This window comes from Canis lupus, chromosome 4, assembly GCF_048164855.1.
Source record: "Canis lupus baileyi chromosome 4, mCanLup2.hap1, whole genome shotgun sequence".
Lineage (NCBI taxonomy): Eukaryota > Metazoa > Chordata > Mammalia > Carnivora > Canidae > Canis > Canis lupus.
Window position 1 is genome coordinate 29,777,994 of NC_132841.1, and position 140,950 is coordinate 29,918,943.

General features: G+C 54.1%; 2 protein-coding genes and 2 long non-coding RNA genes across 6 annotated transcripts; 1 reads left to right on the top strand and 3 right to left on the bottom strand.

Moving 5' to 3' along the window:
• Nucleotides 1-2,187: 2,187 nt before the first annotated feature.
• On the bottom strand, nt 2,188-8,650 carry LOC140632093 (uncharacterized). Its single transcript, XR_012029622.1, has 4 exons — nt 8,517-8,650; nt 7,687-7,903; nt 5,649-5,765; nt 2,188-2,457 (listed from the first exon to the last, which is right to left on the bottom strand). It is a non-coding gene; the product is annotated as an uncharacterized lncRNA (long non-coding RNA).
• Nucleotides 8,292-14,864, top strand: PPIF (peptidylprolyl isomerase F). 2 transcript variants are annotated; one of them, XM_072823772.1, is made up of 6 exons: nt 8,292-8,564; nt 9,664-9,694; nt 10,207-10,295; nt 12,001-12,097; nt 12,561-12,636; nt 13,806-14,864. In XM_072823772.1, exons 1-6 carry the CDS (start codon nt 8,376-8,378, stop codon nt 13,939-13,941), a joined length of 618 nt encoding a protein of 205 aa, XP_072679873.1. In that variant the 5' UTR covers nt 8,292-8,375; the 3' UTR covers nt 13,942-14,864. The 2 variants fall into 2 exon arrangements, with proteins under 2 accessions (XP_072679873.1, XP_072679875.1); XM_072823774.1 differs by lacking the exon at nt 8,292-8,564 and adding an exon at nt 9,081-9,094.
• A 4,527-nt stretch (nt 14,865-19,391) lies between these two features.
• Nucleotides 19,392-34,726, bottom strand: LOC140632094 (uncharacterized). Of its 2 annotated transcripts, XR_012029624.1 has the most exons (4): nt 34,556-34,726; nt 34,016-34,124; nt 26,045-26,345; nt 19,392-25,279 (listed from the first exon to the last, which is right to left on the bottom strand). It is a non-coding gene; the product is annotated as an uncharacterized lncRNA (long non-coding RNA). The 2 variants fall into 2 exon arrangements; XR_012029623.1 differs by lacking the exon at nt 34,556-34,726 and having other exon boundaries at nt 34,016-34,154.
• Nucleotides 34,727-37,939: 3,213 nt separating this feature from the next.
• ZCCHC24 (zinc finger CCHC-type containing 24) lies at nt 37,940-95,694 on the bottom strand. Its single transcript, XM_072823775.1, has 4 exons — nt 95,366-95,694; nt 83,608-83,808; nt 46,076-46,240; nt 37,940-39,301 (listed from the first exon to the last, which is right to left on the bottom strand). The coding sequence occupies exons 1-4, from the start codon at nt 95,609-95,611 to the stop codon at nt 39,188-39,190; spliced, it is 726 nt and encodes a 241-aa protein (XP_072679876.1). The 5' UTR covers nt 95,612-95,694; the 3' UTR covers nt 37,940-39,187.
• Between the last annotated feature and the right edge of the window lie 45,256 nt (nt 95,695-140,950).

Genomic DNA, 140,950 nt, shown 5'->3' on the forward strand with positions numbered 1-140,950 from the left:
TGCTTCAGGCCTGGAGAACCCCACGGTGTGGTTGCCCAGGACAGTCCTCATCACCCTGGAGATGGTGCCGTGCCCACCACCCCCTCCCTTTCCTAGTGAACAGCCTTGCTAGAGCTGCTCTACATACCCTTGCTTCCCAGCGCCCCTGGCTTCCCTTCCAGGCCGCGTCTTCTGCTGAATTTGCTGGGCTTGTCCTCGTGCCCCTGAGGCTTACCCGGTGATCCCCTGACACGTCTGCACTAGCCCAGCACCCGGGCCTGTGATACTGAAAGCCTGGGAGTCGATCAATTATCCCAGCCTTGGCTCATCTTTTTTATATAAACTGACACCTCTCCCAGCCTGCCCCGCACCTGCTGACCTTTTGTACTAAAATTCAGCGACAGCAGAGGGTAGAGCAGCCGAGTTCTGGGATCAGGCTAGAGCCAGGCCAAATATAGCTCAGCCACTTATTTAACCCGAGGGAAGGCCCGTGTAACCACGGATAGCTTACATAACCTCTGTCAGCTTTGGGGACCTCATTTATAAAGAGCAGTTAACGCTGGTACCTGTTCTTGAGGGCCTCGGGAGGATTAAGAAGTAATGTAAAGTCCTACCACGCACAGGTTAGTAAGGATGCTGTAAACGAGAGCTGTGCTTATTGTCGTCAAGCACCTAAGACTGTAGCGCTTATTTTAATTGGAGGAAAAGGAAAACACTCCTCGTCCGTGATGGGCAATCTCGATTAGAAGGCAGGCAAAAAAAAAAAAGAAAGAAAGAAAGAAAGAAAGAAAGAAAGAAAGAAAAAGAAGGCAGGCAATGTCGATTCACAGGGGACTCGTTCTAATGGAGTAGCGAGCGGTGTTATTAGTAAGGAGGGATGGAGGATCAAGCCAATGGATTCAAGAAACTTACAGGTCAACAGGAGAAGCAGACCAAATAAGGAAAAGCAGACTGCAGAATGGCAGGCTTTCTGCCTCCTGCAACCACGGGGCAGAGAGCCCAAAGTTCAGACGGGGTCTGGCCAAGCAGCGTTTTAGTCTTGGCAAAGGCTCAAGTCCCACTCCTAGGGAGCCTGGCAGCGGGGCTTCTCCTTAGCATAATGATGCCACTCAGTAGATGGTAAACAAAGGTGGGAGTGAAGCACACCCAAAGGCCAACACCGGCTGTGCCTGAGAACCCATTGGGTCCTGCCCTCTAGCTCCTTTTCCCGTTGACTCTAGGCAGGAGCTATGTGATGAATAAGCTCAGTGCAGGTTGCTCCCTTGTACTAGTGGAAACTATCCCTGCAGGGTTGGAAGGCGATGGTAGTTTCTCTAGGGCAAGGAGGCCTGGCTGGGGCCAGGGACAGTGCAAGCTTTGGAGCCAGCCCGACGTAGGTTCAAATCCAGCTCGGTCATCTGGGATCCGTGTGGCCTGGGGCAAATCACAGGCTCTCCCTTGGCCTTGGAGCTGGCATCCAACACACGGGGACCACAGCCTGTCCTTTGCAAAATTACCACAAGGACTAGATGGGACTGTGGCTCTAGGTCACTAGGCGCAGTGCCAGGCTAACTGGAAAAAAGGCCGCCTAGAGAGAACGACCCCTGGCCTAATCCATCTGAGAGTTGCTGCTTGGAGCCCACCAACTCTTGAAGGAAGACGCACAGCCCAGCAGAACTGGGAAACATTTCAGACTCCACATTGCTGTGGCTTCGGACAAAATCGCTTACCCTCTCTGGGTCCCCATTCCTTCGTTTGTAAGATAAGATAACTTTTACTGTGCAGGGTCCTCCTAAGGACTGGGGCAATGATTGGCAAGTGCTTAATGCAGAGCCCGGCATGGAGTCACATAGTGAGGCATCATCCCTTCCCAGAGGCCACGGAGATGCCCCGGCCCTGCTCAGGCCCACCGTCCTGAGGACTTCCTCCCAGCTCCTCTCTCACAGCCTGAATTATATGCACCCTCAGAGGAATGAGATAAAAATAGCCAGCCCACTGCACGTCTTCACCAAGACAGGGCAGCTCTGTCTCCCGGGGCCAGTTCTTTCCATCTGTGCCCCTGAGGTCTTTGCCAAGAGCAACTGATGACACAAGCCCACTGAGACAGGAGATCAATGAGTGCCTGTGTGTGGAGCAATGGGGTCAGAGCCGGCCTTTCTAGGACCCTGGTTGGAGGTGTATGAATTATCTGTTGCTGCCTAGAAAGCAACCGCAATACTGAGGAGGGGCTTAAAAGAACGAAAATTTATTTTCTCACTTTCTGGGGGGCAGATTCCAGGTGTGGTTTAGTTGCATGCTTCTGGCCCTACATCTCACAATGGGGTTGCAATAGGGCCATTGACTGGAAGGACCGTCACCCCAAGGCTCCACTGGATCTGTTGGATCTGCTTCCAAGCCCCTTCACATGGCTGTTGGCAGGCTGCACAAGATCCACATCCAGATCCCTCACGTAGTTGCTAGCCAGCCTTGGTGGCTCACCACGGGGCCGCCAGAGGCTGCCTGAGTGTCACAGCATGGTAGCCGGGGAAGAGAGAGAGAGAAAGCCCAAGTCAGAAACCACAGACGCTTTGTACCCTAGTCTTGGAAGTGACATATTCTGTTCCCTGGGAGGGAGTCATTAGGTCCAGCTCACATCCAAGGTGATGCCTCCACAGGGGCGGGCATGGGGAAAAAGGTGGAAAGAAGAAAAAAAAATCGTAACATTTTTTTGAGAGTGGAAAGAACCCAAGCCCAGTGAGCCCAGCTCAAATGCTGCCTGTTCTGTGTAGCCCTGGGCTGCCTGCCACCCTGCAACTTAAGAGTCCCAGCCTCTAGAATCTTCCATCCACTGAGCTAACAGACCAGCCCAGCCAGCCTCACGGGCTGTTCCGTGGATCAAAAGATCCAGTGGCTATGGATACACTTAAGGAAGCCCCTAAACACGGAATGCCAGTCTTGGGCAGATGGTAGTAAAAAAACAAAACAAAAACAAAAACAAAAAACAAAAAACAACACTCCTTGGGGCACCTGGGTGGCTCAGTCAGTTAAGCAGCTGACCCTTGATTTCGGTTCAGGTCCTGATCTCAGGGTCCTGGGAGGGAGCCCCGCACCAGGCTCGGCCCTCAGTGCAGAGCCTGCTCCAGATTCTCTTTTCCTCTCCCTCTGTCCCTCTCCCATGAACGCTGGCTCTCCCTCCCTCTCTCTCTAATACATAAATAAATAAAATCTTTTTTTTTTATTTTTTTTTATTTATTTATGATAGTCACAGAGAGAGAAAGAGAGAGAGGCAGAGACACAGGCAGAGGGAGAAGCAGGCTCCATGCACCGGGAGCCCGATGTGGGATTCGATCCCGGGTCTCCAGGATCGCACCCTGGGCCAAAGGCAGGCGCCAAACCGCTGCGCCACCCAGGGATCCCAATAAATAAAATCTTAAAAAAAAAAAAAACCACTCATAAACCGGCCATGGGCACACCTTAGGGCGCATATCCGCAGGGCACAGTATCATTCCCTCAAGATCACCCGTTCCACTCTGGCTGTGAGTCCTCGGCTGGCTGGGCTAGGTGGGGTGCATGCACCCATCCACCAAGGCCCCCGTGTGTCCAAAGCCCTTCACCAAGTCCTGCCCCTTAACACGGACCCTTCTGTGACAGTAGCAGCTGTTTACAGATGAGGACACTGAGGTCCCAAGAAGCCAGAGACGACCTCCCTGAGCTCATCCGTACATGTGCTTTGGTCCGAGGGTTTCCTCCCGGGTCAGGCCGCGCGGACCCCTCTCATAAAGCAGCCCCGCCCCAGCCCCTGCCCAGCACAGCACCTTACTTCAGGCGTGCGCGACATGTACCACCGTCCAAGAGCATCTTCCTTCTCCTTTGCTTTTTTTTTTTTTAAATTGTTGTACCCTCTCTTTTCCCTGTGAAAACATGCGTTTACTTTTCTGTCCAATGACCCCCGTGTCTCTAAGCCCTAGAGGAGTGGCAGGTGCACAGCAGGGTGCAGAGCAAAGCTGTGGAGTGAATGCGTGAAGTGGGGGGCTGGGTTTCCAGCAGACTTCTGCTGTCTCAAAACCCACACTTGGAGGCCCCGGGGCTGGCGGACAGCCGCCCCTTCCCCGGAGCCTGCCTCCGCGAGGCTACCCACCCTCTCCCTTTGGGGGCAGCTTCTCAGGAAGGCCTCCTCAGCCCCCAGGGCCACCCAGCTCACGCGGCCTGCAGATGTATTCAGCAAGTGAGCTCCCACCCTCCTTGCCCCGTAACCCGCAGGGGAGCTGGGGCTGGGTCGGCTCCCAGGGGCCCACAGCACCTACACACGCCACCCCGCGAGCCCGGCTCTGGAAAGGGGAGTCTCCCCAGCCCTTCCTCTTGGGCCTCCCTCTGGTCACTGTCTACCCCCCCACAACCACCAGCACCCTGGCCTGGAGGGAAACCTCCTTGCCCGCCCCCCTCCACTTCCCATCATGCTCTGCCACGGCGTGCTGGGGAACTGAGCGGCCCAGTGGTTCCCGGAAGCCCAGAGAGGCTGCTGGCTTCCAGCTGCTCCCTGGAGGCTGGGAATGCCCGGGGGAGGACCCAGAGTGCAGCCCTCCCCGTGGCCTGCTGGCAGGGTCCGACTCGCTTCCTGAGCTCTCAGCCAAGGCCTCCTCTCCCGGGCTCCCCGTCAGCCCCCATGACTGGTACCATCCTGGACCCCAGGCCCCCCAGTGGAACCAAGAGACATGAAAGCCCAGGCCTCCTTCTACCTACAGCACACTGTGCAGTGACTGATACTGGCAATGATGGCTCATGGAGACCGCCCCCCTTACCCACATCAGGGCCAATTCCCTCCCAGCCCCTCCTGGAAGGGTCTCCAGGGGCACCGTAATTGCATCCCTCACGACAGCCACCATATGCACCCCTGCCACGCACCCTGGCTGCCTGGGAGAGGCCTACTCAGTGGCACCCAAAACAGCCTGTCCCAGACTCCATCCTGTATCCCCAGGGCAAAGCTCAGGCCCGACACGTAACAGGTTCTCTGAAAACATGTCTGCTGAGCGAGGCGAGTCTTGCAGAAAGGGTCCTGGCAATGGTGAAGAGAGGGCTTCGTCCCCAGTCCTGGTACTTCCAGGCTGTGTGACCACGGGCAAGTCCCTGTCCCTCTCTGGGCTTCAGTTCTCTCATCCAGATAGCGGAGATCAGAACTTGCAAATTACTGGCCCAGAGGTACCATCTGCGTTGTGGATATGGTGTTTGTGGCTCGTTCAGTGTTTAATTTTATTTTAAAATTCCCAATGTTTAAAAATTGGGAGATTCCCATAAAACCTGAGGTTTTCAGCTTTTATTGAAAAAGGAGAAGATCTTGGCTCTACTGGGTCCCTAGTCTCACACACACAGTTGGCTGGCCGGGGCAGCAGCGGCCCCTTTACCTGGGGTGTGGACACAGCGCAGTGCCCCCTCACTCCCTAGACCTCGCCCAGTATGCTTCACTTGTGTGTGTCACTGCCCAGCCCCCGCAGGCATCCGAATTTGTCACCCCTGAATGTCAGCATCACCTGTCTGTTCTTTGGCTCTATGACACCTAAAGGAATCCTACGGGATCCCCAGGTGACAAAAACCATTAACACCCTGGATGAGAAGCCACTTCAGCTGAGTGGAGAGAAACTGCTGTTTCTGAGGATGACACAGAGTCTATAAATAGCCTCGGAGCCAGGTGAGTACGGACACCTGCCCAGTCTCACCTGGGCCGGGAGTCCTGGAGGGCGGGGCATGCTTCCGTTCATGGCTCAGCCCAGGGAATGTCCCTCTTCCTGATGCCGCTGAGGACAGTACAGGTAGGGATGACTTCACAGTTCAGCCTGTGGAGAAGGTGGAACTTTTCTCTGGCTTGGGCAGGAAGCAGTGATGACATTTGATTTTCCAAACAGGGTAGGAGTAACACGAGTGAATGAGGCCAGTTCCCAGTCTGGGGTCCTGGGGATGGGGCCACTGCACCATCAGTGGCTCCTCTGGGCTACCCAACAACGTTAGACCTCAGCCCTGCCTCCAGGACCCCCCTGTGATTGCCCCCTACTCACACCCCAGCCTTTCAGCTTATGGTCAATATTGCATCACAGCCCTTCCTTGAAGGTAGCCCAGGCTGGCTCTGGCTCACTCCCCCTCTGGAAGCTCCTCTCCATCTTTGAGTCTCTGCCCCTCAAATGTGGTTGTCTCCAGGCTGATCCCCCAGGCGGAAGCCACCTGCTCTGTCCCTTGAGTTCCACAGTCTTCTCTGGCTAACTCCTCAGCTTCTCTCCTACTGCTTGTCCCTCTTAGTCCCGCCACCCCATTTACCAGCCCCATGATGGCAGCAAGAAGGGTCTAGTCTAAGCAAGGACTCAGACAGAGTCCTCCCCGTTCCAACACTCCAGCCCTGGGCAAGTCACCCTCCCATCTCTTAGGGCTTTCCTTCCCCATCTATGAAATGGAACTGCCTCCCATGCTATGGTGGGAAGCAGACAAAAAAAGGGCTGGGCAGGGGCTCTGAGAATGAAAAGGATTGAGTGAACGATGGCACTCAACCATCCTGGGTTAGGGCTGCTCATGCTTCCCTGGGGTGGGGGATAAGTGGAGGCCCTCCAGGAGCAGGCTTGGAGGACAACGGGGTAGCACTAATCCACCAGCATAGCTACGGACTGTGTGAGCTGAGGACCTGGAATGGACACTGGGGTGAGTCCTCTCTTCGTCTTTCAAATCTATAGTATGTAGTGATACAGTAGGGATCTGGGAGATTGCTGAGGGCCTGGATGGGGCACGGAACAAGCCGGCTTCCCACTCAGGCCTGTCCTACTTTAGGGCACGATAGTCATGAGAAAGGAGGAGCCATTCCCCAGGACCGAGTGAGGCTTCATCCTGGGCTGGAACCTGGGAAGCCTCCTGGCTCCAGGATGCAGCTGGAGCATCACTGAGTGACCAGGGTCCTCTTGGATCAGGATTAGGGAAAGGGACTGTAAACTTCTAGAAAAGGGCCAAGCCAAAACTCTCATGAGCCTAGAACCTCATGAATTTCCTTGGGCCAGTATTTTGCCATCTGACTCCTTCCCAGGAGCTGACTCAGGTCCCAGCTCAAGCCCACCTGACTCCAAGGTCCAGCCTCCACCCTCTTCTTGGGCCCCTTGGACCTCGGAGCCCCGGCAGCTGAGACCCACTGCTATCTGAGCCCTAAAGCTGAAGTAAAGATGGTCTAGACCCTGTCTATTGCTGATGCACAGTACCTAACAGTTGACACACTCCTCTCTCTCTTGTTCATTTTACCCTGGAAACAAGCAGGGTCAGGATTACCATTATATCCTTATTCTCCAGAGGGGAAACTGAGTCTCAGAGAGGTCTGAGAAGACTGGCACAGGCTGGCAGGGGAAGATCCAGGCTGCTCCTGGCCCTGGGCCATGCCTTCCTCAGTATGGGTCCTTGTTTCCCATTTGGAGCGTTCAGGTTTGCCAAGATGCTCTCCTGGGGCCCCTATTATTTACTCACTATGGGCCTCCCACACCTACCAGGTTTCTATGAAGCCCCCCTCAACCTGTGGGATAAATCCTCTTCACCACGGTCCTCAGTTCCCCTTCTCTTCCTGCCTTGCCTTTTCACTTTTCCTTGCATTGCCTATGAACTGGGCCCTGTGCTGTTACCTGCAGGTGCGTTCTTGGGGTGACAGGGGTGGGAGGGAAGCCAGCAGCTGCCAGCTGACCCAGTTGCTGGGGACCAGGCCTGTCTATGGGATTGGGGAAGGGGCATCAGACTCACCCCTGGTGGAGGGCTGGGGCCTGGCCAGAGCCTGCTGGGCACCTGCTGAGTTCCAGCGATGTGGGAAGAGGATGTGGTGTCTAGAGGCATCCGGGGACAGGGCCAGACCAGGACTAGGAGGCCTGTGGTCGCCAGGGGAGGCGTCACTCTAATCCCCCTCATCTCCTCCTCCTTTGTCTCTCACTCACGTCTCTCTTGGTCTCTCTGTCTGCAGGGCCTAAGGGGGGACAGGAGGCCTATACGGAGGGCTCAAATGTAGATTTTTGTTATATTCAAATAAAAACATATGGCTGCTCATATTTTGGAGCTGACCGCGTTTTAGCACAGTTTCCCGCTTTCTTTTTTTTTTTGTTTTAGTGTGTCGGGGCCCTTGCAGAGTGGAACCGGCCCCCTTTTGCCAGGTCGTGCGTGTCCCCGCTGTCCCAGGCCTTGGGGGTTGCCCCAGCCACCGGGCTGCGCTGCCCGCCGGGGCCGCCAGGGGTCGCCCGCGGCCAGGCCCGGGGGGGGCGGGGGCGGGGCCTGGGGCGGGGGCGGGGCCTGGGGCGGGGGCGGGGCCTCGGGGCCGGCCCGGCCCTTAAAGCGGCGGCGCGCGGCGGGGCTGCGTCTGCCTCCCGGTCGCGCGTGTCCGCGGCCGCCGTGCCCTCGGTGCCCTCGGTGCCCTCCGTGCCCTCCGTGCGACCCCGGCCGCGATGCTGGCGCTCCGCCGCGGCCCCCGCCTGCTCGGCCTGCTCCGGGGCCCGCGCGCCGCCCCGCCGCGCCTCCCCGCCGCCCGGGCCTGCAGCGGCGGCGCCCGCGACCCGCCGTCGTCCTCGGGGAACCCGCTCGTGTACCTGGACGTGGGCGCCGACGGCCTGCCCCTCGGCCGCGTGGTGCTGGAGGTGAGCGCCCTGCCTGCCCCGGGCCGCGCCGGCCGCCCCGGCGACCTCGCCCCCGCCCCGCCCCCGCCGCGGGCCTGTGTCCCCGGCCCTGGGCGGCCTCCGAGGGGGGTCGCGGGTCTCGGCACCGCGGGGCGGGGCGGGGCGGGGCGGGCCCGGGGCGCGGACGAGCTCAAGGTCAGGTCGGGCAGGTCGCCGGCGGGGAGAGCCCGGCCTGCAGGCGGGCGGCGGGGCCGGGGGCACGTCCTGACCGCGGGTTGGCCCGGGCCGCACCCCGACCCAGGCTGGGGGCTCGGGGTGCCCCCGCGGGCGGGAGGGCGCTCACGTGGCGGCCCTGGCGGAACCCGGAGCCCGCCCCGCCCCCTCGGTGGGACCCGCCCGCCTGCGGGCACCGGGGAGGGGCGGGGGAGGGGGGAGGAGGGGGGAGGAGGGGGGAGGAGGGGGGAGGGGGAGCGGGCAGGAGCTGGGAGGCCGCCCCGGAGGGCCCCCCTGCCCTTCACCCCAGCCCCCCCCTCCGGCTCCCGACTCACAAGGTAAGACCCAGAGCGGAGGGCGGGAAGCGCAGGTGTGGCCCTCAAGGAGCTCCCTTTTGAACCGAGACGCCCCCGTCGGGCTCAGCGTCCTCTTCTGGAGGATGGAGACGAGACCACCCTCCTTGCTCCCGTCTGTTTGAGCGGTTCCCGCCTGGGTTCTGGAAGCTGGGAGGCGAGAGCCGGGCTTACCCCCCCCACACTCCCCTGCCTCTCTCTAAGCCTGTTTCGCTTCAAGGCCTGGGGGCGCTTGGACTGGCTCCTGGGGGGGCCAGAGCCCCCACCCCCTCCCGGTGTGCTGGGGGCCCAGCTGCAGAGCTGCACCAGTTCCATCCCCTGGGAGCAGGCCCCCTGGGAGCAGGCCGGGGTGGCACTGTCTTCTCTAGCCATAGATAAGGAACCCGCGGCTGCCTCCTCCCAGCCTGGGTGCAGGAAATGACCGGCCAGAGGAAGGCTGGGAGCGCCGCCCATGGAAGGGGCTCTTGGGCCACTGGGGTTGGGTGGTGAGGAGGTTCCTCCGTCACCTGCCTCCAGACTGACCACCTATTCGTGTCCCTGGTCTCTCCCCACAGCTGAAGGCCGATGTCGTCCCAAAGACGGCAGGTAAGACGGGGTTTGGGGCCCTTCTGAGTCTGGTCTGGATGGAAGAGAGGGGCCAGGTGAGGAGGATGACCAGAGGAGTCAGGCACAGAGACCCAGCACCAGATGGGCGTTCCAGAGAACGTGAAGCTCGGCCGCTGGGTACCCGGGCAGCTCTCTGCGCCCCTCTGCCCTGCAGTCCAAAACAGCCTTGCAACTGGTAGAAACACCTGTAAATTTCCATGGGGACATCTTCCTCCCTCCCGGTGCCCGATGGGGCAGGGTGGTGGCTCCGTGGCCCGGGGACTCCATGCCGGGAGCACGTGCTTGGACACCAGGACACTGAGCTTTGAGAACATGACTTGTCCCGGGTCGCCCAGCCAGAGCAGGCCCCGGGGAGCGGGAGTGGGGGTGGGGAGTGGGGGGGGGGGAGCCAGAGCAGGCCCCGGGGAGCGGGAGTGGGAAGGGGTGCTGGCTAGAAGGAGGCGCGCCCCTCAGCCTGGCCCTGCTGACCTGCCTCTTCCTTCAACCCTCAGAGAACTTCAGAGCCCTGTGTACCGGGGAGAAGGGCTTCGGCTACAAAGGTTCTAGCTTCCACAGAGTGATTCCGTCCTTCATGTGCCAGGTACTGCGGCCCTGTCTGCCTCGGTGCCTCCTCTGTGAAGTGGGGGGTGATGATGGCGGGGACGACCTTGTATGGTGGTTGTGAGGCCACCTGGGTGCGAGGAGATGCCGGATGGACGGGGCGGGTGACTGTCTGGGCCTGTCTTCTCGCCCAGAGTCGGTGGAGCTCATGTGGGCGGCCGTAGCTTCCCTGCCCTGGCAGTTGAGCGACAGGATGGCCTGGCTGGCGGGGCTGTGGGGGGCGAGCAGACACGGAGGCCCCGATGTGCATGGGGACGGGTGGGGAGGGGGGGGACGGTCAGGCTTTGGAGGACCACATCCCCCATGTGTCCCACTGAGTGCTTGGCGTGCTTGGAGTGGGAGAGGGGGAGGAGGAGGGAGGGAGAGAGACAGCACTGACAAGAACACACAGGTCTGGACCCGGAACTTCGACACCAGGGCCTCTTTCTCAGTTACTTGAATGTTCTTCAGTCACGTGTGCTGCATGTTTTTAAAAAACACCAGTATCGCTGTGTCGGAAGTTTTGGGATAGAAGTGGACAGCGAGAACTTCCCGGGGGTCAGGACCCCGCTGACAGGGCTTGGTGTCTTGAGGCCAGCAGACTGTAGAGGCAGGGCATGAGTGTCATGACCTCTGTGAGACCCGCCAGCCCAGAATGTTCTCTCCCCCATTCCCTCCACTCAGGCCTAGGGCCGCCCTCATATTGTGAGGGGCGGTGGGCTGGGGCTCGGCCTGGGCCTGCTGATGGGGCGAATGAGGTGAACACAGGGGCGGGAGGGGAGGTTGTGGCAACGTGGACAGGTCTGGCCAAGCCTGTGGCTCTCTGCTGCCCCCAGCTCTGCCCAAGGGGCTGTCCTGAGCCAGGTTAGGGTCTTCCTCTGAATAGCAGCAGGCGGGCCAGGGCGCTTCCCAGGCTGGCAGGCTCCCTGGGGCATGAACTGGTCCCAGGAGGCCCAGGGCAGGGTTTTGAATCAGGCGCACCTGGGGACAGCCTGCTGGCATTTAGGTCTGGCTGGTCAGGTCACTCCTGTCACCCGAGGAGCACAGCTCAGGAACACAGCCATGAGGCCTTGGCCAGGGGCTGGGGCTGGGGCGCCTCTGGCCACAGCTTCCTGTGAAGCCTCAGGCTGGAGTGAGGAAGGATCCCAGGCCTGGGCAGGTGGGGGGGTAGAGTGGGGGCAGATGGATACGCCATCCTGGGTCTGCAAGGTATAGGGAGGCCACCTGGCTGGTGAGGAAGGAGATGCCGGGCAGGCAGTGGGGCTCAGCCTAGGGAACTGGCTCTCTGGCAGCTGCCGCTCCCCCCCACAGAGCAGCCTTGGGAACAGGGACCCCTGGCCACCTCCCTGTCTCCCCTCCAAGAGTTGCAGGTAGAAAATTCTAGGTCACTACCTATGAATCTTCTCAGAATGGCCATTAGATCCTTTAAGAATCATTTAAAAACTTGCCTGGATAAAAAAAAAGTGAATCGTTTGGAAGGTAGGGAAGTTATTCATGGCCAAAAATATTTAAGCTTTTATTTTTTCTTACTTTCTTTGTTTTTTAATTAGTCCGTACATCCCTGGATGTTTTTTGACCCCCTGGCGTGCAGGGCTGCCGGCTGGGTGGGCCCTGGGTGGGTTGGGGGGCTCCCTCCCAGCGCCGGGGCAGCACCCCCGCGGCCAGCTCAGGGTGGCAGCTGCTCAGGAGGTGCTCTGTGCTCGCAGGCGGGCGACTTCACCAACCACAATGGCACCGGGGGAAAGTCCATCTATGGAAGCCGCTTTCCTGATGAGAACTTCACGCTGAAGCACGTGGGGCCAGGTGAGCGAGCCTGCGGTTCCCCGGTCCGGACGCCCTGAGCTCTGGGCCGGCGTTTGCAGCCTGATGACTGATTTCCCAGAACCTGGTGATGCCCCTTCCCTCCTTCTACCCTCCTGGTCGGGGTGTTGGTTCTCCTGGAGCTTTTTCATGCCAAAATAGAAATAAGCCTTCCTTGGAGAAACTGCTAGAGAACGCCTTTGGGCAAAAGCCAGTGTCGGGTCTCATTTAAGACCCAAGGTGCAGTTCGCAGAAACGTGGAGGTCGGGGTGCACAAGTCCCTCCCGTTCCAGCCTCCACTGTGGATCACGGGACGGGCCCTGGGGAGCTGTCGAGCGCTGGGCCCTGCTTGTCCTCGCCAGGCTCCAGGACCTCAGACCCAGCCGTCCCTGCCGTGGCGTGAATGACTTCCCAGGCGGGAGGCGCCTCCTGGCGCAGCGTGGCTCACTCCTGCTTGTTTTTGCAGGTGTCCTGTCCATGGCAAATGCAGGCCCCAACACCAACGGCTCCCAGTTCTTCATCTGCACCGTGAAGACGGACTGGTGAGTCCCCACGCCTGACTCCAGGCCCTCTGGGAAGGAGGAGGATGCAGCTGGAAGAGGGTTGATGTGCTTCCGGGGGAAGGTGGTGTGAGACCGGACCGTGCTCTGGGACAGAGGCTCTCACCCGGGCTATGTGTCCGTCCGTATGGGAGAAAGACGAAGTGCATAAAAGGAATGAGGGAGGATTCGGGTCGTTCTTAGAACCGTGTCTTTGTTAGGTCTCTGCTGCTGCGTGTGCACATGCACACACCATGGGCTTTTACCAAATACATCTGGGACAGGCTGCAGAGCTTCTCAGGCCTCAGGGTGGCCTGTGGTGAAAGCCTGTTTGCTTGCTTTAACATGTTGTTCTGGCCTTGAGCTTGGAGCACACCTCTGGCCCACACGCCTGTGGATTTTAGGGATGTCTTCCCTGGCACATTTCCTGTTACCTCGTAAGTTCGTCTGTCCAAAGTCCCCTGTGTCCTAACCCTGAGGCACATGGGGTTGAGGGGACAATAGTTGACCAAGAGATAAGACTTATTAAAGTCCATTTCCTAGGACTCCAGGGAGACCTGAGTGGCAGATGGATACTAGCTGTCGCTGACCCCAAGCCAAGAGGGACACGGGTGTCAGGGCAGGTCGTTGCTGGCTCTGGGCTCCTTCTGTGGAACCCCTGATAGATCCTGCGGTTCTGCCCTTGGCTGGATCCAGAGTTGGCCTTGCTGGCACCAGACTAGACTGCTTTTGGGTTCTTGGAACTCTCTCAGATTGGGACTTGTGATCTTGGCTCTCACCTTGCCACGCGTGACCACGAAGATGGTTCCATTTACACGCACCTCTTATTTCTTGAGAGTAGCTTGATACCCTGTGATCTCCGTGGGCAGAACAAGAATAATTCACTTTTCATAGATGAGGTTACCAGGATCCAGGTTAAGCGGCCCAGGGCAAGGTCACACGGCATGTGAGACAGAATGTGCCCTGGAAGGGAGGGATCCCCTGGTGCGTTTTTGGGGAGTTCAGCGAAGCTTGATGCCGGAGCTTTGGGGGTGGGTCCAGATTTTCAGTGTGAGTCCCTGTCAGAGTTGCTAAATAGTTAGCTAAATTGATGAATAGTTCCATGACTGAGGGACCATGATGACGTTGGCGGACACTGCACTACTCTTATTCGTACTTGACTCCCCTCACAGGTTGGATGGCAAGCATGTTGTGTTTGGCCACGTCAAAGAGGGCATGGACGTAGTGAAGAAAATAGAATCTTTCGGTTCCCGGAGTGGGAAGACGTCCAAGAAGATCATTATCACAGACTGTGGCCAACTGAGCTAACCTGCCCCGGCCAGGGCGCTAGGGTGGTTGCAGCTGCACTGGTGTTGACTCACCTGGACGGCCGCCTTGGGCCCCAGCAAAGGTGCCCCGTCAAGTCGCCTGTGCTCGTTCTACCATCAGTGTGTCTTTGAGGAAGGCCTCTCTAGGATGTCACATCTCCACAGGGCCCAGCACACTGCCTCCCATGTCCACCCTTCCTCACACCCCATTTCAAGACCCTGGTCGTGAACACGATGTCACCGTTCCTCATCAGGCCTTCTCCGTGACCCCCCAGCCCAAGTTCACCTGTGCCTCTCATCAGGCCTTCTCTGTGACCCCCCAGCCCAAGTACACCTGTGCCTTGGATGTGGAAGCAGCGATGGCTTAGCTTCAGGGACAGGTTCCTGCCTTTTCCTCGGCCGGGGCCAGGAAAGCCAGCCGCTGTAAACAGGCCATTATAGCTGTTCAGTGGTACCTTCGAATCAGAATAATTTAATGCACGAGGTTGCCCCGAGATGAAGCTGTGACATTAACTACCCTGTGCCGTCATATGACCTCAGTTGGCGGCAGAAGCCATGGGAACCCAGAGCTTGGCCTTCAGAACATTATCGGGGCTTTTGTGAAGGGTCCTTGGCCCTGGCATTTTCTCCCGGCCTCTGTGAATCCCACTGGTTTGCTGCTGTGGTTTTTGAGGAGAGTCTGGGGGGAGGGAGGAGAGAAGCAGACAAACCTGGGAATAAACCCACTGCAAGCTGTGCCTAGTTGGTGAAGTGGTGAAAAATGGAAATGGCCCGCACATGCTGGGGGCTCTGGAGGAAAGTAATTGTGTATTTTCGGAAGGGCTTTGATTTATCTGTGTTTAATGTACTGATTATGTATATAATTCACTTTTGGGACATTTGTGTTCACTTGAAATGTGAAAATAAATCCTATTTTCTATAGAAGACTGTGTGGTGTCTGGTGGTCTTAGGAAGCAGTGTTTATAACTCCAGGATTTGGAGCCAACTTTTATTTATTTATTTTTAAGATTTTATTTATTTATTCGTGAGAGACACAGAGAAAGAGAGAGAGGGACACAGGCAGAGGGAGAAGCAGGTTCCCTGCAGGGAACCTGACGTGGGACTCGATCCCAAGTCTCCAGGATCACGCTCTGGGCTGAAGGCGGCGCTAAACCGCTGAGCCACCCGGGCTGCCCTGGAGCCAACTTTTACTGGCGTTACCACACATGGGTCCGGGGCTCTGCTGAGGGTTTTTACCCGGATGATCTCACGTAATCAGTCCAACCAAGGATGTACTGTTGTCATCCTCATAGACGAGATGGGCCCAGACAAAGGATCTTAGCACCCACAGCCTGTCAGTGAGCACTGGCTCCCCACCCCATCCCCCGAATCACAGCTCCCTGTCCTAGTGACCCCGAGTCTGTTTTGGGGGCTGGCTCACAGAGTGGGGAGAGGCAGATGCGATCCATGTAAAGGGCACAGTGTGCGGCCTGGCTCGTCTTTTTAATATACACTCCGGAGTCCTAGGGCTGATGAGATCTCCCATGTGTCAGAGTCTTAGACAAGCATCTGTGGTCATCTCCAGTTAGGTGTGGACTTGACTCTCCTAGATTTGCCACTCACATTGGGGATTCTAGATGATTCTGAGTCAACAGGGAAGGCAGATTGGAGTGGGAGAGCGGGATTCAGAACTGAAATGGCCAGAGATGGCACAGTTTGAATAATAGAATAATCACATTCTTTTTTTTTTTTTAATAATCACATTCTATTCACAATACGAATGGAATTATTTCACCTTGGGATTCCCAGAGTCTAATGGTGTGTGCTGCCTGTCATTCTGAGGTCACAGTGGCCACAGTTGGGTCATTTGGAGGCTTTCTATGATGTCAGTCTCCAGAGTTTAGCTGCATGGGCAGGGAGCTCAGCTAGCTTAACAGTTTTCTTAAGAAAGTCTTAAGAGATTATGCCTGGGTGCCTCAGCGGTTGAGTGTCTGCGCTTGGCCCAGGGCGTGATCCTGGAGTCCTGGGATCGAATCCCACATCAGGCTCCCTATAGGGAGCCTGCTTTTCCCTCTGCCTGTGTCTCTGCCTCTCTCTCTCTCTGTCTCTCATGAATAAATAAATAAAATCTTAAAAATTCTTAAGAGCCGTAGGGGTTCTCAGAACAAGGGGGAGACAAGGAACATGGGCCCCCAACCCCTATCTTCAATCAGATACCCTCTTTTTTCTTGTTGGGGCTCTATAAGGGGTCTCATGTGAAGAATGGGATCTTGAGCCCAACGGTAATCATGATAATGGTGATAATAATTGGTGATTACTTATCCAGTCCAGTGTTTTACAGATGGGTGAACTAAGGCCCCGAGTGGGGTCACGATGCCCCAGGTGACCCTGTGAGTTAGTTGGCAGAGCAGAGGCTAGAACTTGGATGCACCGATCCAGAGGGCTCCTGGTCAGGGGTCTCTCCCAGTGCACGGGCCCCTTGGTCCTCAGACCCCCACATCCAGAGCTCTTGTGATTGCTGAGGTCAAAGCCACAACTGCGTCTCTAGAGCTTTCTCCTGACCTCTGAGGACTCTCGGGAAGCAGCGGTGCTGTTAACAAGTGTGAGGGGCAGTCCCTTGAGTTGGGACCTGCTGGTCCGTGGTGATTTCTGGCAAGTCTCAGGGTCTCAGCGCCTGGGGGGCTTGCATTGACTTCACAGAGCCATTCTCTTTCTGTGAGAGGGGGTGAGTGTGTGTGTGTGTGTGTGTGTGTGTGTGTGCGCGCCTCCATCCAGAGGAGTGTGGTGGGAGGCAGGAGACAGGAATGCAAGAATTGTCTAAAAACAGGGTTTCCTGAAGATGAGGCCACTCGCTCCACTGGCCAGCTCCCTTCTAAGCACCCAGCTCAAGGGCCTGGGCCTGATCTTACTGGATAAAGCGGGAGCCTGAGATGCAGATAAGAGGGTGACTTGCTGGCACGTGGCACCTGGTGCCTGAATGAAGGCGTGAGTCATCCACGTGCTCTCAGATGTAGTCATGTGACACATGGAAGCACAATGTGTTTAAATGTCTGGAATATCATTTTCCTGAGACAACACATGATAAACTTTTCAAAATGACTTCACCGAGTATGACATGCATATAACAAAAGTCATGCATTTTAAGTGTACCCCTCGGTCACTTCTGATAAATTCACACACCAAGTGAAGTTATACAATATTCCCATCTCTCCAGAAAGCCACCCCCATGTGCCTTCCCAGGCCACCACCACTGCATCCTGTCACTGTAGATGACTCTTGCCTGTTCTAGGACTTGGTATATGTGGAGTCATGCAAGATTTGCTTGCTGTGCCTGACTCCTTTCATGGAGCATGTGTGAGAACAGAGGAGAATTTAACCCCCTTCTGGGCTCTAGCAGGTTGCTCCATGAAAAGGAATGTCTGTAAATGTTTCCCAGGTCCGATGAGGCCGGAAGCAATGCTTCTAGGAATCCTGGGGTGCCGGCAAAGCATGCAGAGTCCTGGGCCATACCTGAGACCTATTGGATATAAAACTCTGTGGGGAGGATCTAGGAATCTGAATTTTAAAATAGTAATTCTGAAGGTTGAGAATTTGAGCATAGGCCTGCAGGAGCGAGGGGGCAAGACTCAAAAGGAAACCACTAGACCACTAGCGTCATTGGTTACTTCTGGAACGCTTTTTGGTGGAAGCTCTGGGAATCTGGAGCAAGCCCTCTACCTATAAAGAGCTCTTGGATGGTGACGGGGAGCGGCCAGTTCAGTCCAAGCTTTGTGGGCTGTTGCTCTTGCACAGCGCTGGCGAACGTGGCTTCCCAATGCCTCAGCTTGGTGGGGAGGTGCCTTTGAGGGGAGGACCTCTGGGTGGTGGCCTCAGCTTTTCCTTCATCATCAGGAGAAGGTCTGGCTTGAGTGGGTCCAGACTGGATAGCATTTCTCAGTGAGGGGTTTCTGGGAGCCAGAAGTCAGCGGGTGTCCAGGGCCACGGGAACAGAGTGGGTGGAGAGAGTCCTGGTGCTACTGAGCCTCCCAGAGCAGTCTCAGCCTTAAGAGGCTTTCCAGAATTGTGGTGGTACAATTATTATTATTTTTATTTTTAAAGATTTTATTTATTTATTCATGAGAGACACACACAGAGAGAGAGAGGCAGAGACAGAGGCAGAGGGAGAAGCAGGCTCCATGCAGGGAGCCCGACATGGGACTCAATCCAGGGTCTCCAGAATCACGCCCTGGGCTGAAGGTGGCACTAAACTGCTGAGCCACCCAGGCTGCTCTATTATTATTTTTATTAACGTTATGGTGGTTAATTTTATATGTCAACTTGACTGGGCCATGGGGTGCCCACACATTTGGTCAAGCATTATACTGGGTGTGCCTGTGAGGATGTTTCTGGAGGAGATTAACATTTCCAGTTGGTAGCCTGATTAAAGCAGATTGCCGTCCTAGGTGTGGATGGGCCTCATTCAACTGAGGATAGAACTAAAGGTTGAGTAAGAGGAACTCCTCCTGCCTAACTGTGCTGGAACATTAACCTTCTGCCTCCCAACTGAAACATCTGCTCTTCAGGCACCTGGCGTGATGCATCTGTCTTGGGATCAGGTCATGATCCTAGGGCCCTGGGATTGAGCCCCGCATCGAGCTCCCAGCTTGGCAGTGAGTTTGCTTCTCCAGCTTCCTGTCCTGTGAGCTTTCTCAATTTCTCTCAAATAAATGAATAAATAAATAAATAAAATCAAAAAGAAAGAAAGAAAGAAAGAAAGAAAGAAAGAAAGAAAGAAAGAAAGAAAGAAAGAAAGAAAGAAAGAAAAGAGAGGGAGGGAGGGAGGGAGGAAGGAAGAAAGAAAGAAGAAAGAAAGAAAGAAAAATGGAGTTTTTCTTTTCCTGGTTTTCAGCCTTTGGACCTGGCGTGGAACTACACCAACATCTCTCCTGGGTCCCCAGCTTGCCAACTGCAGACCTTGGAACTCCTCGGCCCCCATAATTGGGTGAGCCAATTCCTTTTTTTTTTTTTTTTTGTCGAGCCAATTCCTTATAATAAATCTTGTTCTATATTTATATAGATAAACACACACACTATTGGTTCACTTTCTTCAAAGAGTCCTGGCTCATCTTTTCCTTTTTGCTTATAAAACCAACATACACTGGTAAAAATTCAAATGCTACATATACATATATATAATATAGAGAATTTAAATGACCCATAACTCTATTATGTTAATAGTATGGGTTTCTGCATTTGCTTAGGATATAGAACGCTGCAAAAAAACAAACAAACAAACAAACAAACAAACAAACAAAAACGTTCCCACCCCAACAATAATAATAAGGTGGATAAAATATAAAGTCATGCCTTTTCTCGAGTTCATCAGAAAGGCAACTAGGTAATCTGAGTTCCAAGGAGAGAGGACAGCCAAACCACCTGGCATGTAGCAGAGGCCTGCAGAAAGATGCGGCCTCAAAACAAGCGAGTACGATGAAATCCAGTAAAATTTTATTGAATTGTTCAGGCGAAGAAGGGACTAATTTGTCTGGAATGCCGAGGGCCCGTCCACACAAAGCAAGTTCACATTTGCTTGCAGGATCTTGTCCCCAGGCCTCCACTGGCTGCTCAGGAGAGAGGCCTGAGCCGGGCCTTGCTGCCGAGGGCTGGCAGGAAGTGCTCTTCAGCTCCTGGCATGCAGCCTTGCTCACTTCCTCGGATTCTCTCCTATGAAGCAAAATTCTCACTCCACTAGGGAAAGGACCATACCCCCTTCATCCCCAGGAAGAAGTAAAATCTCACCCTGCCCCAGGGAAAAGCTAGAGGAAAACATCCTCTAACGCCGTGGGAGGGGCAAGAAACCATCCAGGGCCCAAGAACCCATTCCAATACCAACTGGAAATCAACCACTACTGGGGAGGAATGAATGCACACTCAAGACATGCCTAAGACTGAAGCCAGGCTGGGATAACATGCGCCCACCCCAAGCACAATTGGCCGCTGCTACAGCAATCAGCACCAGTGGGGCTCTGCGGGTAAGACCTGCAACGACAAAACCCAGACCCAGCTCAGCTCCTGACTATCAGCTAATTCCCTGCAATAGACCCGAAACAAAGAGCAGCACGTCCATCGCCCAGAGTGCACCCTACACTGCTGTCTCTTCTCTGATACAAATAATGTTCAGCATTCAAGGAGAAAACGCTGTTAACAAATAAAGCCGTCAACTGAATCAGACTTGGATATAACCCTCCCAGATGGGACTTTAAAAGAACTGTGATTAATATGTCGAAGCATCTAGGAGGAAAGATGGACACCATGCATGAACAGATGGGGACTAATTTTAGCAGAGAGAAACTGTAAGAAAGAGTCTAGCAGAGAAACTACAAGGAAAAAAAAAAATATATATATATATACCCCAAAACGACATCAGGAATGGAGAAGTCCTTGGACGAGCTCAAAAGTAAAAGCAGCACAGTGGAGGAATATATCTGATTTGCTGAAGGATTATAGGTGTGGCACCAATGTACAATCAAGAAAAGGAAGAACAGATAAATTAGACCTCGTTTTAATTAAAGTTAAAAATGTTTGTGCTGCGGAGGGATGGCACCAGGAGAGTGAAAAACAGCCCACCCAATGGGAGAGACTAATTGTTGATGCTACGATATAAAATAGTCCAACTGCTTTGGAAACAGTCTGGCACTTCCTCAGGCGACTACACACACAGCTCCCATGTGACCCAGCAATTCCACTCCGCGGCGGACACCGGAGAGAAATGAATGTCAGCACAACGACTGCTGTGCAAATGCTTATAGGACCGTTATCGATAACAGTCGAAAGGGGGAAACAACCCAAATGTTCATCAATGAGCAAATGGATCGAAAGTGGTATATCCACACAGTGGAATATGATTTGGTTCTAAAAAGGAATGAGGCATGCTCCAACCTGGGTGAAGCTTGAAAATATTATCCTGAGTGAGAGAAGCCAGTCACAGGAGACCACAAACTATATGATTTCATTCATATGAAATATTCAGAACAGGAAAATCTATAGAGACAGACAGTGGATTAGTGATTGCCTAGGCTGACGGGGTAGGTGGCGGTGGGGGCGTGGTAAGTGGGTGACAGGTAAAGTATATGAGGTTTCTTAATGGGATGATGAAAATCTAAAACGGACTGTTCTGGTGATTGCATGTATTTGTGCACATACTAAAAAACATCGAGTTGTGCACTTTAAATGGACGATTTGTATGACATGTGAACCACAGTTCAGTAAACACGCTTAAAAATATACATTGGCAAAGTCTCATAATTCTTTGGGTGTATGATCTGTTTTCTCTGGAGTCCTCTCGTTCCTCTGGAAAATGCTGAGATTTGACCTAGTTATGGGAGCGGTGGTGGTGGGTCTTGGGCATTGCCTTTGAAAGCATCTGCCCCAGATGAAGCGCTCACAGTGTGTGCAAGCAAAGAGGCGGTTCCCCTCTGACACAGAAGGGCGAGCTACTTCCACTGGCAAGGGGGGGATGGAATGGCGTGAGGGTTCAAGTTGTTAGTTTTATTTGGATACAACCAGATGTCCCCACTACCAATTTCAGGATCCCATTCTTTCTCTCTCTTTTTTTTTTTTTTAAAGGGATTGAGATCCCCCTTTTTTTTTTTTTAATTTTTATTTATTTATGATAGGCACACAGTGAGAGAGAGAGAGGCCGAGACACAGGCAGAGGGAGAAGCAGGCTCCATGTACCAGGAGCCCGAAGTGGGACTCGATCCCCGGTCTCCAGGATCGTGCCCTGGGCCAAAGGCAGGCACCAAACCGCTGCGCCACCCAGGGATCCCCATTCTTTCTCTTTTACGTGAAAGACTTAGTGAGACTATGAATTTAAACGAATTTAAACTACGAATTGAAATTTAATTCAGCAACCTACACAATTGAATTTTTGTTTGATTTTAAGTTATCAGTCTAGTGTACGTAAGAAATGAGAGAATCTTTTTAGAGTCGTCATGGAAGCTTTCCGGTTCTTGACCAGAACTTAAAGTGAGAATTTGTCATTTTCATTTGGTAAACAGTCAAGCATGCTCAAAGTAATTCATCCCATGTCACACTTATGGTCATCATTACTGCTGTAATAGTCAAGTGGGGCATGCCAAGACATGCTTCTCTTGTCACTTAACCACAGGAGATAATGTGATTAATTGTGATGTCACTACATTCCATGCATTACCAGCATGCCATTTCCCACTGGCAGGTAGTTCAGTGATGCCTTCAAGCCCAAGGACACAGCCAAACAAATTTCTAAATCCCACCTTTGTGGGTTATCTCCTACGACCACTGGCCAGTGTCAATTCTATATAGGTCAGGGGCCAAGCAGAGGACAGAAACGACACAGTAATTCTAACAGGGAAAGTTGAATATAAAATGTATAGATCAATGGATCAGAATAGAGTCCAGAAATAAACCTGTGCTTTTATGATCAATTAATCTATGACACAGGAGGCAAGAATATACAACGGAGAAAAGACAGTCTCTTTAATAAATTGTGTTGGGAATACTGAACAGCTACATGCCAAAGAATGAACTGGACCGCTTTCTTATACCATACACAAAAATAAACTCAAAACAGATTAAAGACCTAAATGTGAGACCTGAAACCATAAAACTCCTAGAAGAATATGTAGGTGGTAATTTGACATCAGCTATAGAAACATTTTTCTAGATATTCTTCCTGAGGTAAGGGAAACAAAAGCAAAATTAAACTATTGGGACTACACCAAAATAAAATACTTTTGCGCATCAAAAGAAACCATCAACAAAGCAAAAGGCAACCTACTGAACGGGAGAAGATATTTGCAAATAATGTATCCAATAAAGGATTAGTATCCAAAATATTAAAATAACTCATACAACTCAAACCAAAAAAACATAATCTGATTAAAAATGGGCAAGGGATCTAAATAGACATTTTTTCAAAGAAGACATACAGATAGACAACAACAGACACATGAAAAATGCTCAACATCACTAATCATCAGAGAAATGCAAATGAAAACTACAATGAGATACCACGTCACACCTGTCAGAATGGCTAAAATCAAAAACACAAGAATCAAGTGTTGGTGAGGATGTGGAGAAAGGGGAACCCTCTTGCACAGTCGATGGGAATCCAAACTGGTATAGCCCCCGTGGAAGGCAGTATGGAGGTTCCAAAAAAAATTAAAAATAGAATTATCATATGATGCAGTAATTCCACTAGTGGTTATTGATTCAAAGAAAATGAAAACTAACTCTATTTTTAAAAAAGATATATACACCCCTGTGTTTATGCAGCATTATTTACAAATAGCCAAGACATGGAGGCAGCCCGAGTATCCATTGCTAGATGAATGAATAAAGATGTGGTGTGTGTATATACATATATATGTCTGATGGAACACTACTCGGCCATAAAAAGCAATGAAATTTTGCCATTTGTAACCACATGGATGGACCTAGAGGGTATCATGCTAAGTGAACTGAGTCAAAGAAAGACAAATACCATACATTTCATTCCTATGTGGAATTTAAGAGACAAACAAAAAAACCCAGACTCTTAAGTACAGAGAACAAATGTGATTCCTGAAAGGGAGGTGGATGGGGGTTGGGTGGCACAGATCAAGGGGATTAAAGGTACACTTATTGTGATGAGTACTGAGGAATGTATAGAATTGCTGGATCACTATATTGTACCCCTGAACCTGTTTCTCTACTAAGGGAGAAAGAGAACTCTGAAGAATAAAGTGTCTCTCCAGTGCCCTCTACCGATAAAGGTTAATATAATCCCAGATGGCAAAGGAGAACCATTGCAGTATCACCAACAAGGCAAGGGAAAATTCTGAGCTAAGAGACAAGGATCATATGTGGTGCATTGAGCTTTGCTTTCTTATCCAGTCTGACAATCCCTGCCATTCAATGAAAAGGTTAAACCACTTATATTTAATACGACTATCAATATCATTAGATTTAAATGGACCATCGTGCTATTTATTTTCTCTTTGTCCTATCTGCTTTTTGTCCCCTTCTTCATCTGTTTTGAGCTTTTTTTCTCCCAAATGATCCCATTTCATATCCATTATTGACTTAGTATACTTAATTCTCATCTTATATTTTTAGTGGTTTCTCTAGGGTTTATGATAGTTTAATTTACCACAGATTACCTGCACATGGGTTGTACCACTTTACATGGAGTATAAGAATTGCTGGATCAAAAAAAAAAAAAAAGAATTGCTGGATCATATAGTCACTTCGTTTACTGTTTTGAGGAACTGGCAAACTGTTTTTCAAAGTGGCTACAAAATTTTGCATTTTCACCAGCGGCGTATGAGGGTTTCAGTTTCTACACAGCCTCACCACACTTCCTATTACCTCTCTTTTCAATTCTCACCATCCCAGTCAGTGTAAACATCTCATTTCAGCTTTGACTCGACTAATGATGTTGAGCATCTTCTCATGCGTTTATTGGCCGTTTGTATGTCTTCTTTGAAGAAATGTCTACTCAGATCCTCTGTTTTAAAATTGTGTTATTTGTCTTTTTATTGTTGAGTTGTAAGAGCTCTTTATATATTCTAAACACTGGTCCCTTATCAGATATGTGATCTGCAGAGATACTTTTGCTGAGTTAAAATTCTAGGTTGGCCATTTCTCCCTTAAGTAATATAAAGATGCTGCTCCCCCACCTTCTGGCTTGGATGGTTTTTATTTTCCCTTATGAGAAGTGTGCTATCATTTTAATCTTTGTTCTTCTCTATGTAATGTATCCTTTTCCCTCTATCTTAAGATTTTTCTACCTGATTTTAAGCATTTGAATTATGATGTGGTATATGGTTTTTTTGATATATTTCTTGTGTTGGGTTTATTGACCTTCTTGGGTTTACAGATTTCACAAATTTTGAAAATTTCTCATTATTTCTTTGAATATATTTCTCTTCTTCCTCTCCTTTATGGATACCTAATTTGTACATATACCCAATAGCAGTTGCCCACATCTCAATGATGCCCTCTTCTTTTTTTTTTCTTTTCAGTCTTTTTATAGTGGTGCATTTTATTTTGGATAGTTTCTACAACTATGTCATCAGGTTCATTAATCTTTCTTTCTTTCTTTTTTCAGACCACCACCACGATTTTATTCTTAAATAAATGCTCAGTCTAAGGCCAGGCTAGGTGGACAGGTAGACAAAAAGCAAAGGAAATGCAGGTTTTATGAATCCTTTCTTCTTTTCATTTGCTGTTAATCTCCAGTGTATTTTTCATGTCAGAAAAGGTTTTTTTTTTTTTTTTTTGTCACTAGACGTTTGAGGTATTAAAAAAATGTTTCCATGGTCCTTTTTAACATCTTCATGCTTTCTTCTACCTTCCTGAAAATACAGAATTCGGTTACAATAACTGCTTTAATATCTACTCATCCCATTACCTGTGTGATTTCTGTGTCTGTTTTTACTTATTTCTGCCTCTTTATATGCCTGACTTTTAATGGATGCCAGACATGTTACCTTATTAAAATGTATTGGAAGTTGTCATATTCCTGTAAATATCCTTAAGCTTTGTTGTGGAATACAAATAAATTATGTGGAGATAGTTTTACCCCTTCAAGGCTTGCTTTTGAGCTTTGTTAAAGAAACCATCACATCCTTTAGTGAAGGACTAATTTGGTCCCACTTCTGAGGTCAGATCCTTCTCAGCATTCTGCTCTGCTTGTTATAAGGTTTCCCAATCTGGCTGGTGGGGACTCACGCTATTTCTGCCCCCTGTGAGCTTTGGGGGTTTAGTTCCCCCTGCTCCTTCTGCAGGAAGTGGGGGAGGGGGTGGGGGTCCTTTGGTCAGCTTTGGGTAACCTCACATCTGTTCCGGTCTGTCCTTAGTGACTTAGTTGAGGGGGGCCCTCCGCACAGGTCTGGAGCCCTCTCTCTGGGAACTCCCTCCTCTCCATGTGCGTTTCCATTCTCAGTGCAGCTGTCTTCTTTCTAGGGTTCTGATCTGAAAATTCCCCCTAGCCTCTGCCCCTCCAAGTTTTCCAGTCTGTCTCCTCAAGTAAGGGAGCTCGTGGGGCTGCATGGCTTCCCGGCCCTGCCCAGCAGCCTGGAGACTATCCAGGCAGTACACTCTGCAACCACAGGCCTTACCTCATTGGCTTGCGTTTCCTTTTCTCAGGAACCTCTGTGCTCCCATTGTCCGACAGCTGGACACCACTGGGTCACATATTTTATCTGTTGATTTTGTTGTTTAGTAGGGGAGGGTGATTCCAGTCTCTCTGACTCCAGAAGGTGAAATCTTCTGGGGTATTGTTTGAGCTGTTTCCAAGGAGAATACATTCACTTCTTACTTGGGTGATAATACGACGAGTCAGCTCTAGGTGGGGAAGCAGCTGTGGATGCCCACATGCCCCTCCAAGAGAAAGCAGCCAGCCCAGCTGCCCTCAGCAACCTGCAGGAAAGGAGCGTGGGTCAGATCTCAGTCTCCCTCAGGCAGCCTCACCCAATACGGGGCAGCAGGTAGCATCACAGCCTGTCCTTCTCCACAACTGTCCAAGTTGCCACTGGCCCCAAAATCGTATGGATGATCCCAAGACAGCTCAGAGGAATTGTCAGAGAGAAGGATTCTAGACGGAGCCTGATGCCCTACAGTGTAGGTGGGGAAACGGGGCTGGAAGGGCACAGCAATAGCAGTGACAGTGGCCTAAGACCTGTCAGGTCAGACTCTGGCTCTCCTGACCCCAGATCTTCCTACTGCAGAAAAAAGAAAGGTGATTAAGAAAAAAAGATTGATTGCATTCATGATAAAAAAAAAAACAAACCCTCAACAAAGTAGATTTAGAGGGAACATACCTCAACGTCATTAAGGTCATATATGAAAAACTCACAACTAATATCGTTCTCAATGGGGAAATACAGAGCTTTTCCTCCATGGTCAGAAACTAGATGAGGACGTCTACTCTCACTCCTTTTATTCAACACAGTACTGGAAGTCCTAGCCTCAGCATTCAGATGACAGAAATGAAAGGCACCCAAATCAACAAGGAAAAAGTAAAACTCACTATTTGCAGATAACATGATACTATATAAATGTGAAAGACTCCACCAAAAAACTGCTAGAACTGATAAATGAATTCAATAAAGTCACAGGATGCAAAATTGACATACGGAAATCTGTTCCATTTCTCTACACCAATAATGAAGCAGCAGAAAGAGAAAGCAAGGAAATCAATCCCACTTATATTTGCGCCAAAAGGGCAGCCCCGGTGGCACAGCGGTTTAGCGCCGCCTGCAGTCCAGGGCATGATCCTGGAGACCCTGGATGGAGTCCCACATCAGGCTCTCTGTATGATGCCTGCTTCTCCTCTGCCTGTGTCTCTGCCTCTCTCTCTCTCTCTCTCTCTCTGTCTCTATGAATAAATAAATAAAATCTTTAAAAAATAAAAATTAAAAAATTAAAAAAATATATTTGCACCAAAAATAATAAGATACTTAGGAACAAACCTAACCAAAGAGGTGAAAGCCCTGTACTCTGAAAAGTATAAAACACTGACAAAAGAAATTGAGAATGACACAAAGGAATGGAAAGACATTCCATGCTCATGGCCTGGAAGAACAAATGTTAAAGTGTCTATACTACCCAAACAACCCCTATCAAAATACCTATAGCATTTTCCACAGAACTATAACAATTCTAAAATTTGTATGGAACCACAAAAAGACCCCAAAGTCCAGGGCAACCTTGAAAAAAAGCTAAGGGCATCACAATTCTGGACTTCAAGATATATTATAAAGCTGTAGTAACCAAAACGGAATGTACTGGCACCAAAATGGACACATAGACCAATGGAACAGAATAGAAAACCCAGAAACGAACCTACAACTATATGCTCAATTAATCTTCAACAAAGCAGGAAAGGCTATCCAATTGGAAAAAGAGCCTTTTCAACAAATGGTGTTGGGAAAACTGAACCACTTTCTTGCACCATACACAGAAATAAACTGGAGATGGATTAAAGACTCAAATGTGAGAGCTGAAACCATAAAAATCCTAGAAGAGAGCACAGGCAGTAACTTCTTTGACATCAGCTGTAGTGAATTCTTTCTAGATATGTCTCCTGAGGCAAGGGAAACAAAAGCAAAAATAAACTCTCGGGACCACATCAAATCATAAAGCTTCTGCACAGTGAAGGAAACAATCAAGAAAACCAAAACCTACAAGATAGGAGAAGATATTTGCAAATGACATATCTGATAAAGAGTTAGTATGCAAAATATACAAAGAACTTATTAAACTCAACACCCCAAATGGAATAATCCAGTTAAAAAATGGGCATAAGACACGAAAAGACATTTTTCCAAAGAAGACATATGTGTCGCCAACAAACACATGATAAGATGCTCAACATCACTCATCGGTCATCATCAGGGAAATGCAAATCAGAACTACGATGAGATTTCACCTCACACCTGTCAGGATGGCTAGAATCAACAACACAAGACACAACAGGTGTTGGTGAGGATGTGGAGAAAGGGCAACCCTCTTGCACTGTTGGGGGGATGGTAAACTGGTGCAGCCACTCTGCAAAATAGCGAGGTTTCTCAAAAAGTTAAAAATAGAACCACTCTATGGCCCAGAAATTGCACTACTAGATATTTACCCAAAAAATACAAAAATATGAATTCAAAGAGATACCTGCACCCTGATGGTTATAGCAGCATTATCTACAGTAGCCAAACTATGGAAACAGTCCAAGTGTCCAACAATTGATGAATGGATAAATAAGATATGGTACATTATATATATATATGAATATTAATCATAAAAAGGAACAAGATTTTGCAATTTGCAAGGACATGGATGGAGCTAGAGACTATTATGCTGAGCAAAATGTTAGAGAAAAGACAAATACCATATGATTTCACTCATATGTGGAATTTAAGAAAACAAATGAACAAAGTGGAAAAAAAAAAGGAGGAATCAAGAAACAGACTCCTAACTATAGCAAACAAACTGATGGTTACCAGCAGGGAGGGGGGAGGGGATGAGGGAAAGAGGTGATGGGGATCAAGGAGGGCACTTGTGATGAGCAACGGGTATTGTTTGGAGGTGCTGAGTCACTATACTGTACCCCTGAAACTCGTATTACACTGTATGTTAACTGGAATTTAAATTAAAACTTTTTAAAAAGGAAAAATGATTAACGTTTTTTCTTTTCATTTATTTAAATTTAAGTTCAATTAGCCACCATGTAGTACCTCATTAGTTTCAGATGGAGTGCTCACTCATTTATCAGTCGCGTGTAACACCCAGTGCCCATCACATCACGTGCCCTCCTTCATGCCCGTCACCCAGTTACCCCATCCTCCCCCCTTCCCTCCCCCCCTCCTTCCAGGGACCCTCGGTGTGTTTCTCAGTTAACAGTCTCTCATGGTTTGTCTCCCTCTCTAATTTCTTCCCATTCACTTTTGTCTCCCTCCCGCTATGATCCTCTGCACTGTTTCTTATAGAAGGAAAAACGTTCGACTTTTCAAAACAATAATGCATCGAATCCTTCTATAAGGCAATGACAAACACATTACTCAACAAAGGAGTACAATCAGCCCTTAGACAAATGAGGCTGGCCAGTGTGCTCACGGGGAAAGGTGATGATGTAGACGAAGCTGGTTACGGAACAGCGTGTCCAGTATAATCCCACTAGCATGTGTGTGTGTGCATGTGTGTGCGTACACATCACACGCACACGGATTTATGCAAACAAAAGGACTATGGAATGATGTGGCCAAAACCCCACCAGTAGTGACCTGTGGAGGATGTTGGGCCACTGAGTATTTTCACATCCTAGTTCCTATTTTTCTGGGTGGCACCCACGCCATCTCCTGCAGGCATTAGTTTTATAATCAAAGGCGACAAACTCAGGTATTAGCCCTTGACAACATTGTCGTAGGTGCATAGACCATGAGGCCTAAATAGCCCTGTGCAGGTACCATCAGGACTTACCTGGAATTGGGGATGGAAAAAAAAAATTTCCCAGCATAAAGTTGCTGTTCTCAGACTTCGCCACGGGAGGGCAGCAGAGGACCGGCCGGCTGCTGCAAGAGGAGGCCCGCGGGGCGCAGGGGTTTGGGAGGGGGCTTTGGAGGGGGCCGGCGGCGGGGACACAGACCCTGGCCACAGGGTTGAGGCGGACTCCACGGTGGTGCGGGCTGGGGTCAGGTTCCAAGGGAAAGGAGGACGAGATGCCTGCTAGGCGAAGGTCTCTTGCCTCAGCCCAAGGAGGAAACTGAGGCAGAAGCCCCGTCCGAAGTGAACTAACAGGGTGTTGGTGCCTGGGGCGGGGGTGAGAGTGGCCTACGGCCCAAGGAGCCGACAAATCCAAGTCCCTTCCCAGAAGCGAGGCATGGGCTCTGCATCAGCCACCTGGTCAGGGCTCAGAGCTCAGCGGGTAGGAGGCAGGGTGGGGGGGGCATGGGAACCCCACTCCCCAGGTGGCACAGGCCCAGGGGCCGGCCAGGCTAGCAGCTCTTGAGCTTGTCCTGGGAGCCACGCACTTTGCCTCCTTCTAATCATCGCGGTGATGCTCAGGGACACGGACGGGCCTTATACAGGAGAGAAAACCAGGGCACGGAGCGGGAGGTGACTTGCTCAGGATGACAGCCAATGAGCCGTGGTCCAGGGTCCAGGCCATCGGACCCTGAATCCCTGCCAGGGTGGGGACCTCCAGACGGGAGGTTGGCCGACGCCTCGGCCCCGCACCTGGACTCCAAATTGCCTGCAGGGGCTGCAGGAGCTGCAAGTGGAGGGGCCATGGAGGCTGACCCCAACCTCAAGGAGGGACCTGAGGGGGAGCCGTGGCACCTCAGAGGCAGGTAGAGGGGACTGCTGCTCGGCTCCCAGCTTGGACCACAAGAGGACAGGACAGCGTAGCCTTCACTTCCTGGACCGTCATGCAGGACATGGCCGGGAACCGGCTCCAGGGAGGTGAAGGCAGAGCACGTGTCCAGGAGGAGGAGGTACAGGCGCTGGGACAGGGCAGAAGACAGGGGTGGATGGCAGGTCGGGGGTGCTCAGGGGGCTGGGCCTGCGCTCTGGCTTCCACACCGGCCTGCAGTCACCCCATGGGGCCTGCGCGACACGCTTGTTGGCTCCGAGCTCCTGCACAGAGGCTGGCGGGCCTGGCTGGGCAGGTGTGAGGGGGCTGAGGGCAGGCCGGCCTGCTCCGATGCCTGGCGGGCTGCCCGGGAGGGCACGCAGCGAGCGGCAGGACGCAGGGAGTAGGCCCCAGAGCCCGACAGAGGCCTGGGGGCAGATGTCTCTGGGACGGGGGTCCGAGAGGAGCTCTACTCTTTCCTGTCACCAGGTCTCGGACAAGCCACTCAACCTCCCTGAACCCCCGCTGGCCCATCTGTCAAATGGTAACTCATCCCAGCGCCCACCGCGCAGGTGTTGGGAGGGTCCAACGTGACGGTGCGGGGACAACACGTTGTCAGTGGCTGGCACTGCCCAGGGCCCGATGGATGTGGGCCTGATCTTATTTCCTCATTTATGCCACATTGAACCTTGCCGGGTGCCAGGCCACACTGGGGCTGGAGATGCAGAGAGGCCCTGGCTACCCGTCTAGAGGACCGTGGAGGGAGCTGGGGGCGTGTGAGGCCGCGTCTGGGGGCCACCCCCCACCTCCACCCCTGCAGAGACACTTCGCCTCAGGGCGTGCCCTTGGCCTGGTTCCTCTTGGAGCGCACATCCTGCCCAGGAGCGGAGGCTGGGGGACATCGGACCCCAGGGGCCCATGTCCTCCCTGGAGCCAGCCTCGCCACTCTCCCATCCTGTATTCCAGGTTATTGGAAAACAGAGCGCAGGCGCTGTCTCACTTTGCCCATAAATCCCCTGGTATCCAATGGACGAGGACATGGTTTTCACGCCCCTGAAGCTGTCGTCACACAAGACATGGACTCTCTCGACTGTGAGCTGCGAGGACAGACTGTGGCTCACTGTGTTGGGCCAAGGGTCAGGGCTTGGCTTCTCCCGCCTTCCCGAGGGTTCCTGCTTGCGGTGAGGGATGCGTGGGGAAGAGGATGGTTCCCACGGAGCCCACTGTCCTCTGGGCTGGAGCCTCCTCCTTAAAAGTGGCCCTTGGGTAAGAGGGGTCAGGGAGAGGGGCCGCCCTGGGGACCCCTGCTCGCAGACACCGCAGTGGCGCCTTCTGGCTGCAGAGGGCGTCCCAGGGCTCCCCGGGTGGATGTGAGCCCACGGGTGGGAGACGGGGCGAGGTGAGCACCAGGCCGCGCACGGCTTGGGACAGAGCGGGTGTGTTTAGCGGGGCCTCTGTGCCTGAGGACAGACTGTTCCTGGCTCTGGACAGAGTCCCGGGGAACAGCCAGATGCCGGAGTCTGGAGGCCGCGGTCCCCCCTCCCCTGTGGGCCACCCCCCTTGTCCCGGCTCCTCCTGCCCTATCCACTCACCCAGAGGCCTCGGGGTGGGGGCTTGGGTGGGTTCCCGGGCCAGGGGGAGAGGGGGCCAGGTGTCTGCGGGCAGGCAGGGCCTAATCCCCAGCCGATCGTGGGGCCCGGCCACCCTCAGGAAGCAGACCGGCCCGAGGGAGTCCCCTGGGGCCTCTGGTCAGGACCAGAAGCAGTACAGAGCTCGGGCTGGGAGGGCGCAGGGGACCCCGCTGCCAGTTTGGGGCATCATCCCTGCCTGGGCTGCCATTCCTCTGCCTGCCACGTGCACCCTGCTCCCCGCGCGGCTCCTGCCAGGACTGCTGGGGACACCCGTGCGGCCCGGCCCCTGCAAGTGTGGCTCGATTGCCCCCCGCGTGCAGACGACGATGCCGACGCCCCATGGCACCCATTCTTTTTTTTTTTTTTTTTTTTTTTATTCATAAGACACAGAGAGAGAGAGAGAGGCAGAGACATGGGCAGAGGGAGAAGCAGGCTCGGTGCGGGGAGCCTGATGCGGGACTCGATCCCGGGGCCCCGGGGTCACGCCCTGGGCGGAGGGCAGACCTCAACTGCTGAGCCCCCCGGGCGCCCCCAGGTCACACGCTGCGGGAAGACAGCGGTGCTGGGGCCTGGACGGGTCGCACGAGGCCGTCCTCGGGCTCCCGGCGGGTGAGGTGCTGGGATGGGAAGGCGCGGTGGTGGGGCACCCTCCCGGCCTCCCTCCCCTGGGTCCGGAGCAGGCATGGAGGGGGCCCAAGGCCGGGGTGCAGGTGCTGCCTTGGGCTCAGCCCCGCAGCCCTGCACCGGGACCGAGAACTCGGGATTCAAAGCCTGCCACTGCCACCGGGCCGCGGGTGACCTCGGGCAGAGCCTCCCTCTCTGGGGCCTCAGCGTGGCCCGGACAGAAATGGGGGGGTGTGAGTGGCGGTGGGTCCCCGCCCGGCGCTGGGCGCCCCTCTGGCCCCCGACAGCCCTCCGAGGTGGCCGCGGCTCCCGGGCTTGCACCAGCTGCCCCTGGACGGGCCCGTCAGCCTCACCGGAAGCCCTTCCTGTCCAGGGGAATTACGGGTTTCCACAGCCCCGGGAGATGTCGAAACGCAGGCTTGTTTGCCTTGGGTTTGTTTTCTTTCCACGGAAAACAAAACACAACAAACCCGTGGGCGCCGGCCCGCTGACCCACGGGGGCAGATAGCCCGTAGCCCGGGTTCCTCGGGAGGCCCCGGCCCCAGCGCCCGGCGGGGCTCCGGGTCGCCTGCCGCGGGGGCCAAGGGACCTCGGGGGTCCCGGGTGGGGGGCGCCTTCCGCCCGAGTCACAGACAGTGGGAGCAGGAGCTCCACAGGCCCGGGGCCCCCGGGTGCCAAGGTGCACACCGGGCCTTGGGCTTACGGGGCCTCCTCCGGCGCACCCCATCCCTGGGGAAGCCGGGGCTCGGAGTGGGGGCTGCTCAGCCTCAGGCAGCCAGGGGAGGCAGGGCGGGGGCCGTGGGCACACGGGCACGGCTCCGGTCCTCGGTTGTGTACAGCCCCGGGAGGGTGCTGCCAAACAGGCACCCCTAGGCGAGAATCCTCTCCTCCGACGGTCGTGGGGCTGTGTCCCCTCTCCACCCACCTGCCCGGCTGCATGGACACCCACCTGCCACTTCAGGCTGACTCTGGCCCTCCCAGGCCACCTCACTTACCCTGAGTGGGGCATCCGGGGCTGAATGCGCCAACAGGCAGGAAAGAGCTTGGGGGCTTCGGGGATCCACTGTCCACTCCAGATAACACAGGGGGAGCGGTTCCCTGCTTCTGAAGTCAGGGAATCTCTGTTCCTGCCAGTTCCCCACCCCACCCTCCCCAACGGCGACCCCTGATCCTAAGGACCCACACTTTTTGCTGGAGCCCCTGCCCACCGGCCTCCCTCCTGACATCACCACTGGCCCCACGGGATCGTGAGGGACCATTTCAAAGCCTGTCATTTCTCAACCTTGTACATTAGACTGGGTGCTTTAAAAACCTGGGGATGCAGGCCAATTTCTCGAGCATCTCCAGGGTGGGGCCACAGCTCCCACAGGGATTCTGGTGAACAGCAAGGTTGAGAATGACCAGAGAGCTGGGCCTGGGCTGAAGCCACCCCCCCACCACCCCCCTCGGCCCGTGTGTAGGTGGCTTCTTAAGAGCCATGGCTTCCTGTCCATGGCTGTCAGCAAGAACCCCACGTCGTGACAGCCCAGCCTCACCCCTGGCTTGTTCAGAAGAGAGACCCTCTGTTCTGCCTCCTGGGGACTTCCCAGGAGGCCTGGATGCTTCAGATTGCTCATTGTGTGATGCCTAGTGTCTGGGGCCCAAATTCTGGTCTTGGCAAGAGGGCCAAGTGTGGTCACGGCGGTGGGGCCCAGGCCTGCTGCCTCCAAGGAAGATTCACTCCTATATATGGTCACCCGGGAGTCCCACTGCTGAGCTAACATGTGACCTAATGTGCCGACAATCTTGCCCAGTCTGGGGCCCACGTTGGGGAGGGCCCTGACTCTGGAGAGTGTCCACTTGGGGGCAGAGGGGCCGGGAGGAGGCACATTGATGGCATGGAGGCAGCACAGCAAGGACAAGATGACCCAGCCTCGGGGCAGGAGATAGGCAGCTCGAGGGGTCCTTCCCACCCCGCCTGGCCTCGCGCGTCTGCGAAAACTCCCAGCTCCCCCCACTGATGCTCTGTGCAAACAAGGAAACCCACGAGCCTCTCTTGCTTTTAGAAGTTCTTTTAATACAGCATGAAAAGGCTATATTGCTATAGGCAAGCTGTATACAGGTTTTCCAGGAATAAGGCACACAACGGAATGCCATCCCGAGGGCAGCCCTTCGGAGGGGGCGGGAGCCTTCTCTCTCCATGCACCCTCCGAGCCCGGCCCACGGGTTCTCGTTTGTCTTTTTAGCTGGACACACACATATGAACAGATACAGACACGGACAGGGGCGCCACGTGGGAGTGGAGGAGGTCCAACGGCGAGGCTGGCGACAGATGGCGACGAGCCCTCCTGCCGCCAGCCCTTGGGCGACGGCTCAGCCACCTCCCCGAAGGCCGGAAGGCCTCCCACTCTCCAGGATTACTTGTTGCACTGGGCTACCATGTAGTGATGTTGGATTAAATATTCATTTAGAGTAGATTCAAGTCTAGTAGATGTTGGAGGGCAGGTGTAAGGGCTCTGGTTGACAAATCCAAGTTCAAACGGCCTGGGGCCCAGAGGCGTGGCTCAGATGGCAAAGCTCCAAAGAGGGGCGTGGAGAACTCTGCCTCCCGCTTCCTCTTCCCTCCCGGGCTCTGCTGACCGGGGCCCTCCACCAGGCCAAGGAGGTCACCTTCGGAGCTGGCCAACCAGGCAGGGGCCGGACCGTCCTCACACGCTGGCTGTGTAACACTGCTGTGCCCCTTCTTCGGCCGGCCCACTCCCTGCCCACCCCACGCAAAGTTAATAACCATAATAACAAGATAATAATAAGAAGGTGCAAGAGAATGGATTACAATGCTGTGTTTGTTACCCTCAGCTGAAGAGGCTCAAAGGGATCACTATTCCCTTCTTCTGCTATGTATCTAATAATAGCTTCCCTTAAAAAAAAAAAAAAGCAATACTTTCCAAAATACACATACGTATAAATACAGGACACGGACATATTAATAAGTCTAAGCACTTGAATAATATGCTTGGCTACTTAATACTGATATTTTCATCCAAGGAAAACAACACAGAATAACAACAATATGGCTTAAAGAATCGCAAAGATTTTTTTTTCCTCATCAGAATTATGTACCAACTTCATATAATATTCTATGTAGACAATATTTCCTTCTTAATGTAGTTCCGTTGCATACTTTTTACAGATCAAAGCATAGTAAAAAAAAAAAAATAATCAAACCAAAAACAAAAACGAAACAAACAAAAGAAACCAACAACAGGAGAAAAGAGAAAAGTTCTCACCATAAATATATTCTTGCAGCTTGACCAGAAGGTTTGCAAAATACTTCCAGAAATCTTCATTTGATATTCTATTGCCCTCCTGAAAGCTCCCAAGTTTTGAAAATGCCTCTTTTTGTGTTTTAGCCTCAAAAATCAAGCAATTATATTTTTCTTTTTCTTTTCTTTTCTTTTTTTTTTTTTTTTAAGAAAAAAAAAGGCCCTCAAATATATACAGACAAAAATCACTGTGAAGATTTTTTTCCGGAGAAGGTAACAAATTCAGTGTTGTGAGAAAAATGGGTAACCAGAAGAAATTTTAACATCTATGATTTTTTTTCTTCAAAATACACACATAGTATTTTTCTTTAAAAAAAAAAGAAAAAGGAATTCTGTGTCAAGTATAACTCAAAATAAATACAAATTCACAAGTAGAACTATCGAATACTTCATATGGGTTAAACACTGTTATCTCTCAACTAGATCGCTAGATCCACTAACTGCAGGCGATTGTCCCTTTTGAACACAAGCCACACGCCTTCTTGTCTCCTGGGCTCTCGGGCCCCCAGAGCACAGCATCGCCACGGTCCCCGGCCTGGCGGCAGGGCCTCCTGCTGCCCACGGACGGCTCCCCGCGATCCAGCCCAAGCCCACGGGAGTGGGGTGCACGGGAGGGGGGGTCCCCAGGGCAGGAGGGCCCAGCCCCCACGGTGCCCACGGCTGCGGCCACCGGCTGGACAGAGCTCCGAGGAGGTCACTTGGGGTGCTATCCCATTTCCCGCCGGCCGCGGAAGGCCGCTCGCCTCCAGCAGGTTGGAGCCTGGGTTCTTTGTAGGATCTGGGCTGCCCCCACTCTTGCAGTACAGTTGGTAGGCTCTGGGCCCCCTGGGGCCAAGGTGTTTCCCCCCCATCCCCACCCCACCCCCCTACCCCCGGCTTCTGGGTCCTGGTCCTCACGGCAGAGACCAGCACACTGCCCACCCCCAACCCCCCCCACCCCCCCGCGGGCACCACTGTTAGCCGCGCTAGGATGACAGACAGTGACAGCTTCCCCGGGGACGGAGAGCCCGGGGCCAGGACAGAGGGGGGGCAGGGGACAGCTGGGAGGGATTCCTCGGGGGCACTCCCGGGGGGGCAGCCGGTTGCTGGGCATTCTGCTCCCGTGGGCTGCGCGGAGGCGGCCGTGGGGCTCGGGCTCCTTGTCTAGTGCTCAGAGGGCAGGGCCCCCTGAAGTCTCCCCTGCACCCCCCCCACCCCCTGCAAACGCACTCCCTCCATCTCTTCAACTTGCTCCGGGACCCGGACCCGGGTTAACACTTCACGGTAACTCCTCAGTCTGACACAGCATTTTCATTTGAAAACAAAAAGTGACGGGCCCCAGCTGGGTGACCTTGAGCCGTGGTAAACACTGAATTCAGGTCCATTTCATGGTCGAACTTTTTTTTTTTTTTCCCCCCACAGAGGCATGAGGTTGGGGCAAAATCAAGTGACCCAGTCCCGACAGCCGACAGCCGGCTCTCTCCCTCTCCCCAGGAGGAAGGAAGGACGATGGGACAATAAACCTAGGGCTGGTCGCGGGGGAGAGAGGGGAGAGGCGAGCGTGACCCTCGGAGGACGGGACAGGGTCTCCCGGACCCACGTGACTTGCGCAGGGCCTCCCCGCTCCCTTGGGAGGTAGGAAATCGTTGTCCCCATTTTAGAAACAAGAGGCGGTGTAGCTTACATCGGGGCTGCCCTATGTGAGGGGGGGATCCCTCATTTTTGCAGGGGTGGGGGCACCGGGCAGGGCGGGGTTACAGGCAGTGACTGGGGAGGACCGGCACCCCTTGGCTCTGTCAGTGACCGATGGGGTGACGGCGTGCAGTGTGGCCTCTCCAAACAGGGCGCCACGGGAATCCCACAACACGGGGGCTGAAGTGGGCCTGTGCCCTCCGGAGCCGCTCCCACTTAGCCAGTGGCCACGCTGAGGCCCGGAGGTGGGACGGCCTTCCGGAGGCTTCGAAGCGTACAGAAGCCAGGCCAGCACCGGAACCTAGGTCTCCGGCCCACGGGGCCCATGTCTGTCCTGCCAGAGCGCCTTCCTCGCCCAGCCCCACGGCCTCGGTCTGGATGGGGGGACCCCAGTATGGGCAGAGGTGAAGGATAAAGACAGGGAATGGGCCTGATGAAATCTGAGCACAAAATCCAATCCCGAGAGGGAAAGGTGTGTGCGTGGGGGGGTCGGGGGGCGGAGGGTGTCGTCTGATGGGCCCCGGGTCCCACCGTGGAACGCCGTCCGACATTCAGTGCCTCCCGGTCCCTGCCCTCTGGGTCTAGGGTGGGCGAAGTTAACGATGGCACAGGCAGTGGGGTCTGGGGCTCACGGCGGGCAGGGGGCAGAGATCCTGCTCCCCAGCAGCTGCTAGAACAGGTGTCAGCCCGCCAGGACTGCTGACTCAAACAGGACAGAAACCTAGGGCACTCTGAGAGTGGCTTTGTGCACAGGGCAAACAGGAAGGTTCCGGGCAGAGAAGGAGGCCTGGCTCGTCTTGGGGTGACAGTCCCCTGCAGGCTTTGGGATTCACAGTACATTTAGTGCACTTGTGGCCAACACAAGGCTGCTCACCCCAAAGGGAGTCTCAGAGGAAGACAGCGGCAGGGGACACCAAGGACTTTACGGGGTCCTGTGTGCTGCCCTCTGCTCACCTTGTCCCCTCCATCCCCAACCTCAGGCCCACCTGCGGAGAGTCCCAGAGAGCTGGCTTTCTGCGGGGGGGGCAGCCACGTCCGTAACACTGTTTGTCGACACACACGAGACAAGAACCTAAGACAGCCCTGCCCGGGCACGTAAGGCTGCGAGGCTGCCCCCACGCGCACGAGGACACTTGGCACCTTGGAGAGACACGGGGAGGGGCGTCTCCTCCGGCGGGCTGGCGGGCGGGCGGCTCACTGCACCCGGCGGCAGTAGTATCCCAGCACCTTGCACTTCTCACAGAGGTGCTGGGGATGCTCCTTGCTCTGGTCGGACACATCCAGGCCGTCGGGCTTCTCCAGGGGTCTCTGCAGAGAGGAAGGGGGCGGTGGGGAGAAAGGTAGAAACACAGAGAGAAGCGGGGACAGTAAGCCAGATGCAGAGCGAGGCACAGAGAGAGCACCAGACAGACGGGGTGGGGGTCGCGGAAACAGAGCCCGGAGTCACAGAGGTGGTCCCTAGGGGCCCGGGCCCTTCCCACCTCTGGCCTGTGGCAGGTGCACAGCCGGGGGGCCCAGGGCTGGGCCGGGGGAGGGGCTCCCGGACACCAGTCGTCTTTGCACCACTTTGCCCTCCTCCCCCCAGGACTCTCAGAGCAGCCACCCCAGCAGCTCACAAAAGCCCAGGACAGAGGCAGGCCAGGAGTGCCCGGACAGCACCCAGGCGAGGCGACCAAGGCCCAGAGCAGGGAAGACGCAAGCCCCCAGCTCCCGACCTGCGGCTCACCCAGCGCCTCGCCCCTACTTGTCATTCCCAGGCTTTGGGCTTGGGGTAAACGAGCCTCGGCTCTGTGAGGTCAGCAGCCAGTGCCCCTCGTCCCAGGGCTTGCCCTGCCCACCGAGTGGCTACATGAGCGGAACCTCACGGTTTCCTAACAGGGAAACAGAGGCCCAGAGAAGGGAGGTGACTTGCCTGACCTGTGATGCCACTCACTCCCTAGGTGACCTCAGGGGGCCTCAGTTTCCACACCTGTAAAGTGGGCCATATCATGACACCTCGTTTGCGGGGCAGTGGGAGGAATCAGATGACTAGATGTTTGTGAACCAGGCAGTGTTAGGCGTGCATGAGAACACTTCTGGGACACAGGAGCTTCCTGCTCCCGCTCTCCCTCCCATCCTGGCTCTCAAAAGCCAGCAAAGACTTGTTGCTCTGGAAAATTTATGGAGGCTATTAGGCACACCTCCTGAGGCACATGGTTTCTTGGCTGGCAGCCGAAGCCCCGGCTCAGAACGCCCACCTGCAGAAGGGTCCCCTGCATGGATCTGGGGGGACTCAAAGGAAGCCAGTCGGGGACAGCTGGGACCCACATGCTGAAGGTTGAGGAAGGGGGGAGCAGGAACCGCAGGCTGCTGTGGGGCCAGGGAGCCCCGGGGGTCAGTGACCTTGACCACAGATGGTCCTGGAGGGAGCCCTGGGCACACGGCAGACTTCTCAAAAGTAGCGCACTGGCTTTTCTGACCCATCATGCACTACCTGGCCTGCAGCTGACACTCAGGGCAGGTGGGGAAATGGAAGAGCCACAGAGCTCCTGGAGGTGAGCACAGAGACCAGGGAGGGGCAGCTCCAAGGGTCATAAAACCCATCTCTGTGCTCCCTAAAGCCACAGAAAGACGGGTGCAGAAAGGACAGAAGCCTCGGCCTTGTCCCAAGAGGCTTTGAGATGACCGGCTTTCCTGGCCAGGGGAGAGGAGAAAGGGTTCAGGTTTGTGTGGGACGTGGGCTTGAACGGCCTCCAAGCCGTGCGACCTCGGGCAAGCCACCTGGTCCCTCCCATCCTCCATCCCCCCATCTGCAAAAGGGGACGTGTGACACTTTTCTCACGGGGTCGTGACTACAACTGGGAGAAGAGGAAGAGTAGAGCAGAGCAGAGCAGATAAAAGCTATTCGTGCTGCTCATCATGGTCACTCGCGGGCGAGGGTCACCAGCAGGGAAACAGACACTGAAAGGTGCAGCCTCGATTCCAAGCTGGAAGGCCTAGGGAGGCCCCCGACCTGCTCTCCCAGATACCCAGGAAGGCCACCAGCAGCCCCTGGGCAGGGAGACCAGCCGTAAGAGCTTTCCCCTCTGGAACCTCAATTCCGTAACCTGGGCGGGAGCTTCCTAACGTGCAGCGTGTGCATGATGGAGAGGGAAGTAACTGCCAGGACTTGTTACAGCCCTTTATAGCCATAAAGAGCTCTGCAAGGCTGTGCGGCCTCTAGAAGTTATTTAACCTCTCTGTGCCTCATTTCTCTTCTATGAAAAGTGGTTATGAAGGATAAATCCGGTAACACATGCAAAGTTACCCGGGCAGAGGTCGGCCAGTATTGATCCCACACTGTTGCTGCTACTGTTAGCATGATGGGGGACCGGGGGCAGGCTGGGGGCCAGGGAGCCAGCTACACCATCCCTCCTCCTTGGCCGTGGCCCTATCCAGGCCCCTGCCCACCGTGGGTGGGTCCAGGCTCCGCTGACCCTCCAAGGAGGGAAAATATCCAGCTGCTGGGATGGATCAGCCCAGGCCGTCCCCACCCCCAGCAGGGAGGCAGAGCCTTTCAGTGTTTTCTTCTCCTGGGGAGCAGGGGAGCTGCAGCTGGAGCCTGACGGGAAACAGATGTGGCGGGGGAGGGAGCAGGGGGGAGTGGAGGGCTCTCGGGGGATGGATGCTGCACAGGTCAGAGCTTGGGGGGTGGGGTGGGAGAAATAAAGCGGCCCCTCTCCACCACGGGGCGCTGGGGACAGAGACTCCAAGTCCTCCTCTCAGTTCTTCAAAGGCCCCTGATTGCCAGGGAGTAGGGTGGGGGCGCCCCGTTCCCACCTCGCCTATAATCTCCCTGAGGGAGAAGACCCAGGTGAGAAGCACGTGGAGTCCAGGAGAGGAGATGGGGGTGCGGGGTGGTGGGAAACTATGGCCCCCTTACCACTGCCCGGCTGAGGGGTCCTGCTCAAGCCCTTCCTCTCTCTGGGCCGTAGTATTCCAGCTGCGCACAGTAGGGCGGACCGGGAGGCGGGAAGAGCAGAGCCACGTGTTCTTGGAAGCTCCTCCGGGACTGGGAACCCACCCAGGGGCTGAGCCTGACCATCGGGGTGCGCGTGTGGGCACAGGGGGCCAGGGAGGCGGTGTTCAGATCGACTTTTGCAGGACGCAGCTGACAAGGCCAGTGAGGCCACTGCCTGCCTGGAGGCGGTGGTACGAGCCCAGCGTGGGCCTCCTCGTGGGAGCCGGACGCGAGAGCGGAATAGGGGCAGGCGTCCAGGAGGCCGGAGCCCCTGCGAGGGGGCAGGTGTCCTGGCCTCAGGCCTGTGGGCTGGGCCCTGCCTCTCTGCCGGGTTGCAGAGGCTGTGAGCATGGAGAAGGCCCGAGCCGTGCAGCCCCCAGCACACAGCCAAACCCCCCGTACATCTGAGCCTCCGCAGGAAAGGGGGCCTTACCAACTCCCCTCCCCCGTCCCCCATGTGACCTGGCCTCCCTGCCTCCCTCCCCCTTTGGCCCCAAACTTGATCCTTCCTCATGAATCCAAGCTTCTCTACTGACTTATGCTGCTTGCCTCAGTTTCCCCCTCTGTACAATGGGAAGACAACAGAGCTGACCCCACAGGGTAGCTGAGAGGATGACAGGTATTAAGTACTGGCATAATTTTTCCAATCTTGCCCTCTCCCATCACCACAGGGATCCACCTGCGGCCTTGCCTCCTCTTTCTCCCCGGGGCGGGGGGAGCTCTGGGACACCCGTGGCCGATATGGCCAAGCGGGGATGTGTACGGACGCCTGCCTGGGCTCCCCATACTCCAACGGACTGTTTCCAAACACAGGTGCAAGTTCAACTCTGCGTGGCTTCCCAGGGCCCCGCTCTTTCTCCCCGTGGGACGGGGATGAACAGCACACCCAGTCTGGGGACAGAGTACGCATGAGGGGTGTGTCGGGGCTCAGCAAACGGCAGCCCGCAGGAGTTCCCCTAAATGCCAGCTGCTAACCCTGACCGAACCCTGTGTCCGCAGTCGGAGAAGACCCTGGAAGGCCCGGCAGCCCTGGAGCCTGGTCCTCCTCCAGCACCGACACGCAGCTGGCTCTGGAGAAGCCCTCCACGAAGCGTGTCCGGTGGGAGAAGGAACGGCCCCTCTGAGCGGCCCTGCCCGTGCCGTGCCCAGCAGACTGTAACCCCGAAGGGGCTGTGCTCCTACTCAGACATGGTGGGACACGTGTTTTTGGACTGTGGGGTCTCAGACCTCCTCAGGAATTGCCAGGGAATCAGGACCCAGGACACCATGTGTCCCTTAAACTGCCTACCCTGGACCCCAGATGTGCTCCTAAAACACCAGGCCCACCCATCGGGCCTCGATGCCATTAGGATGTGGACCCGGACCCACCACTGAGGAGACCCCCGGTCACCTGACCTCCACGGCCAGCTTGGAGGCCACTTGTCCACGTGTCACAGTGTGGCTGATGGGAACCACAGAGAGCGTTGGTGGGGGGGAGGGGGTCTGTGAACAGAGACAGCGAGGCCAGCCAGCATGAGGGCACAAAACCACCAAATGTTTCACGCACGAGAATCTGCTCAGCCAGCTCCCCTGTGTGCCCGAGTGGGGTGAAGACCAAATTCTCGGCCATGCCTCCAACCTCCGCCTCACCCCTCCGCTCCTCCAGGGCCTGGTACCTGACCCTGTCCTCCCCACTTTGCACATGCTGTTCCCTCCCCCTGGGCTGCTCCCTCCCACCTCCCGCACCCCCCCATCAGAGCTCAGCCAGCATCACTGCTTCAGGGGAGCCTTCCCCAAGATCCCCGAAGCCCCCGAAGCCCCCCTCCCTTCCCGTCCTGCCTCCTCCGCCCCCCTGCCATCCCTCTTGGTGACTCAGCTTCTGGCTCCTCAGTGCCTTCACTATGTCATCAGCGTAACCCCTCCCACTGCACCCTCGGGCCGCACCCTGGACTTGATCTTCAGAAACCTGTTCTCGGGCAGCCCCAGTGGCTCTGCGGTTTAGCCCCTGCCTTCAGCCCAGGGCCTGATCCTGGAGACCCGGGATCGAGTCCCATGTCGGGCTCCCTGCATGGAGCCTGCTTCTGCCTGTCTCTCTCTCATGAATAAATAAAATCTTAAAAAAAAAAAAAAACCTGTTCTCTCTACTGAGACTGGAGACTGGGGCCTGGGATGCTGCTAGATTTCTCTAGGAGGACGGCTCCCTCCCTCGTCCTTCCCTAGGGGCCACCACACCCCTCCTCATAGTTGGAAACCTCCTGTCCCATTTCTCTGAGAAGAGCCTTGGAAGGGAAGAGTCCCCAGCTTCCCTATCTGCCACGTCCTCCCTCCTGGGCCCCCAACGTCCCTAACTACCAGCCACATCCCTCCTGGGCCCACAGTAAGGCATCGTCCTGCTGTCCCTATATCATCAGCCTTTTGCTTCCTTCTGGATCCCTCTCATTTGCCTCTAGCTCACTCCTGGCCTTCCCATCTGTGTAGTACCAGCCTCGACGCCACCTGCCCTACCGCCACGACCACCCCATTCCTCTGCTTCTGTCTACAGTCAGGTCCCCTCGAGAGAGGGGGCAGTGGCGGTGTTCCCGCTGCAGCCCAGCCCAACAAACGCCTTCATCCCCCATCCCGGCTGCTCGGCCACGGCCCCAGGCACAGGTCTGCTGTGAGTCACACCTGCCTCCGCCCTCACGCCTGACCTGGGGGCATCGGCTTCCTGGCTCTCAGACCCCAGCTCTAGTCCAACAGGATCTCCACACCACAGTGGTGCCCCATGAAGTTTGAGGGCCACCTCCCTGTTGCCAAATCTCAAGGGCACTCCTCCATGGCAGTGATGCTGACACCTCTGCACCAGCCGCACCTGTCCCCTCGAACGGCGCCCCCCGACCTCCAGGACTCTGTACCCTGCTGTCCTCCTGGATGGATCCCTCTCCTCCATCTGACCCTCAGTGCTGGGATTTGGCAACACTCAGTCTGGGGAAATGCTGTATCCACTTTGTCTACGTGCTGTAGGAAACCTCATCCTCTCCCTAAATACCTTTAGGTCAATGATCCCCAAGGATGTAGGAGCCACCTTGATGTCTCAGGTGAGCTTCAACGTGACACCTCCAACTGCCTTCTGGACAACTCGACTTAGATTTTCAGGCACGCCTCAAACGTAACACTTGTATCAGAACTCTTGCTTTTATCCGGGACGACTGGGTCTCCCCCGGCCCTGCCCCCAGCCCGGGCTGCCCGCCTCAGTAAGCACACCTCCATCAGCTCAGGTGTGACTGTTCTCCTGGATTCCTGACCTCCTCGCCTGCCACATCCAAGCCGGTGATACTGGTGTCCGACCCAGGTCCAAGGCCACCTCTTTGCAGCATGCACAGGACCACAGCCATGACTTTCCCACTGGTCTGCTCACCTTTGATCAACCAGCCCAACCAACACTAATGTCTGCATCCACCAGAATTATCATCTCAAAATAAAGCTGAAGGCTCTGTTGCTTGTGGGTTTTGAGTGGCCCCAAAGGCTCTGGTAAGCATCCCATTCAGCTTCCCACCCTGTTCCTCTTGCTCTGCTCTCCTGATCCTTCCTGGAGGTATGGGCCTTGAGCACTCAAATCCGTAAGGCCACAGGGCATTTGCACCTACTGGCTGTCCCCCACTTGTGATAGGTCTAGTTTCCTCCCATCCCTCAGGTCCCAGATTAAACGGGCCTCCTCTTTGCAGCCTGGGATGAGCTGCCTTACCACATCCACCCCCGCCATCCTCCAGCATGGCCACCAGCCCTGTGCACACTGCCTGGCACACTCGGGCTGTCTTGTGTATATGAGCCAACGGGACAAGCAAATGAACAAGACACGCGTTCTCCGCGGCGCCCTGCTGCCCCCACATCCCCGCTCACCCTGCAGCAGCAAGCCCAGGTCATTCGTTTCAGGACTCACCTGGGTCTGCGGTCTCAGGGCCTTGTTGGACTCGCACCTTTAACCTCCCTCCTTCCCTCTCCCACTCCCATTTCAGAGGAGACCAACAAAGGGCCAACCTGGAGAGATCTGGTCTCATCCTCGTCACACACAGGAGTAAACCGAGGCCCTTCGGAGCGCCCCGCCAGCCGCTGCGCACCCCGCCCTCCCACCCCGCCCAGCTCACCTGCTTGTGAGGGTACACGTTGATGTGGCACTTAATGCACTCCTGCCCCATGTTGGCCCAAGAGTTCCCGCTCATCCATTTTCTCTTGCACTTGGGACACTTGTACTCGCCGAAACAGCGCTTTTTGCCCTGGTACGGGGTCAGACCCTCGCCTTTGGGGCGTGCCTAGAGGACAGGAAGCAAAACACAGGGCATTGGGGTCTACCAGGCCAAAACGATGCCCGTACGGGATCCCCCCAGTCCTCCCATCGGCCTCCACATCCCACGTGCAGGTGCCGTCCATCCCCACCCAGGGAACACCAGGGCCCCCACCCCGAGCACGCACAGGAATCCAGAGCCTGGGAGACCCACACAGGGAGACAGAGAAGAGGGGAGGTGGTGGATGACACACCTCTTTTCTAGGTTTCAGGGAGCAAAGTACGGGACGGTGGCCAGGAATTACTTCTCTGGCTCACGTCATAAAAAGGCAGCTAGGGGTCGCATGCACCTGCATACAGGTGCACTTTGGCCCACACGGTGGTGTGGCTTCCAGGGTCGTTGGCGAGGCAGCACGGCCACAAGTAGGCCACCCGCTGTGCAGCAGCGAAGAGGCGTCTCCTGGCCCCTGGCTCCCAGCCTGGAGGCCGTGCTCCTGTCCTTTACGCCCCACCCCGGGGCGGGCTCTGCACTAACAAACACACGGGTGCACACGCATCCCTGTCCCTCGTGGAGGGGCGCATCACACACTCAGGTCTATGCCTTCCCCGTTTTACTCAACCGTCGATCTCAGGCATGTTACTATTATAAGAGACGTGATGGTACATCTTGCCCCACATCACGACACACAGACCCACAGCATTTGCCAGGTGCCACCACGGAGCCTCTGGGTTGTTCCACCCTTCGGCTGCTATTACAGATGATCCTACAACGAAAACGAATGATTGTGTGTGTGTGTGTGTGTGTGTATGTGTGTGTGAGACATCTTGCACATTTGAGCGGACACGGGTGGGATAAATTCTCAGAAGCAAAACTGCAGAGCCAATGGGTACGTGCACTTTTAATTTTTAAAGGTCACGACAAGTTGGCACTGGCCCCCGCGCCACCAGGCCGCAGGGGTACCGACTTCCTGTCCCGTCTCCTCTCCAGAAGTTTCCACCGTCGCCAATCTGACAGGGAGAAAATCTTCTCCCAGTGCCTTGGACCTGGACGTCTTTCATTACAAACAACAGAGAATTGCACATGCATTTGAGAACCGTCGCGTTTCCTTTGCTAAGTGTTGCTGTGTGTCCTCTGCAATCTTTTTTCCCTGCTGGGGTTTGTTATTTTTCTTGTTGATTTGCCACTGCGCTTTATCTATTAAAGAGACTAGTTCTCTCCTGCTTGGTGTCTTCTGTTTTTGTTTTAAACAGTTTAGTGAGATACGGACTCTCACACTCCCCACATTTCAACCAGATAAGGTTTACGGTGGGTTTTAATATACCCACAGAGCTTTACAACCGTCACTACAAGCTAATTTTAGAACATTTTGTCCCTCCCCCGAAAGAACCCTGTATCTGTTAACAGTCCCTGGACAGACTACCTCCACCTTCTTACCCTACTGCAGATTTCCCCGTTCTAAGCAGTCCTTTAAGAGAAATCGAAAAAACAAAAAACAAACAAACAAAAAAAAAACGAAAAAAAAAAAAAACGAAAAAAACAAAAACAAAAAAAAAAAGAGAGAGAAATCGTACAGGGGATCCCTGGGTGGCTCAGCAGTTTAGCGTCTCTTTGGAGTCCTGGGATCGAGTCCCACGTCAGGCTCCCTGCATGGAGCCTGCTTCTCCCTCTGCCTGTGTCTCTGCCTCTCTCTCTATGTCTATCATAAATAAATCTTAAAAAAAAAAAAAAAGAAATCATACAGTAATTGTCCTCCTGTGCCTGGCTTCTTTCACTCAGCGTAGTGCTTTTAACGTCCATCCAGGTGGGAGCACCTATCAGTACTTTATTCCCTTTTGTCGCCAAATAATATCCCATGGTAGGGATTCGCCATGCTTTATTTTCTCATTCATCAGACGACAGGCATTTGGGTGGTTTCTGATTTTTGGCCGTTATGGATAATACGCTGCTACGAACACGCCTGCACAAGCTGCAGGGTGTTTTGTAAAATCGGATTCATTACCCCGGTATTTGAAAACGGAAGATTTCACAAAGAAATATGACCACCTTGGTCCAGAAATCTTGGCGGTGACCATCAGCTGAAGCTCGGGAGCGTCATCTCGATGCTGACCAGCTGCTCCCTGCATTTACGTCACCTACTTGGTGCTTGCAGACTTTGGGCCCGAGACAGGCTCACACGCAGGTTCCACGCCGGACTATTCCAAGTGTGGGTTCTAGACGGGCGTCGGCGGCATCCCCTGGGAGCTTGCGAGAAAGGCAGACTCTTGGGCTCCACCTTAGAGCTACCGAATCACGATCTGCATCTTGACGAGCCCCAGGGCATCCATGAGCCATTACGTCCAGTTTAAGAAGCTCTGGGCTCCGGGGTGACCTGTTTCCACAGTAATGTTTCTCTGGATAATCGCCCATTTAGCAAGTAGTGCATGAAGGTTAAGCGCACAGACTCTAGGTCCAAATCCTAGCTTCGTGATCTTGGGCAAGTGACTTCCCAAGGATAGGGACGGGGACTACCATATAAGGCTGTTCTGAGGATTAACCGAGCTGACACGTGGGAAACGCTTAGAACAGTGCCCGATACATGAAAGTAAACGAGCAGTGTTAGTTATTACCATGACTTACTAACGCAGAGCAACAGCAGCATATAAAATGATAACTGCTTCCTTTGCGAACCGTGTCTTGGTCCCAGGGGCCGGTACCACCACTTGGTGACGGCCTGCTGGAATTTCAAGGCAAAACACCGAAAGGGGACATATGCGCTGAGCATGTAAATCTAATTTAGAAAGTGACAACAATATTGCCCCGGCCTCTTGGGCCTGCTGCCTAATGTCTTTTGGATCCTTACTGGCCTCCCTGGCAGCCGTGATATGGCGGGGAGGAGGTTCAGTCCGAACTCTGAGGCAGGGCTGGCTCTCGGCACTGGCAGGTCTGCGGGGGAGGCTGGGTGTGCCAAGGGGAGCACTCGGGGTGCGGTCAGCGTCCAGGCTCCAAATTGCAGTGGGGGGGCTGTCTCATGCCTCCGAAGGCAATTCGAGCTCTGCTGGTTGCAAGTTAGCGGGTGTGCAGCGCGCCCTCTGACCCCTCCTGGCACCTTCTGTCCTACCTGGGGCCTGGAACGCACCCCTTCTCAGCAACCTTAGCTTCTGTGGCCTCCCCTCCTCAGCGATCCTGAAAGAAGTACTTTGGAAACTCTCTCCCCTGTGTCTCCATGAGTAAAGCCACCTACGTTTAAAAGGGGAATGACAGGTAGGCATGGGGTGCCTCCGCCATGGCAGGGCTTGACTCCTTGACTGAAGGGGGGACACGTAGGGGCCATCGCCAGCCAGGCCCACGCTGCGATCTGGTTCCACAGGCCTCTTGGTTCACAAAGGACAGGCCCTGCAGCCCGTGCAAAGGGCAGGCGGCACTCAGCAGAGTCAAGGGTGGGGACTGGGCCGGGGCTGACGGTTTGGTTCCCAAAGAAGCTCCGCTTCAGAAATGGAAAGGAAACTCACAGGGGAACAGATGACACCGAGCGTGCACCAAGGACAGAAGCAGGCCGATGACCGATGACCGGAGGGAGTGGGGGAGGGTCGGGAAGCGCCACCACGCCGTGTAATTGGAAAACCAGCCATTCTGGAGGTGTCCGTCAGGGAGTGTGAACGGCAGGGCAGGCCCAGGGACAGGGGCTCCTGCCTTCTGTGGGACCACATGTCCTCAGCACCCTGGGAGGGCCTCGCTCGGACACCCCGCTGCACGGGACGCGGCTCATACCACGGGGCTCACAGCCAGATGCCGGTGATGGCCTTCCGCCTCTGCCTGGACTATCGGGGTCCCCTCTGTAAGCCACCCAACCTCTCTGGGCCTTGGTTTCCTCATCAGGAAGCCTCGCGTGGCGGTAAGGGCCGGCTTCCCGGGGCTGCTGGAAGGATGGGATGCATTCACACACACGATGGCGTCAGCGTGGTGCCTGGACAAGTGCTCACCGACCACCAGCCAACTTCCGTAGGATTCTCTGCCGGAGCTGGGAGCGGCTGCATTCGGGGTGAGGCAGAGGCTGGGGCTGAGACCAGGCCAATCACAGGAGGAAAGCTCCGCAGCATAGAGTGGGCCCGCTCTCCCCGGTTGGCAGGGGAGGTGGCAAGCCACAAAGGGACTGCGTTAGGTGTTTTCACCTTCTGGAATTTTCAGAGAGAAACCAAGAAAGATAGAGGACGGCCAAGGGAGCTCTGCAGGTGCTGCTGGGAAGAACAAAGGGCAGGCCAAAGAGGGCAGGACGCTTATGAGGCGCCACCTGTGCGCAGGGCTCCACAGTCTGTCGGGCTGCTACTCAACGCTTCCCATAACCCCTGGGGCAAGGAATATCCTCAGCCACCTAACAGATGGTCAAATGGAGGTACGGAGAAGGGGCCGCACTTGCCAAAGAGCTTCCAGCGTGCGAGGAGCAGGACTAGGCCCGGCGGGCTTTTCCGCAAGGCTCCGCTTGGCTTGCCTTTGCTGTCCCTCACCCCTAAGTATGTGCCCACCACGAAGCTGAGGCCTGGGCTCAGGAGGAGAAAGCCCCCAGTCCCTCTGCTCAGCCCAGCCGGTGGCTCTGCCCTCCTTGGGGCAGAAGGGAGACAGGGAGGGCAGGGCGGGGGTGAAGAGGCAGTGGGTGCAGAGGGAAAGGCAGCAGGCAGCTCTCGGCTCAGCAGCGAGGAGGCGCTTCCTGGAAGGACTTTATTCCAACACTGTTTATGCTTACAGAGTAGGGCAGGGCCAAAGGGAGGAGGAATTTCTGATGGAACAAAGGCTTCTCTACCCCCCACACTTTCCCTCTGCCTCCTCCCAGAAAGGCCGGCCTCTTCTCATAAACTCCAACATGAAACAGACGCTGACTGCCGACGGCTCTAGGGGCCGCCACCCGCCCTGGCTGGGAAGGATGCCAGGCCTGACCTGCTCTCTTGACCCGGGCCCCTGCCACGTACCCCTCTGGGGAATCGCATCAGCCAGCAGCCCGGGCTACGCTCACTGGTGCTCGGACACCACCCCTCCTCGCACACACAGGCCCTCTGGGGGCCGGAGAGGCAAGGCGACTTCCCCGAGGACACACAGCAGACCAGGGACTGAGGTGGGAGGCGGGGTTGGAGCCTCTGACCTCCAGGCGGTGGCTAGGACCCCTGCGGAGGGCAGCCTGGGAAGTGGGCAGCAGTGGCTGCAGCGGAGGTGGAAGGGGGACCCGGGACAAGGAGCAGCGAGAGCAAAGCTGGGTGGGCTGTGGGAGGAGCCATCCAGGCAAGCCGGCCTTTGGGGAAGAGATGTGGACGATGCTGACACTATCTGGGCGCTTCCTCAGAACAGCTCTGTGTGGTTTTTTTTCCCCAACAGCTCATGAGATTTCTTACGATGGATGGTAAGGTGGTGAGCTCCCTGTCCCTGGGGGCATGCAAGCAGGGGGCCGGGTAAACAACTATCAGGGAGGCTGCCGAGGGGACCTTTCTTGGCCAGGCAGTTGGACCAGGTTACCTTGGGGCACTTCCACCTGTGTAGCGCCCCAACCCTTCTTGCTGGTGAAGACCGACCAGCAGGTGCGGAGGGGGCACCTCTCAGACACTGGCTGGGAGTGGGGCCCAACAGGTGTACTTCCTACTGGATTCTGACAGCACAACTGGCAACAAGCCTTCAAACTTTTAGAAATGTCCATTCCCCCAGCAAATCCATTTCCGGGCAACCGTCCTAAGGAAATGACCAGAGACGTGGACCCAGGAGGGTGTTCCAGAATGTTCATCCCAGGGCAGTTTACGACGTGCAGAACTCGAATGGGCTAAATGTTCAACTCCGATGCTCTGGTTCCCTCTGTGACTCTACAGCCCTCGGATGATCGACAGCAAAACACTGAAATACTTATGAGAAGGGTTTTTTTTTTTTAAGAGTTTCGGAAAATGTTTATAAAGAAAGCCGGACCAGTGACCGGATATAGACTGCTCCCCAGAGCGAAACTGTGAAAAGGAAAAGTGGGCACGCAAAGGACTCACAGGAAAACAGAAGTGTCGGGAGGTTGCCTCCAGCAGACAGGATTCTCTATTCTTTTTTTTCTTATTAAGATTTTATTTATTTATTCATGAGAGACACAGAGAGAGAGAGAGAGAGAGAGAGAGAGAGACACACACACAGAGGCTCCATGCGGGGAGCCTGATGCAGGACTCGATCCCGGGACCCCAGGGTCACGCCCTGGGCCGAAGCAGATGCTCAACTGCTGAGCCCCCCGGGGCCCCCCCAATTCTCTATTCTAATTACTGAGATGTCCTCAGGGAGTAGGGGGGACTCTGACGGGACTCCCTGGCCTGCCAGCCGCTCCTGCCCACGAGGGGGCGCCCTATGCTCTCCCAAGGTGATGGCAACCCCGTGGCGATGGCAGCTCCGCGCCTCCGGCCCCCTCCAGGTGCGGCCCTGGGGCCTGCGTGCTGGACACTGGCCGACCCTGGTTCTGCGGGCCTGTGTCCTAGAGCTGCCCTGCCCCAGCCACGGGGCCGACTCCCCACCTCCTCCATCCCATCCGCTCCCTCCACTTTTGAGGTCAGCTGGGCAATACCCACACCTGTCACATGACATAGAGCCCGGCTGGTCACTCGGCCAGTCTCCCTGGAGTCCCACCCAGAGCGAGTAAGCCCAGACGGCGAAGCTTGCTCTCGTCTTCACCCCCTTGAGATTGAGGCCCTTTTGCAGGGCGGGGACATCGTTGCCTTTGGTGGCTGGCAGTGGCGGGTCCCGGGGACCCTGCCTGGGAGAGGGCAGCGGGGTGGGCCTGCTGAGGCTGTGCCCCCTGCACGTCGGGACTCCAGCGCCAGGCTCTGCCCCAGGAGGCACAGCCTCCACTCGCTCTCTGGGGATGGGGCTCCGGCTGCGCCCCGGCCGCAGGCCTCGCTCCCGCCCTGGCCGTACCACCCCTGCCCGCCTGAGAGAGCAGCCTGTGGCCAGCCAAGCTCTGCGTGCGACAGAGTAACCGCCCCGCTCCGGGCTCCCACCAGCATCCTGTGAGCCAAGCCTAATCTGTCCCCGGTCTCAGCCTCGAACACTGAGGCATGAAGAGGTTACGACGACTTGCCCAAGGCCACACTGCCAGCACGTCGGAGAGTCTGCACCTGAACCCAAGCCGTCGGACTCAAGCCCACTCTCTCCGTGCCCAGCCACCTGCCGGGATTGCACAGAGATACGGAACCCGCCCCGCCGGGACAGGGAGAAACGGGACTCGGCTGCTACTGTCACGGGTCCTGGCCTGCTGGTTGGCCTGCGGCAGGGGGCATCCTTTCCCCTCTCTGGGCCTCAGGTTCCGCATCTCCAGAATGAGGGTGGCACCAACTGCTGGGCGGGGTCGCTTTCCTCCCCGAGGTCTGTAAGTCAATGTGTGCCTGGCAGCCTCACACACGCCCCGCTCTGTGCGGCGCAGCACTAGGCCGGCCCACGGTGTGTCCAGCTGAGAGGCGAGGGCCGTAGCCAGGAGGAGCAGGGGGAGGAAATAAGGAACAGATGGGCTCCTTGCGGCTCCCTGTCCCACCCTGTCTGCGTGCTCTCCTGCGGCCGGGTGCCCGAGGTGCTCCTGGCCCAGAGTCGAGAGAGGAAGAGCCCTGGGTGGGTCTCAGGGGTGCAAGACACGTTTCCACGCGGAGGCAGGGGTGGCCGCGTCATAGTCCCAGGGCCCTTTGTGCAGCTTTGCTGGCCCTTCCTGGAGACCTCAAGAGGGTTCTAGGGACTCTTTCTGGATGCTGGGGGTCCTCCCCAGAAGAGGCACTGCCCCTCTTCTGGATCCTCATCTCTCCAGCCCCCCTTCCTCAGGCTGCTGTCCCCAGCCTGGGCGATGTGGGCTGAATAGGGGCTGAATAGGGGCTGAATAGGGCCCGCGGCCCGCGTTTGGGCCCTGGTTCTCCCAAGCTCATCACCACTTTCCTCACCTGCGGGTCAGGAGGTTGTCCTGGAGGAGCACAGACACCGACGTTTCATGAGCATCTACTCCGTGCCAGCCGCTTCCCAACCACAGCGTCTCCATTTGACGGAAGAGCAAACGGTGGCCCAGAGAAGGCAAGCAACCGGGGCCGGGCCCCACAGCCAAGGAGTCGAGGCTGGAACCCGGTGTGCTAGCCCCGAAGCAACACGCCCTCGTCATGCACTGCCTCCCCATGATGTGGCTGTGAGAAAACTAGAGCACAAGCCTGTTCCTCAGAACACGACCCCACATCTGACTCCAAGCCCTGGCACCTCCTCAATTACTCACTCATTCAACTACGGGTTATTGAGCATCTACTCTGCACCGGGCCCTGTGGAACATTCCAGAGAGACGGATGAGGAACGTTCTCACGGTGGAGCCTTCCAGAGGGGTCAGCCCCGTGACCCTTCCTTCTCCGACCGCGGCCCGCACCTGGTCACGGACGTCGTCAACCACACACTCCCAGGCTCCGGCCCGAGTGGGACGCACACCTGTAGAAACACTCTGCATCCTCAGGCAGAGGCAACGCTTCTCCCTCCCAGGTGACAGGCACGGAGCCAGGGTGTGACACTCGGGATTGCCTCTAATCGATGCAACAGCCGCACAAAATCAGCACTCTTCACCCTAATGACGGACACAGGAGTCGAGGCCCGGGAGGGGGCAGGACTTCGCCCCGGAGGCAGTGGGCCCAGACTCTGAGACCCACACTTCTCCGAAGACCCCCGCACTCACGTGTCCACACACAGGGCCCGTGGAGGCAGGCAGGAGGGCCGCCCCAGCCTCGGCAGCCGGGGCCAGGCAGCTGCAGGCCGCACGGAGGCCCCAGAGGAAGCAGGATCAGAGGGACAGGTGGGCTGGGCCGTGCGGCCCGCAGGCTGCCGGGAGGGAGGAAGGACGCCGGAGAGGCCACTCTGGGCTTCCTCTGGAGCCTCAAGGGCCCCCTTGTCTGCGCACGGGCGTCCCGGCCCCCTCCCCGCCTCTGGGTTCCTGCCACAGCCCAGCAGGGGCCCAGAAAGCCATGCCTCCTGTCACCCCTCCCGCCCCGTTCCCAGCCCCGAGCTGCCGCCGCAAAAATGCCATCCCGATTCCGATTCCACAACACTAGGGTTTGTCAAAGTGCCGAGGAACAATGGAAGCTTTCACAGTGCCAGGAAAAGGTCTCAGGAAAAGCCTGGGGAGGGGGCACGGGCGGGGGTGGAGAGAGGAGGGACGGGCCACGGAGAGGAGAGGGGAAGGCAGGCGCGGGGGGCGCAGAGAGAGGCAGGGCGAGGGAGGCAGAGGCGTCGGGAATAGGGACGGGGCGGGGCGGGGGGGGGGGAGCCAAGGGTCTGGAGGAGAGGACCGGGCAGTGACAGTGACAGGACGAGGCCACTCCAAGGGAGAGTGGAGCCCGAGGCCCCCTGCGCCCCCCACGCTCCAGCTCCCAGCCCCGCAGGCGCAGAAACCCGGAGCCCCGAGCCCCACCCCGAGGCGGGGCAGCGTGAAGCACTTTGGGGCTAAACTTTTTGGAAAGCAAAGGCTTTTTAATCACATGAACAACCACTCCCTGGGTTATCTGCTTCCTGCCCCTGGCGTCCCTCCACCAGCAAACCCGCAATCGGAGCTCGGGGGCGGGGAGGGGAAGAGGGGCCGGTCCGGAGGGTGAAAAACATCCGAATCAGAGCGACTGCAAAAGGTCTGGATTTTCCTCCCGTCGTGTGACTGCGGAGAGAACCGCGGCCCAGCCCGCGGCCGCCGGAGGAGATGGATGGAAGATTCGCGGCCGCCCCGCGGGCTGCCCGTAGCTATGGGGTCAGGGTGCGTCCGGGGCTCCTCGCCAGCCCTGTATGGGTGGCCCGGCTGCCCGCGAGCCCCTTCTTCTGACTGCGCCCCCTCTCCCGCAGCAGCCACAGCCTGGGTTCAGCTGGGCCGTCTCCCCCTGGGGAGCTTCGACACCCCCCCACCCCCCTGCAGGACTGATGCAAAAACACCTAAGGCTTTCGGGGCCCCTTCCCCCCCGCCCTGGGGCCCTGAGGATCTCCTAACCATAGTGGCAGCTACTCCCTCCTACAAGACCTGCGCTCAACGTCCACAAAATCATTTTCTGCAAATGCTGTGTCTTCCTCCTCACCCCCCACGCCCGCCCCAGGGCTTTGCTCACGCTGTTCCCGATGCCCCAAAGCCCCAAAGGTTTGTCTACCTGCTGCGTGCCCCCATATCCCTTGCGGCCAGGCTCCGAGGCCACGCCCTCTGGCCTCCTTGATCCCGATCCCGATCCCGGGCAGGTCACTGCCTTCCTGGAGGTGCTCATCCCGGCTTCTGAGCCCGCAGGCTCCTGCCCTAGCCGAGGGCCCTCCCACTGCCTCCCCCAGAGAAGGCTCCGGCTCCCTACACTCCCAGGGGCCCTTGTGGTCGGCCCCACTCGCTTGGCTGCGGGTCATGTCCCGCCCTGACCCTGCCTCCAGCATGCCAGGGATTGTCCAGCAGGCCAGAGATCTCGTCCCGAATTTAACCATTCCCGCTCGTCTGTAAGTGGGCCGTGGACAGCGGAGCCCTTCGTATCCCCCGCTCCCCGCCCCCCCGGGGCACCCTGGGTGGGGCCCAGAGCACACGAGCCGCTGACGGGGACACTGGCAGGCGCAGGGCCCATGACGGGTGAAGTGTGCGGGCCCGGGCTAAGGACACACTGGGCCCTTCCCCTCGCAGGACGCCCCGCCTGGGCCGCCCTGACCACTCTGGAGGGCCACCTCAGGCCGGCAGCAGCACTCCCTCAGGCTGGTCCCCGGCTCCGCATCTGAGGCCGTCCCATGCCAGCCCAGGGCAGATGTGGCCGGCCCAGCCCCACCTGCTGGAGGAAGGCTCTGCGCTAAGCCCAGGGGCGCTGCTGGGGGACGGGAAGGTGGTAGGATGCCAGGGGCCGGTCTTCACCTGGGATGAGGCTTTGGTACGAGGTCCACAGCCCTGGGAGGAGGGGACAGGGGAACTCAGCTCAAAATAGCGATGGGGGAAGGGTGTGGAGGGTGGCCGAGAGCCAGAAAAGAAATCTGATCTGCCGTGGCCGGTGAAACGCTGAAGTCAGCAGTTTGGGGCCACTGTGGCAGGAGCCAGGGCTGGGGCTCCCACGGCTGCCTGGAGGGAGGCTGCGGGGCCCACCTCCAGCCTCGGCTGGGTCCTCACACCATCCCTCCTCTCTCTGGGCCTCCATCTCCTCATCTGGCCACTGAGGGGTAGAAAGAGAAGCAAACCGCCCACCCCTGAGAACACCCAGCAGGTGGGTGCTGGAGCTTGAGCTGCTCGGGACACCGCGGCCACCGCAGACCGGAGAGGCGCGTGCCGAGCGTCCACCACATGCCGGCGCCCACCACGCACCCGACCCGCGGTCGCTTCATCGTGGCCCCGTTTCTCGATGAGGAAACGGACGCCCAGGGAGGCTTGGTCACCTGTCCAGGGCCACCCAGCAAGTAAAAGCCAGGCTTTGAACTCCAGGCTCGTTGGCCGTTGTCCAACTTCCTCACTGCCAAGTGAGGCCCCGAAGGCCATGGACCGCATTCACGGCCACCTGTGCAGCCGCGACGGGCACAGCAGAGGTTAAGAGGCTCCTGTGGGCCTGCCCAGGTATCTCCCAGCTTTTCCCTGGTTCCACGGCGTCAGAAGGTGTCGGAAAGCAGAGAGAATGGGCTGCGGGCAGGAGGGTGGGTGTGCACGTGGGCACGAGTGTACGTGTGTGCGCAGGCATGCGTACCTGTGCCTCTAATGGGCGCTGCAAGGCACAAGCCTACCTGCGCTCTTCCCCTTCAGGGAGGAGGCCTAGCAGAGGAAGAGCCGCTCTTATGTTACTTCCCCCAAGGTTCACAGGGAGGCAGCAAGCCCCCATTTCTCACCCCCCGTAGCCCAGACTGCGGCGGACTCTGCTTCCTCACCCAGGGCTGCAGAAAGTCTGCAAAACCATCCCTTCCCCACGGTCCCCGGAGGCAAGAGTGCTCAGCGCAGCGTGGCTCTGGAGGAGCTCTGCTTTATGCCCCCACATGCTCCCTTCCCCTCCCGGGGCCCCAGGTCCCAGCTGTAACACCCTCACAGCTCCCGCCTACGGGCAGCGTCACCTCCACCAGCCATCCCATCTTCGCTCTGCCCCCTCCAGTGAGGAATCCAAGGCACAGAGAGACAGGGAGGTTTGCCCGAGGTCACACAGCCAGGAGGCAGCAGATCCACACCCAGGCCTGGCTGACTCCCACAGCACCACACGCCTCCCAGAGATGGCCTCCACTCTGATTTTAGTGGGGTAGACCTTGGGGGTGTCCTTGCCCCTGTCCATGGGCAGCTCCACAAGACGACAGCCCTTCCGGTGCCCTGAGAAGGGAGGAAGGAGCACGTGTACCGTTCCTGAAGGCGGCGTGGGGGGCCGACTGTGGTTCATTCTCACATCGCCATCGTGCACACCAGTCTTCCCACCTGGAACACCTCGTCTCCCAACCCGATCCAGTGCAAGCTTCCCCCTGGACCCCTTCCTTGCCCATCCTGCCTGCAAGGACCCTTCTGATCGCTGCACCCCGGGGGGCTCATCTCGTCGCTCTGGGCCACAGCTCCCCCCCAGGCAGCACCAGGGCCCCACAACCTGTGCACGGGCCCCTCTGCTGGGGTTCTGAGCCAGATCCTTCAAAGTGCTGACGTGGTGGCATGAGCCAGACAGAGGGACTTGCCCTCGAGGATTGTCTCTGCCAGAAGAGTGGGAACCAGGCTGACCGGCGCTGACTGTCCCATTTGACCAGCACAGGGGCAGGTGTATCGATCCATTTTCCTTACCAGGGAACTAAGGCTCATTTCCAGAGCCACACAGCTGAGAAGTCTGCATTTCATTCCCCCGACTCTGGGTGCCCGAGCTCGTAATTCTAGAGCACAGGTTGTCTCTGAGGCTCGAGTCTGCTTCAGAACCATCTGGGTGGCGGCAGGTGAGGGGGGAGGCAGGTTCACTATAACATAGGCTGCTGCTCCCATCCCTAGACCTTTGGAATCAATAGGTCTGGGCCTGAGAATCCACATCCCTAACAAGTTCCTCATGGCGCTGATGCTGTCAGTCGCAGGACCCACTTTGGGAACCACTGCTCTAGATGACACTGATAACAGTGTTAGAGCAGGGAGCGGCCGTCAGATGCTGTCTTCTCTACCCTGTCCCCCTCCCCACGTGCCCATTCTATAGCTCTGGAAACTGAGGCACACGGAAGACCAGCCCAAGCCATACGGGAAGTCAGGGTCCGGACCGGGAATGGAGCTGGCTGACGGCAGGACGGGGACACTGCCCGGCTGGAGCGGGACAAGAGCCTGCGGTGGGAGGCAGGGCCATCTCTCTGGAAGCAGGACCGGCGGTGGTGGAGGTGGCGGCAGGGTGCTGGGGGAGGGCTGGCCTGGCTCTCCTGGCTCAGCCCCAAACCTGTGACTCCTCGGCATCTGGAAACTATCACCGGGAACAATGAAGGGAGCAGGGGGCCTGGCTGCGTGGGGCTCTGGCCCTGCCTGTTCAGGAGAGCAGAGGAACTCAGGACCTCCAGGCTCCTCCGGCCCCTACCGCCACCACCGCTGTTTGCCTTGGCACTGCCACACAGCTCCCAGGGGCCCGGCCATTGGGAGAGGTCGGTCCCTGAGCCACAGAGGTGGGGGTTGGCGGCCAGGCTGCGTGCCCACAGGTCAGGAGATTCTGATTCAGCTCCCTGCCCGGGTTGCAAGACTCCCCTGCGAGCTCACTGCGGTGGCTCTCTGGGCCTCAGTTTCCCCACAGGAAGCTCAGGTACTACCTCGACTCGGCTGGGTGCTTATCACGTCCTGGCACGATGTACGTGACCAGTTTGGGGGCTGGGGGGTCCCCGGGGGTCCCACTTGTCCTCTGCGGGCCAGGGGGTGGCCAGACAACCAGCCTTGGAGTGGGGGAGGGATTGAGGACGGTCACTGTGTGCATCTACCCCTCCCGCCACAGGGTCTTCCGCTCACGCCCCCAACACTTCACGTACTGAGTGCCAAGTACCCACGAGGTGCTGGAGCAGGGTGGCTTACGAGACGCCCAGAACCCCGGCCCCCTGGAGCCTACGGTCAGGTGGGAAGGGAAAAAACAAGCATCTCATTCAAATAGTTGTATTTCTGAGACAATGAGGTGCCACCCTGGCCCGGCGGGGTCTCCTCTTCACGGTGGGGGGCCACACCCGGGGCCTGTCCCAGCTTTGAAGCCTCACCACGGAAGCCTTCACCCCATCCCAGCACGTCGCCACCAGCGTGCCCTGTGACCTGCGACCAGCCCCCTCCCTGCCCAGGCCGCCGTCTCCCTGTGTCAGTGAGAGGAGGGAACAGAGCCCGGAAGGCCAGGCCTGCTCGCAGAGGAGGACTCTCCAGGCGAGGACCGTGTGCTTGGGGCGGGGGGGGGGAGGGGTGCCCGCCTCACTGTGCCCATGGGCTGGGGCTGACGGTACATATGACCCGTGCTGGCATTCCTGGCCTCGTCCCCTGAGGTGCAGCTGCTCTGCAGGCGGGCCGCACAGGCTGGAGAAGCAGCCAGGGTTCGAGGCCCGGCATGGGCTCCGGCTTGCCGTGAGGCAGACACCATCCTTCCCTCCACCTCTGGGCCCATAACAGAGCTAGTCTTGCCCTGCCTGCGCCGCACGGCTGTCAGGCCTTCACAACACGACGCTGGGTGCAGGAGCTCTTTAGAACTACGACGCCTCCTCCAGGAAGCCTTCCCCACCAGCCCTCCCTGTGCAGGTACCGCCTTGCCGACTGCGGGCCACGGCGCTTTGTGCATCTCCCCAGGTGGCACACAGGGTGCCCCCCTCGGCTCATGCATCTGTTGCCTCGTCTTCGCCCCCCCCCCCACCCACCCACCCAGGGGGAGAGACCGTGTAGATTCTTCTCCGATCCCGGGGCCCAGCACGGGTCTGGCACAGCGGAGGGAGCCTCTGGGGAGGAGGGGAAGGACAAAGTGACCATTTTGGACCTGACTACCAGCCTGAAAAAAGTAGCTAGAGGAAAAAAGTCAGAGGGGGCTGGGGAGGCCGGGGCCGGGAGGGGGCGCGGGCAGCAGCCTGGCGACTTCCTGGACGCGCCTGCCGGCTGATGCTCCTGGTCCTCAGTGTGGCTATTGTCTCCGCCGGGCCAGAGACTGAGCTCAATAGGGGCTCTGTCCCTCCTAGGGCAGGCCGGCCCGCTCGGTGGCATCCCACCCGGGCAGCTGGGAGGCGAGGGCCGACACTTCCTGTCCCCACTGCGAGTGTTCGGAGGGGCAGGGGGAGGGGAGGGGGCTCCCGAGACAAGCGCCCATCTATGTCCCCCAGAGGAAGGCTGCCCAGCTGGGGGGGAGGTGAGAGCAGGGAGAGCAGCGCGGGGGGCTTGCTCACCCCGTGCCTCAGCCCTCTCCTCCCCAGCAGCCCGCCCTGTGAGCTGGGGCCGCCAGGAGGGCCGCTCTGGCCTTCCGGCTCTTCCTCCAACAGGCCCAGCACCTCAGGGCCGCGTTCCTACTGTTCCCTCCGCCAGGACCGCCCTTCCCGCAGACCTCTCCCATCGCCGGCTCCTTGCTCCCTCTGTCCCCAGGAGCTGTCCCCGGAAACCCCAGCTGAGGCCAACCTGCCCCCGGAGCACCTGCGCTTGTATCTACCTCTTTACTGCCTGTCACGCCACAGAGGTGTGAGCTGCACTCCCCTCGTGTCCTTTCGCTCCCCATGGGAGGTCCCTAGGCCCGGGAACCGTGCCTGGCGCACACCAGACGCTCAAGAAACACCTGCCAAATTACCTGGGAAGAGTCACACCCTCGAACGGTGATCTGCACACTGAGAGATGTGCTCTGGACGGCAGAGCCTGTGTTTCAAGAGCACAGGACCAGGAGGCTGGGGAGGAGGCCACGGAGAGCAGGAAGGGCCAGCTGAAGACCAAGGGCAGCAGGGGACAGGCTTGCTCTCCTGGAAGGGGCTGGGTGGCAGGAAGCACAGGGAGCTTCCGGGGAGCCAGACCACACAGGCTCCGGGACGGCCCTGTAGCGTCGGATGGTCATCCGGGAGCCACAGGGGCACCAGGGAAGGGCTTGAAATCGGGTGGCGGGGCGGGGTTGGGGGTAAGATTAGCTCGGCATTTCAGGAAGGTCTCCAGCTGCGCCTGAGGACGCCAGCGCCAGTGAGGGAGGAGCTGCTGGTATGGTCTGGGGAGGAGCAGCAGGGGGGTCCCCCAGACTCAGGCTGGCCCTGAGGAGGGAGAGGCAGGAGTCCAGAACAACTCTGAGGTTGGGTGGCATCCATCATGCTGCATAGCTATGGGGGTCAGAGGGACCCCCCTCTTTTCTGGTGGTCGGGGGAGAGTGACAGCAGGGCCTGCGACTGGCAGCGATAGATGGAGGGGGGACTGGCCGTCACTGGGCAGCAGGCAACGGTGGTAGACGGGACAGCCTTGTGACAACTGTCTGTCCAGGCTCTTTTCCAGAGAGAGGCCTGCCCTTCAGAGCTGCCTGGACACCTGTTACCTGAGCCTGTGTAAGACGCCCCTGGGGCAGGGTCCACCCCAGAGCTGACGTGGAGGTGGGACTGGCTACTGTGCCGTGGTGCTGTCATCACACACACACACACACACACACACACACACACACACACGCTCCCCTGCTGGTGAGCAAACAGGCTCCCTGCAAGAAGGGCCACGCAGAAACCACCAGGCCGCAAGAACTCGGGCCGAGGTGCTCCTACTGCTCCGAGTTGCCTGCTAGGCCCCAGAACAATGGATTCTTCGAGCCCAGGAGGAGAAGCCAGTGAGAGGCGAGGAGTCCGAAAAGGGAGAAGACCCGGGAGGAAGTGAAAGGGCTGGAGTCCAGAGGGAAAGGTGCACACAGCAGGTGATGATCGTGGCAGCCTGTGAGGGGCAGGACGGGGCGCAGACTCCCAGACCGGGTCTGGTGCTGGGGACCGTCTGAAGCAAACAGAGGGGGAGGGAGGACGGCGGCCACTTCCAACAGGGGCTGTGTCCCGCGGCCAGGACCCCGCCGTGCTCCCTGAGACGGCCTCTCGAGCCCAGGGAGCCTCCATGCCTCAGGACAGGGCGGTCAACCTGACTCTGGCCCTGTCACCAGGAGGGCACGCCTGGGACGGCAGCAGGGCAGTGACTCGGGACAGGGACCCAAGGCCAGTCCCCCAGAAGCCCAGCATCCTGGGCCCTGGAGCTCACCTGCATGCACTCCTCACCACTCCTGGACCCCCTGTCCTACCCCCCTCTTACCCCCCGGCAGCCACAAAGGCCAGAATGGCAGGAGCGGAAGGAACCACCCAGGAGATCCTGGCACGTGGAAGGCCTGTGGCAAAGCTCGACCCACCAAGGGGCATTGAGGCTGTGCACCGAGCTGGGCGCTGCGCGGCCACAAGTCTGCAGATGCGCATGTGCAACCCCCACGGGGACCGACTTGCACACAATGTCCCAAGGGCACACACCTTAAGACGACCTGCCAGCTCCAAGTTAAGTCAGCCGGCAGAGAAGCAAATGGTCAAGAGGGCAGCAGCGGCCCTTAGAGCTGCTCCAGGACCCAAGCTCGCAGCTCCCGGGGCTTGGCAGCAGCGTGAAACCCCGTGCAAGTGTGTGCACGAGCATATCGGCAAGGGGTGAACATGCCAGCGTGCACACTCGGAGCTCCATGCGGGGGCGCCGAGCGTGGGGCTGCACAGGGCCCCCTGCTGTATATGCATCTCCGGAAGCTTCGGTGGGTTGAGGAGTAGGTGCAGCCACAGGCCGCTCTGGGATTCTCCAAATGACACGACGGCACGGAAAGCAGAGAGCACCACCCTAAGGGAAGGTAAATGGCAACCACGCCTTCCCTGTTCTGGAAAACAGCTTTCTGCTCCCTGGTGGCGTGAGGAGGTGGCCACTGTCTAAGCTCATGAGCCAGCCAGGCCCGAAGTACAAGAGGGCGCTGGCCGTGTGGCTCCGACCCCTGCGTCCTGCCTCTGCCGTGACTGGCTGGAAGCGGGTGGGGAAGGAGCTGAACTTCTCTGAGCCTCGGTTTCCCGTCGCTCCAGGAGGGAAGAATGACACATTTCGGGTGGGGAGCCCAGAAGATTTAATGAGCTTACGGATGCAAAGTGCTTGGCACAGAGTCGGGACCCAGTAACGAGCAGGGCACACCATCGTGACAGGGACACCTGCCTCAAAGCTCAGATGCCCACAGCCTCTGTGCTCTTTCTTCCCTATCTTGCCAATCTTGTAGCAAACCCAGGAAAGTGTCTGAAATCCCAAATTACCCTGCCCCCACCAGTGAATATAAATAAGCCCAGTCCCAGTCTCCTTCAGCAAACACGAGGAACGGGCCGAGCCAGGCTCGGCACCGCGTGTGTGGAGCTGGCCGTGGAGGAGGCTGGCCTCCGCCCCGTCCCAGCCTGTCAGGGTTTCCTGTGTAGAATCCTCTAACTGCGCCCCCTCCCCCGCAAAAAAAATTCTCAGTGAGGATCCACCGGTCTCCAGTGTGGAAAGGCCCAGAGAGGAGGAGGGACTTTCTCGAAGTGACACAGTGAGTACGCCCACCCCACGCCCCACTGCTGCCCACCCAGCCTCTGCCTCCTGGTCTCCGAGCCTGACGTGCCCCGGCGCAGGCCAGCACCGGTCCTGGGGCTGTGTCACGGAAGGCCGTGTGGTCTGGCAGGCAGGAAATGGTCAGGGGAGCTCACATAGGGCAGGGAGAGCCACTCCTAGGCCTGGTGAAAACCGCCACGCGACAGGCCATACACGTGTAATCCTGAATTGCTGGGCTGGTCCCCATCACCTCAGAGTGGCCCAAGAGGTGGCTTGGTCCTATAGAAGGTTCATGGTTCTGTGCAGAAAGCAAGACCTAAGAAGGACCGGCTGGAAGGCGCCTGGCAGTGGCTGGACCCTTAGAGAAGTCCAGGGCCCGGGCACCAGCTCTACTGGACAAGTCACCTCCTCCTTCTGGGCCTCTGTTTTCCCATCTGGAATCAGGGTGTGTGCACACGTGTGTTTGGGTGCTTTGAATGGGATAGACTCTGTTGTCTGAGCCACCGCTGACACTCTGGGAAATGACAGCTCGGTTTTGGGATGGGGCCAATGCACGAGGCGAGCAAGAGATGCTGCTACACGCGTAGCCCACTGCCCTTCCGCTGTGTGGTCAGACACGCCCCCGTGCTCGCCCTGCCCGCCGCTCCTCTACCCACAGAGCCAGAGCCGGAGCACAGAGAGCTCTGTGGGGTCTCTGCTCTCCCCACCCCCACTCTTTTCCCCAAGAGAGGCCGTCCAGGCCAAGCAGGGGAGGGGGCACGAGTCCAAGCTCGCACAATCACCACCTTGTCTTGGGAAGACAAAGGCCAGGCTCTCGGCCCTGGCGGCCAACTGCCTGGATGAAATGACAGATCACAGAGTTGCTGAATTTAGAATTTTTTTTAAATGTTAGCACCATAATAGCTTGGATTCTTAGGATCGTTGAAAGTCAGTCTAATAACGTATTAGAATCAGAGATGCGGCGGGGGGTGGGGGATCTTCATTTTAAAGGACAATAATAACCGCAGGTTGAAACACAGAAAAGCATGGACGCGTGCAGAATCGCACAGTTCAGATACGGAATGATCGCTTCTAGGACCCCAGACTCTTCCGATCGTACGATTCAGAACAACCAGGTGTCAGAATCATCCACCTGGAAGCCTACGTCCACAGAACAGTAACGCTTTGTCGTCAGGTGATCTAAGAAATCTGGGATTGAGCATCACACACTGTTAGAGGGGGGACCCCTGGAATGTTCCTTTCCGAGTTTCATGGAACCTTGCCATCCTGCATTCCCAGGACCCCGGAAGGAAGACGACGGTTTGTTCACCTGCAGAGGCCCTTGCCTGGCACCTGCCTGAGCCCTCCCCCCACCACCCACCTCACACCTGGGCAAAGGTGCTTTTGCTATAACCTACACACCAGAGCCACCTGGGGAGCTGAGAAAATGCCATGGGCAGGCCTACCCCAGATGTACGGAATCAGAATTTCCAGCAGCACATTTTTAAACAATTCTCAAGGTATCCTCATGTGACGCTCCAGTGGAGAATCACGCATCTGGCCCACCTCTCTTCCAGGCCGCAGATAGGAGAGCAGACGACACATAACCGGTCCAAGGACACGCAGCAGTGGTCCCTATACCAAGGACAAGCCCCTTGGCCTTCACCTGCTTCCTCCACCTGGACCCTTTTGTCTGCGAGAGCCCTGTTCCCAACTCACCAGGTCTACCTCACAGCCCCCCTGCTCCGGGGGTGTTCCCAGCGGTCCTGGGGACCAAATGGGCCGGGACAGAGACAGATACCTGGAGGCTGCCTGCCTCACAAGCCACCTGCACGCTCAAAGCCCCCCACACTGTCTCAAAGGGTGGCTGGAGGGACACTGCGAACAAAGGTCACTGAAGTCAATCCTCAGCCTCCAGAGAGGCCTGTAATGAGGAAACGCCCCAGGCAGGGGTAGTCAGGTGTCCTCGCTGTCACTAGCCTGCTCTGTGGCCTTAGACAAATCTCCCAGCCTATGTCAACACGGTCTTAAGGCAGAAAAGCTGGACAGAGAAGCTCTGGAAATCCCTCCCAGCTCTGCCCCTCGACCTCTGGCAGCCCGGCCACGCATCTAAGGGGATGGGAGCCCTCAACATCCTTTGCTGGCTCATTCACAGTCAGTATGTTCCTTCTTAAGTCCAACCGAGCCCTTCCAGCCACTGTTGCAGCCCCTCGCCCTTCTGCATGACGACAGAGACTCTCTGGGCACAGATGCCCTTCCCTTGCTCAAAGGAAATCCCCGGCCCTTCTGCACCCCAGCTGAGGACGCTGCCTTCCCTGCCCCTTGTTGCAGGTCTGGCCAGCCTTGCTGACTCACATGGGGGCTGCACTTCCAAAGAAATGAGGGGTGGCCTTATCAGGGGCTGCCAAAGCCACAGGGGCTGTCAGAGCCTCCACCCATTCCCACTGAGCCTGATGTGTTTGCATCAGAGGCACGAGCCCCACTGGGCCAGCGTGTTTCCTAAAATGAGATGGGGATTTCCACCCAAGAATCCCTATCGGGCTATGGACAGGGGGCCCAAGAGGCAGCCTCTGAAATGGGGAAGTGGGAGCCCAGGTATTCCTTAGATGGAACGGTACCGTGCCCAATAGTCACCCAGAAGATCGTGACAATGCCAGTTCCGATTCAGCAAGTCTGGGGGAAGGGCCCAAGGTTCTGCATTTCTAGCAAGTTCCTGGTGATGCTGCTGCTGGTCCATGGACCACACTTTGAGAAGCAAGCCTGTAGATGCTCATGAATAAAATATCTTTATTCCTAATGATAAGCTCAGCTTGGCTTGCAGTGCGTACTAGCCCTGTAGGCTCTGAAGAGCAGATGGGATGCATATTGCAGCACAGAAGGGGAAACTGAGGTAGAGCAAGGGCCAGGGGCTTGTTCAAGGTCATGCACCTGGCTGTGCTCCCTCCTCCAAAATCCTCCTCCCGTGGTTGGTGAGAACCACACACCTTAGCAATGAGCGGCCTCACCCAGCAACGCCCCCCGTCCTGCCTACCATGCAACTGTGTGGGCCTGGGGGTCGAAGCCAGGTCCTCTGCCCTTGGGCCTCTTGCTGAACCATACTGGCTACTGATCCAGCTCCCGGTGGGCTGAGCTGCAGAGCCATGCTCCTTGGGCTCAAATCCCAGCTATGTTCTTGGCTCCCGTGTGACCCTAGGGGAATTCCTTGATGTCTCTGAGGACGCTGATGATGTGCAAGGACTCAGCACGGTCCCTGGCACACGGAGGGTGCTCAGCCTACGGTAGCTCCCTGCCTTCCCCACATTCCAACTGAGTCTTATTCATTTCTTCCTTCCTTTATCATAAATTTATGCCAGCTCAGCCTCTGAAGCAAGACTGCCTGGAACTGCCTCTGTGCTGTGTGACCCTGGACAAGTCATTTACCCTCCCTGCACAATAGAGAAGAGAGATCTCCAGCCTAGAAGGCTATGGCAGGAAGCGGAGGAGCCAACAACACGTGCAAAGTGCTTAGAGCAGCACCTGGACATAGTGAATGCTCCCCACACGTGCAGCCACAGTGCTTAGTTGCCCCCCCCCATGTGATGGCCCCAGCTCACAGCAGGTGCAGACACAGGTGCCCGGTGTTGAAGCGGAGAAGTAGCTCACATTGGCTGAGCACCCACTGTGTACCAGGACTTCCTGGGCCCACTTGCCCCCAGATTATAATCAGAACACAAAATACTAAGCCTGTTGTGTGAGGACTCTGGGAGCACAAAGGAGGGAGTCACTGATGAATGGGGAGAGTCCCAAAGGCCTGTGGGAGGAGGGGACCCCCGGCTGAGCTTCATGCTCCCCCCAGCAAGGGGCAGAGGGGCTTGGCTTCTGTCAGCTTTTAGTCCTTGTCATCATGCTCACCACCTTGGAAACACATCCCCCTCCTCACCGTCACCCAACCTGAGGGCTCCCACACAAAGCCTCCCTCCACAGCCAGGGCCAGGGAAGCGCCGGGATGCAAGGCAGCGAGGAAAGCCTGGGGCAAGGACTGGGGAGCTCCTTCTCCCACAGCCAGATCTCTGTCAGAGCACAGCAGGTGCACCCTGTGTCCTAGTGGACGGATCATTCTTGTGGGCAGACAGGGGCAGTGGGAAAGGCTGGGCCCTGGAATGGGGCCGACCTGGCCTGATCCTCACCAGCTGTGACACAAGTTACTTAACCTCTCTGTGCTGCTGTTATGAAACAAAAGAAGGAAGAAAGGAAGTGGGGGGAGGGATTAAGAGAGAGAAGGTAGGCAGACTGCAGAAAGACCCCAGGCTAGAGCAAGAATCCCATCAGCCAGGGACGGAGGGGCTCTGTAAGCCAGGCGGGAGGGAGGGCTCAGGTCTCCTGTCCCCCGCCCTTCTCCATCCCCCCTCTGATTTCCCTGCAGCCCAACCTTCAACATGGTGGGGGGAGAGTCCAGCTTTCAAAGGCAGGCCAGGTCAGTGGTATCCAGTCCCCAAACCCAGAGGCCGGGCCACCCCCTTCCATAGACAAAACCACGGGAGGCAGGAGGGCCCCACACAGGCTTGTCCCTGGGCGCCAACCCAGATGAGGTAGGGAGGGACGCTGCTGCCACCACAAATATATCTCCAAGACCCAGGCACAGAAGAGGGCAGGCACCAGGGCAGCCCCCAGGCTGACACCCTCCCCCGCCGCCACCCCAGAAGCCCACATACCCTCTAGTCATTCAGGCAAACATTCTGCGAGCTGCACTTGGCTGCTGGCCGGGTGGTGGGGCACATGGCACAACTTTATAGTTTTCAAAGCACATTTGCCTGCCTCACCACCTCTGGATCTCACACAGGTCCCAACACGGGCTTCCTGGCTGACCCCTCTTCAGAGGCGTAGGCAGTGTGGGGGCTCACGGGCAGGACAGGCTTGGCCAAAGCTGAATGGCTGACTGAGAAGCAGGACCAGGACAAGAGCTTGGGTCTTCTGCCCCCAAAGCCTATGTGTGCCCCCTCTGCAGCCAGGCCCCCAGGAAGTAGGAGAGAGGGTGGTGTGAGCATCAGCAGGGCTAGGAGGGCTCAGCAGGGCAGGGAAGAAGCAAGGCAGGGGGCACGGAGGGGTACAGAGGATGCTCCACAGGAGAGGACGCATTTGGGCTGAATGAGAGAGGATTACGGGCACCGCACAGGCGGAGTCCTGGGGTGTGGGAAGGCTCAGAACTCAAATGGTGAGAACTACACTGGGGGCCTCACTGGGGGCCACGTTCCAGGACTGGGGCACAGCAGAGCCCACAGCAGGAGGGGCCCTGTCTGTCCTCTGGGGACTAGATGGGGAGGCACTGCAGGTGAGAAGCCGTGGAAGGCCTGGGCTGGGGTGCTGGTTATGAGAAGTGGGGTTCAGAGAGGAGATGGTTCAGGCTAGGACGGCTTGGGAAGGTGCCTGAGGGAGAGGGGTCCAGCGGGGCTCTGAAAGGGCGTAGAGGGAAGAGATGAGGGAAGGGCAGGGCAGGAGGTGGGGTGGCATGAGCCAAGGCAGAGGCTGAGAGTCCCAGGTGTGCATGTGTACGTGCAGGTGCACTGTGCACCTGTGTGTGTGGTTAAGGCCGGGCAGGGGTGGAGCCAGGCAAAGGAAAGAGGAAGACTCCGTGCCCGTTGCGTCCCAGATTGTGTCTCACGCCAACCCTGTGAAGCCAGGCTCTTTACAAACTGACAGACAAGGCTGGGGAGGCCCAGCAATGCACCGTGCAGGACTAACAAGTGCTGCCATTCACCCAACGCTGTGCGATGCCAAGCTCTGTAGCAGTTGCATGGTCCACACATGTCCCACCAACACCCTCCAAGGCGGGTGAGCCCATTTTACAGATTCCCCGGGTGATGCGGTGCGACGGGTACCAGGACGCGCAGCTGGGATAGGGGTACCGTGCGGACTGAGCCCAGCTCTGTGAGATTCCACTACCCTGCACCAGCCCGTCCTCAGTGAGGTCAAGGGGGCGAAGGGATGACGCCGTCAGAACCTTCCATGGTTCTAAGCTCTTCCCAGAGGAGCACCACTGTCTGGGAGGGGGAGGCCAGGGGCCTGGCACACGGGAGGCCATGGGCAAGTGAGGAATTAATGAGTGAGTGAATGGGGTCCTTCAGGTGTTCAGAGGAAAACAGTCCCTTTGGGGCTTGGGGAACAGGAGAGATCAGAGAAGGCTCCCTGGAGGAAGTGACACTGGGGAGCTATTCAGCCCAAGGATGCAACGGCTTGGCTTCAGCCCTCCATCCACTAGAGCTTGCAGGCGGTTCAAGGACCGGGGATGGGTCCTGGCCCCCCAGTTCTGCCAACATCTGTGTCCCTCAGGGCCCAGGGGCAGAGATCGAGAAGGTAAGGCCAACTTCATTGCCGGGGGCTCCGAGTCACCATCTGTGGTCCACTTAAAAGGAGAACTGGCAGCTGAGGATGTGAAACTGGCCCTCTAGGACTCTTTCCTGCCAGGCCCGGACCGCAGGAAGGATGCGCAAGCGGCTGCCCAGGGAGCCCCCACGCCCTGCACCTGCCCCTCCATCCCCACCCCCCGCAGCTGCTCCCACTGGCCTGTGCCAGGGCCAGAGCGGACAGCCCACAGGGGCACAGGGCATCCTCCAGCCATGCCCCAGAGTCCTCCTCCTGGAGCACCCACTTGGGCAAAATGGAGCCCCCGGGACCCAGTCCCTGACTTCCTGCCCGTTAAACAAACCCAGGTGACCCAAAGTCCTAAGAACCTGTCCCAGCCCTCATCCCAAGGCTGTGACCGTCCCTCGGCCCCTCTAGGGCCCATCCCAGAGGCAGCCCCCTCTGGGGCACCAGGGTGGGATGGGAGGGCCGGGCCCCTTTGATAAGCCCACAGCCCTGCAGCACTTCTCAGACCTCTGGGGTGTCCTCAAACAGCCTGAAGCCTAACGGTGGTGACGGTCATTCAGGCAATCACAGCAGCTGACACTTCGCGTGTGTATGAGGTACCGGGCTCTCTGTTAAGCCCTACAGATAAAATAACTCATTAGCCTCCCAACAGCCCATCATCTTTGTCTTACATAGGAAGAAACTGAGGCCCAGAGACACGAAGCTGGGACATTCCGGGGCGGGGGGGGGGGTCGCACCCCGGAGGGCCGGCGTCAGGGTCTGTGCTCAGAACTACCACGCCCCGAGGAAGGAGTCTCAGAAGAGGCTGCGGCACCGGGCCTGGGGTCCTTCTCCAGCACCGGCACTGGCACCTATGCCAATCGGGAGGCCCTGACACCGTCCCCCGCACCCCCACCCCGTCAACACCCATCCCGGCTAACATTCCCTGAGCGCTTGAGACATTTCCGGTCCTGTGCCAAGCAGGGGAACACCACGGCCCAAGCCCCTGGGCCCCGAGGCCAGCCCCTGGGCCCGGAGCAACCCCTGCAAAACTACCTTATACACACACAGGCCACCAGTCCCGGGCCAGCCCTTCCTCGCTGGAGTCCCATAATGACGCTGTTTGCCTTTCCTCCCTCCCTCCCTTCTTCTCCCCTCCTTTCTTCCTTCCTTACTCTACTGATATCCCGTAACATGTAGTCCTAGCCCAGTGCTGTGAGAAAGCCTCGGTTTCCCCACCAGCACACTGATGGCTCTGAACGAATCAATGGTCCTGAGCCCAGGCTCCTGCAGGGAAAATCCTGCGGGCCCTCAGTCCCTCTCCGCCCGTCCCCTCCCCAGGCTCCAGTCCCTCTGGCTCCTGGAGGAACCCCAGGTCAGGGCTGGCATGGGGGGTGCTGGAAACTCCAGGTAGGGGTCAGACAGGCGCTGGTGGCCACAGCCCTCCCTGCCTCCTTCACAGCCCCCCGGGGCCCAGCCTGCTCTGGCCTGGGGAGCCGTCCAAGGGCTGGGGTCCAGGGGCTGCCGAGATCGGGGTCAGGGAGCAGGGAGGCCTGGGCCAGCCTCTGCTCTCCCCTGGCCTCTTGTCCCTCGCCTGAGCAAGACCCCAAAACTATTTACGTCGCGCCTCTAAGGTTTCAGCTGTTCTAGGATCGATTCTCTCCCCACTCTATTTTTCTTCTTCTTTTGCAATCTCCAAGTAACCCGAGCTGCCAGATGGGTGGGGGCGATGATTGTTTTCTGTCTGACATCTGGATTTCATTAGCAGCCCTGGGCATGCTGACTCAGGAACGGCAGCTCCCCTGGGCTCAGGCCCTCCCTGGCCCCCTCACAGTGCCCGGTCCTTCACTGGACACCGGACGCACAGGTGATGACACTCCTCAGACCTCCCTCAAAGACATAAGCAGCCTCCCCACCACCACCACAGAGAACGTCCTGGGACTGCTGGAGCCTGAGAGCCTGGAGGATTTCTGCTCCCAGCTCAGGGCTTGATGGAGGCTGCCAGGCTGAGTGCGGCTGGGCCTGACCGCCAGGAAGGGGGGACAGAGGGCTGAGGGCAAGGACGCTGGGTCCTGGACGTCCCCCCCTCATCCACGCCCTGGCCTCCTCCAGACAGAGATGCTGAGTGGGCCATCAGGATGGGGAGTCCTGCGCTGACCCCAAACCACAGATACATTCTGGAGATGAGGAAGGGTGGCCCAGAGTGGTCACCATGCCCCATGGGTAGGTAGTACTTTCTTATAGTGTCTGGAATTTGTCCCCTCACCTCCAACCTTTGCTCACCCCTCCTTGCCTAATATCTGGCCTTATCATCCGTCCATGTTACTGGACTGGTTTTATTTGCTGTCTTGCCTCCTCTAGCCTGGCCTCCAACCTGCCACCAGTGTGAGCTTTCAAAATGCCAATCGGAGCATGTCACCTAAACCCTTGGATGGCTTCCCCCTGCCCTCCAGATAAAGTCCAAGTTTGTGCAGCTTGGCACGCAGGCCCTTCACCACCTGCTGTGGCCACACCTCCCTCTCCTCCCCACAGGCACCCAGTGCGCCAGCCACAGCCAAGGGCTCGAGCTTCCCGGAAAGCAAACCCCCGTTATTTACACACTTGCTTGGAAGCCTTCCCCACCCCAGTTCTAGACTCCTCCTCTGGGAGGCTTCACACAAAGTCCCAGACTGAGCTGGTCCTTCCCTGCAAGCCTCAACTGTAGCACTGGTCACCCTGAACAGCCAGCAGTGTTTCTGCCCATCCCACCGAGGTCAGGGACAGGGCCTTATCTAGCACCGGCCTGGCACATAGTAGGAGCTCAGAAAGACCTGGGCGATTGTAGCATGTCCTGGGCTCAGCTCTGTCCTGGACAGATCATGTGTCCTGGGCACAGAGGTGGCACCAAACCAAGCCCCCACCACCAACACCCACACCCATGCAGGCTCAAGTGCAGCTGGCTCAGAGCAAAATGCTGCCACTCGGTCATCACAGCCCACCACATGGGGGTGCAGAAGCCAAGAGGAGGTGCCCAGGTAACCCTGCAGGTGGGCCCAGCAGATAGCAACCATGCCTCTCTCATAGCCAGCTGGGATTTTTGCTGCCGCCAGAGTTGACAGCCCAACCGCCCCAGCCTTCTTGACTGCACTGGGGGCCGCAGACACCCCTGGGCCAGGCCAGTGGTGCAGTCTTCCAGACACAACAACCTGGCCAGGCCAGGTCTGCTACAGACTCCACTCATATAGTCCTTGTCCCTCTTCATTTCCAATAACCCATCTTTTTAAAGAACCCTGATTTTCTTAAAACTAATAATATACTATATGTGAACTAACTTGAATTTAAATAAAATCTTAAAAACATTTTTTAAATGAATGAATAAAGAAAGAACCCTGACTTTCTGAGAAGGACAGTGAAGATCAAAGCCTGGATGCTAGGGCAGATCAGAGAATCTAATTAACAAAACATGGGCTCTGTGGGGGGCCTGGGTGGCTCAGCCAGTTGAGCATCTGACTCTTGATTTCAGCTCAGTTCTTAATCTCAGGGCCGTGTGATCAAGCCCCAAGTCAGGCTCCATGCTCAGCAAGGAGTCTGCTTGAGATTCTCTCTCCCTTTCCTTCTGCCCCTCCCCACTCTAAAAAAATAAATAAAATAAATAAAAAGCATGGGCTTTAGAATGAGGAAAACCTACATTTTAATTCCATCTTTGCTTTTTTCTAGTTACATGATCCTAGGCAAGTCACTTCACTTCTCTGGGCTTCAGTTTTATGATCTGGGAATTGACCTGATAGAGCTTTTCAGAAAACTAAATGAGTTAATGCATATTTCACACCTAGCTCAGTGGTCAACTCAGCACGTACAGACTAGTATCACTGTTGGTTTTTTTTTTTTTTAAGATTTTATTTATTTATTCATAAGAGACACAGAGAGAGGCAGAGACACGGGCAGAGGGAAAAGCAGGCTCCCTGCAGGGAGCCCAATGCAGGACTCAATCCCAGGAACCCAGGATCACACCCTGGGCCAAAGGCAGATGCTCAACTGCTGAGCCTCCCAGGCATCCCGGTATCATTGTTGTTAATATTATTATTACCCTGGAGCTGAAGGCCTGGCAAGGTGTGGAAATAGCCACAGAGGCAGATTTTTCAAGAACTGAATCATAGATGTTCTTAACTCCTGGACTTTCTAGAGCCAGTGCTGACACTGGCTGGAGATGGACCCTGGCCCAGCACAGCCTCACCCCACAAAGAGGGGCTGCCCTTCAGCATCATTGGTAATTGGTTTCCAGCACCTTCTGCATCTGCTTCAGGGGGATCCCAGTCTTCCTGTAGTACCCAATCCCCCTTGCACTGCCCCCAGGAGTTACGAGAAGCCCCATCATTCCGATGGCTGAACTCTGGACACCTCTCTCCACCCTTAAGGTTGGAAAAACATCAGTTAACAGAGTACCAGTCTCCTGCACTCTGTAGTGTGTCCTGGGCCCTGCTCTCTCCTGAGCACAGAAGTGGCACCGAGCCAAACCCCCACCACCACCACTCACACCCGTGCAGGCTCAAGTGCAGCTGGCTCAGAGCAAAATGCTGCTACTCAGGTCTTCACAGCCCGCCATGCTGAGGTGTAGAAGCCAACACGAAGTGCACGGGCAACCCTGCAGGTGGGCCTAACAGATAGCAATCATGCCTCTCTCATAGCCAGTTGGGATTTTTGTTGCCACTAAAGCTGGCAGCCCCAACCCATCTTGGCTTTCTTGACTGCACAGGGGGCCACAAAGTATCTCCTGGTTCCTGTGCACCACCACCCAGGCTATCAGCAGTGAATGCTTTAACCACACTTTCACTGTGACCTCACTCAGAGCCCAGAGCCTCACAGTAGCTTTAGGCCCTAGGCAGAGCTGCCTAGGGTTCCACACATTCTGCTTCCAGCCTAGACCATTTAAGATTTTAAAAGCACTTAGACCACTCAAAAATCATTCCATAAAAGGAGAGGGGAGAAAGGAGTAGAAAAAAACATTTGAAGAAATAATGGCTGAAAACTCCCAAATCCAATGAAAAACCTTAGTCAACACATCCCAGCAGCTCAACAGAGTCCAAGTAGGAGAGACACAAAGAGATCCACAAATAGACGTGTGGTAGTAAAACTGCTAAAAGTCACAACAAGGAGAAAATGTTGAAAACAGCAAGAGAAAAATAATACAGCATTCCCAATGGAATTCCAATAATATTAACAACTGACTTCTCATCAGAAGTTATGAAGGCCAGAGGGCAGTAGGGTAACATTCAGTGTGCACAAGGGAGGGGGAAAAAAACTATCAGCCAAGAATTCTATACCTTGCAAAGCTATCTTTAAGAAATCAAAGTGAGATAAAGACATCCCCAGATAAACAAAAACACAGGATTCATTGCTGGCACACCAACCTTTCAAGAATTACTAAAGGAAGTTGTTCAGGCTGAAAGCAAGTGAACCCAGGTGTAATGCAAATACACAGGAAGATACAAGAAGCTCTGATAAGGAGGTTATGTAATTATAAAAGACAGCATAAAATCATGGGTTTGTTCTTTCTTCTGTGATTTAAAAAGCAAATGGGGGGCACTTGGGTGGCTCAGTCAGTGAAATGTCTGCCTTTAGCTTAGGTCATGATCCCGGGATCCTGGGATCGATACTGGCATTGGGCTCCCTGCTTATTTATTTATAAATAAATAAAATCTTTTATTTATTTTTTTTAAGATTTTATTTATTTATTCATAGACACAGAGAGAGAGGCAGAGACACAGGCAGAGGGAGAAGCAGGCTCCATGCAGGGAGCCCGACGTGGGACTTAATCCCAGGTCTCCAGGATCACACCCCAGGCTGCAGGTGGCACCAAACCGCTGCGCCACCGGGGCTGCCCCAAATAAAATCTTTTAAAATATAAAGAAAGAAAAAAGAAAAGAAAATGGATAAAACAACATGTATATAACTGTACTGCCTGTCCTATAACATTTGGAAATGTAAGACATTTACCAATAATAGCACAGAGGAGTCAAGTGGAAGCCTATCTGTCTTGGGCTAAGGAAATGACTCCAGGTGGTAACTTGAGTTCATGGGAACAAATGAAGAGAGCTAGAAACTGGAAACAAGAGGGCTAAAATGCAAAAAGCAATGATGTAGATTGCTCTCTTTTCTTCTTCCAGCTTCTCTGAGACACATAAAATTTTATAAAGTAATGATTATAACAAGTATTGTTGAATTTGCAACATACATAGATGTAACATGTCTAACAATAATGCCACAAAAATCAGGAAAAGAGAATCAAGCTATAAAGGAGTCACATTTCTATATCTCACTGGAATTAAGTTAGTATAAATTTGAAGTAGATCTTATATGTTAAGATATGTAAAACAAGTCCCAGAGCAGCTACTAGTAGCTTAAAAAATAAAAAAATAAATAAATAAAAAACATCATTAAAGAAATCAAAATGTCACATTAGAAAAGTATCCCTCAATGAAAAAGAAATCAGTGCAGGACAAACAGGGGAACAAAAGAGACATGAATAATTTGTAAAACAGCAGACCTAAATCCAACTATATCAATAATCACATATACCAGAAGAGCATTAACAATAGCATTATCAATACTATGAATGGATCAAACAATCCAAGCAAAAGGCAGGGATTGTCAGAGTGAATAAAAGGCAAACCAAGATCCAACTATATGCTGTCTAGAGGAAACACAATTTCGATCTAAAGATATGAACAGATTGAAAGTAAAAAGATAAAGATTTCTTACGTACATAGTAACCACAAGGAAGCTGGCTACACTAATGTCAGACAAATTAGACTTTAAAACAAAAACTGTTATTAGAGATAAACAGGGACACTTTAGAACAATAAAAGGATCAAGTCACCAGAAAATACAACAAGTATAAACATAGATGTAGCTAACAAAGGAGCGCCAAAATACATGCAGCAAAAACTGGGAGAATTGAAGTAAAGAAATAGTTAATTGAACAGTAATAGAGATTTCAACACTCCCACACTTATGGTAATGGTTACGAGAACAGGGCAGGATATTACCAAGGGCACAGAAGACATGAACCACACCGTATGCCAACTAGACCTAACAGACCCTATGGAACACTCCAACCACCAACAGCATAATTCACTCTTCTCAAGTGCCCATGAACCATTCTCGATGAGAGCCCAAATGCTATGAAACAAACCACAACAAATTTAGAAGCACCAAAATAATACAAAGTGTGTTCGCTGACCACAATGGAATAAAGGGAGAACTCATTAAAAAAAAAAAAAAAAAAGATTTGACTTATTTATTTGACAGAGAGAGAGCACACACATGAGCAGGGGAAGTGGCAGAGGGAGAGAGAGAAGCAGACTCCCCAGTGAACAAGCAGCGAGCCTGATGTGGGGCTTGATCCCAGGACCCTGAGATCATGACCTGAGCCGAAGGCAGATACTTAACTGACTGAGCCACCCAGGCACCCCAAGGAGAAATCATTTTTAAAAGATATTTGAAAAAAAAGTAATTAAAAAAAAAAGATATTTGGGAGGGATGCCTGGGCAACTCAGTTGTTGAGTATCTGCCTTCGGCTCAGATCATGATCCCAGAGTCCTGGGATCAGGCTCCCTGTTGGAAGCGTGCTTCTCCCTCTGCCTCTGTCTCGGCCTCTCTCTGTGTGTGTCTCTCATGAATAAATAATAAAATCTTTTAAAAAAAAAGATATTTGGGAAACTCGCAAAATTGTGTATATTAAACAACACACTCCTCAATAACCAGTGGGTCACAGAAGAAGTCATCAGGGAAATCAGAAAATACTCTGATGAATGAAAAAGGAAGATACAACATACAGAATTATGGGATGCAGCTCAGAGGAAAGTTTATACCTCTAGAAGAAAGTTGTAAAATCAGTGCCCTAACTTTCCATCTCAAGAAACTGGATGAAAAACGGCAAACAAACCTAAACCTAAAACAAGCTGAAGGAAGTAAATAATAAAAGATGAGAATGAAGAACTGGAAGAAAGAGTTATCTGCACACGCATGTTCCTAACAGCAGTATTCACAACACCAAGAAGGTAGAAGCAATCCAGTTGTCCACTGATGGACAAAGATAAACAACATGTGGTCTACACACACTCACACATACACACACTCTCTGGAATATTATTCAGCCTTAAAAAAAAGAAAGGAAAAATTGAAACTTGTTACAACATGAATGAACCTTGAGGACATGTCAAGTGAGATAAGCCACCACAAAACAACAAATCCTGTGTGATTCCACTTATATGAGGTCCCTAGAGGAGTGAAATTCATAGCAACAGGAAGTAGAATGGTAGTTGCCAGGTGCTAGGGAAGGGAAAGAGAGGGGGTTATTGCCTAATGGGTACAGAGTTTCACAAAATAAAGAGAGTTTCATGGATGGATGGTGGTGATGGTTGCCCAGCAATGTGAATGTACAGTTGGCTCTTGAACCATATGGGGGTTGAGGTACCAACCCCCACCAAGAGCAGTCAAAAATCTGTGTGTATAACTCTTGACTCCCCCAAAACTTAACTACTAATATACCCTTACCCATAACAAAAATAGTCAAGTAACCCATATTTTGTATATTACATGTATTCTATGCTCTATATAATAAAGTTTGCTAGAAAAGGGAGAATGTTATTTTGAAAATCATAAAGAAGAGAAAATAGTTATTGTACTGAAAAAAAAATCTGTGCACAAGTGGACCCACATAGTTCAAACCAATGTAGCTCAAGAGTCAACTGTACTTAATGCCACTACATTGTACACGTAAGAATAGTTGAAATGGTAAACTTCATGTTGCACATGTTTTACCACAATTTTTTTTAAAAGATTAGAGTGGAAAGTAACGTAATGGAGAACCAAAAACGGGTGCAAGAGATCAACTAAACCAAAAGTTGGTTCTTTGAAAAGTTCAATATAACTGACAAACCGTTAGCTAGACTGACCACGAAAAAGAAGAGTGAAGACTCAAATTACAAGAATCAGAAATAAAGGAGGGGGGCATTATAACCAACCTTACTGAAATGACAAAGATTATAAGAGAATATTAGGAACAACGGCATGCCAATAAATTTGACAATTTAGATGAAACAGACAAATTCTACAAATACACAAACGACAGAAACTGACTCAAGAAGAAATGGAAAATCCAAATAGATCTCTAACACAAAAAGAGACTGAATTCATAATTTTAGAAATCTACCTCACAAAAGGAAGCCCAAGTTCAGATGGCCTCGTGGGTGAATTCTACCAAATATTCAAAGAAGAATTAATATTAATTCTTCACAAACTCTTCCAGGACATAGAACAGGATGGAACACTTCCCAAATCATGGAACCGATTAAATGCTACTATGTACATGGATGAACCTTGAAAGCAATATGCTAAATAAAAGAATCCAGGGACAAAAGACCACATGTTATATGGTTCTGTCTATACGAGATGTCCAGAATAGGCAAATCTATAGAGATAGAAAGTAGATTATTGGTTGCTAGGGGTTGGGGAGCCAGGGGGTGGTGATAGCTAGAGTATGAGGTTTCTCTCTGAGGTGATAAAAATGTTCTACAATTGGGGCACCAATTGGTTGGCCGAGTTGGTAAAGCATGTGACTCCTGATCTTGGGGTCATGAGTTCAAGCATCTACACTGGGTGTAGAGATTACTTAACTAAATAAAATGTTCTATGGTTGATTGAGGTAATGGTTGAGTGGCTCTGAGAATATACCGAAAATCACTGACTTACACACTTCAAATGGGTCAATCACGTGTTCTGTGAATTATATCTCACTAAAGGTGTTACCAAAACAAGCATTCCCTCTCCACTTTTTTTTTTAATAAAGATTTTATTTAAAAAAAAAAAAAGATTTTATTTAGTTATTCATGAGAGACACAGACAGAGGCAGAGAGACATAGGCAGTGGGAGGAGAAGCAGGCTCCACGCGGGAAGCCCGATGTGGGACTAGATCCCGAGAGTCCAGGATCACGCCCTGAGCCAGAGGCAGATGCTCAACTGCTGAGCCACCCAGGCGTCCCTCCCTCTCCACTTTTAACTATCATATATGTTGAGCTCATATTTCATTTGAAACAGAGGTTTCCATGGCTTATAAAAGCCCTGTCTGTCCATTCCTTCATTCCGGAAGACTTTATACCGAGCACCTGCTGTGTGCCGTATCTTGAGCCAGCATGCAGGGTACAGAGATGAATCTAGGCCAGCACCTGCCCCTGGAGCTCGGGGTCAGGTGAGGGGTGGGGAACATCTAATTACGTTCCAGCCTGCCAAAATGCCTAGTACCTCACCAAATAGGCACACTCTCCATTGTTACCCAAGGGAGAAAAAAAAAATAATGCTAGCCAACATTTATTGAGTGCTTACTGTATGCCAGACACCGTGCTAAGCACTTTCCATGCATTACTTCTTTGAATCTTCACAATAAATTCTATGTGTTAGTTTTACAGATGATGAAACCCTCATGAAAGTTGGAGGGTAGCCCTTGGGCCCACAGGAGTCTCTGATAGAATCAGGTTTGCAGTGGAGCTGGAAGAGGGCCTCTACCAGCTTCAGAGGTAAACTGAGGCCCCACCGGCCATGGGTGTCTCAGCCTGGACTGGTATGGATGATCAAGAATGCAAAGGGCACTGAGGTCCCAAGCCTGGGTCACAGACATTCCTCCCTCTCGCCAGCACTCAGCTCTCTGAGACTCTGTGTCTTCACCTGTAAACGGGCTGGTGCTCCTTCTGCAGCAGAGTGAAGAGCTCGGCACAAGTGAACCCGCTATGGAATCCATATAAAGGAAGAACTGAGGTTTGCGCCATGGTGGAAATTGAGAGGCACTGAGGTCAGGGACCCTCTGCCCCCACATTTAAAAGAGCTCTGACCCATTCTGGAGAGAGGGTTGACCAGACGTGCACACTCACACACTCACCCTCACCACCCCTCCTCCTCTGCCTCATCCTCCTTCGCCTCTGGAGATTGGCCACCCTTCTTCCAGCAACCTGCCAAGCCCACTCAAGCCCTCCTTTTCCTGGAGGCTTTCCCAGGCTGCCCACTAGGCATGGGTACACCTCCTCGGAACCCCCAGAGCCACTGCGGGTGTCTGAGTGTCACCTGCCGGCCAGGGTTAAAATTCCAGCTCCTCCCCGGACTGGCTCAATGGGCCTGTGCGAGTACCTGACTCCCACAAAGCAGCACGTTAACAAGAGGCTAGCAGGAGACCCGACACACTGGGTAGTTGTGAGCACAGGCGACAGGCAGGAGATGACAAGGGACGTTTCCAAGGTATGGTAGGTGACTGAGAGTCCCCTCGTGGGGGCTCAGCCAGGGATGGCACAAGGGGCTGCTGTCTGGGTGGGCCAGGGGCACATCCTTGAGGACCAACCAGATCCTTAGCTGCCTGTTTGGTACTCATCCCACTCAGAGAACCCCTGGGGGCTGGGGCCTTTCTCTGTGCTGAGATCTCCGGATGCCAAGGGCCCCTGGCTTACATCGTACACCGAAGGCAGACGTGGCCCACTGGGGTGTGGGTCTGGAGGACGGCCTCCAGCGGGCCAGCTCCCGCACTCAGGGGCGGGGGCGGGCTTCTCTTGACCGAGGGTGGGGGGAGGCTGAGATCACTGGTATACTCAAATCACTGGGACTTTTACTAAAACACAGTCATGGGTTGGGCCTAAGATTCTGCATTTCTAACAAGCTCCCAGGCGACACTGATGCAGCTGTGCCTGGCCACACTTCATGCAGCGAGGAGGACCTGCAGCATGGCACAGCCTCTGAGAAGAGCAATGAGCAACGAGCACATCTCGGCCTCCCATTGGTCCGGAGGCACCCAGCCCCACCCAACCGCACCCTGGGCTTGTAACATCTGGAGGGTACGACTACATGGATTTTCTGAGTTTCCAGGATCCCATTTCCATTACATACGTAAAATAAAAGTAAAAATACACATTATAAAAACATCAGAAAATATGAAAAAATAACAGGAAAAAGAATCCCCGATCATCTTGTACTGTACTTCAAACAGCCCTAACCTCTCTCCCCAGGATCCCAAGGCCACATCTGTCAGAGTCAGGGGTTATCTCTGAGTGAGGGGATCTGCCCCCAGGAGCCCCACCCCATCAGAACGAAGCACTGGGTGGGAGACGGGGCCCCCTTCCCACCCCAAGAGAGATGCCCGGCCTGCGGCGCCTGAGGCCTCCACCCAGACCTACGCTGGGGGCACAAAGTCAGGGGCAAGGCCCTCTCCCCTCCTCCCTCACAGGCAGGAGACGGAGCAAGCACTGCCACAGAGGAGGGAGAGGTGGGGTCTGGGGGAGGGGGTGCACATTGGATTCCTGGCCCAGAGCCCGCATTCCTTCCCTGTGAGTGTGAGGAGATGGGGTCTCTCTCGGGAGAGCTGCGAGGAGGCCGCTGGCCCCCATCCTGCCCCACTGTAACAGGACCCACCCCGCAGAAAGCTGGTGGAGATGTGAGGGCCCAGAACCTGGGCTGGGGGCCCCTCGCCCAGGGCCCCTCACTAGCCAGCGCAGCCCCAAGCGGGGGCTCCGTCCCATCCCCACCAGCCAGCCTCGGAAATACCAGAGGGACAAAGACGTGGAGGCCAGGGGACCACGCGGCCACGTGCTCGTGGCAGGGGCCCTGGGGTGGGGGCCGTCACACGCCTTCCACCCAGAGAAGGCGGCTGCCTTACCTGGGGACAGTCCTTGATGTAGTGTCCTTTGTTGAAGCACAGGTGGCACAGGTAGTTGGGGGGGGGCCGCTTGCTGGGCTTGCGGGTCTCCGAGGTGAGGGTCAGGTCCGAGAAGTGCTCGGTGAGGGAGCTGAGGCCATCGGCGATGTTGTTGAGGGAGCCGTAGGGCGAGGCGCTCTTGTACACGCTGCTGCTCAGCGCCTGCGGGGGACACAGGCGTGAGGGCTCCCCCAGGAAACGCCCTCGGGCACACGCGTGCGCAGCACACCCGGGAATTCCCGCCCGCTCAGTTCACACCCCACCTCCACGGGTGAGCCCCTTCCCTCTCCGGGCCACGGCCCCATCCGGGAAACAGGAGCCATGTCAGCTACCTCTAGGGTTTCCGGGGGGAGGCTACGGTGAGGTCACGTTATCTCCTGACTCAGTTTCCCCATCTTACAAGAAAGAGGCGCATCGGCTTGGAGTCTTGTTTCCATTGTACAGGAGAGAAGACTGAGGCTCGGGGCTCCGCGCGGTGTCCTGTGGCTCGAGGCCTGCGCACGCCGCGTGCGGGGAGCCCCAGGCCGCCGGGGCCTGCCCTGGGGGAGCCCGGGCGGAAGTGGCCCACCTCCCCCACGTCTCCCACCTCCAGTTGACAGGAACCAGATGTCTTGCCCGGCTTCAAAGCAGACGCGGCCCAGGCCCCCTCCTGGTGCATACAGCCTCTATTTATAGGAGTCACGGGCTCTGGGCGGCCAGGCCCAACTGGAATTTAGCAAAGGTGGGGCCTGTGGGGAGGCTGGCAGGGGACAGCCATGGTCGCCTTTTCCTGGTGCAAGGCCAAGGCTGTCAGGAGGCAGCTTCTCCAGGAGGGCCGATGACAAACCTGGGCATGGGGCCTGGGCATCCTCTGGTCCCAGCGCAGGTGCTCAAGGACGCGGGGGGCGAACTATAGACCCTGGGGAGCCTTGGCTCTCATGGGGAGGCGGCCTTGTTCCTGGAAGTCCCCAGGCCACGAGGGGAAGAGAGCTCCCCCACCACGAGGAAGTTGCCTTGGGTCCCTTACGAAGGTAGGGCAGATGGAGGCTCAGAGCGGGCACAGTCCTTTCCGTTTCCCCAGTGCGGGCAGGGAGGGAGGGGGGCAGAGAGCAGCGCACCCTTCACACACCTCGGCCGCCCCACTTGTTCCCTCTCTGGGGGTCTGGCATTCCCTCCTAGAGGACACAGCCCTCACCATCTGGGGGCCACAATCTTCCGACTGCCTGGACACCCTGCTATGTGGCCTGTGGCCCGTCCTTTCCCTCTCTGGGCCTCTGTTCCCTCTCCTATAGGTGGAGACTAGACCCTAGGATCTGGGGGAAAAAAAGAAAAAAAAAAAAAAAGACACAGACACCACGTCCAGGGCAGCCCAGGCCACATACACAGTCAGCCCATGACGTCTGGGCGCAAAACTCGAGGCCTCCTGCTGACCATCTCTGCTCTACCACTGCCCAGTGCTACCACGAAAGCCAGCACCAGTGGAAAGTCCGACACCAGCCTGCATTCAGGGTGAGGGTGATTCTCCAGCTCACGGATGGGCCAAGACAGAGTGGTCCACCCCGACGGGCAGAGGGTCCCCCATCCCCGGAGGCGTGCGAGCCGATGCTGGCCAACCCTCGGGGGCGTGCGGAGGGGTCCAACGGCAATGGGATTGGATGACACCAGTCGCATCTACCGCGCACTTACGATGTCCCGGGTACTAGAAACTGCACACGCGTGAAGAGAGCTGATGCTCGTCCCAACCCCTATGAGTCACTGTCCCCATTTTACAGATGAGGCAGCTATGTTCAAACTTGTATCGAATGACTTGAGAAACATCTAACAAAGACAGTTTTCTAGGCCCAACCTCAGACCTACCCAAGCAGTCACCTGGGACCGAGAGCCTGGAACCTACAGTTTTATTGTGGTAAGAAATACGTCACATAAGATCAACCATTTTAATAGTTTATTTTTTTTTAAGGGTCCAGTTCTGTGTCATGAAATACATTCCCATTACTGTGTGACCATCACCACCACCCGTTTCCAGGGCTTTTTCATCGTCCCAAACTGAAACCCTCTCCCCATGAAACACTAACCCTCCCCCTCTCCCTCCAATCTCCTCCCCCCCCAAACCCCCCAGCCCGGATCTGCAATTTAAAGCTCCCAGGAGCAGTCTGTCCAGACTGGCCCAGCCCTACCTGGCCTTGGGAGCACCTGGACTTTCCAACCACCGAGGTCTCTCCTTAGCTTGACTGGAGGCCTCTCCCCACCCAAACTGGCCTGAGGGAGGACAGCCTCCCAGAGAAAAGTTCATCCAAACAAGAAACTCCAAGCTCCAAATGGTGTGACTCACCCTCATGGCTGGGAAATGCAATTTCACAAATAACAACCCTCTTCATTTTTTCCCCCCCGTTCTTTCTTTTTGCTTTTTTCTTTCTCTTTTCTTTTCTTTTTTTTCTTTTTTCTGGATAAGATTTAAGCAAGTTCACAGGAATCGGGACTGTTTTGGCAGCAAACTGTCAAGAGGAAGGGGAAGTCTAGTGGGTGCCAAAAAGCGCATTAATTACACCCTGAACAGCCTCTCCCCCATCTTGTGGCCACACTGCGCTGCCCACAGGCGACCCCTCAGGCATCCCTGGGCCTCCAGAGGCCTCTGAGCGGCCTGTCCTCTCCCTGGCAGCCCGACCCCCGCACCCCCCACCCCAGGAGGGTCACAGCTTCTGTGGTGCAGGCAGCTCCGGGTCAGGGAAGCTAGGTCAGAGCTCTCCCCTTCACCACCTCTCCCTCCCTAGAGTGCTCCGGCCTGTCCCTCCTGGCCGCCCCAGCTCCCTTCCCCTAGCCCCGATTCAGGATGAAAGGACGGAGCAAACAGCTGACCCAACCACTCGCACGTTCCAGATGGAGAAACTGAGGCCCAGAGAGGCCCAGGGCACAGACCAGGGCATGCAGCCAGGCCCGAGGACCACAGGTCCCACTTGCCGGCTGGCTAAAGGGGCGGGTGGGGCAGCAAGCTGTTTCCTCTCCGAAGCCCTGAGGAGCTCCAGCCATAGAGGTGAAAGGCAAGTTGCCTCTCAGCCCTCTCCACGGCCTGTGGGAACTGGACAGAGCAGGGGCCAGGACACGCAGTGCGCCCCCTCTGGCTGCGGAGGAAGGCCTGGCCTCGTGGGCTTCCCATCTGCGAAATGCGACACAATGCAAACAGGGAAGGAGGGCAAAACTGATGATCCCTGCTTTCTGAAGGTCCAGACACCAGCTACTGAAAACACCCCCAGAGCCCACCACACAGAGGGCACTTGGTCACTACGGGCACCACCTGCTCCGAGTCCTACTGCCTAGAGCTGGAGGGTGAGGCCCTTCATCAGTCTGCTCCTGATTCCCAAACAGCCACGTTGCTCCTCCTGGTGTCCCACGGGGCACCTGCTTTTCCCCCTCTAGTTCTGTGCCTGCTGCCCCCACCCCCAGGATGCCCTCTGTGTCCATCCAACCTCCTCCAGGACCTGGCTTTCAATCTGGTTATAACTCTAGTGGTGTGGCCTCGAATCCACCCTTTCCTCTGACCCAGGCCTCTGGCTCCAAGGGGCAGTGGGAGAAGCACAGACTCAGGTGCTCCAGAGGCCCCTCTGGCCTCAGATGTCCCTGCCACCTCCAGGGGCCTCCTGGATGTCACAGTCAGAGCCCTGTGCATCGGGGCTAGGCTGGGTGGGGATCACCCGTGACGCTGCTGCCCTTGACTGAAGGAGCTCTGCAGCCTCTTCATTTCCCCCGCAAGCTGGACAAAGGCAAGGATGTTGCGATGTTCCATCACCCCCAGAGCCCAGACCTGTCACTCTCACACCTGCCACTGTCCTGGGTGCAGATAATCACAGGCGGGGAAAGGCCTGTGACCCTGAGACAGACAAGGTAATGAACGCCCTAACATCTTAAAGATTTAGGTTGGAGAGTCTCTGAGTTGCCATGGACTGAGTCAATAGGAACCCTCACCGCAGATTAAGCTGCTCTGGGCACTGGTTGAGGGCAGCCCCACTACTGGGGTGGGTGGAAGCCACTGGGAACAAAACACCAGCCTGAAGAGACCATCTCTCCCTCCCCCGTCCTCCCAGCAGCTAGCAGGAAGTGTGGGATCCTCGTACAATATCTGGGGGACAGAGCATCCGTCGCCTGCCCATGGCTGGAACTTCTCCAAGGCTCTGGCTTGACTGCCAGGGAAAGTTAGAGGGGAAGACGCTGAGATCTATTCTGATCCTGCCTGTGTCATAGACTTGACTGGATCCTTTCCCTTTCTTGGTTTTCTTTTACCTACAAGAACACTATCTGGATGGGCATTATTGGCTCCATTTCATAGACCTGAAAGCTGAGGCTCAGAGAGGCTGAGTAACTTGCCCAAGGTAAAACAGCCAGCATGTGCCTAAGGGGAGAGTCGCACCCAGGTCAGTCGGCCTGTTATATCTCAGCTCCCCAGGGCCTCCAAGGCTTGGCATCTCCTATAGTAAAGAGCCAGAGGAAAACATCAGGTGCGGACCAGCCTCCTGGGGCCTGTGACTTCATAAATGCCAAGCCCCTTGGCCCTGGCAAGATGAGCCCCCACCTTGTCTGGACCGGGTGAGGGGTCTGGGCCCTCGGGCTGGGGGTTCTGCGAGGGACCCAGAGTGTGGAGGCAGAGATTCCAGGGCTGACTCAGCCTGCCATGCTGCCCTGCCTCTGTGCCCCTCCCAGACAGTAAGAGGGCACAGCAGGCAGGGGGTAGACAGGAGTCAGGGCAAGTGCAGAGAGGCTTCCCCTGGGGAGGAAGACCAGGGCCAAGAAGAGAGGAGGGACAGCCAGCAGAGATGGAAGCACACACGCAGGGAAGGACACGGCAGTGGGCAAGGCCACGAGAAGGGGAGCATCCGAGGACGCGTGGCCGGAGCAAAGGCGGCGTCCTGCCCCCGCCCCCCAGGCCAGAGATGGCCCTGAAGGCAGGGGAGGCAGCGGGGATCTCTGATCCTAGTCCCCAGCTCTTCTTTCATCAGCTGGACAACTGCTTTCTTATCCCAAAAAGTCGCCCCACGCCCCCTCCATACACACAGACACGCGCGCGCACATGTGCACACACCACACACCCACACCCCTCTCTTTAAGACAAGAAACCATTCATTTCACAAATGACTCCACCCCTTCTCCAAGGGGATCTGCACTTCTTGTACCCCTCGGGTCTGTCTGGGGCTCCAGCCCAGAGTCACACACACACACACACACACACACACACACACACACACAGGAACAGGTGGATGTGTGCTGCCCTCAGGGAGAGAAGGAGACAACCTGTTGGCTGGGCAGGGAGTTGGCTGATGGGAAAGCGAACTCACACCTCAACTAAAGATGTGGTCAGAGCCCAGCTTTGCTCCTGTCTCCGGGGTCCCGGAAGGTGGCAGGGCGAACCGTAGCCAGAGGCAGCAACCCCTGGCCCAAGACCCCCAGGGGCGCCACAGCCTCCTGGAGGCCCATTCACCCACGGGGGCCAAACACAATTCCCTGCATGCAGCCAGAGCTCAGTGAAAGACTGTACCCTAAATAAGCAGTCCTTTTGATAGCAGGAGGTGGGGAGAAATGGGACCAGACCTGGAGAGGGAGGAGCTGGGTGGCACCGGGACACAGCAGAGAAGACCCAGCGAGACCCTCCCCCTGGACTCCATCCCTCCTGCTCCGGCCCAGCTCACCGCTCACCCGACAGGTGCTCACACTGTATGGCCAGATGCCCTCTGCCCAGGTAGATCACAGCATTGGGGACCGCTTGCCTCTCACCTCTAGGATGTGGTTGTTGAATGAAAGCAGAAATCATGAGTTTGACAATCTGAGGGCTGAAAGGGACTCTAATACTCAGCCACTCCGGGGGTACCCCTGAGGTTTGCAGCCCCTGTAGCAGGGGGCCTCGGCTTGGGCTCTGCTGTTGATGCAAGGGGTGCCATGAGCCCCTGGAAGTCGCGTGCAAAGGCGTGTGTCTGTGTGGGCACGTCTGCCTGTGCTCTGTGCATGAGCGAGGAGGAGAACTCTCGCAGTCTTCAGATTCTCAAAGAGGTCCCTAACCAAAGATGCTCAAGAACCATGAGCGCACCTAAGTCTCTGCTGGGACACCTCTAGGGATGGGGCTTTACTATCTCCCAAGCCAGCTCTGCCCAAACAATCAAGCAATCTACACACATTCCTCCTGTGAGATGAAACAGGAGACGGGGTACGAGCCTGGGGAGAGCATTCGTGGAGTCACAACCCCGGAGAAGCAAGACGGGAGGAGACGGGGCAGTCAAGTCAGCCATCCCCCTGTCCACGTCGTCGCTGAGCACCTTGTAAGGCCCAGGCACTGCCCAAGCAACAGCAGCTGGGACTTGCAGGTGGAAAAAGGCAGGATTTCCACTCTCGGCGTGCTGACCACATAGCTATCGACACACACACACACACACGTAGAGTGTACATTCCTCAGCAACAGCAATTGCTACGACACGCTTCACCAGAAGCATGCACAGCCTTCCTCCATGGGCCATGGACGCTCGAGGGAGGTGTGCTCCCCCGTGGCAGCTGGGGAAAGCCTCTCAGAGAAGGGGCAGCCTCTTGTGCCAGAAAGAAGTTGGCCTCTGCCAGTTGTTGAGGGCAGGCAAGAGCGCTGATGTAGAAGCAACGGCGACTGCAAAGCTGTGTCTTCATGAAGCTTCACGGTATGGCCAGAGGAGGACAGGATAAATGATTACGTGCCACCACGCCCAGGCCCACACCCACACAGCACAGGCCAAGCCTCCTGAGACCCAGGCTGGAGCCCTGGTCATGCCACTGGTGCCCGGACTGTATCATCCCCCTCCTGAAGAGCCTGGACAGTGGGGACGCTGCACGCAGGCTACGGTATGAGACGAGAGTGCCAGCACGTGCTCAGCGCCCATCCTTGGACCCTCCCAAGCCAGGCCATCCTTGGACTTGCGTCCCTTGGAGCCCCATGCCAGGTTCCTAGGGAGTGGCTGGAACGGGGACACAGCAGGACACCCGGTACCCGCGATCAATGTGCCAATGCCCACCACTCCTCAAAAGATCTGAGATCAGAGGCATCGCAGCTCCACAAAACGTCTGTCCCTGGTGACGGCCTGCCCTGCCCCGGGGCCCAGAGAATGATCCAGGTGAGAGCCAGCATGAGGAGCCACAGAGCCAACTGCAGTCGGAGTGTGGAAGAGTTCCAGATGTAGCTCTGCCCCTGACTTGCTGGGTGACTCGCCAGGCCTGTTTTCTCTTCTGTAAAATGGGAGATGGCAGGATAAAGCACCGCCCAGGAGGAAGGCACTGCGAGTCGGGGCCGTCTTCTCTGCAAGGCGCCCCTTTGGGTGCCGACGGAGCCTGGCTCTCTGCCGCTGCTAATTACAAATTACGAATTCTGCCTGCTTTCCTCCCTCCCACCTGACTCAGAAGGTCCACAGGCTGCGGCCTCCCTTCTGAGTCCAGGCCTGCCCAATCAACTTAATTTGATGGAGGGAGGACCGGGCCACCTCAGCCTACAGGCCCTCGGATGACGGTCCTCCTTGCCTGAGTCAGAGCTCGGCTTCCCAGGGCTGGCCGAGGGAGCCGGGCAGCCTCCCAAGCTCTGCGGGGCTAGAATGCCCTTTTCTCCTAGGACCTGGCGCTGCCCCCTCCCACACCTGCACAGACCCCAAAAGTTGCTAGGAACGAACTCCAGCCCCAGAAGCCCACTCCCCGCCCCATTGAGGCACACCTCCACCCTCACACAGATACATGGCTTTGCTCTGCACATCCACCCTGGCCAGGCAGCCTAGGCTCATCTACACCTGGGGACAGCACAGGTGACACACAAAACCTTCAGAAGACTGTCAAGACCTCAGGGCCCTTTAAAGCAGGACACCTTAGTGGCTCCTCTAAGGGTCTAACAGCCCCATCTGCAGAAGGGCTGAAGCCCTGTGCACAGAGCCTTGTGACACCCCTGCTGCTGTTCTCAACCTCCAGGGGACACACCTGGGCAGTGGAGGGGAGAGGGTCTTCAGCACTGCAGGTGATGGCGCTAGGACAAGACGGGGAGGAGGGGTGGCTGGGGAGAGGGCCTGGGTTAACAGCTCCTTGAAGACCCTCCCAAGGGTAGGAAGAGGTGTGCCTCAACGGAGCAGTCCCTGGGCCTGGAGGTGTTCAGATCCACACTGCCAAATGCTCTATGCCCACAACGCTCTCTGGGTCAAATACTGATGGAAACGCTGGGTTGAAGAAAGGTTGCATGCTGCAGGCCTGCTCAGAGCCTTCGCTGGGGGCATTGTGTGTCTCCAAGGGAAGGATGGTCTTCTGCTTTCCAAACATATTTGACCCAAAGCCCTTCCCCCAACCTCCATAAGCCATCACTGGACTGCAGGGCCACATCCGTCTCCCCCTGGAGGAAGAGGGGAAGATAACGGCTGCCCTGGGACTCTGACCTGGAGCAGGACAGCCCTATCTCCTCTTGAGGGAGCACAGGCACAACCCAGGAGGGGTTCTGGGGTTCTCTCAGAGGCCCAAGAGCTAATGCTCGACCAAGAGGGGTACCTCTCCCTTTCTGGAGGTGGAGCCCCACAGCCCCCACACGCTGCTGTGAATTTAAATTCCAAGCTAAACTCGGCAGGGAAGACCCCCACTCCAAGAACAGCCTTCCTTGGGTACCTACAGGGACAGAAGAGGGGCTCAGCCAAGAGCCCCAGGAGTTTCTCTCTAAAGACACAGAGTTGTCGCCACGGATCAGGGGTGAAACTGAAGTTCCCAGGGCCCATACACTAGACCGAGGCCTTTGCAGAACCGGCGCGAAGTGTCTGTGCCTGCTCTGGCCTGGCACCCTTACCACACGCGGACAAGCTGAAGAGCCCCCCACCAGCATCCAAGACACCTCGTGGTGCTCGCTCCTGCCCTTGCCCACGAACTCTGCATCTCCCTCTGCTCCCAGGGCCAGTGTTCCACTCAGAACCCTTGGCTTATCTTCAGCTTCCAGAGCTGAGGTTCCAGGGGCACAATGGGCTTCTGTGGCCCCATGTCCTCAACCCCCCCGCCCAAATCCCAGCTGCATTCATGGTGTTTTGCTATTGTGGTGGGAGCAGCCCGGGGGTGGTGCGGGAGGGGGTGGGCTCTTGGCACACGGACTGGTGCAGACAGGCCGTGGTCAGCGGTCAGCATGCAAGTCACATCCGCAGGCACTGCCACCAGGCCTGCCAGGCCTTGCACAGAATGGCGATGCTCCTGAGTCCCTGGGTCCCTTCTTGGAGTCCCCTCCGGCCCACACATGATTTGCTGCTTCTCCAACCAGCCCCTTGGTGGCATTCAGGTGGGGGGCATTTTTTCACACCTTCTTAGCCAGTTGCTATTTTGGAGACATATTAGGTCACTGGCTAAGCCCTGGACGCAGGAAAGCCCAGGAGCACGGCGGGGGCTCCAAGAGGGTTTAGGAGGCGAAGCGGGTGAGGGGTGAGAGTGAGTGGGTCTAAAGCCAAGAAAGCCTTCGGGAAGTCGGCAGGCACAGCCCTCCAGCCCCTCCAAGGAAGGCACTACTGGCCTGTGAGCATCCGAGGAGCCCCTTCTAGCTCCCCCAGTGCAGCCTGTCTGTGTGCATATCTCTCAAATCCCAGGCCCATACATAACACTTTAAGGTGCAGCAGAGACTAAATTCGACGAATATGTGATCTGAGGCCCAGACGGAGACAGGGTAGGGGGTTCCCCCCAACTCAGGTCATAAGAGACTTTTCTACCATTGCTCTGCAGAGCCTTTAACAGCTCCTTCCACAGTGGCTCCAGAGAGGGAACACACCTCTTCGCGGGGTAACTGGGGTCAGCAGTAGTGATCGGAGACAGGTTTCCCAGAGAACCAGCTGGGATCCTGGATAGTCAGACATCTCCAAGAGAGGGCATATCCGACTCCTGGAGAAGACTGTGAATGGCCCTAAACTCCCACGCCTCTCAGCAGGGTCCCACATTTGGGGAAGAAGGCCACCATAGGATCAGAGCAGTGGGGGAGGCCGGTAGAGGCTGATGAGGGACCCCCCACTTGACCCGTGAGAGGGGAGGGCTCATACAGGTCACGGTCACCGTCTTTGGGATTCCCACAGCGCCCCCGTGAAATCACCTCCCACTCACGTCGTATCATCTTGTCTGTCTTCTGATCTGGGGCCCCCGCTGGCCTGTCCCTGATTCCCTAAGGGGCCACAAGGAACTCAACAAATGTTTGGCACGATTACAACGTAAAAGACCCAGGCACTCGCAAACTGTCCTCCGAAGTCACTGGTCACTGAAGCCGGTTCCCTGAAGAGAGGCGGCAGGGTCTCTTATAAGAAAGAAAGATTTCCAGCCAAGAATAATGCCTCCCGTGGAGAGAGTGCTTTACAGTTTACAAAGAGCTGTGGTATACAAATACTTTCGCCTGGCACCAAGGGGTGGCCCTGCAGGCTCACTGCCCTCCACTCTGCCCAACTGGCCCAGCACAGGTCAGCCAGTCCTCCTCTCAGTCGGCTGGGTACTGGCCCGCCTTGAGGCCTCAGGCCAGTGCTTTATATGCCCACATTGCCCCTCGTCAGTACTGGCAGAGAGGAACACATTATGGGACCAGAGAGGGAGACCCTCTGCTTCCCCCTCTCGTCCCTAGCACACTCACACGTACACAGGCCCTTCTCCCGGACCCATTCAGAACTCTGACTCTCCTCAAACTAACTGCTGGGCTCAGGTCTAGAAGGAAAAGGAGCCCTCGAGGGTGTCCTCTCCTCCACCCCGTCCCCCTGCACTTTTGCAGGGAGAGCGGCCAGAAGATGGATGAGTGAAGGCCACAGAAGGGTATCTGTAATTCCCAAAAGAGGCAGGAGTGGAGGAGGAGGAGGAGGAGGAGGAGGAGGAGGAGTCGTCCAGCTGAAAGGGGAGAGGAGTGGTATCTAGGAAAGCTCTGGAGAAGACCTCTGCGAAGGGGCTGGGAGGTCCTGGCAATCTGCGTATTTATCTGGCTGGCGGAGATGCGTGCTGCCCCTTCCACTTTGTAACCAAATCCACCCAACAGGCAGACTTTGCAAAGCAGCCAGCCCAGGTTTCTGGAGAAGGCACTGGGCAGCTGAAAGCTCTCCCCCTGGCTAGCCCCCCTCCCAAGAGCTCAAGAGGATTTCCCTTTCATTTCCTTCCAGGCTGGGAGGGCGGGGGGACAGCGCAGTCTGTGGGGTCAAGCCCTCAAAAACCACTTCCTATGTGGCTGGGGGAGGGCACGCAGCTGGAGGATGTATCTGGGGGTCCCTGTGCAGGAACAGCAGGAAAAGCCCTGCTCTCCAGGGTGCCCTTCGGGTCAGCCTCCCCCGAGGTCGGAGGAGAAAAGATTTTAGGCCCCTGCTGAGGAGCTCCGGAGCAGAATCTGCACTCCCGGTCCCAGCGAGCCCTGGCCAAGGGGGGGATGGGGTTGGGCGTGGGAAGGACACTTGGAAGGGGCTCCCCGCCCCGGCCGCGCCCCAGCTGTCTGGAGAGAATCCGGAGCCCCCCACCCAGCGGGGCTCCCCCCACCCCCCTTCCCGCCCAGTCCGCTTCGAGCTGGGCGCCCCGGGCCGGGAGAAGGAGCAAGAGGGCCCCGCCTGCGCCCGAGCTGCTCGCAGCCGCGCTCAGCCGGGAGGTGACGCGCTCCCGGCGCCCCGGGGACATCGGGCGGCGAGTTTGGCAGAGCCGAGCGAGGCCAAGCCAAGCAGGGCCGGGCACCACGGAGCCGGGCCGGGCCGGGCCAGGGAGAGCGGGGCGGAGAGGGAAGGCCCGGCGCGGGGGCACCCACCTCTCCGCGCTGCAGCTGGAAGAAGCTGTTGAGATAGCTGGAGTGCAGGGGCGAGCCCAGCTGCTCCGGGCGGCCCTTCCCGAAGGCCAGCTCTGGGGGCGCGGCGCCGGCGGGCGGCTCGGGCCGAAAGGCATCGAAGGCGCTCGCCTGGTGCGTGTCCTGCAGCGACAGGTAGACCCAGTTGAGCAGCTGCGCGGGCTGGTACACCGAAGCGGCGCTCGTGTCGATGGCCGACAGCAGGCTCATTTTGCGGCGGCGGTGCCGGCCCCTCCCCGGCCGCCCGCTCGCGCCCCCCCCCCCGCAGCGGAGGGGCGGGCACCGGGGAGCTGCGCCCACTGCCCGCCGCGCGAGCCCCGCCGCCGATCGCCGGTGCCTGCGCCCCGCGCGCCGCCCGCAGCCGCCGCCGCCGCCGCCGCCTCCCCCCGACTGCAGCCGCGGCGCGCGCGGGCGGAGGAAGGAGGCAGCGAAAGTTGGGCAGGAAACTTTTGGGCCCGCCCCCTCCGCGCCGCCCGCCCCGCCCCGCCCGGGATCCGCTATCTGCCTCAGTGCTGACCCCTCCGGCGGCCGCTCCCGGGGCGGGGTCCACGGCGGCCCCGCCCCCCCGGCGCCGTCCTCGCCTCCCATTGGCTGCCTCATTGAATATGGAGCAGCGGGGCGGGGCGAGCGGAGAAGCGGGGCTCGTCGGCGCTCGCCCCGGCTCTCAGGCCCCGCCCCTCAGGCCCCGCCCCCCGCAGGCCCCGCCCCCTCGCGGGCCCCGCCCCCCGGAGCCTGCGGGAGCCCCGGGCCGCCCCGGCCTCATCAATCGGCTCCCGCTCGGCTTGGCGCTCTTCTGGGTCTCCTTCCTGCGTCCTCTGCGATGATTCCATCCCCACTCGTTTTCCCGGCCCGATTTTCCTTCTTTTCTCAGTCTCTCTCCGCTCTCTTTCAGATTGTCTCCTGGGTCCCTGCCTCTGTGTCCCTAAGTGTGTGTGTGTGTGTGTGTGTGTGCGCGCGCGTGTGTCGTCTTTCCTATTTCCGTCCAGTCCGAGGTGTTGGTCTCGCCCTCCCTCGCGGACACAGGCGCGCGCGCACACGCCGCCCCCCGCCCTCCTCCCGCTATCACCGTAGGACCCTCCCCCTCCCACTTAATTCCTTCCATCTGCGGAATCGCTTTGCGGGCCGGCTCCGCCGAGGGGGGCCCGGGTTCCTGCCCCAGGAAGGACTCCCCGCCTCCTTCCCTCGCCTGCCCCCCTCCCCCTCTCCCTTCTCCTGTTTCTGCTCTGGGCCGGCCTTTCCCTCCGCCCGGACCCCCGGCCCCAGCCCAGCCCGGTGCCTGGGCGGGCCGCCGGGACCTCGGGTGGGCCTGGGGGAGCTCGGGAAGACGACTGTCACCCACCTTCCAGAACGGCCCGGCCGCTCCAAGGATGCCTGGGGGGAGCCTCGGCCCAGCCCGTCCTCCGCCTGACACACCCCGCAGCCCCGGGCTTTCGCCCCCTCGGGCTGGGGTAGTCACCCGGAGCCTGCGCCGGGACCTGGCGGCGGCCAGGCGCCTGGAGGGGACCAGTCACCTCTCCCGCCTCACCCCTGGCTCTGGGCGTTCAAGTGCCAAGGTGGCCACCTTCCAGCTCGGTGACCTCCGCATGGGGCCTAACCTCTGCAAACAAGCCTCTTTTCTCCCCTGTAAAGTGGGGACGGTCACCGTCCTACCTCTGGGGCTATTTAGGAGCTGACCACTTTGAGTTCGGCAAGCAGAAGACATTCCAAAGGCAGCTCTCCACCACTCCCTGCACGAGGATTTCTCCCACTACCTGCACAGACAGCATATGTGGGTGCTTGGACCTGAAAGCCCTTCGGGGATGTGTCCCCCTTCCCAACCGTGTCCCCAACCAGAAATCCCATCGATGTTTCTGTCTCAGATCATTTGATGATGTCACAGATTTTGTCTACCAATTAGTTTGGGATCATTAGTGCAAATGATAGCGCATACACCTGCCATATCTTAATGTAGGTTTATTCATCAGAGACCTATCTCTACAGTACCCCTGTACTGTAAATCAGTGTTCAATCTATTTGTTTAAATAGAAGGTACACATTTGTTCGAAATAAATATAATAACTATTTTACTCCTGGAAATATTTGGGACCATCTCTGGAACTCTGCTACTGTCTTGAGGTTCCAAGATGGGAGAAGGGGGAATAGGATTTGAAACCTCCAAGTTAGACTTTCCATGGACATTTAAAAGAAAGCTGCAGTTGGGAGAGAAGACGCCTTCCCATGGCCCAAGCAGGCAGTTGGGGAGCCCAGAGGTGACCCCGGTCTCTGTCCTCTACTCTCCTTCTGGGTGAAGGTGGTCTGGTTATGTTGCAGTGCTAACATTTTTCCCTAGTGTGGGTTGCAAATTCACATCGCTTTAGGGGCCGGGCAGGTACCACCAGGTATAGGGGAATAAATAGAAAGTAGTGGAACCTGTGGAGAAGTGCTAGCTATTCAAAACCTTTCTGTCCTGGTTCTCAGCCTGAAACTGAGTCTGTCACCTGCCTAGGGAGACATCTGTTCCGTGGTCCCCTGTCCTTCAGCAATTTGATGCTGTGAGGGTTCTTTTTTTTTTTTAATTTTTATTTATTTATTTAATTTATGATAGTCACAGAGAGAGAGAGAGAGAGGCAGAGACACAGGCAGAGGGAGAAGCAGGCTCCATGCACCGGGAGCCCGACGTGGGACTCGATCCCGGGTCTCCAGGATCGCCCCCTGGGCCAAAGGCAGGCGCCAAACCGCTGCGCCACCCAGGGATCCCTGTGAGGGTTCTTGTCATATCTGGCCACCGTGCTGGTGGCCTCTGCTCCTTTTACCCCCCTCCTCCACCCCTGCCCCATAGTTCCTACATAGGGCCTGCTGCACAAAAAGTAGATGATCCAAAAATGTTTGCTAGGTGGACAGCTGGGTGGAGGGTTGGGAGGGTGGCCAGGTTATGCTCCTCTTTGAAGCCCAAATGGGTCTTTTGGTTTTGCACTTTGCTTCCTCCTCTTGCCCACAGCAGACCTGCCCAACACGTGGGCTCTGTACCCAGTAAGTAATCAATAAATGGGAACAACTGACGGGAAGTTTGCCTGAGTAGCAGCTGGTTAGCCTGAGGTCAGCCCCTCAGCCGGTCCCGCAAGAGTCCCTGAAACAGCACCTGCTGGGGGATGGGAGGTGATGGGCGTGGATGGCCAGATGGGTGTCAGGGGCCTGTGCACCAGGCTCAAAAGACTCACTCAGGCCCAAACTCTGTGCCTCCCCTGTCCCCATCATGTACACATCAAGAAGCTTTGCATTTAAGTGTCAGCGCCTAGCCCAAGCCTTCACTTCTCAGAGGAGGAGACCCCCAGGGCCCAGAGGGGAGGGACTTGCCCAAGATCACCTGGAAACCTGATGGCTAAGCCACCTTCTCCTAATCCGCTCCAAGCCTTCATTCTCCCCTCATTGGTCCTCATCTGGCAGTCTCCCAGTGTGGCAGCCCTGGTCCCAGAAACACAGGTAGGAGGGAACTCCAAGGTGAGGCTTAGGTCCCTGCCCCCTTCCCTTTCTGGTAACTGACCACCTCATGGTCTCCAGAATGGAACAATAGAGAGAAGATAGGATTTGGAGAAAAGAGACCTGGCCAAGTGGCCTTGGGCAAGTCTCTGCCCTCTCTGTAAACCTCCATATTCTCAATTACTGATTGACGTGGTCAAGTGAGGATGTGAACAGGACAGTGCTTTACTAACTCTGCATAATCAGTCATTTGAAAGGGGAGCATGGTATTAATAATTTAAACAAGAGAAATACTCAACTTATCTGGAATGGCGGTTGGTAGGGGAGTGTCTGTCCCTAAAGTTCCCCAGACAACAGTCTGATAAGATGTTTGGGGGAATTTCAAACCGAGAGCTCAGAGAAGCAAGACAAACCTTGGGAAGAAGGGCAAGCATAGGTCTTCGTGGGGGAATCAGCTTCAGTTTGGGCTTGAGAGGTACCACACGGGAGCAACAGTAGAAGAGGGGGCTTCACGATCCTGTGCTAATTGATGCTGCTTATTTCTCTAAAGCACATTGCACGGTGACTTTCAAGGCAAAAGAATCCCCTAACCCTCTTGAACCTGCCCACACTCCATGCCTCAGGAATAAACAGCAAAGGGTACCCTGGGAAGGCTGAGTGTTGTCTCTCCTCTGGGCCAGGGCTAGGCATTGGGTTCCTTTGGACTGTGTGTTGACACAGAAGGTGTCAGTTTACAGCAGTGATAGCAAAATGGCAAATAAGCTCCCTGCATGCGCCACTGCCCCATCCCCCACCACCACCCAGGACAGAAACCACTGAGTGCAGAACTCTTCCCCAGACATGACTTCAGATTCCTTCTCCATGGGATGCCCCAGTGGCTCAGCAGTTGAGCGCCACCTTCGGCCCAGGGAGTGATCCTGGAGTCCCAGGATCGAGTCCCACATCGGGCTCCCTGCATGGAGCCTGCTTCTCCCTCTGCCTGTGTCTCTGCCTCTCTCTCTCTCTCATGAATAAATAAATAAAAACCTTAAAAAGAAAAAAAGATTCCTTCTCCACACAGCCCTCTGTGTCACCACTAAGGGTGGCATTGACCTAGAAGGTGAAGACTATTTGCTATCTCCTCTTTCCATGGATATACGAGTTGGTGACTGCTAGCTCAGTTTCAGCCTCTCTGTGTAAGGCTCTGATGGTCAAACCAGGCCCCACCCACACACTCTTGATTCGTGGTAAGAGAACCACAAAAGGTGAGGGGAACCATGAACCTTAAACCCAGCCAGCCACTCCATGTAGGTTTCGAGTTGTGGAAAGTGCCTGGGCCTTCGGAGACGCTTTCCCAGCTGTGACTTTGGGGAAGTGATTATCCTCTGCTAGACAGTTTGCTCATGTGAAGAATCCTCCCCCTGTTGCTTGAATGTCAGGACACAGGAAGGCATTGGACACTCTGATGACCTCGGCCTCTAGAAGGCCCTTAGAGGGTCCTTGCTTGGTTTCAAGGCTGGACCATTGAGCATGTACATGAGGGACACCAACCTGGGTGTCAGAAGCCTAGGGTTCTCTGCCCTACCCTTGTGCATGGCCCCAGGGCAAGTTGGCAGAAGGCCCTGGACCTGTGATTCCCAGAAGTCACAGCAGCAGGCCTGGTAGGCTCCTGCTTCCTAAGGAATAGCGCTCAGAGGTGCTGGGGCAGAGATGGGCCCTTACTCACACAGAAGTCAGGAAGCCCTGACTTTCATCCTCTCCTTCCAACTTCACATCCACTTTGCTTAAAAAAAGACAGAAAGAAAAAAAAAACACACACAAGCTGTCTACATTTTATCAATAGCCCCTTAACAAACCTGAACCTGTGGAGACACCCCAGGCTCCTAGGGCTGGAAAGAAGATGCCTGGTCCTTCAAGACCAGTAGTCAAAATGTGGTCATGTCCTCTTGTGGAGCACATGGGGGAGTGACTCTGGAATTTCCATGTATTTAAGCTTAAGAAGCATCTGTTTGAGAAATGGTAATTAAAACACTCACCCTCAGTTGAATGCACAGAGCTCTCTATATTGCTTTGGGAAAAGTCTGGTCCATATAAAAGAATGGAGACAGGTGGCTGAGGGAGACTTTGGGAGGAGCTCAAATTGCCCCTCCAGGTACCCCTTGGCCTTTCTTGCCTACTTTGAAAATTTTCAGTGGCTGCCCACTGAAGACAGTCCAAGCACCTACTGAGCAAGATGTTCAAGGTGCTTTTGACCTCTGACTGTTGACCACCTTTCTACCCTAATTGCCAACACAACCTACCCTCTAGCTCCTATATACCACATGTGTCCCCCACCCTCCAGGAGAATGAAACAACTGGCCTTTCCCACTCATTCAAGGCCCTCCTTGCCTCATGTCTTTGTACATGCTATTCTCCTGCCAGGAAAAGCCTCTTCTTTTAGCCTCTTGGTGTTCTTCTTTCACCCTTCAAACCCTAGCTGAAAAAATGACTTTCTCAAAGAAGACTTCTGTAATCATAACCCCCACTCTCACCCTCACACCCACCCATTCAATGTTCCTTTGTTCTTGACTCTGGGGTGTTTGCATGGCATTATGATATTTGTAGGATGGTCAATCCTCCCTTCCCACCCCCTTCCACCTAGCAACACTACTGGACTATGAGCAGCTTTGGCTGACCCAGCACTGGAGCAGAGCATGCCCTCTGTTTACTTAAGGAATGAGTGAATAAACTCAGCAAGCCTTTGTGGTTTGTGGACTCAGAGACAGGAGACTGTCAAATCTGGTCTGGAACAACTCAGAGACTGGAGGATTGCAGAATCGCAGGGGGCTCTGGCAAGACGGGTCATTGTTCACTAAGCATCCATGTCCTCTCTCTGCTTCCCATAGGAAGGACCATAGGGGACTCATTCTCAACAACAGGACAGTGAGTAGAATCGGTGTGTCTCTAATGAGGCAGCAAGAGTAGGTGTGGCTTCTCTGTGGTTTTTCTCTCCCATTCTTGAGGTGGGAAGTGAAAGACTCCAAGACAGAAGAGGCCAGATCGCTAAATCAGCACTGCGGGAGAGCTGAGGCAGAGAACCTCGTGGACTATGAGGAGCTCTACAGACAAATGTTTTGTGTTCAGCCGCTGAGACTGGGGGCTTATTTCCTACAGCAACAGAGCCTGCTCTCGCTCATCTAGTCAAGGGGCTCAAAGGTGATCTGGTCCAAAAACCTCATTTTACCCATTTGAAAACTAGTATTGAGAAAAGGAAAATCACATGCCATCTGATTCTGTGAGTGTGGGTTGGCCCCCCTGCACAATCAGCTGTTGGCAGCAGTGACGTCTTCTGACGTCCAATGCTAGCCTTGCCCCTCTCCCTCAGCCCCGGTGCATGGAACCCTAACCCTCTCTTTGTAACATTATTTTGTAGTTAATTATTTATGAATATAATAAACCCCTGCAAACAAACCCACCAACATAAAAAACTAGGACCTTGGCGATAACTTCTATACTCTTATGAGGTCTACCCCTAGCCAATCACCAGAGGCTGACATAATCACCACGTGGAATCATTTCCTTGCTTTCCTATTTAGAGAGTTTTGTCTCATATATGTGTATTCTAAGAATATATCTTTGTTTTGTTGTTTAACATGATTAAAAGGGCGTCATGCTGTTTGAAATCCCTGTGACTTACTTATTCCACTTACCACAGTACTGCTGAAGTTTAATCCTATTGAAGTCGCACTACTGTAATTCACTCACTTAGATTGCTATATCCTAGCCCATGATGCGACTATGGCAGTTTATTCACACCCTCTGGCTGCTGGTTCTCGCCACAGCGCAGTTAGGGCTCTTCCTGACATACGTTCCTAGAAGTGTCTCTCCGGTATATGCCTTTGCTGTATTGTAGGATATGTAGATGTTCACCCTTGCAAGATACCACGAAATGTTTTCCAGCATCAGGGCTCCTGTGGCTCCAACAGCCTCCCCAACACCTGATTTCAGACTTTTTAATCCTCCAAATGTGCACGCAGTTAGTTCTCCTGACACTGTGGCCGGCTCCCAGCATTCCCTGACCCTCGGTTTCCAAATCTGCTGAAGGGAGGTGATACTCAAAGTGCCTACAACGCTCCCACTTTGAAGCTGACAAGGAGGCCGGGTGGAGGTGTCTGCGCGGGAGGCATAAAGCCAAGGAGCAGAAAGGCGGCCCTGCTTCGGCCGTGGTCCTCCCAGCAGGCCGCACTCCTGAAGCCCCCAGGGCCTGGCAGGGTGGGCCATTTCAGAGAAGGAGCCACCGAGACTCCGAGCCGTGTGATCTGCTGAAATATGGAAAGCAGAAGCAGGAAGAACAGGAGTGCTTGGGGCTGGGAAAAAAAAGGTTCAGGCCATCCAGAGTGGCCAGCTCCTCACAGACCCATGCTTGGGGGGTTTTCCTGTTGGCTCATGAAGTGATATTAAGTCAAGGGAATTGTTTACCCTGGTCTCTGCCATTGATAAGACAGAGAAAAACAGCTCCAACAATAACATCGATGCCGCCAGCCCTTCCTGCCACTTGCCTTCCTGGTCAGAGTCCTTCTCTCCCGTGAGCCTCCCTCCCTCTCCTTCCAGAGACTGTGATTCAGGCCCAGACGCCGTGGGGGGCCGGGGAGCAGAGGGCGAGCTCAGTTCCCACCCTCATGACCTCTGTGGGCTCAGAGCCTTCGTCTAACCTTGGACCTTCCGCCGCCGGTCAGAGCTCAGTGGTGTGCTAGAGGGGACCCACGGGGACTCGCTGACCCCACACTGCTACGTGTTGGCGGGTTTTGTAAGCCAGTTGTTAAACCAGGCTATTATTAGACATCAAATTATACAAGATTATAATCAAATTACTTTGAAAACAAAGGTAATAGATACTCAAAACTCATCAAGTCCTAATTATTTTATAATGTTTTACTGTTATCTAGGCTCTTGAGGTCATTCATGTTTGTGTTTTCGTGGCGGAAATGCCATGTGATGGTGTGCTGCGGCGCATCTCTTTCCCAGTATACGCCGGTCACGTGAATACGACCGTGAAACCCGTGGGAATATTTATACCATGGAAATCAGTGAATGCTACAAATCAAGGAATTTTTTTTATTTGAGAGCTAGTTGTTAAACATTAACCAGGATGCTACTGCTCCTAGGCACTTCCCCCCAAACCTCCTCTGAGGTCCAGAGAGGGCTTGAGATTTGCCCAAGGCCCCACAGTGAGTCATAGGTGGTACAGAGATGAGAGTCCAGATCTTCTGAGGCCTCCACCACAACACACCCCTCACTTGTCCCATGGGTCTGTATTACTGGATGCTCTCTAGATACGCAGAACACTATCTCACTTTCCCCCTATTTTTAAAGGAAATTCTTTTACAATGGCTATACGTTATCCTTGTCAAAAATCTAAGCCACCCACGACCCCACCAGCCAGTGATAACTGGTGTTAACCTTGTGATATACATCATTCTAGTCTTTTTTTTCTCTAGTCTTTTATCGTCAAGAGCCCATCAAAAACTGCATCTACTGTTTACCGTCTGAATCCTGCTTTTGTTTTTCAACTCTGCGATGTAATGTGGACAATCTTTCCAAGTCAAGAGTCATCCTTCTCCAAAAGACTGAGTACTTCTTTCCTTGACAGAGCTACATTTTGCAGTCAGGCAGACCTGGCTTAAATCTCCGCTCCGGCACCGTGGCATTTGCTGTGTGACCAAGGACAAGGCAAGTAACCTCTCCGTGCCTCTTCCATAAGATGATGACAATAAGAGCCTCTAGTTCATTGCATTATCCTGAGAATAAAATGAATACGCATAATGCTCTTAACGCTGTCTGGCACCCAGGAAGCTCTGAGTAGCTATTAACTAAGTTTTTTGTTTTGCCTTAATGTTTCACCATGGGTTGCTTTCTACCTGTTGTGTACTTTCTCTGGAGCTGATGGCTAAGCCTGGAGCAGGAAAAATTAGGAGCAGTGGAATCGCACTGACATTGACGTGGCCCAAACAGAACTCTTGATTACCTGCGAATCCGCTCCCTCCCCATGGTAACCCATGCCAGCAGTCAGCGCTGCTGTTCCCCAGCAACCCAAGCCAAAAACTAAGTCATTACTAATTCCTCCCTCTCTCTCCCTTTACATCTAATTCATTAATAAGTCCTGTCCATGCTGCTTCTAAAATATATCCCATGTCTGCCCATCTGCCTCTGTCTTCACCGCCAGCATCCCAGTCCAATCCTCTATCCTTTTGTGTCTGGATTGTGCAACTCTCTCCTCACTGGTCTTCCTGCTCTCCCCCTGGCTTCCCGCCACTCCCCCCATGATCTATTTTACACCCAAGGGCCAGAGCAATATTCAAAAAGCAGTGTGACCTGTAGGTTACAACCAATTCATGGGTGTGAAATCAATTTAGTGGGTCACGACCTGATTTTCATTTTAAAGAAATAGAAAAATGGGGACTATGAGAACACATGGCACCAAATATATGTTGTTTTGTGACACTTTTGTTTTATTTTTGATATATTTAAAAAACATGTTTGTATACATATGTGGTGTACCTGGTCATGATATAACATGAATTTCTTTCTTCCTAGGTGTGTGTGTATGTGTGTGTATCTGTGTGAGAGAGAGAGAGAGAGAGAGAAGAGAGAGAGAGAGGAACACTTAAGATCTACGCTCTTAACAAATTTTTAAGTATGCAATACAGTATAGTTAACTGTAGACAGTCTGCTATACCGTAGATCTCCAGGACTTAGTCATCTGGTATACCTGAAACTTTGTACCCATTTCCATTTCCTCCTCCTCTCAGCCCCTGGCAACCATGGTTCCACTCCACTTCTGAGTTTGACCATGTTAGGTTCCTCATGTTGGTGGTATCAAGTCATATTTGTCCTTCTGAGCCTGGCTTATTTCACTTAGCACAATGTCCTCAGCATGTATTTCTTAAGCTACTGTTTTGAAACATCTATCAGATGCCACTACAGCGCAGTTCCAACTCCTCTGACAGCTTCCAGCATACTGGAACCAAGCCCAGAGTCCTTACCCTTTCTACAGGCTCTGCAGGACTGCCCTCTCTCTCATGCCACCCTCTCTTTCAGACACTGACCTTCTTTCCATTCTTCTAACATCCTCAGCTTGATGTTTGTCCCTAAGGGTTTCTGTACTAGCCTACTCTACAGCCTGGACTGCTCAGCCCCAAATAGGTGCCTGGCTACATGCTGCATTCGGGCTGCACCTCAGACATCGCCTCCGTGCTGTGCTCATCATGTATTTGTTCACTTATGTATCATCTGTGTCCCCTGCCCCCACTCCCCTGACCTCCAAACCAGGATGTCAGCCCCATGAAGACAGGGACCTTGCCCAGCACACGGCATGCTGCCTGGCACACAGTAGGGCATCACTTCGTGTTGGTGAGTCAATGCACTAACCCCAGCTCCTACGGCAGCACCGAGTGTCATCTTACAACTACTGCAAATGAGCTTGAAGGTCTCCCTGAGCCTCTCTGCAGAGCTGCCTTCGTGAACTGCTACCTAACTCACCGCCCCCCAAAAGAGATAAGGGATGCCATGAGGTCGTTGAGGGAGTGTGCAGAATGAGGAGTGCAGCCACTGTCCGCCCTCTGGGCTCCCCAGCCTGCAGCCAAAGCTCTGTCCTTGAGCCTACCTCAGGCCCCAGCCCTGTGGGAGTTCCAGCTCTCCTGAACCTCTATCAGATGGTTTGGCACCTTGATTCCTCTTGGCTTTGTTATTTTATTTTGCTTTGCTGTATTTTATTTTGGCTGTATTTTATTTCATTTCAGTGTTTTATAATAACAGCTCCCAGCTTCTGTGTTCTGACGAAGGCTAATGATTTACTAGGAGATCCTGAGCTTTGGTCATGTTTCTTCTCCCTGCATCTCCCTCCCTCCCCAGTGAAAGCCCTCTCGGGCTGGCTCCCCTCCCCCTGTTCCCCACCAGCTTGGAAGGAAGGCACTGTGCTCCTTCCCAGGGGTGAGTTTCAGAGTTTTCCACCCTCCCTCCCCCACCCTGCAAGAGTTGATGCCCTTCCCAGAGATCCCTTCCTTTGTGGGCCCCCGACTCCAGAACCTCAACAAAACCTCCCTGACCCTTGGCGTTCTCATCAGCGCTTTTGGCATTGGGATCTGTGCTTGCCTACTTCCTAAGGCTGACAGATCCAACGAAAATAACAGATGTGAGCACCCTTTGTGGACTTAAAGTGTTTGTGAGCAAGTGTACACAGTCATGAGCAGAGAGCACTCTCGCTTATCCCCACTGATGCTCCTGTCCAGAAGCTGATTTGGCTGGTTTTGAGTCCTTTCCCCATGCTGGCCACCCTCCTCAGGCTGCTCAGCCATGCTCAGATGCAGCCCTGCCCATGCAGCCTCCCGGGCCACTAACAAGGCTCTCTGATTCATACGGCCACTCTGGCCTCCTCACCTTCCTCCTGGATTGCCAGGTTTAGCAAAACACAACAAACAAACTGGAAAACAAGGCTGCCCAGCTAAATTTGAATTTCAGATAAACATTAATTTTTTTTTTAGTGAAAAATTTGGGACATACTTCTACTAAAAGATAATTCGTTGTTTATTTGAAAGTCACGTTTCATTGGGTGTCGAGTATCTTATCTGGCAACCCTTGTTTAGGCGTTTCCTTGATTTGCCTTGGGTCAATCACCAAATTCACATGCTGCCTTGGTTTCGTCTTCTGGAAGGGAAACATAACAGATAGTTGTCAAGAAGGTTATGAGACTGAAAAAAAAAAAATACTTGAGAAATTCCAAAAAAGTATGACTCACGTATGAGGTTGAGCAAATCTTATTCTCCACCAGGCCTGGAGGTGGTGCCTGCGACCTCCGCGGTCCCCAGCCAAGCTTTGTGCTCAGGCTTTTCTATCTCTTTAAAGCCCTTGTTGGTGAGCTTGGCATTGGTCACACCACCTTGCCCCACTCTGTGCTCAACTGCATGCACACACCACCAAGTCCCTAATGACGTCATACCAGCATTTCATCTTCCCCATCCTGAGGCCTGCCATTGCCCTGAGTGGCTGAGCATTAGAATGATCACATGCCTCAGTTTGCCCAGGACAAGGCTCATGGCTGTTACTCCCATGTGGACTGTAGATTGAGAAAGCCTCCTTCACTTGCAAAAGGGGACAATCAGTTATGTGCTGATCCATCACCACCCTATCCTTTCAGTTCTTTAAGTGCTTCATCTCCAGCACCATCACTGCTGGTACTGTTGGCCCCCATAGTCCCCCAGCCATACTCTGTCCATGTCACTCAGAACCACCTTGTCTCTGGCGATGGGGTAACTGGGTGATGGGCACTGAGGAGGGTGCTTGATGAGATGAGCACTGGGAGTTATACCATATGTTGGCGAATAGAACCTCAATAAAAGGGGATCCCTGGGTGGCTCAGCGGTTTAGCACCTGCCTTCGGCCTGGAGTCCCAGGATCGAGTCCCACGTCAGGCTCCCTGCATGGAGCCTGCTTCTCCCTTAGCCTGTGTCTCTGCCTCTCTTTCTCTCTGTGTGTCCCTCATGAACAAATAAATAAAATCTTTTAAAAAAAGATCCTCAATTAAAAATTTTTAAATAAACAAAAAGAAAAAGAAAATGCACACATTGCTCTTGACCATAATGACTCTCCTTCCGACTGGGTGATAACCCAGTTTCTCCTACTCTCCTTTTTTCAGTTTTTTCCCATCTGCCTTCCATGTCTTGGTGCACTTGTCCATCACTCTTGTAAACATCCCTTTCATCCCATTGGCTGTGCCGTCTCACCTGGGTGAGAGATTTCCAGGACGATTCATCCATTGTCAGCCTTCTGTGCACTGGCCTGGGCTGTCAAGGGCTGCTGGAGAGCCTCACACAGTCACACAGTCTGAAGCCACTAAATCCTTGGTCTTGGAAATGGCAGCAAGGAATATATGCTTCTGGAGGGCTGCCCTGGCTACAAGGCAGAGGAGAGACTGGAGGGGAGGGCCTGGCAAGCAGGATACCAGAGAGGAGTTATTTATTCACCATGATTTTACTGAGTACCTGCTTTTGGTTATTATCAACAGTCATCATTAAAGCTTTCATAAATTGCATGGGCCATGAGACAGAGAGGGAAGGGGGTAATTGGAAGCTTAAAGGAGCTTTGGTAGGGTATAAGGTATGGAGAATTTGCTAGAGCAAAGCTCTAAGAAAACACCCAGCTTTCTGGCTTGGGCCACTGGCTGGGTGGTCAGGCTTTATTGAGACTGCAAACATGGGGAGAGAAGAGAAGCAAGTTTTCAGGGAGGGATGAGGAGCCCAGCATGGACGGGCTGAGTTTGGGGCACCCTAAGGCCCCAGGTGAACTCGTGGATAAGCCTGGGACTAAATGGATATTCATGTCTTTGCGAGACATTGGGGCTGAGGTGCCAACGTGGGAGATTAAAGAAGGGATCAAAGTAAGATCGCACTGAAAGTTGGCTCTGCGTTAAATGATTACAATTTCTCAAGCCCATCCTCTCCGACATTAGACACTTACAGACCTCACCTCATTTGCTCACCAGCCACCTGGTGACATCAGTAACATCATTTTCCCAGATGTGGGGGAGACATGCAGAGGTATTAAATGACTTACTCCAAATCACACTTGGATTAAGTGGTAACTATTCTGATTCCCAAACCCAGGCTCTTTCCATGGCCTCTGAGTTTAGCAGGGACTTGGGGCTCTTAACCCAAACACCAACCCCAACACTCACAGTGGGCCAGGGAGGGAGCTGAGGTCCCAGACAGAGAGCCCTGTGGGACCTGGCACAGGCGCTCGGTAGGAGCTTTCTAAATGATGCCAGATTGGAATGTGCTAGTGAGTCCTGCCAAAGCCCATGGGTGTGGGCAGCTTGGAATCTGAGGCTAGTCAGTTGTGGTCTCCATCCACTGCTCAGGACGGGTTTGCCCTGGCATGGCCTAGGAAGATCTCCAGGGACAAGAGTTCCACAGGGGTCAGCTCTAAGTCAGCTGACCAGAAAGAGCTGCAGCCACAGAGTGTCTCCGGAGACTGGGAGCTCAGCAGTCATCCTCTTCCATTCCCTGCATCCGCCTGCCTCAACCGTGTCACTGCCCTTAGCCTGAGCTGACAGCGCTAGAGACTTGATCTTGCTCAGGGAGCACAGTTTACCCTCTTGCAGTGGGAGGGGCAATGCCAACCCCCAGCCCCCATCATCGTCCCAGCACCAACCGCTGCCCCTGGCTTGTTGCAAAGCCAGGCTTAGAGGGAAATTTTTGCTACTGGTGGGCATGCTCCAAGCGGGTCAGCCATCCCTGACCCCCTCCATGGTGTCCAGGGGCCACCCTCTTCTCTGAGGCCTTCATGTCAAAGTCATCCTCGGAACCTGTGGAGGGGAAATGGATTTGTTCGGCAATATGAGGTTCGGCCCAGGGGAGGACTTACTGGCCTCTGGATCGTTATCATCATCATCATTCAAGCTTTAATTAATTGCACAGTGTGAATTTGTTTTTTCAGAATTGGTCACTGCCCTGGGAATTTGTAATCTGAGACAGATAGACTTGTTCAAGATGCAAGTAATAGAAAAGACATTTACGGAACCTCAGACAGAATTCAGAACTACACAGATGGAAAGGATCTGAACTTAAGGTTGAAGACTGAGTATATTTCGGTGTGCCACCAAGAGCATAAGTAACGAAAGAAAAACATGGGTGGGGGCACCTGGGTGGCTCAGCCAGTTAAGTGTCTGCCTTCGGTCCAGGTCATGATCTCGGGGGGGTGAGATCGAGGCTCTGCACTTAATAGGGAGTCTGCTTAAGATTTCTCTCCCTATGCCTCTGCCTGCCCCTTCCCCACCCCCACTCCCATACTCTCTCTCTCTCTGGCATATGGACTGTTGGGATGTTCAGCAACTCGAATACCATTCAGTTGAACCATATGACATTGGTAATATTTGACTATTTTTACTTAAAAAGAAATGGCAATTTTGGTTAAGAAAAACAAAAAGGGACATCTGGGTGGCTCAGTGCTTGAGTGTCTGCCTTTGGCTCGGATCATGATCCTGAGGTCCTGGGATCGAGTCCTGCATCGGGCTCCCCATAGGAAGCCTGCTTCTCCCTCTGCCTGTGTCTCTGCCTCTCTCTGTGTGTCTCTCATGAATAAATAAATAAAATCTTTAAAAAAATGAATAGACACTTCTCCAAAGAAGAGATACAAATGGCCAATGAGCACATGAGAAGATTCCTCACATCATTAGTCATTGGGGAAATGCAAATCAAAACCACAATGAGATACCACTTCTCACCCATTAGGATGGCTGTTTTTTGAAAAAGGAAAATAACCAGCACTGGTAAGGATGTGGAGAAACGGAGAGTAGGAATGGAAAATAGTGAGCTGCTGTAGAAAACAGTTTGAAACACCCCTCAAAGACATAAACCCAGAGTTACTACACGATCCAGCCATCCTAGGTAGATGCCCCAAAGACTGGAAAGCAGGAACTCAGATAAATACTTGTCCACACATGTTCGCAGAGGCACTATACCCAGTACCTCAAAGGTGCAAACAGCCCAAATGTCCATCAGTTGATGCTCAGATGAGCAAAATGTGAAGATCGCTGAGCCATGACCAGGAATGAAGGGACGAAGCATACTACGAAGTAAACCTTGAAACATTCTTCTAAGCGTAAAAAGCCATATGCCAGAGACTCCATTGTGCATGATCCCATTAATATGAAATGTCCAGCTGAGTGAAGTAAGTCAGTCAGAGAAGGACAAACATTATATGTTCTCATTCATTTGGGGAATATAAATAATAGTGAAAGGGAATATAAGGGAAGGGAGAAGAAATGTGTGGGAAATATCAGAAAGGGAGACAGAACGTAAAGACTGCTAACTCTGGGAAACGAACTAGGGGTGGTAGAAGGGGAGGAGGGCGGGGGGTGGGAGTGAATGGGTGACGGGCACTGGGGGTTATTCTGTATGTTAGTAAATTAAACACCAATAAAAAATAAATTAAAAAAATATGAAATGTCCAGAATAGGCGAATGTATACAAATACCAAGAAAGCAGTTTAGGGGTAGCCAGGGGCTGGGTGGCAAGGGTGGGCGAGTGACTATTCATGTGTGAAGGGTTTCTATTTCAGCGATGACAATGCCCTGGAACTACAGAGCGGTGATGGTTGCACACCTCTGTGATTACACTAAGAAACCACTAAACTGTATTCCTTAAAAAGATGGATTTATGTTTGTGGATTATATCTCAATTTTTTAAAACTGCTGAGTGTAAACTCCCAGGTTCTGGAGGGACCCATTGTTCAGGGCTCCCGTCGGGGGAACACGGACTCCTGCTTGTTGCCTCCATCTCAGGCAGTGTTGAAGGAACAGGACAGTGTGGGGTGGGCAGGGGGGCATGAAGCAGGGATCCTCCCAAAGTAGCTTGAGCATAAGGGAAAGTTTGCCAGAGAGATGCAGGAATAGCTCGTGCTACCCGAGGATAGGCAGTGCCAGACTCCGGAGGAGGGAGAATAGGAGGGCAAAGCTGTCAGGAACCAGGGCAGGTGGCCTCCCAGCATCCCTCGGAGCCTTGCCCCAGGCCTCACCTCCGCTTATGTAAGCATCCTCATGACTGCCCTTCAAAGGTTCTATTTACCTCAAGAGTTCAGCCCCGGCCACCATAGGACCCTGACAACTATACTCCGGTTCTAGGAGACACAATCCAATTGGACCCATCCAGCTTCTGGATTGATTCTCCCAGGGTCAAATGTCCACCCACAGTCCAATCAGCTGGACCTCAGAAGAGGCTGGGGGAAACGGGCCGCCCTGCTACCGTCTAAGGACGATTTGCGCCACTAAGCGGTGGGAGAGGCTGGGCGGGAGGACCCCTGACCCGGGGACTCAGTCATGCTGTGTCTTCTGTCTCTGCCTCTCTGTGTGTCAGCCTCGTTCTCTCTCTGCAAGCTGGTGATCTCCATGCGGCTCCCAACAACTCTGGATCTACACGTCTGGGAGAAAGAAAGCTCCTTCCACTTTCAACATGATGAATCCCAGGGAAGAATGCTGGTTAGCCCCGCTTAGGTCATGGAGAAGGTCAGGAGGTCAACGGAAACTCAAGGGGATGAGTAATAGTCTGGCAAGGTGCTCCCTCTGTGCACACAGGCATGTGGTGGGGACCGTTCCCGAGAAGAGGGAGGGAAGTCGGAACTACGAGGGTCTTCTGTGGGCTCTACAGAAGGGGGGGGGCCTATAGGGGGTCAGGAGAGGAGAGGACCACTACCCTATCTGATCAACATGTGAGGCTGTCTCGGAGGAAGGCAGGAGTTCAGGAATGTTTCTGTGCTCGAAGAGTCACCGTGTGGTTCCTTCGAAGTTGCAGGGTTACCAGAACAGAAGAGCAGTAACCATCTCAACAGGTTCTGATAATCCGGGAAGCGTCAGCGGAAGCTTGCAGCACTAAAGCTCCATAATCTACACGGCTGCTCAGAACCTACTGTACGCGGGTACTTTCTCGCGTCCCAGAGCGCCTCCACAGATGAGTTCCTTTCCCTGTTTTTCAGATAAGGGAAACTGAGGCTCTGAGGGACAGAGGCACCTAACCCCGTGGAGCAGGTTTCACCGGAGGACTTCCGACTCCAGCGTGGATTCTTTCCATTGCTGTGTGCCCCTTCACTCTCTGTGGACCCCTGAGGTGACGAGAGGTCAGGGCTGGGGCTGGGTGTGGGGCCTTGCTGAACGAGGCCAGATGGGAGCAGCCTAGACCTCAGGACTACGGCCCCAGGGCATGTGGCCACCGCCGGGCTCTCCAGAGCTCCCGTGGGAGCCGCTGGGGTGGGAGGCAGGCAGGGTGTTTGTGTGTCTGGGAGGTCACATCCTCCAAGTAAACACATCCATGGGGGAACTGGGGCTCCTCCCTATAACATTTGATTTGCTTCTCAGCAGTTAACCATAGTCGACCTGGAGCCTGGCCGGTACTTCCAGAGGAGAAACCCCTCTGAGGCTCCACCATCTCCAAGGTGCCTGCCCGAGGACCTCCCCCAACCTCCCTGTCCGGATGTGGGGACCCTTCTGTGGCCATCACCTCGGAGATGACAGGTCTGGCAACGGTCAGCTTGCTCCAGGGAAGTCTTGGGGGAAATGCAATCACTGTTTACACATCCTTGTGGGACTCAGATTTAGGGCAGATGGAGCAGATGTGTCCTAGAAACCCCCGAAAAGACATAGGAAGGTTCCAACCTGATGTGACGAGAGACTTCTAGTGGCTAGAGATGTCTCCAGGACAAATGTACGTTGCTGGGTGAGGTGCGGGCCCCCTGTCGCTACGGTTTGAGATTGACTATCCCGTTGGAGGACAGGACGAGGAGCCGCACGCGTGGATTATACCCTGTGACATTCTTAGTCCCCTCTCAGCCCTGAGCTTTGCAGGTTTCTGTACTCGTGGAAGCTTTATTTCCATTCCATTCCTTTTGTTATAGAGAATACTTAATGTGATGAACTTTGCCATTTGCTTCCCAGCATCCTCCCAGCCCTCCCAGCATTCCAGAACAGCTGCCATTCCGTTCTGGTGGGACTGGCCCCACCCCAGCCCGGGTGGGGCATGGGGGGTGGTGGCGGGGACAGAGGCCCTGGTTCACCTCAGCCAATGAGCATGACGCCATCTCTTGCCACAGCATTGGGTTGCCGGGTGGGCAGTAACTGAAAACAAAGGCAATCGGGACAGAGTTTTCTCTTGGACACAGATTTAGGTTCAGATGTGGGCATGGGACCTCAGCAGCACAAGCCTGGGTGCCCCCCAGGACCATGGTGCGCCAGCTGCAGAAAGGACTGCTCCCTCTCCGGTGGGCCTGGCTGAGGAAGCGCACACTCGGGATAGCAGATCCACTCAGCGCCCTCCCCGTACCGCCCCCCACACCCCTGTCCCATTTCCAATTGCCAGCTCTGGCTTGTTTTGTTTTGTCTTGTTTTTTGGCCTACTGTGCCTGCTTCCAGGAAAAGCCTGAAGTACCAGGGCCACTCGGTGGGGTGAGTGACACAGGGTTCCACACTGCTCCCCCAAATCCCTCAGTACACTTGTGCTCTGGTCCTCTCATTGTCTAGATAACCCTTCAGGGGCTATTCCTCTTCCCAGGTCAGTTTACCATTTTCCTGCTAGTGTCTCTGGGGATCACGTCTCAAATAAACGTCCTCGCCTCAGGATCCGGGGGGAATCTAGCCTATAGCACCTGGATTACCACTGACAGCCACCCGGAAGCCTCGTGAGAGCTCCTGTAAGTATGAGCCCAGGACCACGGAGGACAATGCAAACTGGGTCCCCTGGGCATCGATGAGCCGGGGGTGGGGGGCCACCCTTGCTGGAGTCTGCCTTTCTTCTAGACATTTCATTTCTGTGAACCACACATTTTCTTTCTAGGTTAAGCCAGCTTGAGTTGGGGCTTCTAACACCTGCACACAAAAGCCTTAAGGGGGATATAATTCACCACCCAGAGGGCTCCAAGCATGGCCTTGGAGAATGGGGTGGCCCACGTGAATGTTGGGTGAGGCGGGGAAAGAGCGTGCCGTGGAAGACCGACGCGTGGACCTCTTAGCTCGGCCACCTAGGAGCCGCTTGCTTGGCCTCTCCAAGGCTTGCTTCCTCCTCTGTAAAACAGGATGGTGCCACCAGCCTTTCAGGATTCGGGTGAGTTTTGAAAAAATAACACTTGAAACGTAGCCAGCACGTAGTAAGTGTTCGATGAGTGGTATTGTCACTGATAACGAGAGAAGGAGAAAGAGAGAAAGGAAAAAGAGAGGGACTTCTTCTTGCCCTTGAAGACACCCCGCACGGTGCAGGGCAGAGCTGGGAGGGAAACAGGGAGTGGTCTGGTCTGACCCGAGACGAGGCTCTGCCTTGGGACCCACAGAAAGTAAGGGCAGTAGGGCACAGCTGTGGAGCATTCCTGAGCACCAGACACTAGTCTAAGGCCTTTGCACTTATTAATTCATTTAATCATCACGAAAACCTAAGAGACACACTGCTGTGACCATCACTTACTGGTCTATATTGAGGGAAACTGAGGCACAGAGAGGTTGAGTCACTTGCCCTGAGTCTCACAGCAAGCACGTTGGCAGAGTCAGGTTGAAATGCAGGCCCTCCGGCTACGGAGCCCCCACTCCCAACCTCTGTGCTCCCCTGCAGGCAGCCCCAAGATAAGGGCATCCCTGCAGATGTTGAGTGGCTGTAATTACAGGACGGAGAGTGGGGCTCTGTCCCACCGGTAGTGCAGATTTACTGGCACAGGCCTGACGACAGTGACAAGGTTGCACAAGCCCCCGGTCATTGGTGAAATGGCCGTGGAGTCATCCCGGGAACCAGATCTTCATCCCATCCTTCCCATGGGAACAAAACCTCTTGTGTATTTTCCAACGGGGAAACCAGAGAGCTGGGAAGCTGTTTTCAACCCCACTGAGAGATGAGCTAATGATGCAGGAGAGAAAAAAAATGGAGGTTAAGATAAACTCTAAGGAAAACTCGCACATGTTTGTGAGACCTTAAACTGGGCTGTCGTAAGAGGCTGGGAAACCTCCTTCTCCCAAGAAAGCAGGCTTCGGCCGGTCTTTAGAGGGCTAAGGGGCTGAAGGAATAACGAGGCCCTTCAAAGATGAACCCCAGCAGAGAAGGTATGTGTCCTTTCGTCGCACAGCTGTCTGGCCCCACCCCCAGGCCGAAGACCTAAAAAACTCTAGCAAAGACATTGAAAAGCTAACAAATAAACACATAACAGTTCTCAGAAACAAGAAGACGGCATGTAAGTGACTTGGAGAAATCCTTCAGAAACCCAAACAGATGATGGGCCCCATCTGGAAAGGGACAGCGTGGCGCAGAGCACGCCCAGGGCCAACCATCGCCACGCTTCTCCTCAGCCTCTAGCTGAGGCTACGGTGCAGGAGGGAGACGGTGGCCAGGGATACAACGCGGCGAGTCCTTGGGATACGATACAGGGAGGACACTGAGGACAAGGTCTCACCAGGGAGAAGGTACTCCGGGTAGAGTGCGGAGAGATCAGGACAAGATTCCTGGAGGTTGGGCAGAGGAAGGGGATTCCATTCAATGACCAACCATTCAGTTTCTTGACCATAACCCTGAACTTCATGGCTTCGGTCACTTCCCCAGAAGGCTTGCTGCAAGCAAGACGCTGCTTGTTGGGGAGAGGAGGACGCGTGTGCCAACCAGAGGGTAGGGATATATTTAGTGTCCATGGGGCTCCTGCTCTCTTTGCCCCTTCCCCGCTGTCCCCCATCGTTGTCATCTCTCCAGACATGATCTTGGTCTAAGGCCTCCAGCTCAGGGTGTTGAGCTCTCCCCCCTTCCCTTCTCCTTCAAAGTCCCACAGCAGAGATCACCAAGGGCAGGGAGCTGGGACTGAGGCCCCGGCGGGCACAGGCACCAGCGGGATGGGTGGCAGCAGAGGGTCTTTCTCCCAAAGCTGGAGTGGCAGCAACCACGACTTAACCAACGTGGGCTCTACGGACCCCACCCCGGGGGGTCATATCGCAGCCTTGGAGAGAGGGAAGGGAATGCAGCTGGCCGCACACTGACATTCGCTTTCACTTCCTGCCCCTAAAGTGACAGCCAAAGGGTCAAGAGAAGGTAGAGACTCATGAAAACAACGGGAGGAGAAGAGGAGATGAGGCAACATCATAGTCCAGGCTGGGAAGCCGGAGGGACAGTGTGGCCAGCTTCACACACCAGGGAAAGCTGAGTCACAGGTGGGCAGGTCCAAAGGCCCAGAGCAAGGGATGGGGACTGCAGAAGCCCCAGAGGCTTGAGAGCGAGGGCCCCCCTTCCCCTGGAGGTGGGGGTGAAGGTGAGGCCCAAGAGGAGGATGAGTGCTCACAGTCTGTTGAAGGACCCAGCTGACCGGAAAACGAATGTCCCCACGGAACTCCACACCTAGACCTTTACAGCAGCTTTGTGCGTCGTGGCCCCAGACCCGAAGCAACCGAGATGCCCTTCTCTAGGCGAACGGGTCAACAGACCATCAAAATTCTGTCTCCAAGTAGTTGCAGATTATTCAGTGACACCACGAAATGAGCTATGCAGCTGTGAAAAGATACGGTGGAAGCTTCGACGCGTATTGTGAAGGGAAAGAAGCCAACCTGAAAAGGCCACATTCTGTGTGATTCCAAGGAGGTGGTGTCTTGGAAAAGAACACAATTCTAGAAGAAGTAAAGAGCTCGGCGATGCCAGGGATTGGGGGAAGGCTGACCAGGTAAAGCACCGGGAGGAGCTGGGGTTTCTGGGCCCGCGGAACCGCTCTGCATGATGCTGTGGTGGAGCCTTTGTCAAAACCCCGGGAACTGAGTTTCACAAAGACTGAACCTTAATTTGTTCATATTTAGAAGAATCATCTAGAAGGTCATCGAATTCCAGGACGGAGTGCGGAATGTGACGGAACAATGTAACCGAATGACAAATGTGTGAATGAACCGGACTGAAGGGGGTGGGACAAAGGTGCCGACCTAAGTGATTCTGCAAACGGAAGAGGATAAAGACGGAAGAGCTGAATACAAGCGGCGCTCTAGCTGTACTCGGAGGTCCCCCCGCCCCCAGCGGAGCTTTCTGACAGTTACATGTGGACTTAAGCACCTCGGTGAACGGATGGAGACTGGCTCCTCACTGTCAAGGTGGAGGTTACAAATAGGTAGGAAGAAGAGGCTAGAATAAACCTATCCTTAGCACAGCATCATACCCTATGGGTGGCTACATATAGAAATATTTATAAGTATGTAGAGGCACATGGCTTCGTATACACGCAGACATGTTCTTGCTCCAGCAGCTGAGCAAGGCCTGGAAGCAACAACATCCCAACATCAATGTGCACACCCGGTACCCAGATCTTGGTTTCTAACACTATTCTCCAATAAAAGGTGCCAGGACTCCTCGGAGAAAGGCTGATTCTGGAACTGGGGCAGGAAATACACAAATGAGCTAGAAGCATCTAGTAGTGCCAAAAAGTAAGAAAGTACTTTCTTGTGTGCATGTGCTCTCTCTCTCTCTTTCTCTCTCTCTCTCTCTCTCTCTCACACACACACACACAATGCATGCACAGTGATGGAGACTTGTCAAAGGATACAGAAGACAAGTGACTGTTCCTAACAGTCAAAGCTAGAACAATTTGAGCAATGAAATAAAACAGTACTGGATTATAACTCAAAGTATAAAATCAAGGCCCAAGGGTCCATAGTGACATAAAGGAATAAACAGAAGAGTCAAGCCTCCTGTACAGAAGAATTCCAAGTAATCTGTGTAGATCATCTGCCCTTAGGGAGGTGGGACATAACTCCCCAGTCCTTAAATACTGGTTGTGCACAGTGACTTCCTTCCAAAGATCACAGTGTGGTCGGGGTGGAGGGAAGGTGAAAAGAGCCACTTTAGCATGGAGAAATCCAACAGTTACCTCGCCAGGTGACCAAAGTTAACCTTATCAGTGATAAGCCGTGTTGATATTACGAACTCTTGATAGAATATGATGCAAATAGCACCATGCCTGTCTGTGGCCTTTCTCTCAAGAACACATAATTCCTGCCTGTTCACTAGAGAAACTTCAGGAAAAATCCCAACTGAAGGACCTTCTACAAAATACTTGACCAGTACTCCTCAAAATTGTCAAGATAATAAAAAACAAGGGAAGTCTGAGAACAGTTCTCTAGCCAAGAGGAGACTCAGGAGATAGGACTGCTACGCAGAAAGTTTATTCTTTTTTTAACCATGGAAACAATAAATGCTAAGTAAGGCTAGCTAGGACCCAGAACACTCGAAGAATCTACTCAACTAACAGATATAGAAATATTTTCTGATGAGTATTTTGTTCAAGTTCATTCTTTGTAAGTATAGATCGAGGGTTAAAAAAAAAAACAACAACTGGATCTTTGGATGAACGTGAAAGAAAAGTATAAATTTTGGTAAAATTTTATCTTAGGATGACAGAGAATTGATAATATTTTTATTAAAAGAGAGTTATTAGAAATTAATGTAAAGTATATATACTCTTGTATCATCACCTCTGATTTTAAATTTAAGTCCACAAGTGCCAAAAAAAGATGTCAGATATAATTCTTGTAGAATATGAAAACATCGGGGGAAAATTAAATTTTCTCTTTGGGATGAACTCAATGTATTATGCCCCCCGAAACAATCTAAGAACAATGTCGACCCTTAGATCCATTCCCTCCTCACTACACAGGTTGGGGACTGTCTGTTCTCCAGCTCAGCAGAAGCCTGAGTCTTCATTTTCTGGACAGGATAAAATGAGGATATCAAGACAGGAAGACAGCAGGCACGGATGAGTGGGGAGTATTAAAAATGGGATTAAATGTTAGTTTACTTGGGATCCCTGGGTGGCGCAGCGGTTTGGTGCCTGCCTTTGGCCCAGGGCGCGATCCTGGAGACCCGGGATCGAATCCCACGTCGGGCTCCCGGTGCATGGAGCCTGTTTCTCCCTCTGCCTATGTCTCTGCCTCTCTCTCTCTGTGACTATCATAAATAAAAAATAAAAATAAAAAAATTTAAAAAAATGTTAGTTTACTTAATAGATGTTGAAACCTCCAGTGTTCTTCCCCTGTTCTAATCTTGAAGTACCCACAGTGAGGCATACACGGTCCTACACGATCGGACTGTGTAGGCATTTCCTAACAAAATGTATGGCCTGATAGTCTAGAAAGAACCCATAGTCACCAAGCGCCCCCAACACATACACACACACACACACTCACACACATGCACCGTGTGTACCGCAAAACACCCAGTCAGATATGGGGGTCTTCCTCAGACAAGAAGACAGCCAGGAATCATCTACCTCTTGAGGAAAGTGTATCTACTAAGAGACAAAAGCAACTTAGAAAAAACAGAGGGAGAAGAAAACAGGAGAAATGGTCGTGAATATCTTCAGAGAGATGAAAAGAATTACTGCATGTATGAGGCATATGAGAGAAACCATAGAATGGACATCCAGAGAACAGAACACAAGCCCTTACACATTAAATCCATAGTAAGAACAACAGTTCAGTACGTAAAGAGGATGGAAAGACGCACCAAAGGCTAGGAGAAAATATTTGCAAAACACACATGTGATAAGGGCTTGTATCTAAGATACACAAAGAGGGACGCCTGGGTGGCTTAGGGGTTGAGCATCTGCCTTCGGCTCAGAGGGTGATCCCAGGTCCGGGGATCAAGCCCCACATTGAGGACTCTCTCCCTGCGAGAAGCCTGCTTCTTCCTCTATGTGTCTGCCTCTCTCTCTCTCTGTGTCTCTCACGAATAAAGAAATAAAACCTTTAAAAATAAATAAATAAAATATACAAAGGACTCTTAAAACTGAACAATAAGAACACAAACAACCCAATTTTTAAAAAAACAAGCAAACGATCTGAACAGATTCCTTCTCCGAGGAGACATACAGACGGCCAGTAAACACGTGAAAGTGTGCTCCACATCATGCATCATCAGGAAGTATAAATTAAAATAACGAGACACCACTACACACTAGTTAGAATGGCTGAAATCCAAACCACTGACAACACCAAATGCTGGTGAGCGCGTGGTGCAACAGGAACTCTCATTCATTGCTGGTGGGAATGCGAAGCGGTGCGGCCCCTTCAGCATGCAGTCCCCAAGTCTCTCACAAAGCTAACCAGAGCCTACCACGCAATCCAGCTCCTTGGCATTCACCCAAATGAGCTGAAAACCTTTGCACACACACCTGCACGTGAAGGTTTATAGCAACTGTATTCACGATTGCCCCATCCTGGAAGCGACCAAGGTACTCTTCAATAGGCGCTTACAAAAAAGTACCAATACAAGCCAGGTATTTTGAAATATGGGAGTCAACACCAGCAGAATTGGTAAAGAGAGTTGCAAGTCATTGCTTCTGGAGAAAAATAAACAGTGAGGACAGGGTGAGAAACTAGTTTTTGTTGTAACCAAAGAACACCTTTTTGACTGTGTCCTTGGGTAACTGTGATAAAAATTGAAAAACAACAACACAAAAAGAAAAACAAAAAGAACCGGAGAGGAAGGAAAGCTCCCACATAGAGTGAACACCACCCTGAGCCAGCACTGTTCCAGATACCTCCTCATGCTTTTCCTCACTGATTGCTCTCGCTCCAACCCACGAAGCACACATCACGTCCCCTATAATGTAGGTGAGAAATCAGAGGCCCAGAGATACCGAGACCTTCCCTGGGGACACACGTCTGAGAGCTGCTCCATCTGATCATCTCCTTCTTCTCATCCCTTTGGGTAGCTCTTCCCAACACATTATTTTTCTTCTGAGTTAGCTCCTCTAAGGAGTAAAGGTCTGCTCTCTTCCCCAAAGCCTTCCTCCAGCTCCTGCTGACTTGGGGACATAACTCTGTCAGTGGTTTAATTCAATCCAGATGGAAGGCTCCACTTGGCTCTTGAAGCATGCCCTTTGGGAGTGCTGAGATCTACGGATAAACCTTGAGATGTGAGTGGAGAACAAGAAAACAGGAGAGTGACAGCATATGAAGGTTGGGGGTGGGGGAGTCATTCAGAGATGAGTTTGAACCTGATGGAGCGGCCTCCTGCACAGCTGTCAGGCCTGTGGCCAGGGTTTGGGCCTTGGGCCACCAGCCCAGAATCTTAGAGGCAGGGACCCATGTGCTCCACCCATTCACAAATTCCCCAAACACTTTTGAATGCTCAGTGGCAGACATTGGGGTGGGATCTGGGGTACAGTGTTGAATCAGACATAAACCTCTGCCTTGAGGGATTCACCGTCTAGCAAATGAGACCGTAAGATGGGTAGCCAGATGGGTAACCAAATATTTATGATCCAGTGGGACCAGAAATAAACATTATAGTAGAGGCTGGGACAGTACAGGAGGAGGACAAGAAAGGGTCATAGTCTTGAGGGAATTGACATGGGGCTGGGTTATGAAAAATGACCAGGCACATGCCAGGGAAAGGAGCAGGGAGGCCCACCCCAGGCAGAAAAAAAGAACAGATGCAAAGGCATAGTGGCTTGGAAGGGTAGTTAATCATAGAAGCAGGGTGAGAAAGAACTCTCAGGGCTGCTTGGAGTCCCATAGAGCTCAGATGAGCTGATGTCATGAGACACGGCCTCCTTTCCTCAGCCTTCCTCTTGCTGGTGTTATGACCTAAGGAAGGAAAGCCACCTCCACTCTCGGAGCCTCAGTTTCTTTATCTGTGTAATGAGGAAGGTAGATTTGAATTTTTAAAAATAACAAAATAATATATTACATTGTATTATTTTTTAAAAGATTTTATTTATTTATTCATGAGAGACAGAGAGAGAGAAGCAGAGACACAGGCAGAGGGAGAAGCAGGCTCCATGCAGGGAACCTGATGTGGGACTCGATCCCGGGACTCCAGGATCGCGCCCTGGGCCAAAGGCAGGCACTAAACCGCTGAACCACCCAGGGATCCCCTACATTGTATTATTGAAAAACAAACAAACAAACAAACAAACAAAACACCTAAGATACGTTATATACATATGTGACAAAAAAAAACAAGTTTCTTGGTCCAATCCTCCCTTACCTCTGACTTAACGTCTCCAAGGCAACCTCTTTCAATCATTATGTTTTTGTTTATTTAGGTCCTTAGTCTCTGAAACTCTGAATAAAATGTTTATAGATCTGTTTCTTGATTTACTGACTTTAGGTGGTCTATTGACTTCATGGTATGAAAAACAAGAATTTAGTTCACATAAACTCCCTCCTTTTTCTCTTCCTCTCTGTTCTATTTATCCATCTATCATCATCTAACTCTGTATTTTATTGATTACATTTTAACATTTAAACAATGTACTTATACTTTTATTTCTTGCTTTCTCAACTCTATTTAATATCTCAACAACCTGTTTGAAAACTAGGCTATTGACTCCTCCACTTTTTATTTCATTGTCCCCCTCAACTTACGTATTCCATTGACTATACATGTATTTTTCTGTTATCAAAATCATTGACACAGACATTCTGTTTTTGATCATCACTAAATTGTTTTGTTTACAAGTTATTTTAAAATTCAAAAACATGATGAATCACTAATTCCTACACCTGAAACCAATTTTATCCTGTATGTTAACTAACTAGAATTTAAATAAAAATCGAAATAAGAAATTTTAAAATAAAAATAAAACCCAGCATTTATATTCTTATGACTACGTTGATATTATTTACTATGTAATCAATAGTATGCTATACTTACATTGCCTTTATTGTTTCTCTTGCCTTTTTTTTCTCTTGCCTTTTTTTAAATTGATAATTGCCTTTCTTTTTTCCCTACATTATCTTATCTTGCCTTATTCCTAAATTATGCAAATGTCACAAGGCTAATAGAAGATCTATGGAATTTCTAGATTGTAAGCTTCACCAGGCAGACATTTTTATGTTTTGTTCACTGCTGTGTCTTCAATCTGCTATCTTGAACCTGAAATCAGAATACTTCGTATCTAACTCCCAAGACTATTGAAAAACTCAGTTGTACCAAATCAACTTTTTTTTTAGGTTTATTTATTTAAGCAATTTCTACACCCAACATGCCCTCAAATTCATGACCCCAAGATCAAGAGTTGCATGCTCTTTTGACAGAGCCAACCAGGTACCCTAATAAATTTATTATTTTTAAATTTTTATTTTATTATTTTTTTAAGTAGGCTTCACACTCAACATGGGGCTCAAACTCATGACCCTGACATCAAGCTTGTGTGCTCTATTGACGGAGCTAATCAGCTTCCCCTTCAAAACAACTTATTAAATATCGAGTACTATAAACATAAAACTATTTGCATTATTTCTATTTAGTGTTATTATTTTTATTCAAATGTGGTAATCTCCATCCCCTCCCAGACTGATAATTATTCAACATCTATGACTAATGAGAAGCTCACTTTCTATATTTGGGCCTCTCTGATTCTGAGAACATATTTCCTCTTTTAAGCTTAAAATTGCCTCTCTGTAATTTCTTGCCTGTGGGCCTTGCTCGTCCTTCTAGGGTCTCAGAGTGTCAGGCAGCTCACTGCTTCCTGGGTCGTTGTTTAGAAATAGGACACCTGCAAAGCATATTATAGCTCCTCCCTTCCTTCCACCCACCATGCAGGTTCCCATCTTTCACCACCTCATCATGCTGCCTAAAGGGCAGTGCCTACAACTGCCCACAGAGTCGAGGTCCATTTCAACACTCACAGTAAACAGTAGGTGTGCAACTGAGTAGATTTTCTTAAACTCTTAACAGCATGAGGACCAAATATAGAAAACAATGGCAATACTATTTCTCTCTTTACTTTAAAACGGCAGGTCTTATATAACACAGAATATGTACTGAAAGCACAGTACTGACACTGCCTTAGTATTGCAACCACAACACAGCCCCTAGCACAGACTTACGTTTAAAGCAGGTGCTTGAATTGGTTTGCACCTGAACTCCAGACCAAAAATACAAGCGGGTTTGTGGTTTTTCACTTGTTTATGCAAAATAGGAAAATTGAGGACAACATAGGAAATATTTCATAAAGTTACATTTATTAACTTAGAGGATTTGTCTTTACTGAGACACTCTATTCCTCTTCCTTGTTTTGATATTAAAATAAAAAATACAGATCTTAAAATTTGTACTTGATTATTTTATAAAAGGATGAGTGAGTCCCATTCGAAAGCTCCAGGAACATTTTGGGAAAACTGAAGTGCAGATCAGATCTTTTCTTTTATTTATTATTTATTTATTTTAGGAGGGGGCACTCGTGCACAAGTGGGGGTCAGGGTTGGGCAGAGGGAGAGAGAGAGGGAATCTTAAGCAGGCTCCCCATCCAGTGCAGAGGTGACACAGGATTCCATCATGACCCTGAGATCATGACCTGAGTGGAAATCAAGGGTCTGATAGTGTGATGCTTAACCGACTGAACCATCCTGTATATAGATCATATAATATTTTAGTGGGTTTCTTGGAAGTACTAAAAGTTGGGAACTTCAATTGGTCTTCTAAATTGAGAGTGAGGGGTGGGTTTGCCTATAGGCCCGTGAAATCCAAAATCTGGGAACCACTGAGCTAAATAAATGGGCAGAGAATGGAAATCCAGGTGGTCTCCGACTTCCGCTGCAATGACTTTAGGTCCTCTCCGGCTCGGGGGTTACCTTTGCTGCTCTGGAGGCCAGCCTAGGGCGGCAGCAGTGTGCTAGGGGCCTGCCTCAGGCGGCCTTGATTGAGGAGATGGTGAACTGGGAAGGGCTCAGGCTATGGAACAGGCTGGATTCATGTGGGACTGGAATGAGCCTTGTTGTCTTTTCCTCTCTTGGAGCTGTCCTCCAGGAGGGCCTGGGCCTCTAGACTCCTCAAGAAGGGAGGGAGGGAAGAGCTTTTGTTACACTAAGATGGGTAGAGCGGGGCATCCAGTAAGTGACAAAAGAGGAGATACAAAGGGGAGTGATTTGAGGCCAGAGCCCTGAGAAGCCCCAGGCGGGGTAGGCTAGGGAGATGGGTGGGCTAGGGAGATCTGGGGGGCCTTCCTAGTGGAGGAGGAGTCCGTTTAAGCCTATGTCTAGGCGGGCATTAGGTGGAGGTATAGAAGTGGCAAAGTGGCTGGAGGGACCACGGATCTGCAGGGACCATGGAGGGAAGAGTGGGGGCAGACCCGACAGTAGTTAGGGTGACTTTCTTTTCTTTTCTTTCTTCTTTCTTTTTTTGAAGATTTTATTTATTTATTTATTCATTCATTCATTCATGAGAGACACAGAGAGAGAGAGAAAGGCAGAGACACAGGCAGAAGGAGAAGCAGGCTCCATTCAGGGAGCCGGACATGGGGACTCGATCCCAGGTCTCCAGGGTCACGCCCTGGGCCGAAGGCAGGTGCCAAACCGCTGAGCCACCCAGGGATCCCCATAGGGTGACCTTTCTATAGGTAAGTAGGTGTCAGACACAGGAAGCAGGGTTCCCCGTTGATCCATTTGGGGAGTGCTACATTTAACAATCACACAGCCTTCCCCATTCCATGGGGCTTCTATGGGGTTGTGTGACTCAGAACTTGACTCCCAGGAGGCCCTGTGCTCCTGGGGGCGAGAGGAAGGTGGGCTGAGGACCAGCCATGCAGATTCCCGGGCCCCACCTCCTGCTAGCGGCTCTGCAGCCCGGCCCAGGAATGGTCGTGTCTAACATGCTGGTGCCCAGGCCGGTGCGAGCCTTGGCTCAGCTCCTCCCTGGGGGGGCGGGGGAGGGATGGAGCAGCCTACCCTCCGGTGGGGCAGAGAGGTCCCCGCAGAACCCCTGTCTTCCCCCTGGTGTCAGAGGCCGGGTACTGCAGGGCAGGCCCCCCCCACAACCCACAGGGCAGGCCCCCAGCCCTGCGCCTGGAAAAGTGAGGGGCCCAGGCTCAGCTCAACCCCGCTTCTCCCAGGCAGCCTCGCCTAACTTCCTCCTCCTTTCTAGGCTCCTGCAGCGCTGCTTGCTTGCTTGCATTTTCTTTTCTTTTCTTTTTTATAAGATTTTATTTATTTATTCATGAGAGACACAGAGAGAGAGAGAGAGGCAGAGACACAGGCCGAGGGAGAAGCAGGCTCCCTGCAGGGGAGCCCAATGTGGGACTCGATCCTGGAACCCGGGGGTCACGCCCTGAGCCAAAGCCTGAGCCCCCCCAGGTGCCCCTCATTTCTGCAACATATCCCCTCACTCTGCTATTCTTGCTTCCGATGGGTCTACACTTTAGAGCTTATGCAAACACCGCGAGCTTTATGTCACTAAGTGGGGAGCCTTAGGGATGCTGTCGACAGCTGAAGGTTTGTGGATATTAATTAGCGTTGCAGAGAAAGATAGCAACCAGGGAGCAAATGCCAGGGATGTAACTAAAAGGAGGAGGGGGAGGGGAAATAGAGAATTTCCCCTCTGATCCCCCCCACCCCCACCCCGACTTCAATAAAGTAGATCAATCAAGAGACAACAGAAAGGCTACCTACTGTCAGGCTCGTCTATATGACGCGGTGGAAAAGGCAAAATCGTGGAAACATAAATTAGCTCCGTGGTTATCAGGGGAGACTTGGGGATGAGCAGGGGAAGCTCATTGCTTCTCAGTCAGGCTTGGAGGCAGGAGGAGGGGGAAGCACAGCAGAGAGCAGGGGTGGGTTGGGAGGGCCCCAGAGAGCACCCCACCCCCAGAGGCCACGTGGCAGTAGTGGGGAAAGATCAGATTGCTCAGCCAGCGCACAGAGCCCTCCCAACCCTGCCTTGGCCACTGACTAATGTCTTAGGGACGTGAGAGGCCCAGAAAGTACGTTGCCAAGGATTTCACGAGCGGCGGGTCACAGGATCATGAGTAGGAAATGAGACCAGCAGTAAGAGTGACTGACCCGATTAGAGCTTCCCAGGTGCCAGGTGTGACGCGCTCTAGGCTTTACAGGTCTTATCTCATTTAATCCTCACAACAATCTTCTGGAGCTATTATTACCCCCATGTAGCAGGGGAGGGGACCAGAGCCCAGACAGGTTAGGTGATCTGCACAAAGTGACACAGCTAGTAGGAGAGGGTGGGGTTTGAACAGAGGCACGTCTATGGGCGGGTACTCACTCTCTCCCCAGGAAGGCTATGCTTCAGGTTGACTTCTGAGTACACGCACCCATGCTCAGTTACCCCTTTGGGCCTTGAGATAGCCGTTGGTGCTGCCCAGGGAACTTCGCCTCCTGCTCTTGGACACTGGGTAGGACCGTACTTCCTGGCCTCCTGGAGTTAGGGATCCCCACGTGCCTTCCTCCGGCCAAGGAAATGGGAACAGACACCTTAAAGGCCAGTGCACAGTTCACCACCTTCCGAGGCTGCAGTGTTTGGGGGGCTCACCTCTGGAGGAAACCCCACCTGGCTTGGATCCCTGGGTGACTAGGATGAGCCAAGGGCCCTCCTGACCTGGGCTGGGATGTGAGCGAGAAATAAGCCTAGGCTGGGCAAGCTGCTGAGATTTGGGGGACGGTACATTACTGCAGCGACACGCAGCCTCTCCTGGCTGAACGGGCCACAGAGCAAGTCAGTCAGCTCAGGGCCAGCCACACCCCGGCCTCCCCCAAATCTTCTCCAAGCTCCATTGCCCCTTTTATTTCAGCCGAGCCTCCCAGGACTTGGTTAGCTGACGTCTCACCTGCCCTTCTCTTCTGGATACATTGCAACGTGAGAACTGGACGCAATAATGGGCAAAGCCTGTTGCCTCCGCAGGCCTCCTCCGTGCCCCACCCTAGTGATGCAGCCAGTGATTTCAGCAGGCCTTCACCCGGTAGGCAAGGCTAGCTCCACCCCCGGATTCCATTCTGACCTGCCTGGCCCTAATTCTTTGGGCCCTAGATAAAGAGAGGGCTCAGGATTTAGGATCAGATGGACCTTGGCTCTGCCACTGATTTAACTGGGTCACTGTGGGCAAGTTACTTAACCTCTCTGAGCCTTTTTCTCAAATAGAGGATGGAGACCAACCTTGAGATAATTGTCAGTATCAGGTAAGTGGTAAGTCCCCAGCCCCTCCCTGGGGTCCAGTGGGTCTGTACAGATGCTATTTCCCTCCTTTTCCCCTCAATCCATCTCCTCCAGGCTCCCAAGATAGGGAAGGGGAAGGCATTTCTGGAATGAGGCCCCGGGCGATTCCTGTACCATTGCAGTGCCCTAAGCCCAGTCTTAGGCCAGTCAGGGGGGCCCCTCCTGGCCTCCCTTGCAGGTCACAGCTGTTTGCTCCCCTACCCCCCATTCCAGGGGCCTGCCCCATGAGGCTGGGGAAGAGGGAAGTGGACTCCAGGCTGCAGATGTTCAGTGCTCGGAGAAGGCTGCTGAGCTAATCCCAGGGCTGCTGGCAAGGCTGGGCCAGAGTCTCAGAAGTAGGCTTCTAAGAGGCCCTCTCCTGCCTGCCGGCTGCCTGTGGCTCGGCTCGAATTTCCGAGGCCCCCAGCTCAGGAACAGCTGCGGGGCTGCCCCTCCCTGCCTCCGGTCTCTCTCCTCTCTTCCCCCGACATGAGTCAAATGGACAGTGGAGCAGCACTAGCCGGGGGTCTGGACGGAATCCAGGCGTCTCTCAGGCACTCAGACCAGCTCTCTGAAGCCTCAAGGAGCTCAGAGGCACCGGGTTTCTTGGGCCTTTCAACTTGCACGTTTCCCGCTGCTCTTCCTTTGGAGGAAAACCTCAGGTCCAGCTTTGATGCTTGCATTTCTGTCTGCCGCTCCGCTCCCTGGTTGGCTGGGCTCTAACCAGTGTGGTGGGTCAGAACTGGATCTGGGGTGGGGTCTCTTAGTTCAGCAGCAGCCCCACCTACAAGCCTCCTCAGCCTCCTTCCCCCCCTCCCCTGGGGTCTCTCCCCACCTCTTCCAACTGCCTCCCTTCCCATGTCCCCGTCATCACTACCCCTAGCAGAGGGGCGTGCATGTGTGTGCACGTGCTGGTGTGTGTGTGCTCACTACCATTTTCTGAATGCTTATGACATGAAAAGCTTGCTTTATTTCAACTATCTTGCTTTTTCTCTTTGACAAACACAGAAATAGAAAGAAAGGATGAGAATCTTGACTTATTCACAAAAATAGGAAATGACAAAGCCAGGATGTGACCCCAGTTTTGATGCTCTGATGACTCCTGCGCCAATGTCCTTTCTCCAGCCAACCATGGAGCCTGGTAAAGACCAGTCATCTGCCCGGGGGCACTTGGGGTGGCTGCATGAGTTACCCCCACTCGGATGCGGAGCCCCCCCTGAGCCATGGATGCATGTGCCCCTTTAGCTGGACAGGTTCCAGAGTGACACTGACGACAGCCTGATTTAGCTGGTGGTGAGATTGCCACTGTCCCAGCATGCTGGGATGAAGCATGCTATGGGGGCAGAACCAGTCACCCTCGGCTGGGTGTCCAGGCTCTGCCAACGGGACAGTTCCTTTTTGTGTTGGGGTGGGTTCCGGGTGAATGCAAGGGCACTTTTCATGAGTGACCTTGAATAGGGTCCACCAAAGAAACCAGGTTTCAGCCAAGGCAGGGGGAGCACCTGCCCTTATGGGGTTGTTGAAGGATCATGTGGAGGGGTCCATCGGGCACCTCCTAAAAGGTTTCCAAGAGTCTACACAGTCTCTGGCTGTGATTGCAAACTAAGCCCAAGCATGAACAGTTGTTCCTTACTCTCAGGGAACTTGCCTCTAATGGTGAGATTCTAGGACTGTGGAAAAATCTGGAGACAGACCGGAGATGGAGATCTGGGGCTTCCACGGAACTTGATATCGCTTCGAGGCCCCCAGAATTCCCTGCTGCTCCTCCCCAGCTAGGTTTTCAGGTGGGGGCAACGCAGGAGCGTTGGACAGACAATGGGATTTGAACTCCAATGTGGCTCTGCAAGGTGACCCTGGGCAGGTCACTTTTCGGTCAGATGAGGCTGTTGGACAGGTAATCTTACTGAGAGGCTGGGGGCCCTTGGGTCTCCGTGTGAGGTGGGGAGGGCTCCAAACCCTGGCCCAGAGGGCAACACCAACTCTAAGACCACTGTATCTTGCCTGAGGCCCCTGGAAGCCTCTGCCCACTACTGGTAGTTGCTTCTGCTTCAGGGCTGGCTTCTAGATCTGCATCCAGGGACAGTGCCATCACCTCATTTTCCAGGTGAGAAGGACACCTCTGTTGTCTGTGGGGCCTCCCCCAGCTCATCTCCTTCCCAATACCTCCATCCTCCCTCTATCCCTCTGTTGTGAAGCTCCCGCAGCCTGGCTCTGTCCTTCCCAGGCCTACCCTTCTGTAGAGACTCAGACCCAGGTCCTTGCAGGACCCTCCATAGCCAAATAGGTGCCCCCAGTCCCTAAAGAATTGCTTCCTGCCCTTTTCTTCTGTTTCAAAAGTCTATGTTTTGGCTTGAAATAGTCATGAGCTGAATTATCCTTCAATACCAGCTGGATGACCTTGGACAGATCACCTTAACTCTCTAAGCCTTCTTTAGCTTTGACATTTTGAAATAGAGGCTGCAATAACAGTAATTCCAGCAGTGACCTCGTGTCGGGTGCTTATCATGGTCCAAGCTATAAAAATCAAATCCTTACATACAACTCAATACCAAAAAACCCCAAATCATCCGATGAAAAAATGAGCAGAGGACCTGCATAGACATTTTCCCAAGAAGACATACAGATGGCCAACAGACACATGAAGGGATGCTCAACATCGCTCATCATCAGGGAAATGCAAATCAAAACCACAGTGAGATGTTACATCTGTTACAATGGCTAGACTCAAAACAACAAGAAATAACAAGTGTTGGTGAGCATGTGGAGAAAAAGGAACTCTCTCGCACTGTTGGTGGGAATGCAAACTATGACCACTCTGGAAATAGAAATAAAAAAATTAAAAATAGAAATACCGTATGATCCACTCCTGGGTGTTTATCCAAGGAGGATAAAAATTACTAATTTAAGGGATGCCTGGGTGGCTCAGTGGTTAAGCACCTGCCTTTGGCCCAGGGCGCGATCCTGGGGTCCTGGGATCGAGTCCCGCATTGGGCTCCCCACAGGGAGCCTGCTTCTCCCTCTGCCTGTGTCTCTGCCTCTCAATCTCTCTCTCTGTCTCTCCTGAATAAATGAATAAAATATTTTAAAGATTACTAATTTAAAAAGCTATATGCTCCCCTAATATGTATTGCAGTATTATTTACAAGAGCCAAGATATGGACGCAATCCAAGCACCCATCCATAGGAGAATAAAGATGTGAGATATACATATCTCTATATAATTCCATTATATATTATATATTATATATTATATATTATATATATAATTCCATTATATAGATACATATAATGGAATATTATTCAGCCATAAAAAACGATGACGTCTTGCCACTTGCAACAAAATGGATGGATCTAGACGGTATTGTGCTAAATGAAAAGTCATTTTCATAAAGTTAGGGAGCACATGGCATTGGAAGCCAAAAGTCCTGTCATCGTCGCTCAGCCCTGGGGGGGACACACCCCAGCCAGAGTCCTCCCCATCAAGTGCCGCAGGGACTGAGTGACAGACACAGCAGGCACCGTCCTGCCCAGGCAGCATCATGACGGCCACGGTGGCTCGCTGGGGCGGCTCCTGGGTGGTGGGTCCTGAGGAACCTGACTGGCTTTGGCCTCCTTTCAGGTGCCGTGGCCTGTGGCTGAAGGACAAGAGGATGGGAAGAGCAGGGAAGGAGGGAGGGAGAGAAAGGATGAGAGTGAGCTCCTGCAGAAGCATCTGAAGCTCCTGGCCAGTGAGCCGGGTCCATGGCCTACGAAGCCTAATTGTGCCTGAGTCTCACTGAAGCCCTCCTGGACGCCATCAACTGGACAGGGCCTGGGCTATCCAGGTGGGGAAACTGAGTCCCAGGAAGCAGCAGCAGCTTGCCCGGTCTGTAGCCAAACCACGGTTCCAACCTGGATCTTCGGACTCCCGGTCTGGGCTTGCTCTGCTTTCTCGACATCAGTGCGGGGCCTGGGTGCAGGCTGGAAGGGCACATCCTGCCTCCCCTAGAGCCCACTCCCCAGCTGGGGAAGGAATGACTGGGTCAGTCTCCCGCCATCAAATGGGGGGCCGGGGGGTGCAGAAGAGCAAGCGCAGGCGCGGGGGCCCTGGTTCCAGCTGCCACCCCTGCCCCCGCAAGCCTCTTGGGCCCTAGCAGCTTCCCTCTCCGTCCTGAGGATGGAGAACGTTAGCTCCCGGGCATGGGGTTGCAGGCCCAAAGGGACCATATCTGGCAGAGGGGTCGCAGGCTGTGACGCCCGACCCAGGGGAGGGCGAGCGTGCTTAGTCCTGAGCTCATCGCGGCTGGGCAAGGCGAGGTCGGGCCGGCCTGTCCTGCTGCAGGGAGGCCCGACCCGCGTGTGTACCTCAGCCCGCTCCGGGGTGGGCTTCAGCTCTGCTGGCCAGTAACACAGTTGAGCCAAACCCTGGCCCCAGCCTGGGACAGAACTGCACGCCACGTGCTTTCATCTGCCCACCTCCCCAGACATGGGCTAAATTAAGTGCATCCTAGGCACTGGTCGTCCCTATAAACTGAACGCACTCTTCCTCCCACCCCCCCCTCCCACCCACAGCTGTGCTTCCTTCCAACGGGCCTGGTGGCTACAGAGGTGACCGCAGCCCCAGAGGCTACCCCCTGGCCCCTGGCTGTCCCTGGGTAGTGAGTGGGGGGACAGCCTGGGGTGGAGGGAGCTGCCCCTGTGCTCTCACCGCAGGCCGAAGCCCAGGGAGCATGTTGGGGTGAAGGCCCCCCTACCCTTGCCTTCCCCTCTCACTTCCACACATGTGTTTCCAGCCCCTTCTAAATGCTGCTCACTCTCCTCCAGGCACACAAAGGACGAAACTGACCCCTGCCCTCTGGGAGCTTATTTTCCCACAAGGGGTACGAACAGGGGACCTCCTGGGTGAATCAAGCTGTGTTACAGGTGGCCAGCGCTACTCTGCAAACAGAGAAGAAAGAAACCTCCGTGGAGTGGTCAGGCGTGCGGCGGCGGGGGGGGGCGGGGGACATTGCACTTTGAAGGAGGGAGGCCCGGGCAGGCTCCCCAGGGCGGGTGGCAGCTGAGGCCACCAGACCTCCCCACACCAAAGGATTTAAGGTTTCGAATGCTGGCATCTGACACTAATTTTGACATTTTTCAGGGGTGAGAGGACATGGAGTTGTTGACGTGGCTTTGCTGGGCCAGGGGAGGGGACAGCTTCCCCCTGCCCTGGCCTGCGCAGGGGTGAGGCTCTTCTGTGAGTGGACTCCCCCGGGGCTCAGGGCAGCTGGTGTGCCTAGGGGAGACCTGCAGTCGGGATTGGGCTGCAGTGAAATCCCCATCTGTGCCAAGCATTTGGGGCTTATTTAAAACAAAATAAACCCCAGTGGACACACTGAAACAGGCCTTGGCTGGGCAAGCTGACCTAGCTAGGCCCGGGCGAGCGCCCGGGGTCCGGGAGCACCGCACCCGCGCCGCTGGAGGTCTGGGTGTTCGTCCCAGACCTGCCCTCCCCACCTACGTACATTCACACACACCACACTGCACACGCTCATACATGTTACACTTTACACGTCCATCCACGTGCTGAGAACATACCCACCACACACACCCACAGCTACTACCTCAGCAGACTCAGAAGGACCCACCACGCACACTCACACAGACGAATCATCACACTGCATAAAGCCACAACACACATGCACACCCCTGTCCACATACAGATGTACCCCAGACCCGTCTCACACTGGTGCACCCCTATACACACATGCACACACACGCCACACATGCCCACACTTGGTCGCACAAAGGTGCAGGCCTAAAGCATGGAGACAAGCTCTCTCTGTCTCTGTCACTTACATGGTTGGGTGGGTTCTGACTTCCTGACCGGGTCCCTGTGAGGTATCCCCCTGACAACCACTTTAACATGTATTTATTTTTTTGTTTGCTTATTTATTTGAGAGCCAGTGAGTAAGGGGAGGGGCAGAGAGAGAGAGAGAGAGAAACTCCAGCAGACTCCCCACTGAGAGGGGAGCCCCATGACGCAGGGCCCCAATCTCAAGACCCTGAGACCATGACCTGAGTGGAAACCAAGGGTCAGACCAATGGAGCCACCTGGGCACCCCCTTTCCGACAACCACTTGATCTCTGTTCCGGGGCCTCACTGGGTGAGGTCAGAATTTTCTACGTGTCACTTCATGAAATGCCCACTAAGGAAGGGACTTTTTATTTGATCACGTGGAGCTCGCTGGGACAAGGGGGCCATCCTCTGGCATAAATCCCAGAAAGCAGGTTTCACTCCCAGCCTGTGGCCAACCGCTTCCATGTGCGTCACCGGGTAAAGAGAATCCACTCCTCTAACCCTGAGTGTCTTCGTCCACCAAATGGGAACGAAAGCTGCATTTTCCAAACTTCTCCGCTGGAGTGAAACTCCATGTGAAATTGCTTTGCAACTTGAAGAAATGCCAACACAACGCAGGATTGCCAGTAATTTGGATGAATTGCATAGACTTTGTTGCCTAAGCAGGCAGGAAGCTCGGGTGGGTGGGAGGGGAGCTTATCTTCTTGCCTTTGTCCCCCCTGCTGCTTCCAGGGGGAGGCTTAATGGAATCCCGTGGAAACTGAGATGGTGCTCCATGGCCGGGCGGGGTGGCCATCGCCTCTCACCTGAGGCCCCAGCAGGAAGTGCTTCTTGCCAGCGGCCCTTCTCTTCTCCTGGGGGCTGCCCAGGGCCGAGAAGTTGGGCATGGGGAGAAGAGCAAGGCAGGGCCGAGAGCCTCCCTGGGGCACAGAGACAGCTGCAGCATCACCAGGCTTGGCTGGCCCACCCTGCTCAGGCCTGACACCAGCCCACACTGCAGAAGGCACTGGAAGGATGCTTGTCCTGCAAGAGAGCTTCTGTGTGTGAGGTTACAGCTGCTCGGAGCAGTAGCAGGGCTGGGGGTCCTAGGCTAGAAGGTGGCCACCCCCTGGGGCACCCCGTGAACATGCAGTAGGCTCTTCAAGCTGCCTGGGAAATGAGGACTCTTACCCTTCTCAAAATCCACAAAAGGTTGTCATAGTCTGAGTGTGGGGCCCGGGGTGGGCAGCTCTGAGCCACGGCTACTTTGGGTCTCTCTCAGGTGACAGTTCTTTTTTTTTTTTTTTTTTTTTAAAAAAAAAGGGATCCCTGGGTGGCACAGCGGTTTGGTGCCTGCCTTTGGCCCAGGGCGCGATCCTGGAGACCCGGGATCGAATCCCACGTCGGGCTCCCAGTGCATGGAGCCTGCTTCTCCCTCTGCCTGTGTCTCTGCCTCTCTCTCTCTCTCTCTCTCTGTATGACTATCATAAATAAATAAAAATAAATAAATAAAGAGCAAGTCAATTATATTTTTTTTTTAAAAAAGAAGATTTTATTTATTTATTCATGAGAGACACAGAGAAAGAAAGAGGCAGAGACACAGGCAGAGGGAGAGGAGAAGCAGGCTCCATGCAGGGAGCCCAACACGGGACTCGATCCCGGGACCCCAGGACCAGGCCCTGGGCTGAAGGCGGCCCTAAACCGCTGAGCCACCCAGGGATCCCTCAGGTGACAGTCCTAATGGCACCGTCTGGAGCTGGGCCAGCAGCCCCGTGGCTTTGGGGACCAGGCTCAGTCATTCTAGTTTCTCTGTCCTGTGGGGGCTCTGGCCTCATCTTCTGAGGTGTCTGCATGCCGGCACAGGAGATTGCGGGGGCAGCCTGCAGTCTCTGCCCCAAAGGGCAGGGAAGGAGCCCTTCTGCTGATCACCCTGTTTGCCACCCTTCCCCAATTTTGTCCTCCCCTTTCTGCCCTGCACTTGGGGAAGCTCACCGCTGTAGCCCCAGTCCTCGCGGCTCCTCTGCCTCTGTCACTGATGAGGTTGATCAAAGGGAGGCACAGGGGGCCTCTGGAGGGCACGGGGAACCCGCCCATGGGTACTCCTCCCTGGCTCCCCTCCCTCCTCGCCAGCACGTCTCCAACGCCAGGTATGACCCTGGCGGCAGCTCCCCAGGAGAGCCCTCCTCCATGGCCCTGGCTCTCAAGGGCTCCAGAACACGGTTTCCTCCTCTAATCCCAGCAGCCTGGGTGGTTGAGGCTTCCCACTGTGAATGCTCTCTGGAACCTCTCCCTTTCCTGCCTGTTCCCTTCACCTGCCGTATCTCTGTCAGTATTTACTATAGCCTCGTCACGGGTGTCACCGTAGGCGACTGTTTCCTGTGGAGCCCCTACTGCGTACAGTCCTGAAGGGAGAGGGATGTATAAACCTTGGCCCCAATGGAGTATCATTGACTCTTGGTGCTTAAGCTCTGGGTCATCCTCAACAACCCTTTTCCTTCTCTCCTTGTAGATCTTGCTTCTCTTGCTGCCTTTCTCTCTAGATGGCCCATCTGTCACCGAAGCATTGGGCTGAGTATCTTCCATTAAATCAAAAATGGAAATCGGGGCACCTGAGTGGTGCAGTCCCTTGGGCATCCAAGTCTTGGTTTCACCTCAGGTGGTGATCTCAGGGTCCGGAGATCCAGCCCTGGTTTGGGCTCCACGCTCAGTATGGAGTCTGCTTGAGATTCTCTCTCCATCTCCTTTTGCCCCTCCTGCTCATGCATCTCTCTCTCTCTCTCTCTCAGATTAATAAATAAATCTTTTTAAAAAATGGTGATATCAGTGCCTGAATAAATTGTCCAAGAACCCCTGGGGATGAGACTGCCCCCCTCAGCCTCAATCAAAAGCTTGGGGTCCCCAGGGTCAGCTGTCAACATCCCTCTCTCTGCAGGAATCATGTGAGCAGCCTCCCTAGCAGATGGCCAGCCAGGTTCTACTTGTGTACTTCCAGAGGTGGGGAGCTCAGTACTTCTTGAAGCAGTCTATTCTATTTACAAATGGCTTACTCTAATAATAAGCTAAAGTCCAAATCTGTCTCCCTCGAATTTCTGCCTGCAGGACACAGTTGTGACCTTCATATAAGTCTGCTCCTTCTTGCACACAGCAGCCCTTCAAAGACTTCAGGAACTGTGTGCCTCTGAAACTTCGTTTCTCCAGGCATTTTGTGTCTAATATGCCCTCCACGTGAACCTTGATTTTGTGTACCAGCACAATTCATGAGGTTTTTATTCACTAAACCCCATATCTGATCAGTGAAGGCTGCACCTTCCCCTATTACTCCTAGGTGGAGCAAAATGTACTCCATGGCCAGCAAAACATAGCAGATTCCCTTTCTTTGAAGGCCACCTCGGAACATTTCTGTCACCTGTCCCTTTCTTCAATGCCAATCAAATTCCAAGACACCCTCCCATAACCTGGACACACAGTAGTTGCTCAAGAAAGTTCCTTTTTCACTTTACACAATGATCTTAATACCTTCACGTTATCATTAATTCAATAAAGAAATAACATGTTTCCAGCACATACTCCTTCTGGAAGCCACAGAGATTTTTAAAATATGTTAAGCCCTTCACCAAAAGAAACAAATTAAAAAGGCATGTTCCCTACCAACAGGGAGCTTAAAATAAAATAGAAAGAAGCCAATGAACAATGCTAAGACACCATAATAAGTGTTATATAGTCCCTCCAAAATTTTTGAAAATTATTTTACAGAGTTAGTTTCCTGGAGTATTTTAGAGGCAGGTAGTATTTCAGTCCTCTTAGAGGTAACCCAAAAAAGAACATACATTTGTCTAAAGAAATGTATCATTAGATTTTGGATATATTATAATACATCTTGAAGTACACATAATTATTTTTTCTACTTTGTACATTTAAAAAATTTCCTTGGAGTACATAATTTTCTCTTTATTGATATACTATATTTTATAGGTACTTAGAAGCTTCCATCCCCAGAAGCCCATAGAAGGATACTTTTAAAGCATTAAAAGTAAAAAAAAAATCTGCCAACATAAAATTATACCAACTGAAATATATTTCAAAACTCAAAGTGTGAGGTTGTGGGAAAATGATAATGACACCATTTTTATTATTTTTTATTATTTTTATTATTTTTTAAAGATTTGTTTATTTGAGTGAGAGAGAGAGAGTGCATGCACATATGTGGGGGAGAGGTGCACAGGAAGAGAGAGTCCTCAAGCAGACTTCCCCCTGAGCCCTGAGCCAGAAGTATGGCTCGATTCCAGGGCCCTGAGATTATGACCAGAGCTGAAATAAAGTGCTGGCCCCTTAACTGACTGAGCCACCCAGACCCCCTGTTACATCATTTTTAAACCTCCCCTAATCATCAATGTATACAAAGCAACTAGACAGCAAAACCAAAAACTCATGGACAACACAGTAGAAATACATGATAAAATTATAGCAAAAACAAACAAAAATTCTGACAAGATTGATCACTTTTCTTGATGAAAATGACCAATGTTGGGAATAAAAAGGAGATATTAGTTAAACCCTACAGATAGTAAAAAGATAATAAAAGGGGACCCCTAGGTGGTGCAGTTGGTTAAGCGTTGGACTCTTGGTCTGCTTGGGCTCTGCACTCGGCATGGGGTCTGCTAAAGTTGCTCTCTCCCTCTACCCCTCCCCACCCTCCCTTGCTTGCTCTCTCTCATACTCTCTCTCTAAAATAAATGTAATAAATCCTTTAAAAAATATAATAAAGGAATATTCTAAACATCATATGTCAACAAACTTGACAACAGATGAAGTGAATTTCCTTGAAAGATACAAATTACCAAATCCAAATTGTCTTATATCTATTGAAGAAATCAGACCCAAGAGAATCTACAATTGAGTTATTAGAATGCATAAGAATATTTAGCAAGGTCATGGGATAAAAAATCAAAATATAAAAACAGTTTGCATCTCTATTCACTGGCTGCAAAATAGAAAAGCTACATTTTTAAAAGATGCCATTCAGAGTTGAAATAAAAGATACAAGGTGCCTAAAAACAAATTTTGCAAAAGATGTGTAAGTGGAAAAAAGTGTGAATCTTTAGGAAAGATATTAAAGAAGGCAAGTAAAGAAGACATAGACCATAGTCACAGATTGTAATATTCAGTATCTTAAAAATGCCAATCCCTCCCCCAGCTGATTTATTGATATAAGATTATGATTCATATAAAAATCCCAATAGGGGGACGCCTGGGTGGCTCAGCGGTTGAGCACCTGCCTTCGGCTTGGGACGTGATCCCGGGTCTGGGGGTCAAGTCCCGCATCGAGCTCCCTTCAGGGAGCCTGCCTCTCCCTCTGCCTCTCTCTCTCTCTCTCTCTCTCTCTCTCTCTCTCTCTCTCATGAATAAATAAATAAAATCTTTAACAGAAAAAGAATCCTAACAGGTTGTCCCATGAAATTTAACAAACTATCTTAAATCCTATTTGGAAGAGCCCAAAGCCAAGACACTCTTGAAGAACAAGATGGGCATATTACTTTATCAGACATCTAGAATTACTAGAGAACTATAGCAATTAATACAGTGTGGGTCTCTTACAAAGACAGACAAATTAACAATGACACGAAATAAAGAGGCCAGACACAGACCTTCCTTTGTTTGGAAATCCCATTCATAACCAGACTGCAGTTGCAGATCTATGAGGAAATGATGGACTAGTCAATAAATAGTATCAGTAAAAATTCTTATCCGTATGGGGGGGAAATTGAGTCGGATCTCTTCTTCACACCAAGGCCGGGAAAAACTAATCAATTTTAGGAAGTTGAAATATTTTGTGAAAAAGCAAAACTGGAATAATTTTAGAACAGAGTATCTTCATGA

What these genes read in the sequence shown, in the direction of transcription:
- PPIF (XM_072823772.1), top strand. Translation starts at nt 8,376, where the DNA reads ATGCTGGCGCTCCGCCGCGGCCCCCGCCTGCTCGGCCTGCTCCGGGGC. An exon ending in TGTCGTCCCAAAGACGGCAG is followed by an intron (nt 9,695 to 10,206) that starts GTAAGACGGGGT and finishes TTCAACCCTCAG; the next exon opens with AGAACTTCAGAGCCCTGTGT. An exon ending in TTCCGTCCTTCATGTGCCAG is followed by an intron (nt 10,296 to 12,000) that starts GTACTGCGGCCC and finishes CTGTGCTCGCAG; the next exon opens with GCGGGCGACTTCACCAACCA.
- ZCCHC24 (XM_072823775.1), bottom strand. Translation starts at nt 95,611, where the DNA reads ATGAGCCTGCTGTCGGCCATCGACACGAGCGCCGCTTCGGTGTACCAG. An exon ending in TCCAGCTGCAGCGCGGAGAG is followed by an intron (nt 83,809 to 95,365) that starts GTGGGTGCCCCC and finishes TGTCCCCCGCAG; the next exon opens with GCGCTGAGCAGCAGCGTGTA. An exon ending in ACATCAAGGACTGTCCCCAG is followed by an intron (nt 46,241 to 83,607) that starts GTAAGGCAGCCG and finishes CCTGTCCTCTAG; the next exon opens with GCACGCCCCAAAGGCGAGGG.